At 44.3% G+C, this 144,179-nt stretch overlaps 1 protein-coding gene across 1 annotated transcript; it reads right to left on the bottom strand.

The window, feature by feature from the left end:
* Positions 1-657: 657 nt before the first annotated feature.
* Positions 658-75,058, bottom strand: gli2a (GLI family zinc finger 2a). Its single transcript, XM_070914241.1, has 15 exons — positions 74,940-75,058; positions 59,681-59,821; positions 32,900-33,005; positions 24,486-24,691; positions 20,769-20,987; positions 12,814-13,015; positions 12,051-12,249; positions 10,652-10,762; positions 9,851-9,991; positions 7,776-7,925; positions 5,936-6,100; positions 4,758-5,039; positions 3,228-3,594; positions 1,917-2,999; positions 658-1,859 (listed from the first exon to the last, which is right to left on the bottom strand). Exons 2-15 carry the CDS (start codon positions 59,793-59,795, stop codon positions 688-690), a joined length of 4,518 nt encoding a protein of 1,505 aa, XP_070770342.1. The 5' UTR covers positions 59,796-59,821; positions 74,940-75,058; the 3' UTR covers positions 658-687.
* Positions 75,059-144,179: the final 69,121 nt, after the last annotated feature.

Genomic DNA, 144,179 nt, shown 5'->3' on the forward strand with positions numbered 1-144,179 from the left:
CACATGGTTAGCACAAAGAAAAAAGCAAAAAAACAAAAATGTAACTGATGTCAATAAAAAAAAAAATCTAATTAAGGATTCATTCATTATCCTTTTTGAATTAATAGTAGGTGTTCATATGTTTCTGTACCTTTGACAGCCCTAGTTTAAACATCAGAAGTCTGTAGCATAACTTAAAGCAGGTACCATACAGTATAATCTATACACATAAAGGTCTTCATGAGAAAATATTATCTGTTATCTACATATCGTGTCCATTTCCTGGTAACAGCGTTTTCATGTCTTACTCAGACACTCGACCTTGATGTCCTCAGCAAGGTACTATGTGAACTGCTTTCAGTACACCACTTTGTAAAGGGCTAGCAAATACTGAATGGCAATTGTTTGAAGATGCGTTTATATACCCTGGGCTATCATATATTTGAGGGTAAAATGTATGGCTTTTAAACAAATAATGACAGAAAATTGTCCTTAACCCTAGCTATACTTACTATTACATTTTTAATGTAACATATTATAATCTGAAGCAAATATTACAAGATAAGCATATTACTATGGACAATGAGGGGAAAAAAAGTATGAAATAGCCAGTTTTGCATTGTTCAATCAGTGCTTTCTTGTGTAGTTCATATATTCCTGATGTAGAAATTATTAAGACTGGATGGATGATGAGGTGTTTGATTGCTCTCAGCTTATCATGTTGAGGAACTTGCTTTCTTCAGCCAAGGCTGTGAGCATAGAGTTCATGTCACCGATGGCCATGTTGCCAATCCCTGCAGGTACAGACGCGAGGGTGACAGAGTTGCGGGGGGTGGTGAGACGTGAGGAATTCTGGGAGAGGCTCTGCAGAAGGCCAGGACTCAGGGTGCCTGACATTAAACTGGAGTGGTCCCCATCATCTAGCATTGTGTCAAAGTCGATCTGGGCATGCTCTGTGCCACCAGATCCACCAGTGGAAGAATCCACCGTACTGCTCGAGACCTGGTTGACTCCTGGTGAGGCCATGTTGGCTGCAGCAGTGGTGTTGCTGACAGGAGCCTGGCTGGCACAGGGGGACATGGGGGCCTCAAAGCTGACAGAAGTTGGCTCAAACACATGAATCTGACCTGTGTAGAAAACAGCAGAGTTCGGATTTTCAGAGCTGTTGTGGGCTGCCGACCCATTGGGCCTCTTTGGGCTTGCCTCTGAGGTGCCAGTACCACGACTGGGGCTCAAATCAGATGACTTGGGTATTCGGCTCGGTTGCATCATGCTAGACCCTGTGTGTTGTCTGGTAATAGACTTGGGCTCTGTGGGAGGCCTGGGTTGTAACATTCCTCTGCCTCCATTATGGATATTGTGCTGGTGCTGGGAGAGAACACTGTAATTTTGCTGCTGATCCACTTGGTTCACATGAGAATACCCATCAGCCTGTGTCCTTGCTCCGTAACTTTGCAGTTCTGGTTCTGCCATACTGTTCCTGGTAGGTCTCACGCTAGTGCTCCCAGATATCGAATTTGGGATTGCCTCTTGGCCAAACCCTTGCTGAGGACTCATTTGCTCACTAAAGTTCACATTGTTGCATTGCCTCTGTTGTTGATGCTGCTGGTGGGAGATGTTCATCAGCCTCTGGCTGTTGTGGTTCACATACCCCTGCATAGACATATTCTGACTCATAGGCACTACCTGATGGTTGCTGCCCAGGCCTTGTCCTTGTCCCGGGAGGGAACCAAAATTGTGCCTCTGCTCAACAACAGCTAGGTTCCCCCTTGGAGAATGCTGTGGTTGTTTGGAGAGCTTGGTTGTGGTGTCCACAGTCCCTGAGCTCACCTCATTCCATTGCACCGGCATGTTATTCTTGTTCATGCTGTCCGATGGTGCTGAGAAGGGCTGCCGGGAGCCACCTGGACCCATATGGCAGGATTGCATGTCCTGACCAGACTGAGTCATGGTAGGATCCACCATGGCCATCCTCCTCTGCGCATAAAATGATGCTGGTGGGGGCATGCCTGTCTGGTAGCCCTGAGCCTGATTGTTGGAATGGTAGTCCACTCGCCCCGAGTTGTGACCTGAAGGGCCAGAATTCTGGGACCTGAGGTACTGCACCACATCATCTGGAAGCACCATATCATCCTCCCCACTCTGCTCCCCCCCAATCATCATCCCATCTACTGCCATGTTCTCCATGGCTACATTCTCAGAAATGCTGGGTGGTCTAGGGGCGAATGGGTAGCGTTGCAGGCTGCCATCAGAGCGAGTGTAGCCCTGCATAGCCAGTGCCTGGTGGCGTTCAGCTGACGTACCATTCATGGGGTTCATGCTGTTCATGCTGTTATAGCGCTGGACCCTTGGAAAGGAGAGAGGGTCCAGTGTGGGACGACGTACTGGGTCACTGGCACGGCGTGGAAGGTTGCTGGGTACCTCATGGGGCATCATGCTCTGTGTGCCGTATCCAATATCACTGCATCGCCGAGGCACAGTTCCAGAGGGTGGCTGATGGAATGGGTGCAACGAGCCTTCCTGGGAGTCACTGTAGAGCGCCATGCGGGTCCTCAGGCTCATTCGATCCATATTGGGCAGAGGAGTAGGTGGAGCTCCACCAATGGCAGCAGCATACTTTGCCTTGAGACGATAATGCTGAGCTGGTGTCAGACTAAGGAGGCTTGGGAGACCTCCTCCGCCACTGACCCCACCACCACCTCCACACTGGCTGGCCTCGCTGGAGCGGCGAGACAGATCAGTGGAGATTGGGTCATAGGAGTCGGCCGAACTGATATTGTTGTGGCGGTTGGCGCCAAACTGGGACGCCTCACTGGAGCGGCGGCTGGAATAGCAGGGGGAAATACCGGAGGAGCGCCGACTCATGGTGTAAGCTGAGCTGATGGTGCTGGTGGTGCTGTCACGGCGCTCATTCAGCTGGTTCAGCAGTGTTACTTCACATGAAGACAGGTCACCCATGCGTTGACCAGGGTACGAACCGCTTAAGTTACTCATCACATTGGAGCTCTCCAACAGGGAACCTGGCAGACACAAGGGACATTATTATAAAATAACACACACTAATGTAAAATTTTTGAGGTTTTTTGAGGTAATTTACGGTTATAGAGTGACCATTGCTGTACGGTATTTGGTTGTTTTGGCTAAAACATAATGCTATTCAGCCATCTTGCATCATAACACAGGAAAGGACTCAAAAAATGATGAATACATGAATAAAAAAGCAGATTTCCTAAACCTTCCACACTTACCGACTGCAGGTATGGGAGGCAGCTTCATGCTGTTGCGTTGGCCCTGCAGTGGCTGTGGTGCAGAGTTGACCCAGGGGCAGGAGTCCCTCACGGTCTTCAGCCTTTCCTTCTTGATGTTCTCCAGCTTGATGGTGACCGCGCCACCATGACCCATGGCTTTCCTCAACTGAAGCCCCATCCCAGCCTGCTGACCCCCAGCGGGAACAGTGGAGTCAACCATGGGGCACTCATCCTGTGCACTTAGGTCCCCGAAGCTGCCCCCGCTGTGCATGGCCATCTCCACCCCACTGTCGTTGTTGTTGGCGCTGCTTAGAGGCGACGGCTCACTGCTACATGACGAGTGGCCGCCAGGACTGGACTGATATGTCTGGAGGAGGACAGCGGGGAGGAACTTGATGTAAGTGTAACAAATCAAAACTATAGAAACTTTATTATAAATGACTGTGGTACTTTGTTTATATTTCCACATTCTGACAAAATGACAGCAATTTTCTATTTAACAAAATTGGTAAAAAAAAAAAAAAAAAAAGACAAGAAATTTGAAAATAATAAAAGCTGTAGTCTCATGCCAAGTTCAGAGAACTCCATTATGTATTCTTCAATATTAAATAATTACCACAGTTAAAAAATTCTGATTGTAATGGTGTTTTGTAATAACTAATGAAGGCCTATAATTCAATAATCTCATTAATTATAGATGACTTTGATTTATTTACAACAAGAAAACAAGTGGATAATAGATGAGTTCTGTGAGCAACAAACCAGCACAACGGCGACAGTAATTCAAACGAAAATGGACTAAAGTCTTGATCACAGCTAGATGCTGGCACTATTTGTTCAGCAGACATGCTAAAACAGTCCCAGCCTTTGAATATTAATGTGACAATGACTTTTATCATCCGCCGACAGCAGAGGCTACTGCCAGTGAGGCTACTGCCGGTTTAATGGTAGTGTGTGTGTCTCCATACATGCATATGTGTGCATCCCACATACAAAGGAGCATTTTTTAGATTGTCAAAATGGATAATCATGCAAAGAGGACATTTTACATCATGCAAGAATGCAACGATGTAGCGTGAAACATGAGGACACATTCGCACATCTCCCATGCTGACTTGGAACAAGACAGAGAGACAGTTTGAGTGCTCACCTCAGTGAAGTCTGTCCATAAGGAAGGTTAACTTGAGAGAAGCAAGTTCAAGCAACAACCAGAGAGGTGAGTTAGGAAGGATGCAGGCAGTACCGGCAGTTAACATTTCACCTCAGAGCAATGTTAGTAAAGTGGAAAACAGTAAGAAAATAAGTGTGTCCTTCTCTTTGTTGTTTCCTAAACATACAAAGCCATGCAGTACGACCTTTTTATATTAACAGGTGAGATTGATCACTTGGAGTGCGGAAAGTGGTGCATTTCCTTTAAGGTGCAGTCAATCAAAACCCCAGTTTAAGAGTTTAAATCAAATCTTGCGCGCACATTTTTTTTGTGAGCTATAAAAGAGGTTTGCGTGGCTGTTTTGATTGATCAGGACCCACCATAGAGTTCTCGGTCTTGATAGACTTGACTTGTAGGCAGTCTTCCACTCCTCTAGAGGTGCTGTTGGCCTCCATCTTGCCGTCCACGCCTCTCGCACCGAGCTTGGAGTTCGCCTCATTCTCCCCGTTGCCTTTGGGTGGCTGCTGTCTGGGAGGTACGTCGCTTCGTTGTTTCTTGGTGACGTGGGCTTCGGGTCCGTGGACTGTCTTAACATGCTTCCTGAGAGAGCTGGGGTCCGTGTAGCGCTTGGTACAGCCCGGGATCTTACACACATATGGTTTCTGCAGAGAGGGATTTAAGGCCCAAATGAAATTAAATTGCATTTTTTGTGTGTGTTGCAGGATACATATCTACTCTGTAAATCACTTGTCCTTTGAGAAAAAATAATACCCTTGCACCCCCCTCCACAACCCGACCTTGCCACCTTCCCCTCTGTACTAGGGGTAATAACTCCTATTTCCCCTATTTCAGCCAATCAAATCTTGCATAAAGCAGTAATATCAGCCTCTTTATGGACATTGTAATGATTAAAGGGGACCCATTATGCTCATTTACAGCTCTATATTTCTATTCTGGGACTCTACTAGAGCAGCTTTGCATGATTCACAGATCAAATGAGTCCTTTTTTTTATCTTATACTGGCCCTTTATGCAGCCCCTCAGTTCACCCTCTGTCTGAAACAAGCTGTTTTGTCTCTTTAAGGCTCTCCTCCATAAAAGCCCACTTTATTCTGATTGGCCAACTTCCCGGAAGCCTACGGAGGGGCAGGGAGACGTCTCTGAGCCCTGAGCACCGCCTCATCCTCTTGCCGGTGTGCTCGACGGCATATGACAGCTACATTAACTTCGCTTGGAAAATAGCGATATCGGGCACTGAGTGTGATGAATTTAGTGTTTATCAGACCACAACGATAGATGCCACCGGAGAGGAGTGTTTGAGGGGACTGGGCCTCACTGATTACTGTACAAAAACACACAACTTTATACACCGATTTTGGTGAAAGTCGATCATTTTATGGAGAAAAAGTTTCCTGGTTTTCCCTCTGAAAACCTGGTACGAAAAAGCATACTGGGTCCCCCTTCACGTCAGTTTCAGAGTACGCTGAACACGAAGCTGATGGTGGCTCAAATGCATGAAATGAGTAAGTCAGTTGATCGACGTGTGTGCGTGAACGTACCTCATTCGAGTGTGTGCGGTTCTGGTGCTTGGCCCGGTCTGAGGCGTTGGAGAAGGCCTTGTTGCAGCCTTCGTGTTCACACACATACGGCTTCTCCCCGGTGTGGGACCTGAGGTGGGTCTTGAGGTTTTCCAGGCGAGAATAAGCTTTCGAGCAGCCCTCAAACTGCAGAGAGACAGCGACAGACAGTGAGACGGACTGCCTGGCTGCAGTATTATTTTGTCTGCAGCTGGGTAGAAAAAAGAGCCGGGCAACAACAACAACAACAACAACAACAAAGCTCTGCATGTTTCAGTTTTCATATGTAATCTACTCTTGGACTCGTGCCCACCTACTGTGGCATGCCACACAAAAGCAAAGCAGCGCTACACTTTGGTAAAAAGGGCTATTATGTGAAATATCTCAACTAAGTGTGAGGTGTGGTAGGGCTCTTTGTCTGGTGTGCTTTGCTGAGACAAGGAGAAGTCTGTCTTTAGCCTTTGTATTCACTTGTACTGTACAAGCTATAATTTGATATTCCTTCTGAGCAGCCATTGTGAACGTAATTGGCTTTGAAATGAAAAGAGAATAAAATTAGACCAGCTCAGAAATAGGATATGAAAGTCCGAAGATTCTCCCTTAAAAGACGAGAGTGAAGGAGTGTTATGAGAAGATGCACGTGGGATTTGCGCAGGGCGTATACAGTGTGGTCTTAATAAGGACCCATGGCCCCCTGCTTGTCTGCAGATTTTAATTACGCGCCTATGCCGTCAATCAGCTTTCTTCGCTCTCTCACTCACCAGTCATCTGTTTTAATGCATTCACAAGAGCCTGTGAGCCGGCTTTGAAGCCAAGCAAACAGGCCCTCAATTTGATCTTCACACAGCAAATGAAGGCTTCAATAAAAACCCTCACGATTTTATCAACATGGAAGAAATCACTTGAGCTATAAGAACAAAGAAAATCACATGAACATTTTTTTTCTTTTTTGATCATAGGGAAAAGTTGGTGAACCAGTTGACCAGTCAGTTAACTGTTAAAAGTGTGGGTGTTTTCTCAAACACTCCTTCATACCTCAGGCCTTTAGCCACATGGCACTTATGCAGCGCAGATTAAGCAATATATTGAAAATCAGATTGCTTGTAAACAAGCACACAAAAAATATACTTGTGTCCTTTGTGATATTTTTTTTACAATAATTTAAAGATAGCAGAATTTATTTTTATGACATAATAAGAAATAAGAATAAATATTTCTGCGTGGCATGTTACATTTCATGCTTATACAGTAAATCCTACACATTACCCTACCGTCACGTCTCATAGACACCACCACCTACCAAATCCCAAATTAGTCAGCGTAGTGATCCCAAATCACACTCGCTCGCTCGTGGTCATTAAAACATTTTTCACGCCACAGATTTTACACATGAAGATCAATTTAGTCCAGTCTACTGCCAGAGCGCGACACAGTCTGTGAAAACAGTTGTCTAGTTGATGTCTACTGTGGCTCTGGAGGCGCTTTGTCAAGTCATTTTGATGTCATCAGCGTTGCCTCAGCTTGGGGCTCAGAGGCTTCCGATCTATAACAAAAAGCCTCCGCTACAAACCGGGGGCGTGGAGATTGGACCACGTGGACACTCATGGAGGCTTAAGTTTTTTTTTACTAAAAGTCAGGATATTCCGGCCTCTGCTGCTTTGGTTATCCGTCTCTCGCGAGTCGTCCAACTACATGGAAAGGCAATGCTACGCTGATTTGAATACAGCAGCCAGTCAGCGGGTGAATCAGCCAGCGAGCCAGACGGTCCTGCGCTCAGTCACCGACAGTTCACTACAGTGTTTTACTAGTACCAGGTTCTTACTGTGCATTTATGCGGCTTCTCCCCGGTGTGACGCCTCATGTGGACCACCAGCATGTACTGAGCCTTGAAGGGCTTCTGCTCCCGGGAACACTCCTCCCAGCGACACACGAACTCCTTCTTCTCACCGTGGATGTGGTCGTTGTTGATGTGCTGTTAGAAATGGAATCATAACGTTACGTCTGTGATACAGGCGGCGAGGCAATGTTAAGTGTGTGTGAGCGTGTGTGTGTTACTAAAAACGAGTCAGCAAATTCTTGTTTTTTTCCCACCAGAAGATTCTCCCTCTTTCATGTGTCCACACACACACACACACACACACACACACACACACACACACACACACACACACACACACACACACACACACACATTGTGAGTGACGGTGCCATCCATTATGGCTGACAGTTATTATGCATCTGTCAACAGGAGACAAAAACTAGTAAAGCGCTGTGTCTGTTTTTTCAGGCGTGTGTGTGTGTGTGTGTGTGTGTGTGTGTGTGTGTCTCTCTCTCCCTGTTAGTTTCACAAGGAAGAGGAACTTCCTCAGATCCCAGTAAAAGTGATCAGGAAGTCAGTGGGGGAACACACGATGTTTCCTGTGTGACTTTAACTTACATTTTATATTAGCTGGACTAACAGTTCCAGAAAAATTTAACTAAATGTGAAATTTAAATGATCCGTCTACACTGCAAAATTCTACATCTTTGTGTAATTCCAGCATGTATTTCATTCTTGATTGTGCCCTCAGACCACAACAGGTTTGATCAAACACACAATGTTTCTGAACAGCTGCGCTTAAAGACTCTCGTCCTGTGCACCACACGCAAATATCCCCACACCCAGAGGAACCACCTCATTTCCTGAGGACATCCAGGCCCACAGTGGTCCACTTATGTGGCCACTTCTCCGCCAGCGAAGAAAAGCCCAGCGGTTGGCGATTCTGCTGCGATCTATTTTGGGTGAAGGAGGAGGAATGGAAACAAGCGGAGGCCTCTATTTTCAGGTTACACACAGCTGTGAATCCATCATCTTGGGGGTTTGTGAAACAGGATTACTTTGGTTAAGCAGAAGCCAGAAAAACCCACAGGTGTGTGTTTTCTTTTTGCTGATATTGTGAGAACCGTGTGTGAAACCCTGAATGTGCTTAGGGAGATGCTGTCAGGACTTTTTTGGTTTTTTTGCAGGAAACAATGGCTATTACACCCCTGGATTTCTTGTGGGTTTTTATGAAGTTGATAGAAGGCAGAGACCTTTTAAAACCCCACGGTCCTGTGAGGATTTAAGAATGTGTTGGCCTCACACTGTCCATCCACATCTGAGAACAAACCGCCGCAGATCCTCCGCTAGCCTACTAACTAATCCTGGCAAGCTCTCACAGAGTTGGCGGCTAGGGGAGCTGGAGTTGGAGCGAAAGTTCTTAAAGGTAACTCTGGTCCTGGCTTGTTGCAGCCCATAGCAACCCGTTCGCCCCCCGCCACCTCCCGTCAGTCTCTGGGTCTGTGGACATGACACGTGCCCCTCCCACCACTGCTCTGAGGTTCCAGAGCTTCTGGCATGACGATGGATTTATGGCCAGCCCTCTGGGCTTCAGGGGTTGGGGGGTGTTGCTGGGAGCGAGAGGTTAAGGGTTAGGGGTCACGGGGCTGGGGGTTGGTGGGGAAGGGGGGCACAGCTGCAGGGCTCAGGCTTGAATTTGACGAGAGCCCGCAGGCTCATTAACGCTGCGCGTGTCACCCCAACAGGAAAGGATCAGTTACTGGACAGCTTTCGGACCGGACTCAATCAGCATGGATTTAATGAGTAGCAGAAGAGTTGCTTGAACTTTTCACTTTCTGGACAACAAAAGGCAGCGGCTCTGATGGCATCGTTTGGGATTTGCTTTCACCACAGCAAAGGAAACTACAAACGTTAATGATGGCGTCCAGAATAGCAAGACGAAACATGTCTGCCAAAGACTTGCCACTGGACAAGGTTTGTGTTTTCCCAGTGATTTTATAGGGGTCTACGGGCCGTAATAAAAAAAGTGCTGCGGAGTCTGTCATTCAGGCATTCGGACACCAAGCCAAGTCACTCACATGGACAAGTTGGTCCTGGGTGTCATATTCCTTGGTACAGCCCTCCCAGTGGCAGTTGGTCTCATATATGGCCTCGGGCTCCTGTTTGCACTCGTCTTTATCCAGATCCTCACTCAGGTCCAAGATCCCCCCACCGTGGTCCTGGAGAAAGGGGACAGCGCTTTGTCAGAAAGGGGGGTAACAAACGGTACAGATGTGTGTATCCACTGAGGCGTATAAATGACCAGAATAAAAACATGCAAACACAGTCTTTCACCTGAATCTGTGGTCAATACGTTACAGAAGCCTTCTGTACTGTTTTGCATCTCTCTTATCTTATCTGTTTCTCAATCCTAACGAGTTGTTGCTTGATCGCAATGCGTGACAACACCACTGATTAAAGCTGCATTTTTATTCGCTACCAATAATCAATTCGAGCCAAATGAGCAACTGCAGCTAAAGAGGGGACCATTTTCCCTCTGTGAATGGCTGAAACTGTGACAGAGATAGCTAAATTGCAAAAAAAATGACGTGTCGACGTGTGAATCCTCATGTTCTGTTGAGGTCGTTTGAGCTGCTATTGCACATATAAAAATAATTTGTTTTTAATGGGTCACAGACATTCGTCCAATCTAAATAGTACATTTTAACAGTTAATGGTTCATGATTGGTTAACGAGGGTCGGCTATCGGTCAGAAAAAGAAAAATCAAAATTAGCATCGCTAAGTGCAACCTAAAACTAATATCTAATGTTGCATTTGTCTTTTGTTTTTCAGGATTTCAGATTCTCCACTAATGCCCACTGATTTTTGATTCTCTCACCTGAGAGGATGGTGAGATGGGCAGTGGACCCTCTGCTTCAGTCTTAACCTTTGACCTCTTGGTGGTCAATGGGTTGACTGTGCTACTCACTGCTGGGTCTCCACTGGCATTCTGAAGGACAGATAAGAACAGAGACAGGGTAGAAGAGAGGCCGATGTGACTTTTTGAAGCAGAAAATGAGGCACCATTTATCCAAACACCCATCGACTGACCAGACAACCCACTTATTCATAATCCATCAGTGAATCATTCCATTAATCCTAACACATACCAACCTACCCGTCCATTAACCCTCCCACTCACTCTCCCATGAATTTAACCATCCACTTCATTTATTAAACCGCCAGATTCCACTCAGTTGCCACAACTGCTCACAGTCGCCACAGGGAGTGGCGTAGGGGAATCAGATAACAGACTCACAGAGATACTACGCAATTGTTTTTGGCTCGATAGTCCGCTGCAAAGAGATGTGTGGAGTCCTGGTTGCGCCAGGCACCGGGACCCATAAGTCAGACTAAGACCCGCCGCCGAGACTAAACAGTTTAGACTGCTTTATGATCACCAAAGCCGCAAGGAAATATGAAAGAAGAGGAGTTATTACCCTCGGTACAGAAGGGGAAGGCGGCAGGGTTGGGGGTTGTGTTGGGGGGGCGCTTTGATCTGCCAACAGATTCTGAAGACGACAGAAAGACAAAGACGAGGCCTGTTACAGCTCTAATGGAGACGAAAAGAAAGATTTCAAATGTAAAGCAGCTGATGAATTATTGTGCATGTGTGTGTATATTGTGGTTCATTGGCGGGGGTCCGATAATGAAGGGGGGGGTCTCCTAATCCCACCCAGACGCTACAGCGCAGTTCAGCATTTCTGGGGGCCTCGATGATTCATTCACTTGGCTGAAAACCAAGAGGGAAATATGGTTCTGATCACTGCTGAAATGAAGCCGAATGGGCGTTTGCGCGCGCGTGTGTGTGTGTGTGTGTGTGTGTGTGTGTGTGTGTGTGCGAATGGGGGGGTGTGTCTTTGTTTGTGTTTGTGCGAAAAAGGTGCAAATATATACTCTTGGATGGTCTCGGTGTGTGTCAGTGGACACCGTGCTGAAACAGAGCTGGGGGCAGCTGATAGCAGCCGGAGCTGAGTGATTCACTGAGTGGGAAGTTTACATTACGAGTGGCTGTGGTGTAAACAGTGGGCTGATAAAGAGACGCAGAGCAGACAGTAAGAGGTAAGACAGATGGAACTGGGAGGGAACCTCCTGCATATTTCCAACCTGAGACAATTTACAAAATAAAACTTAATTCAAAGTACATTTAGGCTACATCGACTAGTTGATCGCATATAAAATTACAATTCTGGGTAAGTGAGTGTAACATTCAAGGCTACAAATGCTCCCATTCCTACCTGGTTTGCCTCGGAGTTGGAGCTGTTGTGGGAGGTGGACATAGGTGAAGCGGTCAGGGGGTGCTGGCGAGCAGAGAAAGAGGACGGCGGCGGCTGAATGAGGGGAGGCGTGTGCCCGAAGGCGTTGAGGCCCCTCTGCTGGGACAACAGCTGCTGGTACGCCACCGGGTTGATGGGGTGAGGGAAGCTGAACGAGGGGCTGAGGGAGAGCAAAAAGGGAGAGGAGTTAACTCATGGGAAAATATGAATGAAAACGTTTCTAGGGGCTGATATTCAAAGAGGACACCCACACTGGTAGTCACGTTTGAAAGAATTCCAACTCATTTGCACCAAAATGTCCCGTTTTGGCCACATGAGTCCTCACTGCCCAGCGACGCCAAGTGTAAGCTAGCAACGGTCTGGGTCACTGATGTGCCTTTAATAGTTTTTAGACAACAATGGAGCTGTGTGGCACAGAGGAATAAGAAAACGTGTCATCTATTCTCGTCTTACTACTGAGAAGCAGTCGGCTCAAATCCTAAATTCATCATTCCATTGGTTTTTAATGGTCTTGACTGGGATGTAAAGTCAGTATTAACAAGCAAATGTGCTTAGATACAAAAAGAGTAGTACTTTTTTTAAAAACTAGATATCTAGGAATGTTTCTGTATTGAATACTATTGTAAAATCTGTCAGACCTTGCAGACCATTTCATTCACTGTAAGAGAGAGGCCACATGCTCGAGTGTGTGTGTGTGCCTGTAAATGTGCGTATGTCCGACTACCTGATCCCTCCGACTGAGAGGTGCCCATAGGAGCTGCTGGCGGCCGAGCTGGAGCGGGAGTTGTTGATGTAGGCCACCAGGGAGTTGGGCGAGGTGCGGATCATGGTCTGTAGGTCAATGCTGGCGTCTGACAGCGGGGAGATGGACAGCGCCCTCTTCCTGCTCAGTCGGGGCGTCAGCCGGGGGCTGGAGAAACGCGACACTGGACACCGAGACACAACAGAGACGATGTCAGCCAACTCGGCATCGCTACATGGGTGAACGACTTGGCTCACAAATGTATATATAAAGTCTAACGTTCAGTATTAACAACCTTTCGGGCACTGCTGTCATGGCTTCGGAGAGATAATGTGTAAATTCATCAAAACATCTGCCTGGCCTCAATAAAAACCAGCATTGACCCTGGACCATGTTAGAAGAAACATTCAGCCCTGGGCCTTCTGGTGGAGGTCACAGCCATGCTCAGCTACGCTCTATCTCATGCATCTCTCTCTCACACACACACACAGCTCCCCTATTTAACATTCGCATCCTCTTATGCATAATGAATCGCCCCAATCATTCTCAGTAATTACCGCGATAGCAATCTCTTTCAGACCGCTGTACTCGGGCAAGTAAATGGAGGCAATTTAAACAAATTGATCTCAGAATACCATTAAAAAAGAACAAGGCTGACTCACAAAGGTAGGGTTCATGGCCTCCCACTAGACCCGTCTGTTCCACTGTTTTCTTATTCTCGTAGAAAAGAGCACAAGAAAATGACGAGGGGGCAACTACTTTCCCATGAACTTGAAGAGAAAGCTATTTATTTTTCCATACGTACTGATGGGCCATCATTCAAGTGCATTTATTTCCTTCACGTTTCTGAGCCACGCAGCTCCCACTCCCACACAGACGGAGACAGATCACTCGCTTGGGACCAACAGGTGCTGCTTCGCAGTGTGAGGGGACAGAGAGCAGGACTGGGCGGGCCAGTCTTTGTGCACACATCTAATTAGGTCTTACAGCAGACATCATCGGAGGTGCGAGGGGCAGGAAACCCATAATAGGTCCATCACAGCTCACCTAAGCACACGTTTGCCGCATGTCAACTCCACTGCTTTCAATATGAAGCCAATCCCTGACTCTTTGCTGGTGGAGCTCACAACCCCTCAAGCCAAATTAATCCAGGCACCGCCATAATCACCGGGCCAGACCTACAGCCATAAACCAAGATCTTACTTCCAAAACTATTATGTTTGGAGGTGGCGAGTCGTAAAGCAGAGGCATATGCACTTAGTTAAAAGGCCCCCGGGAACTTCAGACGGCAGACGACAGGGGCCGGGAAAAAAAAAAAAAGACTGGTGGAGTTGATAGAGATGTGTATGAAAGAGTTGGCAAAAACAACAAACGGTCCTGAGGAATCTGCCTCTTTAGGGCTAATAAATAAATGTGTCATCGTTGGTTAACTACACAGAGGAGTTGGGACGGAGTCAAGGAGGGAGGTGGGAGGGGAGGAACAGAAAAAAAAAAATGTAGAGGGTGAGGCAGCCGGTCCTCCACTTGGGAACATGGATCGTCACGACCGAGGAGTTCGTTCTGATAAGCTGTGCGTTGCTCCATACAGGTCGTGCAGCCGCTAGGATTTGCTTTTTCTTGCAGTGAGGCGAGCTCGCCGCCTTGCCAACAGATTTAATGGGAGATAAGTGTATTAATATTCCCCTTTATAAAGCAGGAAACAGGCCTCGCAGCCTGGTGGCCTGGTAGCCTGGCGCCTGCCTCACCCTTCTGGGCACCGTGCCCAGAACACCGCCCTCTACCTCCATCGTCAAGCCACCCCCCCCCCCCCCCCCCCAATCTACACATCAACCTCAGCTCAGAAGAATTCTTAATGCCTCCAGCAACAGACCTTAAATATCTGTGACGCTCAGCCTTCCATGGCTAAGGTGTGAACAAGCTAGTTTAGTTTAGCTCTGTGTTGTTCCAATGGATGTCATTGGTAAACCTTAATTTTACCTGGAACAAATGTCACCCCCACACCCCCACACACACACACACACACAACTCTCACCACTTGGTAAAGGAGTGTTTTATAGGTGGCGGTTATAATTGAAAGGGTGAGCAGGTTCCGGCAGGGAGTGAGAAAACAGATGTTGCGCAGGCCATGGCGGCGCGGCAGTATGTGGTAATATGGCATGTGTGTGCATGTGTGTGCATGTGCGTGTGTGTCTGTGCGTGCGCCATTGATCCGTGGGACTGCATCTTGGGCTGGTTGTAATTGTGGGATCTAGATTTATATAGGGAGCCATAATTACAGGCGCTCCAGTGCACATCGATACAGCAAAGAAAAAAATATATATTAAAAAGGATGGGAGGGAAGAGTGTGTGTGTGTGTGTGTGATTATTTTAAGTATTTGCCTGTGCTGTTTTAACTGAAACGGCTTTGTAGAAAATGAAAACACTTTAATTGGAGGGTTGTGCTAATGCCCAGAAGCAGCTAGCTCTCAGTGTCGTCTTGGCCCCAAGCACTTGGAGGGCCACTGTAAGGCTCTGCAAAGAATTGGTATGTAGCCTTTTCTTCCATAATAATGATTCTAAAATGGGAGCTGTGGGCTCTTAACACTGCATTATGAAAAAAATAAAGTGTTACCATCATCTTTATATAAAAAAGAAATTAGAGAAGATTGAAGAAATAGATTTTTTTTTTTTTTAGAGGTAAGCAAAATAAAACCTGAAACTTTGGATGTGTATTCACGGCCTACTCATGAGTGAAAGCAGTCGGCCTCTTCTTGAGTTCATGAGACCGTAGAAATGCCAGCAACCGAATGATGAGCAGTCTGAGCCGGACTGCAGCTGAGTTGGATGCAGGAACAGCCAACAGCTCCGCTCAGTGCCAACACATCCTCTTACGAGTAGTGAGAAATGCAAACCTCAAAACATCCTTGAACGTGTGAACAAACGGTCTCTGCTAACAGAAATACGTGCTTGAGGTTACGGGGAAGAAATGATAGCATCTGCTCTGACGGAATACAGACAATAGAGCCCAGCTAAGCTAGCGCATGCATGAGACAGATGCATCTTCGTGGCTGGCGACAACAAAATGACGTAGTCCCGCTAGAAGTCTTGAAAGCTCCGCCAGTCAGACCCAGCGGGGGACACAGGGACGGAGACAACAATACAGTATACCAAGATACCACTACACCACCGGTGAAAAATCTAAGAGGATTTGACTTGAAGGTCAAGTTAGCAACATTGCTAATGCATGAAGATCCGAGGGGGTTTTACGGGGGATCATGTTCAATAAAAGTAGAAATTACAGTGAAGTTGATCACCAACACCTCTCTAAAGTCTTTGGTGTGAATCTGGCTTTTGTGTTTTCATATTTCTTCCAAAAAAATGGCTTCCAAGAAATTTTAAATCATTATGCAGTCAGCAAAAGCCATGTGTCCCGAGCAGTTGGCCTCAGTGGATAATATTTGGCTTTTTCCACCATGACCCTGTCTGGGGTGAAGCAGGCCTCAGCAAAGTCCCTCTCCATGATGAACGGGAGCTGCTCTATGCTGGGCAACCCCCCCTCCCCCGCCCCCGCACCACCACCACCACACCGCAGCTCGAGTTTGTGCCAGCAGGGCCCCAGGCCTCCACATCTTCAGCCAGCCTAGCCACCCCCCTGGCCAGCTGGAGTGGGAAAATGTTTATTTTCCCTGCTAAATCTCACTAATACTAACACTGTGAATTTTATTAGCGAGGGGGCTCGCGCTGAATCCTCTATGAGCCCCCAGTGTCCAGCCCAAAGCCGCCGTTGTGTTTGCCAGTGTGTTTATGCACACACTTCCATCCATGTGCTCATGAACCAACATATAGTTAAGTGTTTGTGTATGCAGTCTGAGGGGACCAGACCCTCCCCAACCCCCTCACTCCTCACCACCACATCAGTACACAAATCTATCTCCCTCACTCCCTCCGCTGCATCAACACTAGAATCTTTTTCCTCGAGATGGCAGACATTTACTTTGGCCGCTGCTTTTGTCGTGGGAGCTTCAGCGTTTTCCCGCAAGCCGCTCTGATATTTCTCTGCCCACCCACCCCTTACATACCTGCTCACTCATATACAAACATCTTCTGAATGCCTCCCAATGTGAAATACCATAATGTGACTTTATTTACACTTACAGTAGTGGTGGTGTACCAATGCTAATGCTAAGCATGCTTAGGGTTTCTCTGTCTTACTATAGGGATTCAGAGACCAGCTGACTGGAGAACATGAGTTTTACTGGTCCTCTGGTTTATCCTCTGTCCTGCCTAAAGTAGGTGGAAGGACTTCTCTGACAGAAACAAATAATCTATAAAAGTCATCTCTTTTAAAAAATGTAATTTTTTGGCCCCATGTGGCATCAACAGGCAACTCTTTGAATAAGAGGTAATTTTACACGATGTAAGTGAATACTGTATACTTCACAGTGTGAATGCACAGTAGTGCAGCAGAACTTCCTGCCTCACGACATCTCAACAAAAAGACTAGCATGTCCAATTTATTTAGCCTTCTCTCGCTGATGTGTTCCATCTGAGGAGTGGCGAAGGCTAGTGATCTCTGTCAGCCGGCCCTGGCACCTTCTTTCAGGTCCCCTGAAACATCACGCAACTCGTGAAAGATGGAAAGTTGGAAAGATCCAGCGTGTCTCTCGACCAAGTCACGGCAAGAATTTATGACTCCGAATCTGACACAGTGACCATCTCAGAAAACGAAAATATCATATTGACTGACCCTATTAATCCTCCATTTGTTGTATCCTTTGCATGGAGCAGATTTTCCACAAATGAGCATGCCTGACAGCCAAAATGTTCAAGTCTGTAGGAAATCAAGCTTGTTTTTGCATATGTATGTAATTCAAAACAAGGCATGTGTGATTGAAGAAGATTTGAACCAACATTTTCTTTTAGAAAGAACTGAAATGACCCTAAACCACCGGCCAGTTTTACAAAAGCAAGAAGACAATAGTAGATTTAATGACTTGTTGAAATTCAGATTTGCTCAACATTGTGTCTTTGGAGCAAAACGGATTTTTGTTACTTTAGCCCAGTCTGCTCCCCTGGTCTCCATGTCACTCTTGTCAGATAAGGACAGTGATTAATGTGTGAAAAACACACCACAGACGCCAGCAGTGACTTACAGAAGCAGCTAAGCGTTTCAGCGAGGCCTTTACAGCCGCTGCTAACACCATGTTTGTCTAGCAGTCCTGTCCATCACACTGTCATGTGGCAAGTTCTGTGGGAGGAAAACCCAGCAAAGCACATTATGAATCTTTACCCAGTAAAACAAGAGCAACCCAACAACCTTTTTGCTGGGTGGGTTTGTTTTAACTGGTGACATGAAGAGAAACCCCCAAAAGTCTGTTGTCTTCCTCATATTCAGGAGAGAAATTCCTGTGTTTAAGTGTCTGACTTGAGGTGTGCCCAACAGTAAATCCTAAAATGCAAAAGTGGAACGGTAACCCCCACCCCGTCAAAAAACCTTTACTTGCGCTTGTGTTCATAACTTTTCCACCGGCACGCTTCTTCACAGCAGCACTCAGTGTTTCATGGTCCAACCGTAAGCCCTGCAAATTCACTCATCCAGAGGGAAAACGGTCATTCTATGGGTTCACTGAGGGCTCCCAGTTTTTTTGCGGTGGGTCTGCTGAATATTAGTGCATAAATTGATTTTTAATATGGGTTTTATCTGCACTGCCTTCCAAAACTAACGGCAAGGGATGAAGCGCATATTTGCCACCTCTGCCCCTACTCCTCCTCCCACGCTCTGGCAGTAAATGAAGCCTTTGATTCAGGCAGAGGCTGCCCGCGATGACCATTAGCTGGCCGCCTTGGTCAATATGGGCCCTGTGTCTGGAGGCCGCAGTGGAAGAGCCTCCCAACTGGCAAGAGTGGCCCAAACCTGACCACATCACTGCTAGCATGGTAGAACACTAAATAAAAGCCGCTGGCTTGGTGGCAGCAAATGTGGACGCTGCGTTGAGGCAGGCGGTGGGGGTGAGGGAGGTGGGGGTTTCTGTGGCTATTTGAGCAAACAGCCTCGCCAAACAAGTGTGGGCAAGGCAGCACAGCGGCGGTCACTGAGGTGGTTGGAGGTGCAGAAGAAAAAGGGGGAGGGGGAGGGAGGGGAAAGAGGTGGTCTACAGTTTCTGCAAGGCCCCTAACCCCGCCTCACCCTTCCCTTTCAGCAGCGCTGTGTTTGACTAAGTGATTGAGGTCATTTAAAAAGATTAATTGCCAAGCGATCCCGTATCTGATTCCCCCCCCCCCCCCCCCCCTCTGTTGTGTTTTCCTACCTGTGTGCGTGAGGATGCCTGCATTAGTGTCATGCAGTGACTTCGGAGAGCGTGACTCTGTGGCCGTGAAAGCAGTTTTTTTTTTCATTTCTGGGTGGGTGGCTGGACGGGATGAAAGTAAAAGCCCCCGCCCCCCGAAGCAGAGCAGGGCGTCAGTGCCAAGGGGAGTGTTTGATTATCGGGCATCGAAAAGGCCGACTTTCACGGACAGTTTTCCACTCTGTGCGCTTTCTGTTCCCCCATTCATGAGGGCTGAAGGTTTCTTGGATGCTGAAATCAAACGTCTGTTCTGCTGCCTGACCGTCATCTTGATAGAGGGCCGAGGTTCCCGCTGGCACGCGAGAACAGGCTGGTCTCTGTGAGTTTGTATGCAAACACGTGTACGAGTTTGTGGGCATTTGCCTGCCTATTTGCCTGGCTGTTTAATATTTTGTGTGCCACTGTGCGTATGTGTGTGTGTCAGTGTTAAGCTGCCTCATCCCTGCCATTAAGTGGACAGCACACGCAGCCCACGAGGTTAATCCCGGCCTGAACTGCCTGACACAGAGACAGCCAAAGACACAAAGACACAAAGGTCTCAGGGTAACACTCCTCCGCCTCCACACTCTCTCTCTCCCCCTCTCTCTCTCTCCACGCTACCCTTTTACAGTTTACCCCGGATTTGTTTTGTAGGACGTCACCCATAATAACAGCACAAACACACACCTGAAACGTCAGAATGAGAGACTCCGAGGTAAAATGTGTTTTTACGAGCTGCTGGCCTTGGGCCTTCAGTGTTTATGCACCCTCAACTAGCTGCGGCCCCCATGCTACGTAGAGGTCTAAAAAGCTCCACTGGCTTTGATGTGGCGAACTCGTCCGTGAAAAAGCCTCAAGAGGAAGAAGACGAGGATGGTATCAACATGCCTGGTGCCGAGAACAAAGGGCGAGGTGGCTGTTAAATCTGGCTGTTACTCTCGTACCGGGGATGAAAGACACGCATGAGCTTCAGTGTCACTGCGATGGGAGTCTGATACCTGAAAATATCACAAGTGTTGGCAATCCAGTGAGCTTACATTACAGGTTCTCTTTCGGATCTGGTTCCAGGTCAAGGCCAATGAATCGCTTGAATCCTCAGCCTCTCCTCCGTCTCCTTTATTTGCAAATCATGCAGGCGTCTCACTTCTAGCGGGCCGTGACCATCACATTTGCCATTTGAATTGATCTTGCCGCGGCAGATCATATCAGCTGTAAGTTACTTGCCAAAAGGCTAAAATGAAACTGGTCTTATGTGTAATTCAGCCAAAACTCCCTGCAAGCCAGTGCCTGTTACCCAGAGATCATTTATTAGAAAAAGAAGCACCACTGTGAAACTGTGTTAAGTCTTACAGAGAAACAATCTAATTGTTTCATGTCAATTTCAGGAGTCAGAACCCCAAACACCCAAATATGAGTATAATGTTGAGCTAAACGATAAAAGATTTGAGAGGATTTGGAAGAGAAAATCAAAATGTGATACTGGATTAAGATAATGATGCATGTAGTGTAATTCCCATATTATGAACAGCAAGCTTTAACTGCACACGTGCTGTTACGTTAAACGGTAAAGTCATGAATTGGTAAAGTAAAAACATCTTAAATTGTATTTCTGATAAGATGTCTCATTCTCACCATCCACGGGGCTGATGTAATCTGGTAGGTGAGCTGCAGCCGCCGCCGCCGCCGCCGCCGCTGCTGCGGCCGCCGCCGCACTGCTCTGCATCAGCAGGTCGCTGTAGGGGCTTCGCTGGCTGGCACTGGCCATCAGGTGGTAGTATTCTGTGGGGTTGGCCCCCGGTGGCGGAGGGGGGAGACTGAACAGGGCACGATCCTTCAGGTGGTCGTGGGTCACTGCAGCAGAAATGGGAGGAAGAAATAGGAGTTGTTGTATGTTATTTTTCTTTTCTACCATTGTCTGCTTGTCCCATAATACAACATTGAAAATGTACATAGTTCAAATAACTTGAGGAGTCTTAACAAATATATTGTTCATGTTTCTACGTTTTTTTTGTGTTTATTTAGTACAATTTTATTTATGACACAATTCCAATACTTGAATCAATTATTATAGCGTAGGTTGTGCAGACTTTAAGGATAAGAAGCGCTTGAAGATGAGAAATGACGCCGCGAAAACACCCACGTAGGCACTGGCGGACCATTTCTATTTGCAGAGCTCAAAGGGTCAAACCACCAGGAGGTGGGCTCTGTCATGATGGGTGCAGTTCATAACCTGTGCAGCAATGCTAAACACGTTTTGACAAGTCAGAGGGGATGAAAATACATTTTGATTCTGTTTTCCTGTAACAAAGAAATAAAGTGACATGACATCATTTGACGTGGCCCCTGACAGAACGACAAAAACAAAGACGAGAGCAGAAAGGCTGCGAGGAGCACTCAGCAGAGGGGGAGACGGGTGCCCAGCTTTACAGATTTGGAGATCTGTGCTCGCGTGCATGTCCCGGGGCATGAGGGTTTTGATAAAAGATGTCTGATGTCTTTGAGGCGTGCTGGGTTATGGGAAAATATCTCTAGGGAGTAAAGGAAGTAGGGGGAGAGATGGAGCAGGGCGGGGGGTGAGCAAGGAATACCACATTCCTGCACTTCTCTGGTGGTGTGTATGCATTCAGTTTGACAAGTCAGAGTGCAGGAGCACACACACACACACACACACACACACACACACTCATAATGCTGAGGAAGCCTTAAATGCTGCATGTGCAAAGGTAATGTTGATGTAAAATGTGTTAACACCTGCACCCAGTAAAGCCACATTTAAAAGTGTCAGGAGCCATAAGAGTGACAGATGGATTGGTTTTCCAACATCTAACGGTGCTCGTGTCCCCCTTTTCCTCCATTTCCTGCTCTCCCCTCCTCCCTCCCTCAGTGGGTAGAGATGTGTGGAGGGGACAGGGGTGTGGGCCGATGGTGGATTAATATGCATGCTGGTGGAACCAAGTGGGGGTTGGGATCACTGGGTGGGGGCCAAGTGGGATATTGGGGGGAGCAAGACCACAGCCCCCCCACCCCCACCCCACCCCACCCTCCACGCACACATAAGCGCACATAAGCACACGCATAAGCCAAAAAATCTGGATCCATCAGAACCTATTAGGCCATGGCTGCAGTAACGGTGCACAGGCAGCGCGTTTGTGCTCCGGCAGCAGCGACCCGGGCATATTCCTTTGGTTTCTCCATGGCTGCCAGATCACGTTACCGCCTCCGCAGAGTAGCATTTTGTGTCTGAGTGTTTGTGCATGTGTGACCTCACTGCTGAACACAGAGGGATGAAAGACAGCAGCTACACTTCCACTGGTCCCCGAAAAAACCTGACAAAAACGCCCCGCTGGCAAAAAGCAGAAATGTTTCCCAAACCCAACAGTTTTTGTAGATTGTAGTAAAACAACAACTCTTTGTCTGAATTCATTCACTCATTCCCCATCATAAACACTCAGCAGTTTACTCTACAGGGGAAGAGCAGTACATGTGTACACATGTTACGGACACTACTTTTTGAGGGCACAATATTACCTAAAGGGTAAATGCAGCGCACTATATTAGTAAATAGGGGTTGATCCCCAACACAGCTCAGCCATGCTAGCGGCTCTGTGGGCGCGCGCTGATGCTTTGAGCCATATGCCGACGTCAGTGCTGACATGCTAAAGTTTAGCAGGCGTACTGTTTACCATGTTCACCAGATATAGCAGTCAGATATGCAAACAACATGCTCCTTCCGGGCGGCATGGTGGCACAGTGGTTAGCACTGTCACACGGGAGGTAAAGCTGGTTAGAGCGGGTTGGGAGTTTGATCCCCGTCATGACGAAGTGTCCTTGAGCAAGACACTGAACCCTGAATCTCTGATGGAGACCAGAACCTTGCATGGCAGCTCGGTCACCGTGAGTGTGTGAGTGACTGGGTGAATGAGACTTAGCGGTAAAAAATTGCTTTGGGAACCGTGAAGGTTGAAAAGCGTTGTGAGATCATTTACCATTTATCCTTTACAACAATATCTTTATATTCTAGTTTGGACTCCAGAGACGCTGTAGGTACAGTTGTGCATGTGCCAGACGTTGCAATTCTGATTGAATTAAACGCATTTAATGGGCATCACGCTAGGGATGATGGTAATTTATATAGTATACCTAGTATAGCAGTTAGGGTTTCACAAACAATCTTCACCCAGGTATCCCTATCAGAGGTTTACACATGCTCCACTGAGCTCCGTGCTTCCGCAGACTTTATTTATGTTCTGCAGAGCTGCAGAGTGCCCTCCATTTGGTGCCATACTTCCCTGCCACTTTATCAGTGACAGCATCTCTTGCGCGCTGCTTCTCTTGAAAGGCGGGGAGGCATTACGTGCCAGCAGCGCGCGCTCGGGTGATTTATCGGTGCCGGCGCGCAGGCTTGTGGCTCCTCGCTCCTCCAACCTGTTGTTTGAACAGGGTTAGCGAGGACAGGTCTGTCATGGTGTGAACTCAATAGTTCAGGGGCACCGCGTGTTTGTGCCTGTGCTAATTTCAGTGGTTTTCCTCCGGCCCCAAAACAGGCATACAAACGAGCAGGAAAGTTGCCTGTACCGCAAAGCATATGCCTGATACGTCTGCAAATCTCCAGCATGCACGCACGTGCAAAAACACCTTAACAACCTCGATGAAAGGTGTGCTTCAACACCTTATGTAGGGGAATGTATAAGGTGCAAGACTAATTAGCGCCAATGGTTAAATAATCAACTGTGTAAACTCAAGTTTGTCTGCAGTGAGCTGCAGCCAAGCAGACACAGTTGTTTTATAGTGAACAGGATACATAAATTCGAAACCCGCTCAAGTCTAACCTCACCTCCTTAATGTTAACTGGTCAACGCAGCTGCGGAAAAAGCCGCCATTTGAAAGACTTTCCACATCGCTTGCAGTTTTTTCTTCATATTGTTTGCATTGCATGTGCCATAAGAACATCTAAGACCGAGTGTTTCCATCTTGCAAATGCATGATGGTGATCGTAAACCTAACAGGTATGAGAGTGTTTATGGACGAACACGTGTGCCTGGCCGTTTGAAGCTATTCACACGTTGGGCATCTATAAATGGCAGCACGTGAGAAGCGTCTGCAAGTCTCACTCGCATCTCGTTCTTCTCACAGTTGGCTACAACAGAGCAGAAACATTTCCTTACAAGATTTCTTAACAATACATGTGTTTCTTGTATCTCTCTCTTTAAAGAATGTGTGTGAGCCTTGCAGAACAACAGCAGGATATGTTTCTGTTTCTGGATAGTTTCCCTCCTCTTTAATAGAAGTTCAAAATGACTATGGGATGAGGTCTACTAATTTGTTTTGCTTTTGTGGAGTAAATCTCACCTTCTGCAGGGCTTAGTCCTCGGGCCGCTGAGATCATGGAGAGGGTGGGGCTGCCGTGCACCGAGCGTAGGTAGTGCTCCATGTGCGGGCTGACGTAAGGATGTGGAGGGCTGAACGGTGACTCACCCGTCCCGGGCGCCGCATGGGGTGATAGGCGGATCAGGGAAATATCTGAGATGACCGGACTGCCCGTCAGTCCTGGGGGTCTGCGAAGCGGGATTCAAAAATGAGACAAATTTAAATAAATGATACAAAGAGGATAGTAGAACGATGGGGGACAGCGAAATAAGGAAAAAGAAGCAGCGTGGAAAGGAAGGGATGGAGGATGAGGGTCATAGATAAATTAAAGAGACAAAAGACACCTGTGTTCATTTGATCGCCTGTATTGTGCTCAGTTATCATCGTGAGTGATCTTCATTGGTATGTTCATAGACAAGCCTTAACTTCTGTTATTCCACAAAAGCGTCTGCATCCTCAATCCACTTACACCCTTTCCCCTCCCCAGTCCCACAGCTAATACATAATAATCCCCTTTTGTTCGCCTTCTTCTATTACTGTAAGCCTAGAGCTACAGACAAGTCGAGACCGAGGGCTTTCGACTGCGAGGCTACCAGGAAGCGTATTTTCTGTCTGCCTGTTTGGGTGGGCGAAGCTACAGGGTCTCTCACCTCAGGTTTTACATGGTGTAAGATAAGAGAATGCAACCGGATGATCAAAACCGTGAGTAGCTGCCTACAGCCACCTTTGGCGAAGTCTCGTCTTAAGTTCGCAGACAGCCTACCGGTCACATCAGGCTGTACAATAAATTTGTCAGCTCTGGCAGGTAATTGTCGGCTTTGCATGCAGAAACACAGACAAGTGGGTGTTGTAATTCTCAATAGCCCTGGGGGGGGGGGCTGAACACTAGATAAAAATGTCTGCTGGCCGCTGGCAGTGGCACAACCCTTTGAAGGGGCACTAGTACTTACGTCGACCTAGTGTGCTTCAGCCCTGATAAGCGGCCCTGTCGCTCCCTCAGTGTGTGGTAAGAACACCTGGTAGAAATTCAGCCCTCAGAAAGACTCTTGAGCGAGACGAGCGATGACTAACAGAGAAGGGGCTCAGTGACACAGTGTGGTTATATGGCTGTTTTAACACAGCTGCAGGAATTCAAATTTAAGTGGACTTTTAGTTGAAACTGTGCTCTGGTTGAACAGAGAGGTGGCTTACAAGTTAATGTCATCCAAGGCAAAGAAAGCATTCCCACAGGACAACACTTTCACAAGTAAGGGCTGGTTCAGGAGCTGGAAGTGTTTGATATTGATGGAAATATTAGCTAACTAGCTACAATTGATGTTTCAAGATTTTGTAAAAAACAACAACTAATGAACAAGGGACTGATGATTTCTATGAAGCCAAATGCACATAAGATGCACAAATTAGGACCCCATAAGCCATTTTATTTAATTCTCATGGCAGTATAGTGACTATAAGCCATCAAGAAAAGGAGGATGTGGGTTGGGGGTGATAAGCCTTATGGGAACCTATGACAGCAAATGGGTCCTCCCTTCAGCAGGAACGGCCAGACTGGTGACTCACTGTAATGCTGTCCGTGAGGTAGAGGAGGGCCTTACACAATGAGCCCTGTAACAAATGAGATAAACCTTGTTGTAGGCATTGTAGCCTCCTTTCAAAACGGAATTTCGGTTTGAGGTCACTTCAAGGCCAGTTCAACATTTCTAATCAAAGTTTTAGATTCTTTGTTCACTTTGCTGCAATATTTAGCCTTACTTAACATTTTGAATAAAGAAAAATGAAGTGGCTTAAGGCTACACACTACTTGCTTCACTGCAAACCGTCTCATCATCGGGAGCGACTCTTTTGTAGAAAATATGACCACAGTGACGCTCGCACACAACAATACAATGTCAAGCAAATAACAGTTATAGCTGTCTTTATGAGGGCCCCGAGAACAAATGCTGTTTAAGCTGACACTTTAGCAGCTCGATGGCTGCTGTGAACACGAGTGTTTATATGTGTGGTTTTGATTCTTGGCAGCATCAACTGCACGCTGGGTACACAGCATGTGTGTGTATGTGTAAGAAAAAGGGGGTAGGGAATGGTTCCTCTAAAAAAGATGCCCGGACCACTTTACTTGGTAACGTGATTCATTAATATCATTCAATTAAATGTGGAGATTAGTCTAAGAGCTTCTGAGGGACTACGTTGCATCTGTCTGTGGACACCAAGACTAGTACAATAGAAGCCTTAAGGGCAGTAAATAGTAAAGATTGCGAGGTGTCAGGGGTGTCAGATCTTTGACTCTGATGAAATGAGTGTGACTGGTCCAGGTTGTAGTTATTGGCTGTGGCTTTGAAAGGTGGGCCTGGGACCTAGCAAGCATGCCCCCCCCCCCCCCCCCCCCCCCCCCCACTCCCCCAATCCTCCCTTCAGAGTTTCCCCTGATCAGTCTCTCATTCACTGTCTCTGTGGTGACGCCAACCTGCACCCGGCCCGGCCCTGCCCAGCTCAGGCCGAGCCAACCAACCCAGAGCCTGGGCCCTCGCTCCATTTCCAGTAAGCGCCTGCAGACTGCTGGCCTTGTCTGAGGGCCAACTTTCTGCCGTCGGGCCCACTCTTCCCCTACAAGCGGCCATAAAGAGCCCTCTGTTCTGGGCGGGAGGGGAGAAGTGAGAAGAAACAGACGCTCCATACACAAAAACACGCTTCCTCTCGGCCTGCCTCTAAGCAGCATACAGAGAGCTTGGCAGTGCCTTCTCAGATTAGTGCTCGGGTGCTTCACTGAAGGACTACCTGGGTAAGCTGGCACTGGTGCTGGCTCCCTCTCTTATCAGACTCAAAGCCCATCAAAGTAATCGCACACTTGGATTCCCAGCAAAAAGGTATAATGCAATATAGTCTAATATGCTTCCTGAATGGATAGAATATTAGAAACACCTGCCTAATGTCATACAGGAACCTTTTCAGCATGTTTCATCTTTACCTCCATCCTGGGCCGAAGCTGATTTAATAATGGTTCACAATGAGTGTCAGATTTCATTTAAGTTGCATGAAAATAGAGTATGGTTCTAATATTTTCTATAGTCATAAAAAGTTTGCGTTTTTTAAAGGGTGAGGCTAGCATTGTATAATTTTCTTATTTTCAAGAAATCCCTCTGTTGGTCAACCTCTCGATACTTTCCAGGTTTTCTACACCGTCTGTGCCCAAAGTCCATTGGTTCCTACGGAAGATATAATTCTTTTACAGCTGGTCAAAAATGTAACTTCACTTTTAAAAAAGGCTCAGTGGTTTCCTAAAACAGCTGGGCACTGTAGTCTTGTGTGTTGCACATTTGGTGCTCTGGTGAGTATTTCTGGCAGATGTCAGATTGAGTCAAAATAAACTACAGTATGTTTGTTCATGGTTTTTGAACAACAATGGAGCTCTCTGGCACAGAGAAATCAGGCCTTGGCTAGATAGGCAGTACCTAAAATACCAAAACACATAGAACATCACCAGCCTCATCCTTTGAAGCAAATTAAAAAATAGCTTCCAAATTAGTCTCTCTTGATCTTTGTTGATAGGACAATATGAGCCGCCCTACATTGCGTTATGAACGTCCTCAGCGTGCTTCGGAGATCTTCGCTGAAAGAAAAATATAATCAGAAATTCAAGCGTGAACTTGTTTGGAAAAGAAATTCATTTTATTTCCATTATAATCAACATGACCCCTCCCCACGCTCCACCTATCATTTAACTTTTAACCTATATCCATCAACAACCGGCGTGTCGACACACGTCACTCTTGCTGCTGTAAATCACTCAAACGGCCAAGAGTGAATATGAGGCCTTGATAATAAGGTGAAATTTACTGTCGTTGCCTGTCAGGAGGCTGAAAATAATAGTCCTGTCTGGCAGGTACCATTATTGAAGCCTTGTCGATCCACCCTTTTTCTGACAAGATGTTACATGAAGTCTGTGTGTTTTCCAGAGGCTTCGGTCACGGAGGCTGAATGGGAAGCCCTTTGAGGGCCTCAGAGCTCCGTCTCTTAATCAGTGGCTGCCATTTAAAGAAACTTCCATCATACCTGAACTCTATGGGTGGCTGCCTCGTTGGAAACAGACTGAGAAATGCCAACAGTACTTGCATGCAGTCGAAAATTGGGATTATTCTTTACTGCCAAATAAAAGATAAAAGCGCCAGGAGTTTGTCCTTGTAAGGATGATACTTGAGGAGAAATGGGGGTAGATAGAGGGATAGGAAGCCAATGTGAGTCAGTAGATGACATGCTTTCAAAGAGGTAATTGCTGTTTGTCTCTGTGTTCTGTGCTGTGTGGTTACGTGCTCTCTGTTGTTCCATTGTTAAAACTCTGCTGTGAGAAAAAGTGATTTGGACATGGTACAGCTTGTTGAGCATATGAGTAACCCGTATGAGTAAGTGCATACCAGAGTGCAAGTACATTAGATTGCTGGTGGGGCAGATTGCAGCAGGATTAGTAGCCTATTCTAGCCAATGCAGTCAAACAGAGCCAAATGGTAGAAATAACGAAGTTTAGCGTCAGAACATTTCTACAAGCTCCAAATATCATCGTCTGATCATCGTATTGCTTTATAGAGAATAACGGGGTCCGAATGAGTGTTTATAATAAGTGTTTGCTGGATCATCAAACAGCGTTCCCTGCCCTCACATCTCTCTTTTTGCATATATAAATGTAAAGTTTGAACAGGGTCTTTCTACAATTATGACTCTGAGTATCCATCTTCACTGCCCCAAGATGCCTGTTTACAAGGCGAGGTGTTACAGCCACGATCCACCTTCAAGTTCCCTTTCTGTCTATCTGCCGGCCTCCCTGCCCTCCTGGCTGACCAACAAGTTAGAATTTGCCTCTCTGGCATTTTCCCTACTGGCTCAGGGTGGGATGAATTATGATGTGACACACTCCCTTCTGTACTTCTGGGCAGCCAAGGCGATCAAGATAAATCACCACACTGCCCCACGGGGGACACGCTAAGATCCTGCTTTAGTTGTTTTTGGGGCCCTGATCAGGATGCGGAGGATCTGGGCACAACTCGATACTGTACTCCCCGAGAAGCGAGGACTGTGTACAAAGGAGGGGCCCAGTAGAACTATGTCACATGATGGGATAATATACCTAAATGAGAAGGGATTACACAGAGGGTAATTATCCATTATTCGGCTCTGTTGCTGTCACATACCAATGGGTCTTTTTTGAGTGCAAGAAAATTACGTTGAGAGATCGTGCGATAAACTGTGAAAATTTCAGGCTATTGATTTGCTACTTTGGAATCTTCTGATTGATGGGTCCCTTGTCTTTTCAGCAGCACATTCCTGGCTGTAACTCAGGGGAGCATCCAAATTCAAACATCAGATGTGACAATGAGCCGGGGCTGGAGCCAGCAGGCAACAACATAAGATAACAACACGTCTGTCAAAACCACTGACAACCAAACGACTGACTCGAACCCCCCCCAGCACCCACCCTTCCCCTTTTCATGTCAACCAAACCAAAACAATGAAGGGAAAAAACAACATCAACCCAAATGGCTGATTTGTGAACTGTATTTAATCAACACATTCCGTGCTGCGGGGCTGCGGGCCTTGAACGGGCTGATTGCCTGGTGAGTGGGACCACATCTGTTTGTGTACAGGGGCGGTGTAGGCCACAGCACTGCCACACAAAAACCTTGGGCATATTTCAACTTTTCAGTGCTGCAATTTGGCCTCCGACTGCTTCCCAAAAAGCATAAATACGGGCTGTGGAATGAGCGGGGGATCTGTTTTTCTCATCCATTGCGTTGTCGTTGAGGTTCTGGGAACGGAAGGCTGGATTTCGGATGCTAATTACCCGGTCAAACATGCTGGCACGGTGGCTGGCTTTCCTGGCTTGTGGGTTCGCACAGAAGGATGCCCGACTCCACAATATGCAGCAAACAGCACATAAGTGCCGTCTCTACGTCCAAGTTCTACTGTCATCCCACGAGAGGCTCTTCCTAATGTGTTCCAGAGACAGTTCTGTTATGGCAGGTTTCTTCTCTCTGGAATGCTAAGTTCGTGAAAGGCAGGGAGACCGCAACCGAAAGGTTACTCATTTTGAATCCTGGATCAAGCATTTAGAAATGTGCTTAAAGGTGGCGCATGCAAAGCTGCTTTATGGACTGATACTGCTGGGTAAATTTGATTCCTATTACCAGGAGACTATTTCGTGTGTCGCAGCTTTTGAGTAGAGGATGATTGTAAGGGCCTTAGACAATACAACAAGCACTTCAATTAATACTAACAGAACCCCCCCTTACTTGTCAAACACAATTGTCTAACACACTTTTTCGTGTCTTTCTGTCTGACCACTTGGAATTTGGAATTTTGTCTTTAGGCACAGTTGGGCGACATATCGTTGCGTCGTTGCAGTCTCATTGTGAGTCCGACAATGTCTCAGGGGTGCAATGCTAAATCAACGGTGGAGTATTCTTTGAACAGTCGCCACTATAGGCAAAGGAACAAACCACTAATGCCCAACAAATCAAACTTTCTTCCGCTTTATTAAACAGCACATATTGATAAGAGACATAAAAGGTGTTCAGGACATGACGTGGGTGCACTTGGGGTCAAAGCTGCTGCACTCATGGGGTATGTGCAATGGTCTACTGAATATCAGTAGATCACAGAATACCCCAGTCTATTCCCTTGCATTGTCAGCCAGGGAGCAAGGTAGGCTCTGCATTATGACAGCTGTGACAGAAGGACCTGCAGCCCTCATTATGTTACATGCAAACAGTGATGAAGGGCGCTCCATATGGAGTTAGCGCGATCCTTCAGATGGGAAGTACAGCCCTGACACACAACGACCAGCCACTGACGAAGCGCTGCCACCAGGCGCCCTGTGCCGACACCCTGCTCCACTTCGCCCGGGACGACGCGCGGTAATTAGGCGAATTTGGCGCGTGCTGGGGAAAAGACAGCTATATCAAGGTCTTGATGAATTAGTGGGAGCACGCTGTCAGAGTCACATCACATTAATCAAAACAAACCGGGCGCGCAGCCACACTTTTTCCCCCTCGCTTTGCAGGTGATGAATAGCTCTGCCTACACTGTGTATCACCTGATCTCGCTGAATTTAAATGTAACAGCACAGTTCTCACAAAACCTCTATTGATCTTACTCCCGGGTTCCCTTCCTGGGTTCGAATATTTTAGATAAGCACGAGAAGGCCTGGCAATGTTAGGAGGGCCAGACTTTTATGGTAATGCCACATTAATAAAGTCGGAAAATAAACTAGTGTCTCTTTGTAGGTCAGTTTAGGATACAAGTTTAAAAACCAAGCACACAGCTGGACTGCCAACCTATTAATCCTAATCAATACACCGTCGGTGCACGTTTTTAAAACGAAATGCTTCTTAGAAATAAATGCACGATATATATCTTGACACATTTCGACTTTAACAGCCAATAATAATGTTTCATAAGGATTCTACTATCAGAGTTAGTGCTGCCAGTTTTACTGAGGTGTGTGGATGAACTTCTCCCAGCATTGTCTTTCTCTCAGCAGAGCTGTTCTGCCGGAGACCATGTTGGCCGAGCTCCTCACTCTCCCTCCAAGTCCCACACCGTGACATGTTCGGGGAGGAGATACGAGAGGAAATGTTAACCGTTGTATTGTGCTGTAAGTGGCTTGTCTCTCTTCATCTCTGTCTCCCTCTTTGCTCTGTGTATCTTGTCTGGCTTTGATGTATTTGGACCTGTTTGTTTTTTTAATTCACAGAGAGAGAAAGCAGTAAAAAAAAAGTGGCAACTGACCTTCACAAATCTAAGTGACTCTAACATCATTTACCCATGTAAAAAAAAAAAACGGTATCACAAAGTTTTAAGAACAATTGCCAACTGTTTTGCATAAATAAAATCACCTTAATCACCAAGTGGTGACAAACGTCCCTGCTGGATGAAGAGGAGCTTATGACTCCTTTGTTGGGCTGGTATTTTTATTTTTTTGTAAAAAGCAATCACAGACAAGTATGAATGATAAATACGATTGTGCTGTGTTCAATTTACTGATTATTTTATGGATTTATTTTGTTATATATATTTGTTAAACTGAACTGACTGCTATGATACGTATTTTATCTGTAAACATACAATTATGTTAAGGTTGAAAAGTCACTACATCATATTATATCTCAGCTGATGATCTTTACACTATGTCTATAGTCTTGTGCATCAGTGTATGCACATTTCCCCAAAAGTCAGCCTGACATATTTGGTGTCTTTAGTACTTTGGGATCTCCACTAGAATTCAAAATAGAATTCTGTTCTTTGGCTGCACAGCAGGATTTGGGCCACTGTTTATTAGGGAAGACAAACTGCGACTGCCACCATGACCGTTTCTTTCAGGATGACTAGTGATACCTGATGACACTTACCCATGCATGGCGTGGAGCGGGTGCGGCTCGTAATGGTATCGCCCCTCGTGGTGTCTCATGTCGATTGGGATGGGAGTGTGAAACGTGGGGAAGAGGTGGTGGGCACCTGTGAGGGCAAATGAGACAGAAAAGGTCAGAAATAGAACAACACGGTGAAACAAATACAGTGAACGGTGATGCGTTTCTTCAAGCTGGCCAATAAGAAGAGTACTAAAATAACCTAGAGCGAGACAAACAAATATTAAGGCTGGAATATAGTTCCTGACTAGTGCCTGCAACGCAGCATGAGATGCAACTGTACCATTTTACAGTTCCTGTAATCCAGCAGTAATTGAAACCTTCTCCACTGTCTGTGGCTTTTGCCCCGAGAGCTGCGTGTTCATTAATGGCTCTCTCTATCCAGTGAGACCAAAGCACGGTTTACACAACAATGAATGTGTTTTTATGTGTCAGACAAAGAATGCACAAATCCACCATTTCCTGCCATAAATGGTCTGATGGCTTGGGGGAAGTCTCATTAAGACAACACAGCCGATCACCATTAATTACTGCCATTACAACCGCTGAGTAGGAGACATTACTGTCTTGATTGAGGGAGGAGGAGGAGAGCTCTAATCACGGACAACAAGCCTACTAATTCTCTCCAGTTTGATATGGCAAACCTTCGCATGTTTGATGAAGGAAAATAAACCAAAGACACAAACCCAGAATGACTTTGCAGGAATCCTGAGAGCACATTCAGTTTGTGTGTGTGTGTGTGTGTGTGTGTGTGTGTGTGTGTGTGTGTGTGTGTGGAGGGACAGAGACAGAGAGCACAGAGCTATGCAGCTCCCTTGGGTTAATCCCCGGTTGCCATTAGGATTCTTTAAGGCTGTACGGTCCAGTAAACCTGGGATGACCTGGGAGCAGAGACCACCGAGGTCAAAGGTCACAGCTCAGTGAGAGCAGATCATTATCCATCACCCAGTCCCACTGGCCCTCTCAGATAAAGGGGAAACTGGTGCGTCCTTTCACACCAATGTGATGCCAATGTTTGCCATGAGCAAACATGTTGAGGGGTTAGGGTTGAGGATGTTAAAGTGCAAAGGACATGCTGCCAGAATTAATAGACAGCATATCAAGTACATTCAGCAAAATGTACATTTCTAGAACACTAATTCAATGAGGACAACTACGGTCAAGTCGAAACCTAGTATATATATGGCTATATGGCTGGACCGGGTCAACGTGCTCCTGAGGACGTATTTGAGGACTGTCTTCGCCTCGCTGTAAAGCTAAATGTTCCACTCATTGCACCCCCCTTGCGCCAAAAGTGACGTCGATCGCCCAAGTCGTCGCGGCCCGCACGGTCGCACACCTCCGAATAACTTAAATGATTGAGTAAAGTAATAACTGAGTGAATGAATTTGTACTGCTAATACGTCTCAAGGATTTTAAAAATTATTAGTAAATATTTTGCCAGCAGAATCAAATGGAAATGAGATATTAAGATCTCGCTAATAGAAGCTTCTGAATACATGCCTGGTTCTCCGTTTTACTGCATGGAAATCCATTTTTGGAAAACAAATCTTTCAATACATGGGATTTGCATTTAAAGCCATTGTTATCACAGCAATTATACTATCCTATGGATTTTCTTTTTTTAAAGTTTTCTTTTTTTTCTTTTTATAAACACCCCCCTGTCTTGAGATGTGCCTTAGGGGTCCTAACGCTCTAGCCAGTGCTGTGAAAACAAGGTGTAACAGGACTCTGTGCCTGTGGGCTATGACAGGACCCTGGATGTTGTTTTTAGGTTAATACCAGATACAAAGACAGACATTACTGCTACTTAACCCTGATTGAGCCCTTTGTTATTGTGATTGAGGTAATCATCGTGACGTTGTACCATCTTGTTTTTAGTTAATTCTGATGGGATTACACGCAGGCCTGGGAGAGGCGGGTTTCCCTGGAGGCAGCTCTGAACGGTGAAACATTTGACTGGTGCGGAATGTGTTTGAGAACAAGCATTACCCAACCATGATGGTTTTCCCTTTGAAAGCTGGAATCAGCCGTGCCACAGACACAGTTTCGATTGAGTGGCGATTTTGGTTAGGGTTAGGGTTGGTTGATTCCTGTTTTTGTAAAGCAAAAACACAACGGCTTTGCCAAAAATAATCCCATTTTTCTGAGATTCTGCTAATGCCTACACTCTTTTCCACATTAAAGAAAATAAGAAGAACACACTAGCCGCAAAAACACCTGATTTTTACAGTTCAGCTTAGAGCACGAGACAATAAAGACAATGCTTGGATCATTTCTGCAGGAATGTGTATTTCGGAAATTATAGAATTACATAACCTGAAATCTTTACACATCACAGGATGTCCCCAGGTAAAATAAATCTCAAAGTCAAAATGCTCCACTGCGCACACACACAGAAGAGTGAAAATTGACTGTGAAGCTAAAGTGAGTTGTAAAAATCCGTCTGGTGCCCCGCGCTCCTTGTCTCCTCTCGTCGTCGAGCTCAGAAGGCCAAGGGCTCTGTGTTTCCATCAAGATCTACGCCGCTGGATCCCGGCCAGTGACCCTCCCTTGCCTTTGTGTGCGGGATGGGCGGCCAATGCCGAGTCAACTTGTGTGTTACAAAGCCAAAAGAGGCGCCCAGTGAGTGAGTGAGAGGGAGCGAGAGCTGGGAAAAAGGAGTTTGAGCTTTGTTTCACAAGTGGAGCCAGAAGTTCGGGCTTTGTGCGAGAGGAGCCCCCTGCTTGTGCTGCCTGGCACATCTCCGGTAAAGAGAGGGCGGGGAGGGCACGGGACAAGGAGACTAGAATGTGACAAAGACGGGCATGTCTGTGCTGGAAGTCAGGCCAGCTTCCTTTAGACATGCTGAAGAATTGATCAATTAAACTTGTCACTTGTGTTGGGATGTGTTTTCTTAGTGTCAGTTCAGCGCTGGGGGAGCTTATACTAATGCATGCCTTTCCTGAGAGACGCATACCTAATATCAGGTATGGCCTTCAGGATTGGGACTCACTGTTCCTATGAAACATGGCAGTTTATTTATATTAAAAAATCATGATTATGAATCTAATGATTTTTCCAGAAAAAGGTTCAGTCCATGTTGTGCACATGCACAAACATGCTAAAATAAACCATACCAAGCAGAAGCCCCAGACGCCCATCCCTCCCCCACAGAGTGACGCTGCTGGATGTGGGGCCAATAAAGGCCTGAACAGGTCCTTCCTTCACCCAGACAGCTGCATTGTTTCCTGGGCCGCGGGGACAACCACCACCAGGTACATGGCTGGTTACTCCGCCCTGGGCCTCAGCACATGTACATCCAAAAACAGCGCGGAGGATTTAGGCCGACAACTTTTACCGCAACCCAAAGTGACATTGAGACGGAGGATAAAAAGGATTAAAAAATAGTACCATAAACTACGGTGGAGAGTTTCGGTGTCTGATAAGTCTTCAAAATCATGGATCTACGGCTCAAGCTGGACTTCTTGAAATGTTATCAAGTACCTGAAACAATACTACACTCACGCCGTGTCGCACAAACTGTAAATCATGGCAAGGGGACTTTTGTGTTGATGTAATCTTATATCATAAATCAGTCCAGCCCACATCGGGCACCTTTAACTGGTGGTCGTTTTCAGGCACCATATCTGCTCTGATCTCTCATAACGTGTTTGTTTTAAGACTGAACATATCTTTGCCCCCTAGCCCCCATAATGAGGCTCCAGACGTGCCAAACATCCTGCCAGGCAGCAGGGTTAGAGCCCCACATCTTCTCCTCCTTTTCGTTTTTTTTGCTAATCTTAAAGCTCCGGTTTGATCGCTCGCTAAAGACAATGCCAGGTGTTCGATGTTAACAAAGGCCCCCTTCGAGTCTCATGACTCAGAGAAAGAAGGAGGAAAAGCACTCTCTCATTATGGCCAAATGAAGCCCCAGATCAGGACCATGCTGAAGTGGAGAGTGGAGTGGGCTCACGTCTTTGAGGAAGTACTCAACGATAATAATAATGCCCTGAGAGGCCAGGCCAGGAATAATTTCAGGGGAAAAAAAAAAAAGCCTTTGTCGTGCTTTGAGAGAAAGGGGCAGTGAGAGAGAGACAGAGAGAAGTGAAGAGCAGAGGAGTAGGAGAGGTGGGGGTGCTCGATTCAGACAGGAAATTCCAGCAGAAAAAGTTGGCCTGGGTCCTAACTACACAGCGCCGTGCCAACGGCTATACACAAACGCTCATGTGCATGCTTACACACTCGCACACAGACACTGATTTGTTCTGCAGTTCGCTCTCAGTAAGCAACCATCAAGAGTGAGTGAGACAAACACCAACGTGTTACTTTGAGGTTGAACAGACATGTCTTTCTTAAACACACACACACACACACACACATACAAAACGCACGACAGCAAGTGTTATGCCCTAAGTTAATAAAAAGTGTGTGTTTAGCCTAATCCGGGAATCCTGCGCTACACACACAACATGAAACCTGCAAGTTTAGTTTGCAAGACGTGGCTTCCTCTCGGGCAGTACATGGGCGAGTGATGGCGACAGAGGGATTAGAGGCTTACAGGAGAGCACGGAACCACCGCCATGTATGAAAGGAAGTCTTAGCAGAGTGGCTCTCTACTTTTAACAGCCCTCGGGGAGGGTAAAATGATACCTTTTTTATTGATAGGGGGATTTTGGGCAGAAGGCAAGTGGATTAGGCCAATGGTCTCTGTAATGACACAAGATGGTTTGAGCGGAAATTCATTAGTCCCTGTGAACTCGCGCAAAGTCGGCGTATGTTATGATGTGCACATCAAACGCTCGCTGCCTGGGAACACTAACACAGTCGTTTTCCAGAGGCTTGAGTCAGCGCTGTAAAGAGGGCATGGTGCTTGAAGCTTGTAACTTTTATACAGCACATTCTGAATTCAGATGTTTATGCTTCAGATATAACAGTGTCCATGAGTCCATAGTTGTGGCTGGGGCTGGGTACTGAACCTCCGCAGCTTTATAGCACATACCGAAACTTGTCCATAGGAATAATAGATGTTTAGATGTATGTAACATTTGAGAAGTTTTATCTAATGAGAAATAGGCTTTCGATAAGAGCATGTTTGAATCAACAACAAAAAAAAAAAAGGTACCAAAACTCAGGTACTGTATCGCCGCTAGTATTGAAGCAGCACCAATCTGTCTTCTGGCCACTTGGCGGCAACTCTACACCAAGCAGCACATTGGCTGTATTGGAAACTGCCTACTATACTAGCAGTACGTACTGGTTTGACAGTTTCACACTGCATACTCCTCATGAAACGCAGTATGCAGTATGTAGCATGTAGTTCATACTGCATACTGCTTTTGTCAGTAGATGTAGTAGGTGGTTTCGTCTCCATCAGAGACATATAACTGGGTCTTTAGCTTGCTATTTGCTCCACTATGGTCACCAGCTAGTCGCTAACTCTATCGGTCTGTGGTTTGGTGCTGCACAGGTAGTGTACAGCGGGTTCATCAGAGTATTTTTTGATAGAAACACAGTTGACGAGAGCGGAGAGACTGAACCAAAGCGGTAGTCCTGGGCTGTTAAACCGAAACGATCAGCCAAAAGACGTTAAAATGATTTAAAGAGCTGAGGGGAACTTTGGAGTTTGGGTCACTGCAAGTGACACCTTTCACATTACACATAGTCATTTGATTCATTGTATGTGTTCTGATGAGCTAAGTCCATATGAGAAAGTGTGAGATTAAAATATGAGCAAGTGGGTTACTATGAGAGCATTGTGCCTGTGTTTATATCTCGTTGCCATGACGCAGGACTCATCCCTCCTAACGCCCCCCCCAGATGTGTTGTATCATCTCTGTTGTGTAGCTACCCGGACCTCTGCTGCCTCCGTTGCTGTCCCGGCGTGTTTACAGATCCCAGTCAGACCCAGCTGGCCTCCCTCCTCTGCGATCAGTCTCTGTCCAATCTGCACGCGTGCCTCAGTCAATCACTCCTTAGTCTCAGCATCAACCCCGCGAACCCACCACCAACGTGATCCATCACCTGGGCTACAAGGTGCTGCGCCGCCTCTCCTAATTGTTCTAAAGACCGAGTGCTACCAAGACCTTATCTCACCTGGGTTGCCATTAGCTGGTGGTGCTAACGTCCATTCAGTGTAAAATCGGCACCTAGGGACGTAGCGAGGCTAGATGCTCGCACCTCCAAAATGTCAGTGACTTTCCCTTAAAAATATTGGATTTCTGAAAGTGATCTTTTTCCAAGAGCTCACCTGCAGAATTTTACGATCTCAGCCCACAGTCGACTAAAATCACACAAATCAGAGTTACAAGATTTTTATCTGGGAAATGGGGTATAATCTCAAGTGTCCAGCAGCAGCAGCACCTGGGGGATCACTGCCTAACGACCACCATGCATCACCCGGGATGAGCGTTAGGAGTTTAGCGGGGCTGGGTGTATCCTGCGATATTAGCGCACAGGTAGCTGGGCTTAGCAGGCCTCTCCTTGTGGCAGGCAGTGGGCCTCTCTGTGAAGACTGATGAGGTGTCAGGATAATCAGCTTTCCGTGCAGACTTCTGATTTATCACCCGGGCCCCTTTAGAGCACAGGTGTAGGCCTGATCAAGTAATTAATGCACTGGGTTTGTTATTGCTGCGGCGATGGTAAGAATAACTGGTGGCCAATTCAGGAGGATTCAAGGAAAGACGCAGTGGAGTGATACTAGTATTGAGTCGTTTTCTTCTATTCCCACTCATCAGAACAACACATGCAAAATGTTTATGACAAGTGCAAATGCTCCAATCAAGCCAAGTCACGCCGAACGGTGAGAATGCAGTTTTCCTCCGTCTTCCGTGAGCCCTTTTAACCTCTCAGACACAGCTGACGGACAAGCTGTCAGCTCAAAAGAGCACAAAGAGCGTCCTCAGCGCCCCTATCATGGCATCCTCAGCGCAAGCTCAGCGCCCCCCCCCCCCAGACCTGTAAACAGAGCTTTAGTCTTTACAGGAACGAAGGGAAAGGCAGAGGAAATGTCCCAAACAGCACACAATGTGTGGGAGAACGAGGCAGTGCACATCAATCTGAAGCCGTCTTAGCTGGGGGTCACCCTGAGGTGAGGCGCACCCCCCCCCCCCCCCCCCCCCCCCCCCCCCCCCACCCCCCACTCCAGGGAGACTGCTCTCTCTGGTCGGAAACTGGCCTGGTCTCCATCAAACTGCCACGCTGAGTCCGTTAGATGGTGTCGTGTGGTCTCACAGAATAATACTCAACATTTTCCCTTTTGAACAGCGAAGACACCGACGTTATTTAAGACACGGGACGAATTAGGCTCAAAAAAGGTCAGAGGTAAATTCTTCTTGAGGGACCTTCAAAATAATTCAAGTTTAAAATGTTTATACCCATCAGCATGGAGCTCTTATCAAATAAACGGCCGATATCCGTTAGTTTCACAGTGGCAGTAATTGCAGCAAAGTTTACAGCAGCTCTAAAAACATGTGGCCCGTTTCAGACTTGAGTGTTAGTGTCATGTGTGTTTGCATTACAGAGCTGACCAATTTCTTAGTGTTTTAAAAGTCTGCCGTGTTGTTGCATTAAGACACAAATCTATGAGCGAGAGTATTTCATTCTGCTCCTCTGTGCGCACACTGTGCCATCCGAGATAAGGCTTACTTACGTTCGTTTAAATATTCGGCAGCGGTTGAATCAAAGGTCGACTCTCGCCAAATGACTGTAAACGTCCTCTGAGTGTCACTGAGGCTCAGTTGAGGGCTGATACTCTTAAAGCTGGAAATAGATTCTTGAAGAAATCAGGGCCGACTCAGCTGAGTGTTGGTGGCGTTCAGAACACAGGGCAGAGCGTCTTAAGTGAGGTACCCTGCGCTTTCAGGTCATCTATCCTGATAAGATAAAACGTTAAGACTGGGCTGTTTATACACACACACACACACACACAGCAGCGGGGTCTTATAAACCCCCTTCTTGTCTGGCCTCTTTCTTCAGGGCAGGATTCTGCGTGGAAACCATCTCACTCTGGGAATTTGTTTTAAAGCACTAACAAGAAACAGCTGTGAAGCAGGTCAGAGGGCCTCCGACCAACTGGTCCCCCCCCACCCCCCCCACTCCCAGTCTGATAATGCTGCCCTGCTCTTTCTCTTTTTGTGAAGTGACCCTCATTTTAGGGTCCATGTTTTACAAGGAAAAAAAAAGCAGTTGATAGCGGTTGTTACATGTGATATTTAATATTTCCGAAACCTCTTAGTCTGAATGACCCAAAGCTGCAAGCCTCTATCCCTCTGACAGCAATGTGTCTTACACTGTAAGTTGCTCTGGATAGGGTTGTCTGCTAAACAGAAAAACATTTTGTTTCAAAAGGTGCCTTGAACTGACAGTTTTTAAAAAATTGTCAAAACCACCCCATATTTTAAAGGATTCAGAATGGCTTCAGAATTCATATTTTATTTTATAGAAACCAAGGTGTCAAGGTAGCCTTAGACTAAATTACCATATCAGAAAACCCATACGATGCTGAGAAATACGACTATTTCAAAAACACTACAGAACCGACCGAAATACACCAAAAACCTGGAGGAAATGTCAGACTCTACTGTGTCCACCTGCTGCTAATGGTTGGTTAACTCGTAAGCTTAGCTTGGTCGCTAAAATTACAAGCCAAATATCAAATAACCTAATCTGAGCTGAATCAATGTACGATACATATCACAGAGAAACAGATACACAGCCCTACTTTTCCAGATGAATATTTAGAATTAAATCTGTGGTTAAAGCACACAAAGTGTAGACCGACAGCATTAGCTAACCCTATATTCCTGCTGTCGCGAGCAGTAAGCTATGGGACGTTTGCAGACTTGCTTTCCATCTGTTGTTGTTTCAGCTAGGTGGACTCAAAACAGCAGTTTAAGAACTATAAAGACGCATTTCCCATTCAGCACCAGCTTCTCTGACACGGGGCTCTTCACTGAAGCATCCTGGTTGTGTTATGCAGAATCAGTGAAAGGAAGGAAGCCCGACGGTTCAGCTTGGAGAGCCCAGTGGTCTGAAAAGGGGGCAAAGACAGGGAAAAAAGCTGCAATTTAGGAGCTGAGGATGTATTATAGAAGGCTGGAGTGACTGGAGAGCAGGTTTTGCTCAGGCCTTTGTTGGACTGAGCGACAGGGACATGTAGAAAAATTTAAAGAAACATTTAAACAGTTATCAGTTGTCCCTACCTGTCTCTTGTGGCTCAGGCAGAAAAATGAACAAACAAGACTGCCTGGCTTCAGGCTAGAGTGAGGGGAGAAGTGAAGAGAGTGGGCTGACATGGTGATAAGCAAGGAAGGAAGGAAATAGGAAGAAGAAGAAGAAGAAGAAGAGGGCAAGAAGTCAACAATGGCATGAATTATTAGGGTCACAACCTCTGGGATCTGCCAGGCCATGTGATTTTAATGTTTCTCTGCCAGGATCACTAAAGAGCCACTGGGCAGAGGAGCTCTGCTTGATTTTTACTTGATCTCGTGACAATATATGTTGTAATGCCCCCCCCCCCTTATTATTCAGAAATATAAAGCATCTCTACTACACCAGTGCTGAATGACATTAATTACTGAGAGGGAGATCTATCTCTACTCCCTGCAGCTACACCCTTGGCAGTGAGGGTGGTGGCGCTGTGAAAGCAGCCTGGAGGGCAGTCGATATGTTTACTTGGCCTTAATGCAAGTATGGAAGTCAAATAAACAAGGGGCCCTATGAGTAACACGTCGCTTTCATCAGTCCCTCTCTGGCAACGGCTTCGAACCGTTTATAAAGGAGGAGGATTTGTGACATTGAAAGAGAAAAGGAGCTTGCTCTGTGTTAGTCTACATGTCTGTCTTCATTAGACTTTGTGCAGCTTGAGAGAGAGGAAATGGTAAACCGCGGAAAGCAGTCAGCCTGCAAGGTAAATGACTCCTGAGTTTGTGTGCAAATCAAAGAAAGTTTGTTTTTCTGCCAAGCGCTCCTCGAAACCCCCGTGCATCTCCAGATTGTGTGCGCTCAGGTGTGTACATGTGTGCGTAGTGTGAATGCGGTTCCTGACAGTTGACAGCAGGGGCAGCTGAAGCCTCTGAAGGCTCCAGAGACAAGAGCAAGTGGCCAGGACATTACTCAGCAACAACAAACAACAGCCCTCAAGATAAGGAATCATTTTTCACCGGAGCTGCGCTGACAAACAGCTTGCATTGTGTGATAAAATTAGCCGACACGCCGCTTCCCCTGTGCGAAACTGAGAGAGTCGAGTCACCTCTGGGTAAGCCTGTGGGGGAATCTCCTTCATCTGACGAACACTATTATGGATATGGTCAGGAAGGGCGCTCAATCATGAGGAAGACGCTCCGCAGCTTTTGTAATGTAACTTTTATTCTCCAGGCTTTTGCTTCGAGCTGGATAAAAATGATCCTCTTTCAATATTAATTACATTATGATGAAATAAGGGAATAATGGATGACAACGTGTAACAAACTAGGAGAGAAATTCAACAGAAAAAAAACAAAATTGGTCTCCAAGCAATGTAGCACTGTTTAACATTTACTCAGTAACCACAGACCTCTACTGATGACCACTGAGCAACTCTACCGGAGCGTTTGGCCTTCAGCGAGTGCTTTGCTCAAAACCATTTTAGTAGGAGCTGTTGAGAGAGAAGTCACTCCGCTACAGATTTTCCCAGAAGGCCCGGGGCAACCTGCCTGTAGCAACCTACAAAACACCATTTAATAAACTTTGGAAACAGTGGGTAGAAGTTATGGCAGCTCTTTCAGCTTAAATTTCTCCATTCTTATGTACCTTCATTACCATGTGGGGGAATTAAAAACAAACATGATAATTGGTATTTCTACAAAAACAACCTGTGTTGCGCCTGATCAGGTATATCTGGTGTTTAAAACAGGCAGCAGCGTCTAAAGCCAAGCCGTAATGGTGGCATGAAGCCCGGGAGTCAACTGAGGCCCCCCTACTCCACTACAACTGTCGCTCCACTACATTCATTTGACAGCTATGGTTACTAGTTACACTACAGTTTAGTCCAGCTACCCGGCCTCCTCCTTAAGTGTTGAGCTTTTGGTGTTGTTGACTTAACAACAATCGAATGTTCATGAATGTTTTAGTCCTCCAAGCAGAATTCCTCTTTGCTGTTTTCTTTAAGATCTCCCTCAAAGAGCAAAGCCTTTCCTGCCAACGGTATTTAGCTTTCTGAGACCGCAATTCAACTATTTAAAGCTTCGTTATACAAATCCTAATTTATGAAAATGAGTAGATTGGGGTATTGACACATTGTGAATGAACCATGCCCACTTCAAATGCCTGAAGAAGATTACATAAAGAATGAGGACTGTCCATAAGTTAGTGTTCAGCAGGCTCCGTGAAAGCTAAGCAAGGCCATTAGTGATCACAAGATCTACCTGTCATACCAGAGGTTTTAATTTGGTGATTAAACAATTATTGAAATTACTCCTCCGAAGACGTCATTGGGGATGTAATACTTAAGGGTCATGTCTGCCCTCACAGCTGCCACTGTCCTCACGGAACAAGTAAAAAGGAACAGACTCATATTAGTCAACTGGATTCCCACTGACTCATAGTATACATTCCCTCTGCATCTGGACTGCATTGTGTGTTCATTTGCTCTAGACTACACAGATATACCCATACAATATTTCAGTGAAAATGTCAAAACACGCAACTGTCAAAATAAAAAGAATCCAATTCCACGTTGAGGCATGTGATCAAAAAAAGTTCAAGGCTGCTTCGGGAGGGTCAAAGCCAAAAACTAAAATGGAATGGAAATGGCGATGACAGCGATACAATCAAGTCGTTGAAAGCGTAGCTAAAGCATGCAGGTTCTGATTAAGGTCTGAAGTCCCTATATTCTTGGTCCCCATGCAACCTGAAACTAAACGAGAAGTAGGCCACTGAGCTGTGATTACAGAGATGAGGGTCTCATTTGTAGAAGAGTTGAAAGCACAATGTTTGTGCATGTGAAAAGAACATTCGGGGTAAAGTTTTGCTTCATGGAAGATTGGTCTCAATGTCAGTGAGGGACAGTATATAGCACTAAAATCTGAACCTAAAATTGATTTCATGTATTTTTTCCTAAAGGGGCAGTCCACTGATGTTAAACAAGTACTCACCCGGCATTAACAGTTTTATATTGTCTTCTGTGGCTCTGAAGAGACTTGGACAAGTGTGAAAAATGAACCCTGATGATGTCGACTTGGGCTTGGAGATTTAGGACAGAAAGCCTGCGATACTAACTGTGGGTCAGAGCAGGGACGTGTAGGATCCAGTGTTTTTGGAGCTCAGCCCATATTAGTCAGAATAACTAATAATAGCAATTTGACCATTCTTTTTATTGTTTTTATTTTTCCCTTGTGAGTATTCCAACGTGTTGGAAGCACAATACTAAATCCTTTAAGTCACCAACTGCATCATCACTTGTGACATAGATGTTGAATAATTTTAATCTACGCCATCATACCATAGTGCAAAGTATAAAAGCTATTCAGTATTATTATAACATATCCATGTTTGGTGACCCATACTTGAGAATTCTGACTACAGACCTTAAGTGTACTCTGTCATTGGGCCCATTTCTAGACTGAATTACTGCCAGAGAGCTTCCATCAACATGCAAAATTAAACATTTGGGGAACAAATTGAAGACACTGTCAGTTAAGTATTTCCTCCTCAAACTACTATAGTGATGATAACTGGGATTTCGTCAAACCTTGACATTTTGGAGGGCTAAAATAAGACGCCTGAAAATGGGAGAGAGTTCCATGTGCTATCTCGGCCTTAGTGACGGCGCAATTGAGCGGCGACATGGGGAAGCAATTACAGTATGAACTCGTGCCAAACTCCAGGCTCCAGAGCAAACCCAGGGTACGCTTATCTTGACTCGATTCAAAAAGGAAGAAAGAAACCGTGGTAAATTCTCTGTGCAGCCTGTTTCCAGCGCTGAATTCCATGTATTAAACCTAGAAAATGTTGTTTTATACGTCTTAGTATGTCTAACGTCTCCCCCAAAGGGGATTGTTGCTCAGCTTTTATGTACTAAACAAACAAATGACTACAGACTTACTTAACATATAATTCTTTCAATATTTCTTTTGGTTTTCCCTCCAATCGAAACAAACAAACATAAACCATCTGTCTCCTTAGGTTGGAGATGGTCTTCTTGGAGTTTAGGCATTGTGGCTTTTGTTTTTGCAAGGCCTTGATTAGAAAGCATTTTCCCTTTGCCCTGCTTCAAAGCCCCAATCTAAGAGCACATTGAAGCTTTAACAGGTCCTGCCTGGTTCTTGATAATGATCCACATGTGGAACAGTTGTGATGTTCATCAACCAACTCTTGTTCTTTTTGTGGGGAAAGGGTGCCACATGCTGCCACTGTATTATTTTTAATCCTCTCTTTAAATGCACCACATTAAGCGCTTGAAAAAAGAACACCATGTGAAGTTGCACTGCATGCTGTGGTTTAGGAGAGGGGGGATGAATCACAACCCCAGCAAGGGCAATATAAACTGTTGTGATTTTGGTGGCTTCAGCTATCTTCAGCGTAGAGTTTCATTGAGAGAATGTATTGCCTCCCTAAAACTGCAACACTTCAACACTGTTGTTCAGCACGTCTCAGGTAGCCCATGAGATCTTTTCTGTCATCCACCCCAAGACTATTGCAGCAAAACGTGCCATCTGTGGTACTTAAGGCGAAACACACCAGCTGCGTACAGCGTACATACTACGGTTTTCAATGTAAGCCCACATAACAGCGCTGAGGAGCGTTTTCAGGAGAGGCACCGTGTCAGGAAACACCACTGTCCTATTTCCCATTCGCATTGCCCCATGGATAGGTGACAGCAGGTCTTCTCCTGCTGTGTTGTGTGTCACAGTGGGTAAGGAGAAACCTGTATTTGAGCCACAGTCCCAGTAACATGAAGACAACTTCTCATCATGAGATTTTACGGTAAGGAAGAGAAATACAGTATAAAAAGAGATTGGACCTTTAGGTGAGGGAACCACTGACGAGACTGCCCTCCGAAGAAAAGCCATAGCATTAGTCCCTTGTTCAGATGCCTCGTGTGACCTACGTATGTTTACCTGACAAGGACCTCTTGTGGCCATGTGAATTATAACTGTTTTCTGGGACAAAAGAAGGGGTGGTGCGATGGTGGTATAGCATGACAAAACGTCAAAGGGAGGAGGTTGGGCTGGATGGATTGGTCAACAAAGTATGCGACTTTGACACTGGAGACCTTTAACCATGACCGCCATACTTCCCTGACCTTAACCGAGTAGAATTTGTGCCTAAAACTTAACCAAACCTCAACCAGATCAGGAAAAAAATGTATACGAATAATCCCGTAATCGTGATCTATACCAGTTTTTTTCATCCTGCCAAGGTTAGAAAACGCTTTTGGGAGTCATTTTGGAAGCTAATGATGAGCAATGTATTTTGTTGCTTAGTTCGGCAAAGTTGTTGGAAAATAACACACAACAGGCGCTTGAATCCTGGATACCGCCACCTGTAGATCAGTGGAATAGTGTGAAACCATTGGCTGGGCAGTGTGCACATCACCTGCATGCATCTGCGTCCTTGTGCGCATGCACGAGACACACAAACAAGGTCCCACTCAGCTCCATAGCATTACGAGAGGTCTAAAACTTCACAGGACCCTTTAATTAAAGGGATTAGTCAAAGACGAGGGACCATATGAATTCCAGCATGTGCGTCTACCAAGCCAGTGTAGGGGGAGACCAAGCAGGAAGGGAGCCATGAGTGAGTGTTTCTTCTGTACAAAGACTCTTTTTAAAGCAAACCACTCTGCCATAGGACCTATAGAAACAGAGCTCTGTTTCTATAGCGATAAGCCAGCACAAGCCATCTGAAATCTGCCTGTCAGACCGCCACTTGTCAGCTCCTATTAGAGCCAGCGGTTGCCTCTGCTTACATGTGGTACCCATCACCCCAGACCATGAGGTAGCAATCCTGTTTGGCTGCGGCAGCGCCTTGCCCCCAGGGACGCTCGGCTCACTCAGTCCTGGGATCACCTCAGGTTATATGTGCCGTGTTATGACAGCCTAATGGTGCTAGTAACTGTGTGGTAGTAGAGTGTGGGAAGGAAGGAGGAGGCAGAGAGAAAGTTAGAGAGTGGAAGAGTAAGCCAGAGGTTAATACGTGTAAAGATGCTCGTCTTTCACAAAGATCAGACTTGTCCATATTCAGCATGGGTGGAGGACAGAGCAGAGGAGGGATAGTGTTGCATGGGCAGCTTTTAAAGAAACAATTATTAGCACAATTATTATTTGAACTTAAATGATGAAGAATATCATGTACAACATTGGACAACACAGGCTTAATTAAGTCTCCTCTCCAAAGAGAAATCCTGAATAATAAAACTCAGTTAGGGGTCTGAGGTGTTCAGCAATAATTCTATGAAGGAAAATATTTGTCAGGGCGTTCTTTGCTGAACATGAGCCTACAGAGCCCACCCCCCCCCCCCCCCCCCCCCCCTCCGCCCTCTCCCAGTGCAGACTCTCAAGAGTGAAAAGGGCAACACAAATTGCCAGTGTGTAAAAAGCATTGAGTCACCAGTGTGTAAGCCGAAACACAAATACAATCTCTCTCTTTACCATAAAAAAAAATACAGTGAGAAATCAATGATAAATATTCAGAACTAGGCGAGTTTTGTGGGCTTTTCCCGATGCCTGTCCTGCTGTGAGGAGAGGTGAGTCACCCAAAATGAAAACCTTGTATTATTGTTGTTACTCCGTCTGCCACATAGCCAAGTTCTGGGGCAATTACACTGTCTCTACAGCTATGACACGCTGCCGAAGCCAAACACCAACCAGTCAGGATAACACACACACACACACAGATATACGCACAAGGCTCATTTCACAAAATCACAAGCTGTCTAGTATTGACTTAACTTAATGCACAGCTGCAAAAACAGCTCTACTGCAGCTTCCCTTGCATGACTTAGTCAGTATATTCTAACAATGCAGTGAGACGCCTTACAGGACACGAAACAAAGCTTTCACAAAAGCTTCTCACCTTTTTGGCACGCAAACAAGAACAAAAAAATGTCCTTGAGGGCTTCATGTTCTGATTGACCTGATTCAATAAAATGCCAGATCTCTTGGGATGGTCCCATTTCTACTCCAAGGAGTTTTATTGGGGCCGAGGTGATGTCTTCCAATTGCCTGTTTTGTGCGACCAACAGTCCAACAACCCAAGCAGATTTAGTTTATGATCACGCAAGACAAAGAAAAGCTGCAAATCCTCACAATTATGACACTGGAGTTAGGAAATGTTTGGCACTTTTGCTTGAAAATCGATGAAATAATTATAAAAATAGCTGCTAATTCATTTTCTGTCAATTGACTAACTGATTAGCTATAATTTGTTACGGTTTTTGGCACTTGTCACTTCAAGTTAAACTGCATTTGAAAGAAGGACCAAATTCAAACCCTTGGCACAGTTCTTCGCACTGAATACACAGTTTAATAACTTGTTGATGGATATTTTGCAGTATCCATATATTTGACCCTATATACCTCTTGGAACATTTATAACTTACGTCAATATTTGCTCATGTCTGTCGTTATGGCTTACTGTGCAAGTACCCAGTCTGGATGTTTATTACCAAAGTTGTTACGAGATTGCTTTTGCATTAAATGTTCCAAAAGTTGGGATGACTTTATGAAGTGATTTCCAGTCTGTAAAGAGTTAGGGTCCCCAGGGTTTTGGCAGCTTGTGCCAACCCCCCTCAGCCCTCATCCTTCGGGCCCAGACGCCTAGGAGTCTCCACCAGTAGAGCTGGTCTGGCCTCACGGAAGGAAATATTATTTGGAGCAGAGCACTAATTGGCAAGCGCCCAGACACCCCACAAGTGCTAATGAACAGGCAAAATGGCCACAGCAAAGAAGGAGTGAGAAACCCAGGCTGATGGAGGCTGGGGACGAGGGGGTCCAAAACTCACCGAGGCTCTCTGTGAGCCCTCGCCCTCTGTCCGGGGCTTAGGGCCACTTCCTCCTCTATAATTAAGGGGTTATCCCCCTGCACAATGGAGAAATTAAACAGTAAAACCTTGCCAGGTAAATTACTGCTTTTCCTGGGAGTTAGAGGAAGTGTCTTGATATGTAAACAATTCCCCTTCTTCAGTTGAATACCCTCTCGTTCTCTCTCTCTCTTCCCCTCTGTCACCCCCCACCTCCCCCCTCCGCCTCCCTCTTTGTTCCGTGGGAATTTCAGATGGGCCAGATTCTCTCTAAGACTACAACTCTGCAGAATAAAGAGGATTTACAGTACCTTTATCGCTTAAGCATCTCCAACCTGTTTTGCCAAAGCTAACACTTGGAAAATGTGCACTACACTTGTGCAAAAAGCATACACACACACACACATTCTTGCCAGCACACATGTTTAGAAAATGTGTCTTTCATTAGTTGTAGCTGAGCTACACATGCTACTACACGTTGTTGCATTTGTTATAAAGTCAAGATGGTGACAAATAAAAATGACTGGAAAATGTGCAAACGACTATCTGAGGATCTCCAAAGTGTGTAAGCTTTCTAAAAAGGACCCTTGGGGAGGTGTGCATCGACTGCTGATGATATGATGATATGCTCATTTAGGAATGACACTGCTTGAGTGTGCTTACTGAAGAAGTACCATGTCACAACATGCCAGAAGGTACAATCTTATAATGCCAACATTATAATCTCTGATAAGATAGCAATCTGGAGACAGGCTGCGCTAAGCCACCAGGGTCAAGAGGTGATTGTCAGGCTATGCACTTCATAAACCCCTCTGTCCACACCGAAAGGCCTGAACAACAGGAAGATAACAAAATTTGTTTTCTCTGGTCAGAAAACCACAAAAGTGTAAGGAGTCTGATAAGGACGGGGACGGACTGGGTATTCTGAGTCTCAGCTGGTTGAACTGGAAGAGAAAAATGTCAGCTTAGTGTGGATGGAAGGCCAAAATCTAAAGGAATAGATGTGTTTTAAAATGTACGTCATTTAATAATTGTGCATTAAGGTGTTAACGGTGTAGCTCGGGTGTAGTGAATGACAGAACTTAATTATGGTGGCTTTGCAGAATAGTCTCATTTTCAGAAAGAAACGCAGTGGACCTTCTCAAATAAATCAAAGAACGTAAAACACAGTTACTGTGGGGAATATAATTACAGCTCAATATGGCTGGATCACACACACACAATACATCCATTTAGTCCTGCACTAACACTGTAGCTATCTGGGGCCACAGTTAACCCCTTGCGTCAAATGTAAATACAGCTTTAGCGTGGATGTACTCTTAGAGGGTGTTACTGGGGACATGGTGAACGTGTGTGAATGTAAGTACAGGGCTGAAACTAATGATTGTTTTCGTTATTGAGGAATCTGTTCCAAAAACTGCCCATCTGAAAATCTAATCTGAAAATTACCAACGCAATTCCCCCACAGCCAGTGTGTTGTTTTCCAGTCGAAACACCAAAAAGTATTCAATTTACAATGATAGAAAACAAGCAAATTGATAAATGAGTTAAATGTGAATGCTTGGCAATACATTTTCTGTCACTCGTGGAGTAATGGGTGGTTTTCATTTCAGCTGAAGTGAAACAACTTCTGCAAACCATTGGACAAACTCAAAATGTGTGATGATGGCGGTCAAGCTGAAAAAAGAGGCGGCCTGCTTGCAGTCCTGAGCACGTCAGATCCGCGTCTGCCATGAACATGTCTGTATTCGCTGCTGCTGGGGGGACGACCCCACTGCTCTTTGAAGTCAGAGCCAAAAATTCTCAGGCTTAGCTAACACCGTTGGGGAAATCACCTGGCAAACAAAACACAACAGGCTTACACGCTATACTAACACACACACAGGCTTTCATTCAACAAGCCCTTTTCTTTCGTAGACGGTTTATTAGATAGCCGCCTCCTTCCACTTACCTAATGAAACCAAAGCAAAGCGATGAACCATGTTGCGGTAATCGCAAAATGAGGAGTGTAATTATATCTTCATAGAACAAAAGTGAAAAACAACAAAACAACATTTATTGCTCTGTGTTATCTATGCTTTCATGAGTCTCAGGTTGCCCTTTAAATCTTTATATATCCTTCCAAAGAAAGTCATAGCGACACTACTTCGCTGTATATTTACCACCACGTTCATGGATTTTACTTCTACTGAGGCCATCCAAGCTAAAAATGGCCCTGCAAAGCAAAAGTTTTGATTCAAATCTGAGACATCCTGTTTCTAGAAGTGTAGTGGCTTCTTTAATACCAAAAAAAAAAAACTACCCTGCCAACCCCAGCCAGGGATAGCACTCAATCATCTGTTGCTACCCAGCTGTTACAGAACGACTGTCTTTATTCCCGTTTCTCCCGGCATATTTCCTGCAGCTGTATGATGAATGACATTACAAATCAGTTTTCCATATGGCAGCATTTTGTTTTTTTTTCCGAGGGACCATGACAACCATGCACTGGCCTTATGACAGGCTTTGCTGTGATTACAGAGCAGTGTAACTAATAGTAGCACAGTCCCGAAGCACTTTCTCACAAAGAATATGACACTGTAGCAAATGGATGCTTATGGCTGGCAGAAAATCCTTTTTTTTTTAAATCCTGGAGTACAGGATGGTGCAAGAGCGACAGTGCCGAAAACCAAATGGAATTCCTTCTCTGTTCTACAGATTCACTACTAACCACATCTCACAGTCTTCATCTGGTGACATAAATGTGATACAAATGCACGCCACATGAACATGACAGCTCACTGCTCCCAGTCTTTATGCTAAGCTAAGCTAATCGCTTCCTGACTCTAGTTCCATATTTAAACTCTCAGACAGAAATCGAATAAACACTTTCTAATAGGCTTAAAATGTAGTAAAAAAGGAAGCAAGTTGGATACGTGACATTTGTCTGGGAAGCCTTTGAGTTTTTCCCTCTCTGATCCTGTATTTAGGACATGTTAGGACAAGAGCCAGTGAAATGTGGGCAGGGACAGATTTAGTTTGTTATACCTGCGTCCACTGCATTTACTTAGGCGACCTCATCTGCTTATTTTGCTGGCCGCTTGTTTTACTGCGACTCGTCTGCATCCTGTCCTTGGATGGAGGCCATAAGGGATGGCCGGTGTCACGGCCGCACACTCCATCTGGAGAGAGATTCACCCTCCCGGGGATGTGACCATAAAAATATATTGTAAAAGTTTATTTTTTCATAAATGTTTACGGAATTCCTCCGCCTCCGCTGCAAACCTAGCTGCTGACTGGGCAGGATGGTTTGGTATTGTTTCTGGCCACTAAAGTTTGCACCCAGTTCATTTCACTTTTAACACTGGCTGGCAGGAGATATGTATGAACAATGTGCCTCAGAGCTCTCAGTGATCGGGCTAATTGCTAAATGCTAGCAGAGGCTGGAGAGCGGCGGCTGTGAAACCTTAGATCTGTAATTACAAGAAGCAGCGTTTCCCCCAGGAGGAATTTCACTGATGGCAAAAATCAATTTCCTCGTCTTGTTTTCTGGGGGCAGCTACAACACAATAACACCAGGCTTTAATTGTAAAGACACCTACTGTCCACTGGGCACACGGGCTGAGACATGAGTGAACTGTGGCTCTTTGGGAACTTAATAGCAAAAGTCTGGAACATTTAATAAAACACACTAACATTCTCCCCCGAGAGATATATGTTGATCTAAACTTTTTGAGCTGTATATTGTTTTATATATTCTCGACTGATGCTTGAGTAACTGCAGACATGCACTTCACATCACGGGCGAGTGGACCTTTTTGCGCCGTGCAGCACTGGGATTGATTCTTTTCCTCCAGCAGTGTTTCTACGAGGGCGGACCACAGCTGTGTCTGCAGGCGGTGGGGGTGGGGGGTGGGGGGGCGATACGAACCGGAAGAGCCTGACCACAAACTGTCCGCCTCTAGACCAACTCAGCCATAGGAACCGGGCCTGTTTACATAAGCGCCTCCCGCCCGTGTTTACAGCTAGCACACATTTTTGTTTTACCACGTCTAAACTCCTCCGACGTTTATTTTGCTTCACTTGAACTTTGAGTGTTAGGGCTACATTAGCGGATGAAAGTAGCTGAGGCTGGCAGACTGGTGGCTGGAGTCTGATGGACGCAGAGGGTTACATTGGGTCAGGGAGATTGAGAGTTCACAGCATAGAGATGCACGAGCACGGACTTTCAACAAGTTCTTTAATAGCATGCGGCGTCTTCCCGTCAAAAGAAAGCGGTTGCCTGAGGCGACACCTTAGAGAAGAGGAAAGAGCTAGGCACCTTATTGGGCTGATTCCCATCAGTCCGACAAACAAAACAGGCAGGAAGTGTCTTAGAGGCAGGGGCATGGATTACACTCTGCATGCTGGGAAAGAGCTTTCTGTTTAAGAGAGGATGAAGCACAAAAAGAAAGAGGGAAGTACAAGCCAGGGAGAAGGGAGCGACCCGAGGGATAGGGAGAGAAAGCTGGCTGATGGGGTGTTGGTTAATCCCCTAAAGCATCCATATATTGCCTCCACCTCCTCTCCCACTGCTTGTAAACGGCGAGGAATGTAACATGTTGTCTTTGGGCCCTGTGTGTGTGTGTAGACGCCTCTGGTACAGAGAGATTTATATTCGCAGACATTGCCCAAAGCATACCACGTTGCTTTTTTAACTCTGGAGGCTTTGAAGCGAAGGCAGAGCGTTCCAAAGAAACAACCAATATCAGAAATGTCCTCTCATTTGAGCCTGATTTATGTTTCATAACCACATTAGAGACCTGCCAAAGGCTGTCAGTCCTCCATTCAGTCAACATACTGTAGGGATTGGCTCAGAAAATACAACTTGAAGACTAGGCTGCTTAATATTTGCCTTTATGACTGTCTTCTAAGCATTCACTAAAATAAACATTTGTCTTGAGATATTCTTTTTCAAAACTAGGAAGACAAGTCTCTATAGTGCTTTCAACTGGTTAAGAATTCCTCTGAACTCTATGGTTGGATTCAGCGTGGGGTTTCTTTGCTTACTTATTTCAAGTAAACATAAAAACGAATCCAAGGAACTTACAATGTGTATAATTTAGTTTTAAAGCATAAAAAAACTTAATGATAATACATGTATCTACAGTAAATTAGTCTTCAAAGCCCTTGTGAACAATTGCTACCAATCACTGGAGGAGAACCACACTGCCTCCTACTGCAGTTCCCTTCTCTTAGTATGTAGGCCAGCACTTCTGTGATGAGAACGCCCTGTAATGAGTGATGATCAAGGCAGCAACTTCAGCGAGTACTCAAGGCTCAAAAACCTGTTTTTGGCTTTCACACAGCAAAAAGCAAGGCCAAAAAAACCCCCAAAAAACAATGAAAAAACAAGATGTCCCCCTTCTGCTTTCACTTAGCATCTAATCTCTAAATCTAGTCTTGGACAGCCAGTGAACAAAATGAAACCCTAGATAAGACCAAGATAAAGACAGACTGAGAAAGGGATGCGAGGATGAAAGCTGGGAGGGGAGTTGAGGGGTGACTTGGAAAGCAACCAAGTTAACTGTTTATAAAAGCAATGCAAGCCCTGATCTCTGTAACCCAGATAGCTGGTCAGCCATTCAAGTATTTCAGAAAGGTTTTTTCTTTTTCCAGCAGGCTGGCTGGGAATATGTGAATGAAAAAACAAAACAAAAATGTAAGTAACGTTGCATTAGATGTGTCCAATTCCAAGTTTGGGCACATACTGGACATATCGGGCACAAAATCTAGGTGTAAACTGACTCTGCAGATGATGAAGCTGTAACTTTGCAAATAGAAGGCCATGAATTGAAAGTCATTCCGGGAAACAATATCGGTCTCTCTTGAAGTCATTCTTGGAGGACAGCAGCGAGTTCCTGATAGTGTAAGGCTATAGACCCTGACAGGAAAATAAACAACATTGGGACTTGGTCAATAGGCCTTCCTGTAAGCTTGTTGCTTGCAGGTCTTCTCAAGTATCAGGAAAGGCATTATTGATATGCTGTAACAAAATGTTACTGTAGATGACACCTGATAGAGCTGATTCTTTCTCAACACTGGGGATACGAGTATGTACTTTGGGCTGTTAAAAATGAAATCCATGACATGTTTGGGGGCTTTAGGAGCCAGGGGAGGTGTTCCTTGTATGTCCAGCCTCGTAACACGATCTACAGCATTTCTTTAAATAGGAAAGATACATAAAGTCGCATTGCGCAGCACACGAAACCCAAGAGTTTTTGGTGCCTTGGTCAAAGAAAAATTGACTTGTCCGGTTGTTATGGAGAATCATGGCCATTGTGAAGAACTGCATTTTTCTGTTTTTGTTGAGTAGAATACTTGAGGCGTTTTCTCTGATTGTTTCAACTAAGGTGGAAGGCCGAGGAGTTAAACCAAAAGGGGGCACAGAGGTCTGGCATGAATGCGGTCATCCCTGCATAACCCTGGCCACTGAGCCCCCCCCCCCTCTCACCCGGTCTGTGGAACCACAGCAGCGTAAGAGCCTCATTTAGGAACATAGAAAGAAAGGCAGAAATCTCTTTCTCAGGAAGATTAGTGGCTGTCCCTTTGGAGTAGGCCTGTGGATGGGGAGGGAGCTGGGAGAGGTGGGAGTCTATTTTTCTCTGGGACATTTTTCTTTGTGGGGGGGTGGGGGGGGGGTTGACTCACTCCAGAGCACCCTCCAGAGAAAGGCCCTGTGGCCAGTGCGGTGACCCCAGTGGAGACTGTTCAGACTCTAGCTCCATCTAAGACTTACCCCTGGTGGCCATGATTAACACGCAGCTCCTTATCGCAAAGCCACCCTCTCCTCCCTTGCTTGTGTGTTCGTGTAGTCTGTCCTCTTCCAGGTTTCCATGGTGGAAAGGTGGCCGTGTGACTCAGGTCCTATCTGTTAGGCGACACCTGAATTTGCTCGACGTCCTCCCGGATCCATTCTTCACATATGTTACAATCTATTTAGAACTTTGTCATCGTGATTGTCCATACTGAAGTTTTATTATGTTGGTCTATTCTGTACACAAGACATCTATCTCATGTCTGTCCGCCCTGGGACAGGGATTCCTCTTCTGCTGCACTTCCTGAGGTAGTTCCCCTGTTAAAGTTTTTTTTTGGGAGTTTTTCCTCATCCGAAATCAAGTGTCTGAGGACAGAGTGTGTCGTATGCTGTAAAGATCGTGAAGCCCCCTGAGGCAAATTTGTGATCTGTGATATTAGGCTGAATAAATAAAATTGACTTGACTTGACCTGACTTCTCTTCATCCATCTGAGCTACAGTGACCTCTCCGAGTCAGATTTGTGGCTGATCCATTTTTATGTGGAAAAAACTGGAGGCCTGGTGATTTAATTCTGTATTCTTGTTTGAGTGCAAGTGAGACGGCAAGTGTTGACAAAGGTGTATCCTTAGATACATCAAAGCTGTGAATAATTATCTGTGGACAATGTGTTGTTTATGCTGAAGAACATCAATCTCTGTCGGGAGTTCACAAGCTACGGCCAAACCCAAGAAAAATGAATATAACACACTGGTTGGGCTGAAATAATCAGAGTGTGTTACCGAGCTTGTCTGCTCCACTGGCCTCGTACAGTCAACACCAAAGTGAGGGATGATGGAAAAATTCTCTTTGGCAAACTTTCTCTGAATATAATAAGAGCCGTAAAACAACAAGTTGGCAGATCTGTGTTTGAAACCGCCATTCTTCCTCAGTCGAGGCCAAGAGGAAGGCAGCGAAGCACAGCACATCTGAGCGTCCATGTGCTAGTCTTTGGCGCGAAGTAGGGAGGAGGGGGTGTATCGATCACAGGTATTCCTTTGAAACCATGAGATGTTTTACAGTCCTGGTAGCGGGCACCTAATCTGAACACATGTTACTCTGACATGGTAAAGCACAAGCCGACACAGACTCGTAAATCCCGGTGCCTGGGAGTCAGGTTGCAAGGGCCGAGCCTGTGGAAGCACGCCCTGTAGCCGCGAGACAGATGCAGGCTGTCACACAAAATGTGGGTGCCCATTTAAAACCATTAACAAGGCCCTGAGAAAGACGCCTGATTCCTATCATATGGACTGAACCCGACATGACCAGCATCCCCGGTCTCTTTCCTCTACTTCCCCTTGGACCCTGACACACACTCTGCATTAATGGCCAGACACACTTCCATTATGTCTTCACACTCAGAGACACAGACACGTCCAACAGGGTAAGGCATGTCTCCGGGAAACACAAGCAAAGTGAGCTCTCAGGAAACAAGTTATGAGATTTGTGGCCGGCTGACACAACGGATTAGGGTGAACAAGATGTTCTCAGGATGTTTCTGCTTAAGTTACACTATTGTATTGTGCGGTTTCGCTTCCAAGCTTAAAAACTATAATGTAGTCTGCATGATTTGAAGTACTTTGCATTTCAAATACAAGAAAGCTGGATGAAAGCGGACCTTTAAGTAAGCCAGTTTGTGACATTGTACAAAGAATATTTCCAAGCTACTTGATTTATTCACATTTGCCCCATATTCTTGTTTCCGCATGCATACTAATTGGAGAACCGGTTCAAATAAAAAGAAGGAATAATCAAACTGAAAACAAAAGCAGAGCATTAAAACTATCTAATGACATACTAATGTCCTACTTTTACTGTTCCCCCGTGTGACAAAGTGAGCTTTGTGATGGCAGGCCACCAGGCCCTTCATTAAACAGTAAAACTACTTGAATGATATGTTCCTGCAGTGGCCCCTCAGATGATGCCAGTGTGTCTTCCTGAGGGGTTTCGGTGTCCATCAGCCGTCTCCACCAGCAGGCGTTAGTAATTTATACCACTGGATACCTCAGAGGCCCGAACAAGGCCCTCAAACCTCATTATGGAGGAGTTTTCATCACACATTCACTAATGAAACCATGAGCTCTCATCTTTTAATGATGACCCCTTTATAGTGGGAATCTTGCACCCCCTGCACCCCCTGTGTTACCTCACAAGCACAAATAACCCCTGATGGGTGCAGACTACTTTTTGGAGTGGTGCAAGGTTATGAAAATTCATCCCCCCACAGCCTACATGACACAATGGTCATAACTCTATAAATGACTGAATAATTCATATCGTGGCAAGAGCACTATTTTCTTCTTTGCTGGTTTGAAAGACTTGTGGCCTCTTTGTGGAGGTGCCAGGGAGGGCGCACTGAAACGTCCTAGTTTCTCACCCTGCATCCCTAAACAATTAATGCTCATGGCTCCTCTCGTGGCAGGCCACCAAGCCCATCATTAAGCAGAAATACCGCTAACGCCACAATGTCGTACGACATCTTCTTAGCATTTCAAAGGTGCTTCCCTCCTCCCAGCCTTTATCCAAGGCCTCTGATACACCATGTTGTCCACTGCTACGCCAGCCTTTTTTAGTAATTCATGAAATTTACACTCGGGAGGTGAGAACAAGGTCTTTCGACCTCATTATAACATTTTTTCATCACCCATTCTCTGACATCTCTGAAACATGTGGCCCCCGTCTCTTGGTGTAACTCTTTTCATGTGCCACCCAGCTACTTATGTGAGTAGCCATAATGTTTCAGTATACTGCACTGCAGAGTACATGATCCTACAGAAAAACAAAAGGATACAGGAGTGCTGCATTATACTAGTGTTTAAAATTAACAGAGCTGAAGCGTTTCTCACCAAATTACTAAATTACCTTCCTGATTTTAATTCTGCAGCTATTATGTGTAATGCCTGCTGTATGTCCACCCCGTGTCATATATCAAGTATAAAGGGTAAATGAGAAAAGAGAAAATAGCTGTACCTCTCATCAGAGTGGTCGGCGAGGGCTTCTTTGGGATTTCTGAGAAGCTGCTTCCATCCAGACCTGAACCCTTACACTCCTTCTTCTCAGTGGCTGTTGGAGCTGAAGTCTCCATGCCGACTCTTCAATTTCCGTCACAACCTGGAGAGGCAAGACAGACACTGGAGTTAGGTAAAATATCTGCCGTGCAAAGAGGGGGAACAAAAGCAGCCAAAACACTGGCTTATTTGAAGCAATTAGAGTGAGAAATGAGTAGTTATCAGCAGCGGTGATCGCTAACATGGCTGAGCAAAGAGCAACGTCAGTGACTGATTTGACATAAAAATCTGACTTGGAACATAACCTCACTCAACAAAACATCGCGTGGTTCACTCACTGTCTAGAAAAAAAAAAGGGAATTAAAATAACAATCTAAAATTATTGTTTATTTAAAAATGATCGTGGCTAGTCAAACGTGGCTGCAGTAACAGTGAGTCGAAATTTTAGACGGCAGGAAGAACGGCTGAAAGGTTGGAAATATGACATACACATACATACATAGTGTCGGTGGATATCATGGATATGGAATAAACCATGTCACAATGGCACAGGTACACATGCCGACACGCTAGTTAAAGTTCATTAACCTTGTTCATTTCAGGAAGGTTTCACCTTCTAATTGCAAGTGCCCCGAGGTACATTTACATTTATCCATTTATCTTGAATACGGACAGTGAACCCCGGAAAGACATTCATTTTTTTCACAAAATCAGATTACAGAAACCTCGGTAAGAAGCTAGTGGAGCAGCGGCTAGCTGACTATAGAAACCGTTTTAGAATCAGAGATGTGATTTTAAATTGGGAATGCTGAAGATAAACACTTAACTTTGGAATACATTTATTTATTTATTAAAAGGCTTTTCAGTCCCAAAACTGCTCATACTACAAGGCATCGTGACAGTGTGTTTGTTTAATTAATCAATTAATTAAACAAACACACTGTCAAACACACTCAATTAATTAATTCATAATACGCCATTTTGCATCTTCACACGTTTCTCCTTCTCATTTAAGCTAAATTTAAACTTTGAAAGAATATTTCCGGTTCATACCAGTCGAATACCAGACGCAAGAGAGTGAAATGATCACTTTTGTTCATTTGGTAATGAAAAGTGTATTACTGTGACTTCTACACACACACACACACACACACACACACACAGGTTTGTCAGTTTGATGTAATGAGTTCACACTGCTCTTCTGCTCTGATTGTAAGCGTCCTTTTGCGCTGAGGTTTTAGCTGCACACACTGTGTCAATACCTCCTCATGTCTGTGTGAATGGCCCGATGACTTGGCAACATGCCACTTGTTTGACTTGGTGGGACCTACAAGATCATCCTCTGCCCAGAACAAACAAGACCCAGTCCCGGGCCTGGGGGGGTGGGGGGGGGGGTCATTCCACACTCTCCGGCGAGCTTGTGGTTACCGCTTTTACACCTGCTTTCAGACCCTCGCGAGAAAATGTCTGTGTGCTTTGACAGAATGCTGAGATGACACTACGGCAAGACTGAGCAACTGGATGTAATCGGGGGGGCGGGGGGTGACTTCATATTTCACAGGTGCGAGGAAAAGGACATCTTTCCATGTTTGGAAAAATGAAAAACTCACAACACAACATTTTAGTATGCATCTGAATGCTTTGGGGCATCCAAATGAAGCACTTCAGTTCGCTCCTCACACCTGCTGGCAGCTACGGGAAGTCAGTTGATTAAAACTTTACACGAACATACCAAAGAAACTACTTTGCAAGCTCAAGTCTTATAAAACAAAAGTGTTTACGACTTGACTTGTGCCCAAAGGACACAAACAACACCCCGAAACAGCCATCCGGAAATTAATTTTCACTCAAGTCAGGGAAACAAATGTGATTTTTGGCTGTAAGAAAGACCACAAAAAAACTCTACAGGATCAAAAGGAACACATTAAAAACGCAGTCTTTGGAGTACTAGAGGGTATGAGAATATGTAAAGGCAAATACATCATTACGGAGGGCCGAGAATGATACTGTCATTCAAGGGAAGAGGTAATTGTTCAGTGATCTGGTTACCGCTAGACAAATGTGTGAAGTGCTGTTTTTGGTTTCATGTGGATATCCAACATGTCATCCTTTATTGTGGGGGTGTGTGTATTAGCAGCCATGTCTGTGACCCTTCGGAGGTGCCAGTCGCCTGTCACCGAGCCAATGTAAGCCGATTAGAGGTGGGTGACTAACAGGTTTAGGCTGCATCTGTTTCTTTTTTTTTTCCTGGTGCCAAACAAAAAAAACCAAAAATCGTCGTCGAGTCTCGTCTTGGAGAACTCCGTCACTCTGACATCACCTTTGTGATAGAATTTAATGTGCGCTTTAATGGGCTTTTATCTTATTCAGAGCTGGCCAGAAAATGGGCTTTTTTTTTTCTTTTAGGGTAGTGAACCCTCTTGGCCCAGATAAGAAGTGCCCACCAGTGCTCACAGCAACAGAGTTTGCCTTTCAAGCAGCCTACCCCTTAAAAAATGACTGAGAATCCTCCCCTTAACATTACCGTCTGATGAACATCTGGCACCACATTAATAGCTGTTTCCGTGCTTTTACAGCTCGCCAACTATTTGCTTTCCAATTGCCTCTGAACCTTGAGCCAATATTTTGATGGTTCAGGGTACAAGCACCCGTAAAGGTCATTCACCTAAAAATGACAAAAAAAAAAAAACATATATATAAATTATATATATATATGTGCATATAGGTGCAGTTTAGGGGACTGTTAGATCTAAAAAACTGTCCAAGTCAAACTGCTAGATTTGAGTTCTTTTCTCAAAAAAGTGGCCCCAAATTCACCCTGACCCCCACCCCCAACACACCCACCTCTTTCCTTAATTCTGTGGGGCTGGTACATTACCTCCCCCTACACGGTGTCTCCCTACAGGCCAGACCCGTGTTGCCCCCGATGACAGGGAAGCCCGGCTCTGACAGGCTGGTACAGGTGTCAGGAACCAAGCGGACAGATGGCAGGGGCCAAAGGCGAACAAACAACAAGGGCGCACTTCTTTTCTCATCTTCTGGTTGGCTGGGCAGCCCGTTGTGGCACGAACAGGATAAGGCCACCCCCCCCCCCCCACCCTCTTGTGCCATGTGACCACAGACTGGGGACTTCAGATAGCAGGGTAGGATTACCCCCACTTACAAGACACACAGTCACCAAACTCCTGAGATATCTAATGATGATTCTGCAAATAAACATTACATAAATAAATCTTCCATTTGCCATGCCTGCTGCATCTCCTCTTTAACCTCGAGCTACGTCATGAAAACCTCTCTATTTGATGATTTGAGGAGCGGTCACAGAGTGATGTTGAACAGACCACCTCAAAACTTTCAAAAACTGAGGGAAACAACGCTCCCAGGATCGGCTTCATTGTTTGATTACCAAATGATTTCTGGGAAGTGCAGAGCAAAAAAAAAATCACCATAGTTGTCTAACAGCAAAATCCAAAAACAAGACTCTTACAGATCACTGTTTTGAATTATTTATTCAGTTCATTTCAATGCAAAGCTGCTTCTTTTTTTATCTTTCGCGGCTACGGCTAGACTAACCATATCCGAAACCTTAACCCTGCAGTTTTACAGTGAGGCGGCTTTGTTCTTGTTCCTTCCTGCCACACAGCCACAAAACTGGATGTTTTTTTTTTCCATTGAGAAATGTCTTATTATCTTACAAACATTCAAAGTGAGGTTTGGTGGAGAATCTCAGTTTTCTTTTGACTGTTCTGGAAGTGAACACAGATGGCAAGAAATATGTCTATGGATTTAATAAATTCAACAAATTCTTCAATGCTGTTTTCAAACTCATTCTGCCCACACCGGGTAGACTATGAGTATGTTCTGGCTGAATATCAAAATGTTGTATTTAACGATTCATAGCTAAAAACAGGTAGCAGAAAGCTGTTTTTTGAGCTGGGTAAATGCACGGGATGGTAACAGAGAACAGTACATCTTGATTTTCCTGCACCAGCCATCGCTCTGATGGACCATCCAGACAACCACCTTCCCCTCCTGAGACACAGGAAAGAGACTGAGGTAATGGGGAAAGTCACTGTTGTGTTTTCTTCTGCCAAGGTCAGACTTGAAATCATAAGGGATTCAAATAATTACGCATGTTTCCAGTGCAGAATCACTACTTTGTGGAGTTTTTTTCTTCCTGAGAAAATGCAGATATCTTCAGAATAATCACTTGACTATAATTATCTTGCTCCATTGGCAGATCTTCTCTGATCTAAAGTCTCCTCGCCTCGTCTTTCTTTCTTCCTCTCTTTAATTCACCTTCAACTAACTTCGCAGGACTTTTTTTTTTTTTTTTTTTGTTATGAGACCTGGTGTGTGTTTTTCTTAGCGCCTCGGTCAGTTTCAAGTGTTCCTCTCCTCCACTACCGTTCAACAGCTCCCCTTTCACCAACACTGAAAGGAATGCAAACACACATCAAAGGAGGCCCTCTCATTTTGAAGATTTCCAGGCTTTGCTCTTCTTACTTTCTTCCTTCCTATCTTTCAGTCAATGTGATGTGCATGCTGGTAGGCTCTATTTCCTGGCAGCACACACACACACACACACACACACACTTACACGGGTGCATACAGTGAATTCGCGCACACACAATGACAGGCTCACCAACTGCTGTCCCACACTCTGCTCACTTGGCAAACACAAGAGCGATGGATAGGTGAGGTCTCCTGATCCCTGCGCCACCTGCAGACCTCTCTACTCGGGTTTCCAGCGATGACACTCATGCAGGTCAACATAACAACCGCCAAAAGCCTAAATATTATTTGTTTTACATATTTCGGTGTCTTCACCGCGGACATGTTGACATGTTATTTTGAAGAACTAGTTGAGATCGTGCCACTTGCAGTGCTGTGATCTGGTTTTTGGCCAGTCAGGGCTTCGCTCACCTACTGCACTTACAATTTTGAGATACTTGTACCTTGCTTGAGTATTTATATCCTGCTAAGTAACATTTCGAATGTTAGGCTATTACTTTTAATGGAGTACTTGCGACTTCTGCTGGAGTTCTTTTGTATGAATACAAAAGCAACATTGTGAACAGTACTGGGGTGGTGAGGCTTCTTCTCTCCCCGGGCTTCAGTTGTCCCTTCACTATATCCGGATCCAGAGAGCTCCTTGCATAATTCAGACAAAATACAGCTGTTTTTCCCCCCCTCACACAGCCAGCCCTAACCACCCTGGCTGGACTTTCTCCGGTACTCTGTGACAGTTTCATGAGAAACCTTTAATTTAGCTTACCAAATGTTCTCTCCACGAGAGCTCTTTTCACTTACCAAATACTTCCTTCCTTAGACATCACAGCTCATTTTTAGTCTTGGCTGCTGCTACAGGGCCTAACATTCAAATGGTACTCATTAGTGGGATTGGAACAAGCAATCCCAACTATGTTCTCATCTCTTTCTCATCATCATACTTATTCTAACCCTGTTCAACACCGTTAAACGGTAGAAACTTCTTTCAAACTTGTCAAGAGGGAAGCAGAAAAAGGGACTTTTCTAATGGCCTCGCATGTTAATCTCTATCATATGACCAGTTTGAGCCAGGGGTAAACTGGATTTTCAAACCAAAAGCCCCAGACAGTAGACAGAGTTAGGGCAGTGCGATATGTGCTTATAAATAATATCTCAAAATGTTTAGGCTATGTCGTGATATACGATATGAATCACTGGATAAACTACTTAAAACTCGAATATGACGATATGGTCATCTGCTATATCGCACATTAATTGATGTTCGAATATATCAAATACATTTGATATATCGCCCAGCCCTATCTGGAGTATGCATGGTTTTCAAAATAAAAGCAGCCCCCAGAAAGAAACAATAGCTTACTGGGGAGGGGGGGCTGGAGTTGGGTGGATTTCCAAAATAAAAGCCACAAGCTCTGAGGACTTTCAAAATGAAAATCTCAATGACTTTTCTTCCTACACACACACATCACTCCTTTCATTACGCAGCAGTGCTTATATATATATATATATATATATATATATATATATATATATATATATATATATATATACGTAGGGACTTCAGCTGATGGTTTATTCCAAGTAAGACACTTGAATGACACCTCAACTCCTTCTGCATAAACTTAAAACACTCATATGAGTCCTTACACTATAACTCTCATTTCAACACCTTTCATTACTTAAGCTAAAGCTAAAGCTAAAGCTTAAGCTGCAACTAGGTGACGCACGCGGCGCGACATCTCAACATGGACGCCTGTGAAATTCTTCGGAAATTGCATTCTCTAGTTTTTAAACGTTCTAAAACTGTCACCTATAGTTCACCACATCTGAAACTGTATTCCTGCCAACTTCCATTGTTCAAAAGTTTTAACTTCTTGATTTATGCGTTTTTTTGAGCCGGGATGAAGAGAAGAAATACTAGCAGGCCCCTTGGGTCATTGTGAGGTGAAAGAAAACTCAGAGGGTCTTGCAAGGACTCTGCTCTAATGACTCTGAAATCGATCGCAACACAAAGCTGGTTACAAACCAAGTTCCCATATTAGATCCTTTAATCCTCCCTGCGTTTTTGGTACTCCATTACAGCTTATAGAGTAGGATAAAATTGGTGTGCAGTTTCTATTCAGTCACAAGTTGTATTTAATGTTATGGCACCCATACATTGGGTATATTCCCCGAAGTTTACAAAATGTGCTTAGTGAAACCTTTGGATTTACCTGACAAAAAAACGTAATAAACCTTTAAAGCGGCTTTAATCAATATTGTCATGTGAAAGGTGTCGCTCGGTCACTAAAAGGAGAAAAAGGTTTAAAAGGTGATAATATGACAATGTTGTGTTTACAGCCTGCTGCCACCAAGTGGCCAGAAAATAAGTTATAGTAGGTTTAAAAATACTAAACTTTTAGGAGGACCCCTCCTTCCAAGAAAAGCTGCCAAGATTGAAGGGAACAATTTTACTTCTAATCCTTTGGATGCGGATTGCCAGTACCTTATTGATGATTTTTACTTTGCACCTTTGTGCTTCCAAAATCTTTTACAATCTAAAAACCCAGCAAAATTTGCATGGTATCATCCCCAAACAATTTTTGTTGTCAGATGACAACACTGCAATGGACGGCAAGTTTCAGAGACCTCTGGGAGAAGACAAGTTTAGACTAGGACAGGGCACATTCTCCGAGGGTGAATCACTTGTCTTTAGAGAAACGTCTTCCTGAGAGGATTTGAAGCTCAGGTCTAAAAAGGTCATGCAGTAGATTGTGAGAGGTCTGACAGCAACACATTAGCCATTAGTCTGATTCAGAGGTTGAAACAACATCACCACAGGCTGTCACACATGTATAGATCCAGGTCACTCAAGTGGGAAGGAAGGTATTGCCACAATAAGCTTTCTCAAATCAGGGTTCAGGTTTTCTATAGGCAGGCCTTTTAGGTGCTTCGCTTGGCTCAGTAACTAAAGGAAATGTAACCTGTGGGTGATTCTAATTCCAATTCAAAATGGTTTGAAGATTGTTCGTATATGTAAATCCTGTTTTTAATCACGTAGCCGTGTAAATTGGGGCTTGAAAAAAGTATTTTCTCCGCCACATTCCAGTTTTGTATTGATCTCCTTTCTGTTCTATACCTTTACAATCTGCAGACTGCACAAGGGGACTCAAATCCCTTACCAAAACCCAACCATCCAGTGGATCGCAGAAGATACAGAGTAATGAGCAGCTAACAACTGATGTAATATAAAAGGCATCTAAAACAGCAGAGAAAAGCCCTGTGGATGAGTTCTTACCCCACCCCTGAACCTGACCTTTCCTGCTTGTAAAGGCAATATCCTGTGGTAGATCTCTTCTTCTCCCTCAACCAACAGAAAACAGATGTGGAGCTCACGGCCTCCACACAGTCCCAGGCAGAGAGGAATCTGCATGGATGCAATTTGGAGTTTTTGTCTTCAGAGAATCAACCATAGTAGATGAGTAGATACTGATATGAGCACAGACAGTAACAGGAGGATATGAGCTGATTAATCAATTAGTCAATCGACAGAAAATGTATGGATAGCAACTTTGATAATCAGTTAACCTTAAGGGGGGGGGTTAAGCTCACAACGGCCCTGTTTACACCTGGCATTTACATGCATCTTATATGATACGATCACAAGTGGACAGCTCTACGTACAGGTGTGAATGCACCCAAGACGCATTGAGGACGCATTGAGATCCTATAGGCCAAACAAAAACAACAATGCATTTGGTCTCTGAAAAAGGAAATGATGTTCGCGTTTATTTATATATTCTATATATTTATATAGAGTGGGGAAGTGAGATCCGCCAGTGCTAAATGTGAGCATTTGTTGCTTGCCTCAGATTTTTCTCACATTGTAAACATTTTTCGTTATTTTCCAAGAGATTAATCATAAAATCTCGAATTTGAAAACGGTGCTGTTTTTTTTTTTATTGCTGACATAGCCTATCACAGCTGAATGAACACTAAACTGACCCTGTAACCATGTAATGAGGGTGTGTGTGTGTGTGTGTCGGTGTGTCACAGCTGTCACCGGTGCCACATTGCACACTACAGAGTCGAGCCGGCTTCCTCTCTGAAGCGTTTGGACTGGGTCATTCATCCTAAATGTGTTGTTAGCACTCACTCTCGACTGCTTCAGCTGTCAATAACCTCGACAACTACTTAGGCAAAACTGGCTTTATCTGTGTGTGTGTGTTCCTGTGCAGAACCACAGCGGATATGCCTACAAGCCAGTGAGTAAAGATTTGGCCAAATCAAAGTTGGCATTTGCTACTCTCAGGTTTCACTGTGGTGCAACTTCCACATTGTTGCGGTGAATTCACCACTCCAGTAGAAGTGCTTGCGATAGTTGACAGTCTGCGTCTGTGGTTGTGCACTGCGGCCCATACAAGCCAGCTGCTGCTACGTCCAAGTCAGACCTCAGGCTTCCCCCAGGAGGGGGGGGACTTCCCTTGAAGTTTGGGGTGGGGGGGTGGGGTGTTAGTGTATGTGTGTGTTTGTGTCAGTGGCAGCTGTCAGAGCACGTCACCAGGTGAGATCCTGTGGTAATTGTAACCAACTACGTCCACACTAAGCCAGCTAAATTTGAAAATGTATCTTTCGGCCTTCTAAGCCGACGTTCTTCTCGGCCCGAACGACTTTCCAGTCTCCGTAGTGGATTCACTTTAAAACACTGGCCCTTTGTTTTAGCGAGGATGGTGAAAACTGACCTAAAAGTATGACATAAGCCTGCTCAGACAAGTTGAGGGCTATGAGCCAGTAAAGTCAGACGGACGACCGTCTAGATACTCAACTCAATCCCACTCTATGACCACTCACTCAAAGTGAGTATTTACGTTGATTTTGTCAGACAACACTGGGATCATAAAATAGGGATTAATGAAATAAATCAAGAGCCGCAGCACAAAAACAGAAGTCTAAACAGAAGCACCAGACATTAATATAACCCTTTTCATACTGTTGCCTTCTTTAACATGTTTGAACAGTAATGTGGAGTTTCTCGCTTAAACATGCACACAGCTTCCCACGTTGAGAATCAGAATGAGAAATACTTTATTGAATATATATAGAATGACATGTATGTCGATTTGCTGCCGTCTTCACAAACTTTATTTGTTTTGCTGGAAGGCTTTGCTACCGTATGACCACCGGCGGGTTCACTCTGGGAGCAGCCGGACATCACGAAGTCTTTGCGTGTGAAACAGCCGAGTGCAAAGACGGCCCCTGCACGTTTCCACATCCCACTTTCTCTCTAATGAGCTGATTACGAAACATGAGCAAACCTTGTTTTGGCCCAGAGCCAGTGCCAAAAGGAGACGATGGCAGCAACAGATATGTGGGGTGGGGGGGTGCGGAGCTTGTCGCTAAAGACAACCACATGTGCAAGCTCGACTCTCGCTCTCTGCGTCCCCCGTCTCTGGCGTCTATCTGAGAGGAGACTGTGGCCTGGCACGGAGTCAGCGTGATTTGGAATCTAATATCTCCCGTCCTATGGAAACGTAAGAAAAGGAGCCCGACCGCCGTGCGTCGACTTTGTAGCTTTGGGCCTGTAGTGTAAATCATAACTTACCGACTCCTTGCCCTCTCCCCTCCCCTCTCAACACAGACTCCCCAGACTCAGGAGCACAAACTTCCCTCTCCTCTTTCTCACTGCGGCCTCTGCACGGACCCCCGATCTCTGCCTCTGCATCAGATTAGGACCCGCGGGGCAAACACAGCGGACAATGCGCCATTGTCTGCGAGCCTGTGTCGGTCTATCTCTATAGCTCGCGGTCACACAGGAGAGCCTGTTGGGTGTTTGATGAGGAAGTGATAATGATACAGTGCAGGGAAATCCTGACCCCTCTTCTTCTTCTTACAGCCACATGTGTGATGGCACTAACAGCTGACCAGCCAGCAGCAAGGAGAGCACACATGAGCCATATTCCACCATACGATCCCACGTTTGCTTGATATATATCCAATAACGACCCCATGTATGATGAAACAGAAAGGTATTAAAACTACGGCGATAATCTTTGAGACAAATGTTTGCTCTTTTTACTTGATAAAAATACAAAAACATTGTCAAAACTATCATCAAATAATTCCCTTTTGGTTGACTTATCAATGAACTGGCAGTTCAGCACTAGTTAGTTGGTGCTTTAATTATAAATACCCATTTCTGTGTAATAAATAATAGGAACTAGAAATAAGGGAACTAGAGAATTGTGGGATTTTAATTCTTAAAGAATTACTCAAAATGATTAGCAAAATAACTGCTGATCAATTTAATGTCTGTTGTCTAATCAATTTAATCGTCGCAGCTCTAAATTCAGTTCCATGTTAAGAGGGAATTCTGAAAATACACACTTCACACACACATCAAAAGTTAACTAACACCTGAAGACTTAATGTGCTGAGAAAAGTGTTGAGATAAAAAAAAAAAACAGCCCGTCACTTTCCATTGTCCAGAGAGTTTATCTTCTGCGGAGATAATGAAATTAGCTTCACCCCCCCCCACCCCCCTCCACTCTCCCCTCCTACAAATTAACTGACCTCCCGTGACCTGGGCAGGGTTTCCCCCAGAAGACCCCAGAGCTGCGACCACCATTGTTCCTTTTGTGAGCCCACAGACAATGATGATGTTACCGCTGAACTGCTTTTGGGAAACTGGGTTTCCGATGAGTCAGTGTGCAAGTGGAGTGAGTGTGTGAGGAGTCCGGGCCGTGCTGCTGATGACACATCGTGCATCACACAAGAGCGCACTGTATACAAAACTGAATGTGTTTAGGTTTTCCTCCCTTTTTGGAGACACTGGCTAACCCTCTTCTTCTTCTTCTTCTTCTTCTTCTTCTGCAGTTCAAGAGGCACAGGCGTAGGAAGAGGCTTGTTATACTTGTAAATACAGTTTTCCGCTGCAATTGTGCGTTCCTGTTTCAGACGCAGGGGGGCACCTCCAGTGATTGATGAGGTCAATCGGCCTGTAATAAGCTCGTCAGTTGTTCCACCGCACAGCCCTTAAAACGGCTTGTTAAATGCACCTCAGGCGCTGCACCGCTTTCTCAACGACATGTGTGTTTCCTAGAGGCCCCCGCTGGGGCGAGCGTGTACAATCCAGCCGACCCCTGGTTCTGTTCTGGGATTCGAGTGCCCACTCATAGCTGCTCTAGTGTAAAGAGAAGGGGGGGGGGGGGGGGGGGGGGGTTAAATGTGCACACAACCCAGATATGATGTGAGCCCATTTAACCTCACACACTTGAGGGAGAATGAGCAGGGCCGCCTCGAGGGGAGGGAAACAACGGGCGTTCAAAACAAGCGGGGATTGTCCTGTGCCGTCCCCCGTGCCAACAGCAGAAGGGGGACCGGATTCAGTGAAGGGCTCTACAGATGAATGCAAGCGGCCATCTCTCTCCCACTTTTCCCTCCGTCTGAAGTGCAGGCCGGCTGCGAGAGATCGCGGCGGCGTCGCTCAGAGCGGGACGCTGCCTTTTACAGCCCCCCCTAAATTGCCATTAAAGTCTCATCAATTCATCCCTGCACATGAGTACGCTTCTGTCCACAACGCAGCCAGGCCTCACAGCTCTGAGTGGAGAAGACACCATGACAGCCCCCACCAGGTCCCACTCGGATCACTGATACCAGAATAATATTCATTGCCATTAATTATTGTTTGTTAAAGTAAATTATTAAGTAAGAGTACCAAACGTGTGCTGCTTACAGATTTGCTTTTCTCAGTCTCATAATATCATAATTTGAATACTATTTGTCGGGCAAAATGAACACATTGTCATTCACTTAATAGACTGGTGCTGCCACAATTAGCCAATTCATCGATTAGTCAATCAACATTGTTTAAGCAATTTATCAATCACAAAGAGCAGAAGATTCTCTGCTTCTGCATTTCTGTGTTCTGTAATTCAATTTGATTTGATTGAATATCTTATTTCATAGCTGCGGACTGTTGATTGGGCTAAATGAGCTCATTTGGAAGACATCACCTTGAGTTCAGTGAATCTGAATACATATATGTGCAACTTAATATAGAATGAAAATAATCATTAGTTGCAACCCTATTATGGACTAAATTATCAATGAGACCAAAAGGAAAACTTCCCAATAATCACTGTTTCCTAAACACGAGAATGAGCTCAGAAACACGAGGTGGCCTCGACGGCCCTGAAGGACGATCTGTCCATCTTCAATGTCTCAGAATCACAAAGCATGATTCACCACGTTGCACCTGCATTACGTCCATCGGGTAGAAGACGCCTTTATAGGACAAGCCCATATACTGATGTCCACATACTCAGGAGACCAGAAAGCATTGCGGCCACCAGACATGTCATGCAGCGTACCGTCAGTTGTTGTTGTTGTTTCTTGTTCCAACTATGCTTCTCCACTCCCTGTTCTGTTTGTATGCAATTAGTCCATCATGGGAAATTTAGGAAATAAACTAATTGAAGTGAATGAGGGAGATTGAGAAGAAGGTCTGGCACACCAAACCACAACAGTTCATCACAAAATAACTAAATGATGACATGGGTATACTGCAGAGGACGTTGAGCTGACTCTTCACTACAGGTCAGGGGTTTACACGGCGCTGAAGGGAAAAAGCAGCAGCTACCATTCATTCCAGTGCTAACATTTTTCAGCCGAACCACAGAGGCCTCAGAAGCCCCCCCCCCCCACACACACACACAGCCATCGTGAGGTGACAGGCTGCTGAATGGCTCCATTGGTACAGTACAGTGTCTTAGCTCAGTGAACTGAGGGTTGAAGGCATTCTCTCTCTCTCTCTCTCTGTTTTTTTCTCTCCCCAACTTTTGAGTTTACTCAGCAGGAGTGGGTGGTTGTGGTGGAGGAGGGTGGTGGTAATGGTGGTGGTGTTGGTGGTGTGTGTGTGTGTGTGTGTGGGGGGTGGGGGGGTGCTCCTCCCCCTCCTCAGAGTCACTCAGACTTCACCCTCTCCTCCTACCCTCCTCTCTGTCCCTGTACGCTAGACTTCATCGGTATTTGCTTTCAAAAAAAGCTGTACCCCCCCCCCCACCTCCTCCTCCTCCTCCTCCTCCTCCTCGGGCCTATACCCCTCCAACACACACACACACACACATACACACACACACACACTCCTTTTCCAGAATTTGGTTCATTAAATTTTCTGCGGACTTCCAGAAAAGAGGCAAAAAGGAAACCAGATCAATAAAGTGGGGTCTGGACTACGGAGGCCATGTGTGAAAACTGGGGGGGGGGGGGGGCCCTCCAGCAGCATGCACACAACAGCACACAGGGGCTGGGGCTGTGGAGATGAAAGTGACATGGCCACTGTGGGTCTCTGAACACTGCAGAGCGGAGCCCCAGAACTGAGGCTGAATGAGCTGAATAGGCTCATCCATTCTTTACCCCTTTCACTCTCCGTAGGCTCTAACTGTTGGAACTCTTCATTCCTCACAATGGCCAAACGCACTAAAACTTTTTCTTTTTTTTTCTCATGCAAATCACCCCATCCCTGACTGGGGTTGTCACCATGTGAAGCGGAAAAACACACATGCACGCACTCTCACTCTCAGGATCTCCGGTATTGTTATCATTTGAAACTTTTCCGCGTTCATTTCTTTATCCTTTTTCAAACCCTGCTCCTCTGTAGCCTTAAACCTCAACGATTATCTAACTTTTCTAGGTCTGGTTCTCATCAGCATGCGAGAAAAAAAGTCATCCAAGAAGGGGGGGGGGGTCGTTTGATTTTCAAATGTGAATTAAACAGGGGGGGCTTTAAGAGAACCAAACACAGCCTCCTTTTCAGTTATATGTAGGCCAAAAACAACCAACAAAAAAGCGGGACTCATAAGTCCACACATGAGTTTGGAGATCATTAGCAGCGCCTGTTAGATAGGGGGTAAAAGCCAACAGCAAATATAGCTGCTTGAGAGCCCCCACAAAGGCGTCAAGTGTTTGTTGACTGCTCAGGCTGGAGAGCAAACAGCAAACTTTTAAATCTTTCAACAATAAGTCCACATCTCCCACAGTCCTGTGACAGGCAGCGATGCTGCTGCACTCCTGACACTCTGCCTCATGTTTGTTTCTTTGCTTTGGTAGCATTAAGAGATTACCAAGAAAAAAGTAAAGTGCTCCAAAAGTGGGAAAGTGTGTGTGGGTGGCTGCATTAGATTGTTTTAATAGTTTGTTTTTTTTCATTCAAGCCCGACAAAGAAAAGCAAAAAGCAAATGAAAAGTGCTTTTTCTTACTTGATGCTGGAAGATGCACTTTCACTTAGAAGCTGCATTTGCAGGCTGCTTTTATTTTCTTAGATTTGTCTTATTTTTTTAAGATTTGACCATAACAACGGCTTGACCCCCAGCAGCGGTACACACTACAATAGTTAGTGTTCAACTATTAAAAGCAGAGTTGAGCAGAGGGGGGGGGGGGGGGGGGGTTGGCGCCGAGCTTTCCGATCACATCTCTTCCCATATGGATCAAGTTGCAGGACAAAACATTTTTTGGATTCCTCTTGTCAGATAAGTTCAAAGTGCAAATGAGACGCGGTGCTGCCCCTAAAAGCAGCCTCATCCGCCGCGGACACGCGAGGCGACAGGGGAAAACACACACTCTTCAACAACACCGGAGAGTGAGCGTGGAAAACGTGAAAGGACGAACGCACGGAAGCGAAACAGGCGACGTTAACCCCGCCGCTGTCAGCATCCCCGCACAGCCCCCTTACCTTCGCTGCCGCCGTCTGTCCTTCCGCGTCCACGCCGAGGCTCTCCCACTCACTCTGTCTGTCCGAGGAAAACTTTGCCTGGAGTCGGATTCCCGTAAACTAGGACTGAGCTGGCACCACGCACGACGCGCACACAAGCCTCTCCGGACTTGACGCGAAACTCCATGAACCGAGTTCAAGAAAAAGTTTCGAGGCACTCTTTAAAGTTTGCACGGCATCGCCAACCTCCCCTCCTCCTCCTCCTCTTCCTCTCTGTCCCGGAGAGCGGCTCAGTGCGGAGCAGAAGTCGAGACTAACTTTTTCTTACAATCCATCTTCTCCAAGGGGGGTGCCGCGCTCTCTGCGTGCGTGCTCTGCGCGCGTTTTCAGCAAACTCACGCCGTGCGTCAAAAGCTTTTGTTTGCGCGTTAAAGTTTGGAACTGCGGGGCTTCACTCGGCAGTTGCAGCAGAGACATGCGGTGGTGTTGAGATCTTCAGGCTGCTGATCTGTTTTCAATCCGCCCCCCTTCCTCTTCCACCCCCCCCCCCTACACTTTACCATCTCCTCCTCTCTCACTCCCCTTGCTCCCTGGTGAGTTGGGCCATTTGCTGCACCAGATGGGCCGGGCTAACTCTATCCAGCAGTTGTGGACGGGAGGGGGGGGGGGAAGTTAGATAAAGTTTCATTTCTTATTCGATTTTTCACGGGCTTTACCGTCAAGAATGTCTATCGGAGCCGGTTTTGACTCACAGGAGTCATCTCACTTCAACATGCGCACATTTGTAGAGGAATCAGTGCTGTTGTTGGTGGTGTTGCATCAAGTTTCTTGCATTTGGAATCAGAGCTGCTGAAGCGCTTCATTGTATACATATATATTTTTTCTTGACGGGACAATCAAGGCACAATCCCAACTCACATCCACTAACAAATACATCCAGAGCCCTATAGCTGAGGCAAGCAGACTGCAAACAATCTTCATAATTCATGCTTTGTTTACTTTTCAGGCTTTTTCATCTTGGTTGGAACCTTTTATTCAGCCGTGCAGCAGGCAGCGTGATATGTTGCAGACAAACAGATTTCATTATATGATTCATGTAGATTTCACCTAAAGTAACCCTGTCCGTGCCAGTGCATTTAAATGCTCATTTAGTGTGTGTGTGTGTGTTTAATGAATTGTTATTTTTGAAGGAAAGGGAAGAAAGAAATCGTTTTTTTTTGTCTATGCCAGAATACAACTTTTGTATAATTTAAAACACTCATTTAGGAACACATAAGCACAAAAGTGAAATGATGAAGGCCTTTAAAAGCTGGATGTGGATACAGTGCAGCCCTGTCAAGATTTAGATAATAAATAAGATAAATAAATATTGTGCTTTTTCAAATAAATGACCACCACAGGTGAATCAGACTGAAGCTTCGGGGCCCCTTTCACAGGTGAAAGTCTCGCATTTTTACTTGAGGAAAAAGTATAAAACATGCAGGAGTTTTATTTATTTCTGTGCCACATTACATGACATATACAACAATACCAAATCTAAATGAAGACTTCCAGCGGTTCATTGCTGCACGGGTCCCTAAACCAGAGCAAATGCATTAAAACGTGTTTTTACACCGAAACAGAACAGAAACACAATGTAGGAACGACCTGAAGTAGACAACACACACACACACACACACACACACACACACACACACCATTCAAGACATTTTAACAATGCAAAAGGTCATCTTGTTGTGCTGAATTACTCTCTCATATATTATCACGTAAAGGACAATATGAAACATTTTGTTTGCTCTTTCATTTAACTCACATAATTATGTATGAAAAGTAAAAGTACTCATTTCACAGAACGGCCTCTTTCAGGTGCGTCACGTTGATATGTTGTTGGATTATCATCCCGGGTTCATACGTATTCACGGGTAAGCAACATTTCAGCGTCGTTTTAAACCACTTCATATACGGCGGCTCATAACAGCGCATCATGTCTTTAGTCTGATAAATGTAGAGGAGCAAAAAAAAAAGTACAACATTTCTTAATGAGATCTGGTGGAGCAGAATAAATTGGACAACGCTTGGCTAAATTTACTTTTTACCTCTAGATAGGAGACCCCAGACTCGTTCATTCTTTCCCCATCACCTGCTCGCCCCTACATTGAGGCCCTCACACACATGTATAAAGAAAGAAAACCCTGCCTGGTCTTTTATATGTGGGAGACATTTCACACAAACATGTAGATCGGTCCACGGTTCACACTGAGCCACTGTTCAGCTCGGCAGTAGGTGGAGCGGCTGAAAGGAGACAGAGGGATTGTCAGGCCCCGGCTGGTTTTTCTGGGCTGGAGGTGCTGCCACCTGTTGTCTCCCTCTGTGCCTGCATCACGCCCGAGTGCCCCGCTCGCTCGCGCCGGCCTCTCGTACTGTCTCACAGGCAGGAATTTTAATGAGCTTGTTGGTTCTTTTCTGATTGGAATAGAGGAATGTAACTTCAAAGTGCTGACAGTAAAGCTGTTGGATGGAGTACCGCAGAGGGAGGCGGAGGAAAAAAGGGATAAAGGTGAGGAGAAGAGAGATGCCAATGATTTGAAGTTTGACGGGGCGGGGGGGGGCAATAAGATCATGGCTTGATCATATTATTACCTCATGCATTCTTTTGTGAGAACATCTGCAGCCTGGGATGGTGCAGCTCATTATTTACCCAAATGTTTATGGGGTGCATGTTGTTTAAATGTACTCATTGCCCATGTTAGTGGATAATCTAAAACAAATTTAAATATGGTGGGATGTTTTTTGCTATACATCAGTATGAAATAATAATAATGCTTAAATTTAAGAGAAAAATACGGGGAGTCAACTCAAGTTGCATCAGACGTTCTGAACCATCCAAACCTGCTCTTAACCAGGTGTGCTGGATGGTGAATTCCACTTTATCATGAATTGGAAGCGTGTGGCCTACTGTTTGTTATTAGCATAGCTAACGCCACCTAAACACTATATAAGGGCAGGTGTTGTGTGTACCAATACCCAGGAACGTGCCCAAGAATTGGAGAGATGTCACCAAAAAAAAAAGGCTGTAAGAAGAAGAAGAACTTCAGCAGTAGTGAAATCGAGGTACTGTTAAATAAACGTGAACTTCCAGGTTGTCAGTACTGGCGTTACATCAGTGATGCTGCAAATGCCGTGTCAGCAGAGGTTACGCACAGTAACTGAAATTAAATGGAAGAAAAAAATGCATTTCCCAGTCCCCAATCCAATTAAAATGGCTCTAAAACATATACAACATCTAAATTCGATTATATGACATTCATCCGTTTAAAACGTGTTTCCTTGCGTCGGACAAACAATTTGTGGACTGAAAACAAGCTGTTTTTTTTCTAATCTTCAGTAAATCCACTGTTTTTGTCATAACAAGCATGATACAAACTGTAATAGTGTCTGAATCAAGGGAGCACCAGTGAAGCAGACAGGGTGGAGACGAAGGATGATGAAGACACCACTGTTCTTTGGGAAAAAAAGGTCATATTGACATGAGAGAAAACATTGATGTCTCAATAAGCAGAATGTAACCAAGGGGCGGAGACATGCTACAAGGCCCACAGCGCCTGTTCGGTCGCCCCCAGGACCAGCTCCATCTATTGAAGTCTGTTTTATACAATAAATCTACAACATACAGTAAGCAGGGGACCTGAACCCCATCTGGTCCTGGTGAGGGTTTTCTCCCACAATATGATATGATGGTCAAGATCTCAGTCTTTATAATGCTGACACAGTATATTGGTAGGTTTGAGATCTATATATTATATGTTGTCATGGAGATATGACGAATGCACCAGCACACTTCAAAATTTGTGTCTTTACATTTTCTTCCTCATTTTAAGGGCCAGTGTTTGAATGCATGTTTTTTTCTTTCTGTGAACAGGAGCTTTAACACGTTTTCCTGCCTAAAGAGAGATTAGGTGGGTGAAATTATTTTGTTATGATGTCTGTTTGACACTTGACAGAATGGTTGCAAGGCTTTTCCCTGGAGTCCTAAATTCAGTCATTTTATTCATATACCAAGTCACAAATTTGCCTCAAAGGTAAAAACATGCTCCACTCTCCGTCTTTAGACTCGATAAAGCAGGACTGACCTCACTCCCGTCCACGTAGAGTGGGTGAGGGAGGTGAGGTAGCCCACTGCTGGAGCACAGTAGTGACTTTGTCCTCTTATCTGCCCATCACCGGGCTCCTGACAGTCTATTCAGCCGGACTCTCTGTGCCACTGACAGCGCTGCAGTGTTTTCTCAGGGCAGCAAACCGGTCAACCTTCCCCCGAGTCTTCCAGGTTCAGGTTGTTGATACCTATTCAGTCAGGAGCTTTGGGCGGAGAAATAAAGGGCACAATTATATCTAATATTGATGTATGACTCACATATTATGTGTTTATTAAACTATGTTAAACATTCACTCGAAGTAATGTAACTATTGAATTTATTTTTGATTAGGCACATTTCTTTAAGATAACTGGGTTACTCTTCTGCCTGTTATACTCCCATTATACTACTACTATTATACAGTACTATAGTACACTATACCAGTTGGTTGCAAACCTTTTTGGCTTGTGACCCCTCATCACCGGTCATGGCCTTAGTGTGGACATGAGTTGTGAGCAGGCAGCTTCATTTGAAGGGTCTTTAGAAGCCTGAAGGGGTGAAAGTAAGAGCTAAAACAACTATACATTATTCTGTGTCACGAAAGTATCTGCTGACCCTTCAGTTTTGTCCTGGTACCCCTTGAGGGGTCCTGACCCCCAGGCTAGGACCCACAGTACTATACCATACTATACTATAGTGCTAGATTTTAAAAAAGCACTTTGCTCAAATAACTTTTTCAGTTGAGAAGGACGACATTCAGTCAGTCTCAACGCGTTAGAGGAAGCAGCGACGTGCATTTCTTGGAAAATGCTGCCCTCTAATGATCTTTTGAAATATTGCAGCTTGTTTGTCGCTAAAGGCTTCATCATTCAATCTTTGACCACATACAGCACATTACAAATGTATTCACAGTATATACATACTTCTGGATAAAAAAAAAAGCACCATGTTCACAATTGTTCTTTAACTGCATTAGATTTAATAATAATAATAATAATTTTACATTGTAATTACAGAGCGCCTTTCGTGGTACTCAAAGATACTTTACATGAGTTAGAATTTTAGAATATGTCGTTAACATTTAGTGAGTTTAAAGGTCTCATCGTCCACCCACACAACATGGTGTTTGACCAACAGCTCTCTGACTCCTTGTCCCGTTAGATGTGTTGCATCTGTTCAGGTGGGTGAAGTCTGGTGACCTCATGTAATTCCAGCTTAACATACATATAAATGTATTCATCAATAGACACATACTGTATACTCAACATCTGTACATAGAGAAACGTAATATTTCTACTACTAATACTGCTAATATGAATACAATTGAATCTATGTATCCTTTAGATACTGTGTGTTTGGTAGTAACCGTCACTTTGTTAGGTACACATGTAAAATCTAATACCATTCAATACAACGACTCAGCCATAAATTCCACCTTTACAGAAATAATACTGTCCAGGTCTGATTGACACTGTCAGAGGTATTCACCTGCATTGTACTATCCCCCAACATAATGCTCTGAGGCCGGGACAGTGGCGGAGAAGATCCTTTACCCAAGTAAGAGTCCTACGTTCAAAATCTTGCTGAAGTAAAATCAAGTAGTATTATCAAAATATATAAACACAATATGAAGTATCAAAAGTGAAAGAGCTCATAATGCGGGAAAACGGCGCTGTCACTATTACATTATATTACATCAATATGGATAAAAATGACTAACATATAAGCAGAATTTTTATGTTGTAGCTGGTCATCAGGAGGATAATTCTGATGTTTGTTTGTTTTTTTGTTTTTTTACCAATTTATAATATTTGCGTGTAATAATATTTTGAAATGTACCATAAGTTTGGTATGTAAATTCTGCAAAGTATGTAGTAACTACAGCTGTCAAATGGAGTAAAAAGTGCAATGATTCCCTCTGAAATGTAACATACAACAGTGTAAAGTACACATACCTCAAAATTTAAGTATTTAAGTATAGTACTTGAGTAAATGTTCTTTCTTGTACTATGAGTATCCCAAAAAAGAATAGGGTATGTGACGAGTCTGTATAACAAATAAAATATACCATACTATGTATATACTGTACATTCACAACAATGTTTATACAGTTTATGTCTTATAATGACAAAAAACATTACACCTAATGGTTCTAGCTCATGAGATAAGACTGTGGGCCAATCAGTTCCAACTGTAGTGGACTTTAGTGAGAGAATATGTCCAATAACCAACAGTTAGTTTACAGATTATTAGATTATTAGGTTTCGGTGTTCAAGTTGGATCCTGAAACGGAAAGAGGTGCGTCTCTAATCTCTGAATTCAGTGACATTTGGCCTTTGGATCTGCGGACCACAGCGGTGACAGTGTGAGTTTTGCTTGTGAGCTTCAGGTTAGGTGCCTGGCCGGGCATTTGTCCTGGCTCCGCTTTGGGAATCCTCATTTCCAGCATTCTCAAAGTGGCCATCACAAAAGAGCGTCCGTCCGGAGGTACGAAAGCTACAAAACAGCCCTATAAACTGAATAGAACTGTCTTAGTGGCCATTTCCTTGCCTTGGGTGGTAAATCACAGCGTTTGTCGCAGGGAGGTTTATGTTGTTTGTGCACAATCTGCCACCACTTCAAAGCTGTGGGAGGGAACTGAAAGAGGGGGGAGGGTGGGTGTTGTCCCCTTTCAGTGACTCATGTTCAACCTCAAAGGACCCGGTCTATAACATCCGGCCCAGGCATTTTGTTGGCTTAACAGGGAGAAGTGGTCAAGAAGTTATCATTGTTTGAGGCTTTGAGAATTCAGCAGGTGGGAACAAGTCACTTCTAACTTTTAAGACTTCGGATGCCAACTGAGCTGCCTAGATGCCTAATTTTACTCCCTTCCACAGGAAGAATTACAAGGCTGCTTCTCTCGGATATGACTTCGTCCGGGACTTTCCTTCATCTCCCCTCTGCGGACCACGAGAACGTAGCTCTGGTCACTTGAGGTCCAGACTCCTGGCCGCAGATGGCTGCAGATACAGTAGCTGTCAGGCTATCCACGACCAAAAGCCTCACCGCAGCAGTCATAGCTGGCTGAGTGAGCTGGCAGTACAGCAGGCCGCAAGCGCCCTGTCTCCTCTGACTCACGGCCCGGTCTGGCTTTCCGAGTCACGGTAGCGTGCGACGCTGGGGCCTATGGAAGAGCATCAGACGCCAACGCACACCCTGGCCACTAATCACACTTTAACAGTCTCTCTCAGGGGAGGAATCAGCGAGGGGGTTCTGTGATGCCTTCAAATGATCCAGTAAAAAGTTTCCCCCGCTGTTACGGTAAAGAGGAGTAACAAAATCACACATTAGAGGAAGGTTTACAGCTGGAGCCAGTGTTTTTTATATAGAAGTAGTAAATGTGCTTTTACTGTTTGTGCTGAATTTAGATTCTCACTGTGTGCAAGTGTCAGGTGTATTACCTCTAGTGAACACTGGGAGGAACCAGTGATCTGTTTATGCCAGCGGTCCTGTCTCGACAACAACTTTTTAAACCATGAATTGAAATTCTTATCTGCTCATTGCTTTGATATTCCAGTGAGTTTTCAACAAATAAAGACCCCAAATTCTCTCTCTTTTCTGAGAATAGTAAAATAAAAAGGAGACTTTAAAAAAAAGACGTACTTTGATTTTGAAATAATCAAATCAATCACTGGATCGCTCTTTAGTTGGAATTAACACTTCACTTTCTACAAAATGATGGATGTTTGACTGCTAAATGACTGATTCTAGAAGAAATGGGTCCACTAATGAAGATGATTGGTGATGGACGTTTGAATTCTGCTGATGAGTCCTTTCATTTGAAAAACAGTTCGGTTTCAAGAGCAGAAAGCCGTTTTATTGTTACTTGAAAGTACAGTTGCAAACAGCATTTTGATACCAAGTAGTTCTTTAAAGCAGCATCCTTGCTTTAAGTACTTCGGTTTGACAGTATGTTTTTGATAACAGCAATACTGGATGACCTGGGAGACGTCTGATCACGAGACTTGTGATCAGTACCACTAGCTTACACCAATAACTATCACCTCACGCTACCTTATGTCAAAACTCCTAATCACTCTAATGTAAAATAGTGAGTTGCCAAATTAGAGTTTAGTTTAGGGAAAAACAGAATTGGATGAAGGTAAGGTCAGGCAAGTATTTAAAACCTAAAGGTAAAGGTTCCATAAACAGTCCTAAAACCATTGTTCACCACTGCGAACTCAGACAAATCTACCATACAGGTGCTCCTAGATGTCACTGAGGTAAGATTTTTGGAGAATTTGATATGCAACAATCCCTGGTCAGATTCAAATCAGGAACATTTCTGTTATACAGTACGCACATCAGACCACCTCAGTCTTTGCTAATGATGATGTGCAAGTTACCAGGGCTGGATTACCTTGCTAGGAGGTCCCTATTGGACCCCTGCTGTTTCCACTCTCTGTGAGTTGTGTATGTACCCTGTTGTCTATAAGTACTAATTAAGTTCAGTACACACAGCAGGCTACACTATATTCTGCCTACAGCCCCAGAGACCAACCAGTACTCCTATGTTGGAATGATACTACCTGCCCAAGTACCAAAGCCCTGGGCTTCACTTCCAAAATATAACTGAAAGAAACACAAAACAACTACAACATGATGCAAAACAACCACAAAGAGATGCAAAATGACCAAAAAAGATATACAAAACGACCAAAAGCATACGCAAAATGACTACAAAGAGACGCAAAACAACCACAGAGAGATGCAAAAAAATTGACTCTTGAGTTTGAGTGTCTTCCTCCGATGTTGGAAAGGTGGTGGGCCTTTTACATGTCTGTGCCGAGCGGCCCATTGTCTCATTATCCATCCAAATCAGTTACAAAAAACAATTGGCTCTCAGAAGACCTGGGGCCCCCGAGAGTCTGGATTACAAGTGGGGCAATATCCCGCTTTGCCCCGTTGGTAATTACATCCTCAGGTATACAAACATGCTGTGCTTGTATGTGCCTGTATTCATTTGGGAACACAACATGTGCACATGGACACCAAACCAGCATGCTCCCAAAACCACCACACCGCACTGCCCTCGAGGCCCTCTGTGAAATCATCCACTGTGAGATAAAACGTCTGACCTTTGAATCTGTACTGTATCTGTATCTATAACAACCTCTTTGGTCACATTCAATTAGACAGAACTTAAAATGGAGCCAATTTGATTAAAGGTTGTATTTGTGACCTTCTTTAACAAGATTACGTAAATATCTGGAGAGATAAATTGCCTTGTTGCTATAGTTAAACTGCAGATGAACATATCAAACAGACACAGTCATTGTTTATCAAAACTGCTGCAAGCAGAGCAATGACCTGCCTTGTGAAAGACCTCCCAACAATCTTCAGTGATTTGTGGTGCCGATATGAATGAGGAAGACACACTTCTTCACCTAAGGCCATCTTAGTGACATCCGCTCAGTTCTTTGATTTCGATTTTTGCGGTGGTTTTTGCGGTGCCAGTTTTCCTGACAGTCGTGCAGGAAAGCGTCTTGGTTGGTCTAAATTACAACATACTTCCTGTTGTTCTCTGACTAGAACAATCTGTTTAAAATCAGACCAACCACTTTGGCACATTGACACAATTAACTTATCAGCTGACTGGTCCTCAAGGCTTTCTGCAAGAGTTAGCGAATTATCGTTATTCTTTTTACCCATCCGTGGCTTAGGGGAGGTTCACCAGGGACACAGCTCATGAAATTTCAAGACCTCCAAAGCATCTCTTCAAGTGACACCACAGTGCACCATGCAGTGTATTGTTATTGTGTGGTACTTCACCGTCTCATAAATCACGTAGCCATTGACCTATGAAGCACCTTTCACGGCCCGTTTTGCATCTGGGACCGCTGCAGCAGAAACGTGAGACGGTGGGCATGCATTGAGGCTGCGCTCCCAGCTGCCGATGTGGAGATAAAACTCAGCGACTGTGTGCGTCACTCTCTTGTCAAGGTACTTTGAATACTATCAGCTCCCTTTCAAGCTTGCCCAAACACAGTTTGAGGAACCCCGGGGAGGGATCCGTCCAAAATATGCAGGCTAGATGCAGATACACATCGCTGGTCTGGGCCTTGGAGAATAAAAGGACAACAGATGAGGGGAAAGGAATAAACTCTCCCTCATCTCTCAATCTCTCTCCCACGTTGCTTGCATTAAGTCTTCCTTTCTGTAACTCTTTTGGTTTTCTGTTTACACTGTGACTTTTCTGCCTCTTCAACTGTCCATCTTCGGGAGGTAGAGCGGGTCATCCACTGATCACAAAGACGGCAGTTCAGTCCACAGCTCCACATGTTGAAGTGTCCTTGGGAAAGACATTGAACCCCAAATTGCTCCTAATGGTCAGGCCATTGGGGACATTGTTTTGGAAAAAAGCGCTATATAAATTCTGCCATTTACCGTTTCATGAGCCCTAAAGTTTTCAACAGATTTATTTTATGCTTGCAACTAATAATTATTTGAATTACTGAACAATAGGTTTTCAGTAAATCAATGACTTGTTTCATCTATACAGTGGCAAAAATAGGCTGAAGGGGTTTAGGACACTGACCATGTAGTTATATGGTTTGGGTCCAACTGGGGGACCTTGTTTCCTGAAAGAAAACTTTTCTGTCTAGTCAATAAAGGCAAAAATGCCTCCCAAAAATAGTAAAAAGGTGCCACATTAAGTTTCTGGAGCCTAAGCTGACAGTATCAATTGAATTGTTTGGTTCAACCAAAAATTCAAAACCCAAAGTGTCTCAATTTACAATGATATAAAACACAGAAAAGTAGCAAGTAACCACATCTGAGAGGCTGGAGCAACATGTATTTAGTATTCTTACCACAAGATACCACAATGTAAAAATAACTTTGTTACAGGTAAAAGTCTTACATTAAACATTTTACTTAAGCAAATGCACAAAACTATGATCTGCAAAATATACTTACAGTATGAAAAGTAAAGGTACTCATACTGCAGAATGAAACTATTACATACAGTATATTAAATTGGAAAAAACTACTTCACATGCTGTTGGGTAGTTTCATCTATAAAAATGCATCATATTTTGATCATATGTTTAATATGTAAAACCTTAATCTATATACTGTAGTTGTCTGCATGCCCGTCAGTGTCTACCTTTACTTTCTGAACTTCATCGGAGAGCTTTCAGACACCTGTCCAAATGGCGTTCCATAAACGCTATGCAGATGTATGAGATCAAGGCCATTCTTTTTTGACATGCCTTCCTCCCTCTGTTTTTATTATAGCTGGCCTGTGATATATTACACAGTAACCTAGGTGACTGGCCAGCTTGATACTTCCTCTCAACTGAAAGACCTGGCTGATTTTCCCACATGACCAAACCGTCTGGGAACCTCGAGCGCCGAGACAGACGAGGAAATTGGACTTAGACTCTCTGCCTCCCCACTTCTCTCTGAAACCTCTCCAGAGGATCCACTTGCTTTCTCCCAGATATGATCCAGTTGCCATAACTGACCCCGCCTCGGTTCCGGCTGAAGCGCCAATCATAGGGGTGGCTACAGTTAAATGCAACCAAAGCTCACGGGGCAGGAGGGGGCCGGGGATTGAAACAAGGGGTTCATGTGTGCCACATCTGAGAGCTTTGATTCCTCATGGGAAGTCTCATGAGGGAAAAGGTCAGAGGTGTTTCTTGCTTTTGTTGTGGTCTCTCGCTGCAGCTTTGGTGATTAGGTTAAGGTGCTTTGATATACCATTAGATGAGCCTGCAAGTGACAGGGCGAAGGGTTGGTGGTGGGATGGTGGGGTTATCTTTCTCAGACAGGTGAGTGATGATGAAAGACACCAGCCATTGTGTTGTCAACAGTCTCAGACTTACTGTAAAAACACCTTTTAGTATCTGAGCAGGTTACAAAGGGGATTTGCTTCAAGAGTGCACTTAAAACCTCCTAAGTCAAAGTCCCAAGTGACCACGCTTTATGTCACTCAGTGTCTTATGTATCAAGTCTTTATGCCTGTATAGACACGCTACTTAACGAATGATGCTGGAACTTTTACATTTGAAGTATGTGGGTGGAAAAAAACATCTTGAGGGCCTGTTGTGATTGACGGCTGAGAGAGATCAGCCTGCTGTGACTGAGGCAGTCCCTATTGATGGCTGATACATATCCACAAAGCAAACACAAGCCTATCCTATCACATTACACAAGCCCAGATATGCCGTGTTGTGTGTAACTAGGTATTTTAAAGACAAAAACGGAGAACAAAAAATCTTTCATAGTCCTGAAGCAGTTGCTTTGGAAAGCAAAGCCATATCATTCCCCGTAAAGCATGGGGCCATAGTGTAGAGGCAGCTATTGAAACTGAGTAAACACACCCTAACATGTCATGTAGGTCATAGACATCTCTAAGGTGCATCAGCCAGACTGGGGCACTGTCTGGGACTTTATGTTATTCCCCAAGTCACTGTCTGGACTGCCTTAACCCCATTTACCTTGTTGCGGCAGCGGTAGACAAGTAGTCCAGTGAGCGTACGGGAGGGACATGTGAAGCAGGAAGCCCTAATTTAAGAATCTTAAGACCTTTGCTTGGCAGGATTCACTTCAAGTCGCTCACCTGACTGTCATGTGGCCACCTTTGGCTCAATGTTGTGTTTTATTTAGCTTTAAAGGGTCAGTTCACCCTGAATTACAAAAACAAATACAGTGTTTTCTCACTTACCCCTAGTGATACGTGGCCATGCATATAGACTTCTCGGTCAAGGTTTTGAGACATCTGTCTCTGAGATTTCTCCGACCACCACCCTCGTACAATGGAGGTCATTGGAGTGGAATGGGATCAAAAGGTGAAAACAACGAATATGACTTCTCGTGAGGCACACTGTGTTAACCCTAACCCCTAAATTTTCACTGAAAGTTACATGGCCTTCCTTTAATGCTGTGAGAACAACTCCAGAGTGAGAAGAACATCAACGCCATTCATCTCCATTTCACCGGCAAGGTGGAATAAATCTGAGAGACAGATATCTCAAAATCTAGACAAAGAAAATCTAAACTTTCTGCATGGCTAGATACCATTGGAGGTAAGTCGGAGAGTATGTGTTTTTATAATTTGGGTGAACTGGCCCTTTAATAGAGTTGCAAAGTGGGAGGAGCTATGTCCAAGGCGTCCTTGCTTCTGGAAGTAAAAGTCCCTTTCCTTTACCCCCATAGACAATGTTACGTGACTCACAGTTGGAGCACTTCTACGGCTTGGTTTGGCACGAAACTCTGGTTAAATCATCGCTACAAAACAACATCTGGTTCTTTGATAAAAAGTCGAAGGTGGACTGTGACCGGATTTTACCTTTTTTATAGGGAGTAGAAAAGGTCAAATCCTCCCTGTATGTAGTGCGGGTCTGAGCCATTGAGGAATTCAACCTGGCACATCAGTGAATGAAACCGAAGCCTTCTGGCTACCCAGAGAGCTGCCCTGTATTACAACTACAAGTGTAATCACAGTAATCTGGCTGAATCCCATTATAGCACTACCGGAGTCTAGACAGCATGATCTCAGTGCTCCAAACTCTCTACTCATAAATGACATCAGTGAATTTTATACCATTACATTTCTCCCACACGTACAAACAGAAGTCCAGAGGATGCCTCCACAACACACAGACTCACACACAAACACACACACACTCCAGCCAACCCCCATCCAATAATCCACCTAAATCAAACCGCAGCATAACCCTGCATGATATCAGACAGAGGGGACAGAGGATTTGCGGTCTTTCTAAAAATAAAGCATAAGAGATGAATGAGTGGAATCCGGCACACTAAGCTGTATTATACATTCGTGTATGCACATGCTTTGCGTTCATTTACCAACTCTGTTTTGTTTTTCAACTCTCACCCTCCACCTCATATCAGTATGTCCTCCGGTTTCTCTGCAAAGTGGATTGATTGTGCTTAATAGTCTGCTTTATGAGGCGGGACATGTTCCAGACAAACACGTGGATTAGAGAGCACAGGGACACATTGTAACCCGAGCGCAGGCAGATGAAAATGTTGTTCTGGATTTCCTCTGCCAGGCTGAAGTTAAAACTGTCCCCATGAACACGAGTTCACGTCCTTTTGTGTTTCCACCGATGATGCTGCTGCTGTCCTTAAAAACGTAGGACAAGGGAAAACAACAACCCCGACGATGTCCTCAGAAAGTTCAAATATCTGATGGAAGCCATTCAATCCCTTTTAGTGCTCAGGTAATTGTTTATGAGGTGGATGTAACAGTGCAGTTTTGCCCTGGCGGTGGGGGGATTGCGGTGTTTGTAGGCTGATCAGGGGTTAGTCGGTTCACACTTTGGTACAGAAGATGATATCTAGACAGCATTTGTGTGTTCGTGGTCCATAGAGAGGGATTCTCAGATTCTATATTGAACACCATCAGGTCCAAATGTTTGCTTGGCACCTGGTATTTTGAAAATGACAGCCCCTCTCTGTGAAGTTTATTTACACCCATATCTTAGAGTGCTTCGTAAAACCTTTTTGAGCATCGCAACAATGAAGTGAACTTGGGCGCGACACCCAAAACACGACCTGCTCACCTGAAATCACTTTAAATCACTCTAATATCAGTCTCTCATTTGTTATTATCGTCACTGCTCAAATCTTTGTTGAACTAACAAGGTCAGCACCCAGACGGCTAATATCTGCGTCACGTTCTGCGTTCACACAATAATGTGTTCCACATGACGTGGCTGACTGAAAGCTGGATGACGGGCCCGGACATCTCGCAGTGGTCCCTCCCCGCATGCACATGTTGGCACTGCAGAAGACTAAAGTGGCACTTGATTTGAAGAGCTAAGCAGGTCTGGAGGCCTGCCAAAGGGGAGCTCCGATTGCAGTGTTGACATTGCTATTTCTCATCCCTCACCTGCTATCTATTAGCTCTGTGCTTGGTGATACTGGGCCAGCGCAGCATTGTTTCTCCTCCAGAGTCATTTTTGTTACCAGGGGCTAGTTTCACTGTTTTGGACCCTGGGAAGTTTGGCTGAAAATTAGGGTGGGGGCCCTTCCTAGTATCATCAGTGTTATGGAATACTGGTTGTTGTTGATGTTCTTGTTATCTAAGGACACTTTTAGCGATAGAGATGACCCGTTAGGGATACAGTTTTCTTCTTCTCAGAGCTGGGATGAATTTCACAATGTACGCCAGCTGATGAAAATAAGTTAGTCTTTCTTAGAGAGCACCGTTTTCATCCAGTCGTGATACGTTCTGGGTCTTTGTTCCAATCGTGTGAGAGGCCAGGAAAGGTCTCTGTTGTGAAACAGTGCCCAGCTTACATCTCCTGTAATGTTATTATTTGGCTTCTGGTTCCTTTGTGCCCCCCTGTAGTATCAATAACATGTGAATTATAAAGGCATTGTTCTGTGTTTTGGTCATGACGCGACACATATTGCAGATTTCAATATACAGCAACTCCTCAGAGACAAGTGTCATGGTAGTGTGTGTTACTCCCCCCCTCCCCGAGGACAGGGAGGTATAAGTTTACACACACACATTTACTGTATACAGACACACACCTACATGTATGCATGGGCACATGCACGCACACACACGCACACACACACACACACACACACACACACACTACAGCTTCACGCACATCACCTCTTTCTCTCTTTCTGTGTCTCAGAGGTTGGGACTATGGTCTGCTTTAAAAGCTTTTTTTATTTTAACTCCAAACTACATGGCTGTGACGATACTTTGTGATGAGACATTTGACCAAATCCTTCATCTGAGAGGTTTAAAGGGTTGGTTCACCTAAATTACTAGAAAGAAAGATATAGGTGTTTTTTTCCATTGAAAAAAAAACAATGTGTCTTTCCAGGAACAGTGTCCCAGTTTCTAGGAACAGTTTCTACTGAAGAAATAGTTCCCGTGAACGCAGCTGACAGCATGTTTTGTGGGTGGACCTAGTGTAACAGGACACTGTTTATGATGTCTGAGATGTTACTTTTGATTTTGTTATTGTCGTTTTTCAACACGTTGAGCTGAACTGGCAAAGAAAGATATCTGAAAACATATATAAAAACTCACACACACACACACACACACACACACACACACAAATATATATATATACACACTACCATGACAGTCAAGTCAAGCCAAGGTAATTTTATTGAGCCCAATATCAGAAATCACAAATTTGCCTCAAGGCAAATTTACAATCTGTACAGTATATGGGATGGATCCCACTATCAGGACAGAAAGACATGCAATAGATGGCATTACATATATGAAAAATATGATCTGGGAGGACATCGAGCAACTTCAGATGTCGCCACACCAACTCTCCGCCATGGAGACCTGGAAAGAGGACGGACTGAGAGGGAGAGAGGTCCCAGGATGTCGGACGGCCCAGCACCCCTTCTTGTCTCTTCTTGTTTTTTTTTAATAAGATCTTGTGATCTTATGAGGTCACCAAGAAGCACGTGTACAAAACCTTTTATCAGCACCATCCATCGTGTGTAGCTTGCTGTTTCCTTTCAAAAAACTTGAGGTCAAAATAAGCCAAAGCAGCAGCAGTCGGTCTGCAGAAAGGGGGGGGGGGGATTAGCTCATGTGCCGTGCAGGCTAAGGCAAAGAACCTTCTACTGTCCGCTCCTTAATGCTCATTAAGCAGTCTGCTCCTCTTCACAACACACACACACACAAATATGCATTAGCACAGGTATGATTTTGACAGAAACTTTTGTCTTGTGTCACTTTTGATTGATTGCATTTTATTGGCTTTCGTTAATGAAGTGTTTCACTGGTGTGGGACAGAAAGAGCTACATACTTGGTTAAAAGCAAATAGCACATGCTATGCAATACTTGGGAAACCTGGAATGTGTACATGCGTATATAATGCAGATAGAACACAAATTAGTAAACAAAATGATCATTAATACGTTTTTATATTCATACATAGTACACAGCATACTAATTCACATACTAATGATCATGAACAAAAGCATGTTTCGATCTTCAGCTTCCAAATTTGAAGGAAAATGTTCCTCCTGAATGAACTGAATTCTAAGTGGACTGTTTCCAGTCTTGCTCATCGTGCCTTTCGTTCGGAGGTCCAGGTGGTTAAAGAATAATCCAGGCTTGCGAGGAGAGAGAGGGCGAGCGCTGTACGGCGTCTGGACGGCATCCTTGAGGCTGGCGGCTCTGCACGGCAGGTCCAGACAGACCGAGAGAGAGGGGATTTGGTCACGCAGGAGTGGGAAACTGGGGCACACTGGGATCTGTGGTCCTCAGAGTGGATTCCTTGGTTTTATTGAGTGAGCCTGGGCCGACCTCAGCCACCGTTGCTGCCACGTCCCATTGGTCCAGCTGCAACTGGTGGCGTGCAGATCTTGGGTATCAGCTGTTGTGCTGGCAGCTGTCAGTCAGTCACCACCTGCCCTTTGCGCTGGATTGGCTTCTAGACTGGCTGTGTCTTTGGACTGTGTTATATTGGCAGGTTATATATGCATGATTGGGACACCAGATTTCACAAGGATGATTTTTGATGTGTTTTTCAACTTCTGTTGGATTAGGAGAATCACTGGAGCACCAGCACGTCTATGTCCGACACATACCTGGGGTGAGTGTCATTCATTTGCCAACAGCATGTCCAGTCTGAGCAAAGTGTTTAATATACACAAAAATGATCTACAGTCTATAATAATCTGACACCCATTCGGTTGAATGTGAAAGCATCCCAGTGGATTGTCTTGCATAATACAACTTGCCAGACTCAGGATGTTCTTCTATTTGTTGTTACTACTGCTGTGCTGTGCAGGCTTCAGTATTGCAATGTGTTTGCGTAGGTAAGTGTCCACGCAGCCACGACCTTCATACAGCAGAGAACGCATGGGAATGAGAGGCCAAATAATCACATTATAGGAGATATAAGCTGGTTACTGTTTCCAGACAGAGACCTTTCTGGCCTCTCGTGTGATTGGAACACACACAGATACATTAGCATGTGATGCTGCAACTGAAGAAAAACACTGACAACTGACTGAGAGAACCTTTGGCTTTGGGATGATGTGTTTGTTTTCAACCAGCGGCACGGCAGGTGCTGCATGCCGCCCTTCTTACTTATTACCTCAGTTGATTGCTTGTAATGCCTGAGTGCATATGGCTGAAGGCGCGCGCTGGTGTCAGTGGGAATGCCGCCTTAATGGGGGCAGCAATCAGGCGGCCGTCGCCTCCGAGCCAAAGGAAAACATGCAAGAAACATGCAGCATGTCACAGGCTCATTAAGGAACGGAGCAGCGTTTATAACACTGCTGAGGGGAACAGTAAATCACTGTGCTCCCCCGGAGTGGAGGGAGTCCGGCCCGGTTAAATGCACTGGTCATCATTCTGCACACACCGCTGACTGTGTGTGTGTGTGTGTGAGTATCCTCAACCGTAGCGGGGGCAAAGGCCCATTTTCTTACTGTTTTTAAGCTCAAAGGTCTCCAAAGATCAGGGGTTACGAACTTTGAACAAATGTGAGTGAATACTTTGCTTCAGGGATCACTTCCATTTAAGACATTTCACAAGGTGACACCCAATCTATGAAATAATACTGACAACGAAGGAAGGAAGAAAGTTGGTGACACGAGGACTTGTTTCATTTTTGCGGGATGACGGAAAAAAGGACCCATAGCTTAAAGGAATGGATCATCAGTCTCTACAAAAAGGAAATAGCTACGGTTAGCTACGTTACGCTAACGGTCCTCTGGCTGTAGCTTCATATTTAACGATCAGATATGAGAGCTGTTCAGATTTTCCCATCAATGTATCTACATATGGTGCCACAAAATGGTGCTTCAAAACATTGTTATCTCATCGTTATTATATTTATCTATCAAAATTGAAAAAAATCAATTCTACTTAACAACTGATATTTTCGTAAAAGGAAAAAGACACTAAAATCCCACTAAAGCTTTTAATGTGTTTGATGCTGCAAAAAGTTTGTTTCAAATTTCAATGTCATTGTTTTACTTTTTTCAAATGAGTTAAAAAAATAAAAGTAAAAAAAACACCTGCCACACGATTTCTGTTATAAAATGTTAATTCAGCGTAGATCAATGAAGAGCAATGCCAAAGATAAAAACATGACAAAATGTCCTCCCGGTTGTGAGCCAGACCACCTATTTTCTGCCCTTGTCCATCCTGTGCACAATCTCATCCATCTGACTCTGCTCCACCGAATCTTGCATCTATGTGAAGCATTACCGGAGGAAACACGATGTGTACAATCTAACGTGAACGCATCGCTTCTTCAGACATTAGCTCTCGATGAACTCTTCCAATTAGATAGCCATCAGCGGGACTGGGGCCCTGATACAAACCAAATGGGATAGCAGACACACAGCCAGAGTGAATTGTGTCATTGTGAGGCTGATAATGGCCGCCTTCTTACACACATTAAATGCAAGTCGTGGGGGGGGGGGGGTTGAGGCCCTTGGCGGCCTGTTTTTGCATGAAGTTAAATGCCTCCCATTCAATAGGGCATGGGCAGCAACGTTAAACATTTATGGAGGTTGTTTAAACAGCCGTTAACTGCAGATTAAGTGAGATCTGCGCTCCTGCGTTTCGAAGAATCTGCCGTTCAGATCCTGCATACACACACACACACACACACACACACACATGCAAGCATGCAAGTGCATGAGAACAAGCGCACACACACACACGCAAAGATACATAAATGAAACCACGGCAAGCACATACATAATGGCACACACAGACGTCTGAAAAACAAACTGCTATGTGTGTTCTCGGACACACACTCTCACACACACACACACACACACACAGATCATTCATGCCTGCATCCCTGCTCTCCTCTTGGGCATTGCCGCTGGAGTTTGTGTCATGCGTAACCAAAGTTTTGGATCCTAATGTTTCCCAGATGGATTGTTGATGTGTCTAATAGGTGTTAACATATTCAGGCTGATTTTGAAGGTTTACAGCTGTTTATGTCTTGTCCCACCTCATAGTAGTATTTTCATTCTTCGTCCTTTTTCAGAGGTGAAGGACTTTTGATAGACCGACAACCATCTGTACTTTTCATACTTTCTCAAACTCCCTTTACACAAAGGACCCATGTTCCGCCATATTATTTTACAGGAAACTAATCTGAGCTTTTACACCAAATTTGATGAACCACGACTTCACAAGGGAGACTGACATCGGAGCTTAAAGTATTAAATCATACGCTAAGTGACCAAGAACAGCAAGTGTCAGGTAAATGACACTGTTCTGGCAGGCCTGCTATATAGCGGCTCATGTTATCATGCAATAAAAATACTACTATGAGGTGGGACAAGATGGTTGCATCCCTACTTTCTTTGAGAGAAGCTGTTATTAAATGTGGAATTTGTTATAGATTATAGATAGCTGCATTTACTTGTAAATGCGCTCAAAGAAATTAGGGATTTGCACCATTAACAAGATTCATTCGGCGATTCCAAAAAGTCTTGTGCTGTGCCCACTGACAACTGTTTCACCATGTTAGAGAAACATTTGTCAAATCAAAGCTTAGCAGGATTAAGAATGGGGATGTCATCTAGCTACTTAGCTAGCTAGCTACCTAGCAGCCATAGAAAAAAAAATTAAACAGAAAAAATGTCAAAAAAGACTGACGCGACAGAAATAATATCTCTTAAATGAATATTTGTATTTGGCTGTCATGAAAAACTATAACTTTAATTAATTTTCGCCGAACAATGCTCATGTGCCCAAGGCTGACCCTGATGGTGAGGGTTTGCATATTTCTGCAAACTGGGTGTACAGACGGTATTTCAACTGTCCCAGTGCCCTGATATTGGGGGCCAATGTATTACGGTGTCCTGCTTTTCACTTGCCCTTTCCTGGCTAATCTAGCCTTGGAACCTCTGTCTGAGTGGACCTGGCCCTCTGTAAAGGATGCGGCTGTGACTGAGATTGTGACCCGACCAGATTATCTTTGCCACTGTCTCGTTCTCAACCCAGACAGAAACGTGACGTAAGGTTGAAGTTGTGCCCGGAGCCGAGTGCTGCACGCTTGTCCTGTCTAATATGGAGTTAGCCTCCTTTCACCGCCCTGTAATTAGCAGCGGAGGCCCGGTTGGGAGATGGACTGTACGCTGAGAGGAAACACCATGAGGTCATGAGGCTGGTGGTGGGACACTGTCAGGGTTGTTAATGAGGCAAGGATGTTTTGACAGCGCTGATGAGTTAGTTGGCCCGTGGAAAGAAGTGGAAGCGGTGTGATTAGGACTGGTGCAGGAAAGAGTCATGGGTCAGTGCGATGCCAACCTGGAGCTAACATAAAATCAATTCATGATAAAAGTCCTGTTACAATAACTGATTCAACAACACTTATTTTCATAATTTTTCAATGAATCGTCTCAAATGTATCAATGACAACAGATTTTGTAATTGTGGCGTTTTATTTACATCCTTCCGAGCCAGTGTTTGAGATATGGTAATAAGCCTGCTCACACAGTTGAATTGGCAGCGCACACAGTTGGCTCGTTGTTGTTTTGGTGTTTTGTGTGGGCTGGGGCCAGGGTGCCTGCCGAGGCGCTGGTGTGGACAGCTGGCCCGTCTGATCCCTCTAGTCTGCTCTTAAATTGGTTTTAGCGGCAGCACTAATAAAGCTGATTATCTGTGTGGCTCAAGGCCCCACTAACCCTGTGACACTCCTGGCAGCTGGTGGGACCAGGAGCTCGGGAGCCATCCACACTGCAAAAAGGAGGCATATTAATTAATAACTTCTAGATGTCACGTTTTTTCCTCTAAATAGACAGGAAAAGAATGCAACACCGGCATCTTTTCATCCCAGTGGATTTATTTTCACGGAAAGACTTGATATGCCTTCAACTAATTGACAATTTTTGCATTTTTTATGTAGCACAGCCTCCTCCTCCTACTCCTCCATCCACTCTTCTCGATTGACAGCTAAGTCTAGTCCCCTTCCTACCTCCTGTACCCACCCCTCCACCCACCCCCGCCCTGGTTTTCCCTCTCTCCATCCTCCCTCCCTCCATTCCTCCTTCCCTCGCTCTTTATTTCTCCGCCTCTCTCATACAGTCGTCACTCTCTGGGCAGCTGCCGCTAAACCCTCTCTGCTGCTTTTGCCCCCACCCATCATCAACCCCCCCCCCCCCCCCCCACACACACACACAATCTATCGCTGCTTGTTCCCACTTTATCCACTCAACACATTTTGCATTTGATGTACACACTTAGACACAAGTTGTGTGCTGTTTGATTGTATTTTGTAAAGCTCAGTACAGTAATCTATTTATTTTCGCTTGACCATGTTTATGTTCAGCTTGTTGTCACTCCCTTGTCAGCCTATATGCACATTGACATATGTGTAGTCCCATTGTTGAACATGGGGGAACATGGGGGAACATGGGGGGGGGGGGGCTTTCAGAGCGTAATTGTTTAATGTGCTAAATGTGTGCAAAATGACTCACACAGACTGCATGAGGAGTAGCACATTGGACTTTTTTCCCCCTGCACCCAGAGAAAGCACACACAGAGAGATTATGGTGCCTTCATATTCACATTGATTAGTGTGTGATGCTCTGTTGGGAGGGCAGCAGGGGACAGGCAGCTGGCTGTGGGGTTATTTCAGTCAACCATGAGTCATATAATACTTGAAAGCAATATTCACACAGAACATTCACAAACAACTCGGTTATTGTGAAAATCCAGATTATGGTAATAGTTAGATTAAGGCTTTTACATGATTCGCAGCAAGCCCAACAATAGTTCTGTTATTATCCAGAAGGACACATAAGAGGCAAGAAATAGGCTTGTAATGGGAACATTTTAGGTATTAACAAAACTTTTGATTCTGTTCATGGCTGGAAGTTTTTTCGGCAACAGTCCTTCAATGTGTAATTACCTTTCTGTCGCTGGCAGAGTCCATCTTTTCTGCACAGGATTCATTTTGTGTGTACCAAGCACACGGGATTCACAGGAACAATGCGTGCACCGACTGAACGTGTCAGCATTAGATCACGAGTTCAGACCGCGACAAGGCAGGGAAGCAGACTGCTCGCTGGCAAACAGCGAACAATGTAGGCTCCAACATATTCGAACAAGACTAAGATTAGCTGCTCTGTTAAGATGTGAATGTCATTAGACCATAAACAAATTAGGATGCGATGAGGACGCCAGATAAAAAGGTCTGAGCATAAAAAGTTCTTGTTTCCTCCTCTGGGCAACATGAATGCCTGTACCAAATGTCACGGCAATACATCCAGTAGTTGTGGACATTATTTTAAAGATATGATCAAATTACTGACATATATACATACTCACAGGGAGGTCCTGGTGTGACCTTCATGGTGTTACTTAATGACTGCTGACGAATACCCAGAGTATCTCAAAAGTATGTGAATGTGATTGTGGAATTGATTTGTGACAAGCATTGAATGAATTCGTTTTTCACAAGATGTTTAATGACCACAGTACAGAGTGATGAATATATTTGCGTGGGAAAGGTTAATGACAGGGTTGTTGATCAGTGCAAACACTGTTTTTGAACAAACTCCAACCTCTCAAAAGTCGATAAGGTCAGAGATTGTGTCAACAGTTTAGAGAGCATGCTAAAATCAATGTATATGGATTAATAACTCCATTTAAGCAACAACAGAGAATGCGTGATCATTGTGTAGTCCTGCTTGTATGGCTCACACCCCTGGGAGGAGTGTTTGGCTGGTGAATGGGTGTCTTTGAGTCGCTATCCCTGCTCCTGTGAGCGTTGCCATTTCTCTGGTTTCACTCACTGAGAGCAGCTTGCTTGAGCTGGCTGGAGGCCCTGGGCTTCCTATAGGCCCTAAACTCAACAAAGCTTTTATGACACAGGCAGTTTCAGTCGCTCTGCAGAGAAAGCAGGGGAATTATCACGGCAGAGAATATTTCCTGCAGCAGAGATCTGTAAACAGAGCAAACTTCTTTGTGTTGGTTTCAGGAACAGATCCACTTGAAAGATGCCTTTTTCTTTTTCAGCTGCTGTGCTGCTCATCTGCAGGAAAATCTTCTTTCCGAGTGTCATTGTTTTGATTTCAATAGCACATAACTAGGCATTTTACAACACCACATTGTACGTTTTAACCAAAATGTTCATTGTACATATTTGCATCAAAAGGAGGCCGTTGAGGCGGTCCAAGCATCTGTTAAGGATACCTCCAGGATACCTACCTTTCGAGGTATCCTGTGTACACGCAACTGGGAGGAGACCCTGGGGCAGGATTATATATCCCATCTGGCCTGAGAACGCCCCTAGGAAGAGCTGCTGGAGATGGCTGGGGAGAGGGGTGTCTGGCTGCCTTACTTAGCCTGCAGCCACCATTACCTGGACCCAGATAAGTTGGAGAAGATTCATGTGGCTGCTTTCTGTCTGTTACTGTCACCTCCAGCAGGTGCTGGGAAACTTCACTGCCGAAGGCAATGGAGGGAGTTTCTGCCCCAAGTGAGTATGTTGGGGACTTCTTCACAAGAGGGGTTAAAGCCCCTGATATACTTGAGAACTGTAGAATACAGCAGGGTGGCCAACAGACGGCGTGCCGACATCCATGCAAGGTTATGAGTAAACCTAAACAGACATGAACACTTGGACCTCGCAATCCTTTTAGGCTACATGGAAAGAATGATTTGGGTTTAAGATGGAGCTTGAGATTGACAGTGCAGTGGACTGGTGCAGTGTCGGCAGTAATGCAGGCACTGTTGTGGTGATGAGGGAGCTCCAGCACTTATCCATCCTGATAAGCTCTGGGTACTTTCAGAAAGAATAAGATCATGGATACAAGCATCACAAATTAGATTTGTTCACTTTTCTGGATTCACCCTCAGAAGAGAAAAGATGAGGAGCTCAGACATCAGGAAGGAGTTGGATGCTCCTTGCACTGAAAGGAAGCAGTTGAGGTGGTTCAGGCATCTCATCAGAAGGCCTCCTGACAGCCTCCCTTAGGAGGTATCCCAGGCATGTCCAACTGGGATGAAGCAGGGCAGGATTACATATCCTGCCTGCACCAGGAATACCTTGTTATCAACCAGGAGGAACTGGAGGACATGGCTGGACTACCTTGCTGAGCCTGCTACCACTGCAACCCACACCCAGAAGTGGAGGGAACATGGATGATGTAGCTTCCTTTGCTAACTCACTGCTCCATAACCTAAATGACACTACATAATTCAGATGTTCTGTTTGGATAACAGAGCATTAATTAAGTATACTTATACTTACTTGAAATAATAGTCAAATTAGTATTATTTGACAGCTATAGTTGACATTTTGTAACTTGTACAAATTTGAGGTACTTTATTTCTTTTCATAGCATTTTCTACTTTTGCACTACATTTCAGAGAGAAATATTGTACTTTTTACTTTACTACAGCTATTTGACAGCTTTAGTTTCTGTTGCTTTATAAATTAAGATTTTTTGCATATAAAACATATGAAGAGTTTATAAAATATGATTAATCTATTAATCAATTAGTTGATTGACGAACTTGCAACTATTTTGTTTGGGTCATTTTTCGTGCAAAACATTTCATGGTTTCAGCTTCTCAAATGCTTGTCTATTTAATTATTTTAATATCATTATTTATTTTTAATAATTTTAAGGTTTGGACTATCGGACAAAACAAGTATTGTGAAGGTGTCACTGTGGCCTCTGGGTAATTGTGAATTTCTCATTATTTTCTGAATCTTTACAAACCAAACAATCAATTCTATTTGTGGGTCCAGATCCGATTTTGAAAAACCTGTGAGGGTGTGCGCGGGCTGTGCTTGATTAACATCTCCCTGCATCTGTTCAGATTGGACTATTTACACCTTTATCAATCTTTTGAATCTATGGTAACCTCACCAACCTGCCAGCTCCAACCATCTTCAAACTGAGAAACCTGAGCACACTTAATGTGCAGTGCACATTCGGCAGCTCAATTTCATTTTCTCTCCACTTTTAGGCCCCCATTTTCTGTAAACTACGGTAAACAGTGACTAATTGCTTGAGGAAACACAACTACTTTTAGATTTGTGGGGCGTAAAATCTGGAGAAAATCAATTCAAGTCGCTCTGAACCTTAAAAGAACACTCATTCTGAGGTGAACACATCTGGTGTACACCCAGCATGTGTGACCAGTGTGTGATCCTTCTGTCAAGGTGACAAAATGGAGACTGTGAGCCAGTTGGGACCGGGTTGGTAATATAGCACACAGCTGGAACTGTGCACATTGCTCATGGCTGGCTTCTTACCCTCAGAGAGAAAAGAGGAGCCCCCTAACACCAGGAAATGACTTCAAAAGGCTCAGAGGCTTCTGAACATTTAGGAAGTAAACAAAAAAGTGACGCAGGCGGCTGCACTGTAATTGCCTGGTTCCTTTGACTGTTGCCTGGACTTTCGGCTGGAATGTGCAGTGGGGAAGAACTGTGTTGACATTAAGCTTGGCCTGGCTCAGGAGGGTCTGCATGGCACCCCACTATAGTTCTCTACAGTTTTTGGTTTGGTTTGATTAGCTTATATATTGATTGAATGATGGATAGATTGACTTTGCTGGGTGGTTAAATGGTTGAATATTTGGTTGGTTACTTGTCTTCACATATGTCATGAGACCCAAGGATGTCCTCTTACCAATAACACACTTTTAATACAGAATAGGATAACAAATGTGTGCTTGTAGCCAGTGTCACTCAGTATAGTGACAGTAGGCTAACACTCAATAGCATTACTCAGATTTTACTGAGAAATGCATTGAAGTATGTCATCACGTTTTCCATTAAGGCAGTAAGGCATCATAATTTCAAATTCAGCCATGCATTGCTTTACTAATCCAAGCAATGCTTTGTTACTCAGTTCTTTCGACGAATAAGCTAGATTGCTCTTCCAGGGGGGGTTAACGTAGCTGGACTGGTCCAGGACATGTTTAGCTTAGCATTACCTTGCAACAAGACTTGAAGTAGTTTAAAACAGCCAACAACAAAAAAGTATTGTGGATGATGATCCATTTCACTGGGTAGGGGGAGGGTGAGGGCAAGACTCAGAGAATTAATTGCTTTGGTAAGGTTAGAGAGGAAAATGTGCAAATCCACACATATCCTTGTAGCACAGGTCTCAAAGCCTGCGTAACAGTCTGTTAAATATTTATACACTCTATATAGAAATTACATAATACAGGAAATGAAAGGTTTAAAACACGGAGCATACCACAGGGATTTTATTTGTCAAGCAGCACATCATAAAACTTTAGTTGCTACTTTAAGAAATGTGGCATGCAAACAGACTGTTTCTGGTATTCTGGGGTTTAAATGCAGCTATATTTCTTCTTCCTGTACACTGCACTACTTTGTTTTATCTCATGCAACACATGCGTCTTGCGATGGAACTACCAGAATATATCTCTTCTCAAAATTTTTACCTCTGAAACTGACCATGTTGCCAAAGAATGTGTTTCGGTTTACAAGTTTCATCACTTAGAAGTGATAGATCATGTAAACGAGCGAACATTCTTTGGCAACGGGACCAGAGCGAGGTTTGAGATGATGAAGAGAGATGCAGAACCTTTTTTTTTTTTCACCCCACGTAATCCAAGTCCAGATGAATGACACATGGGCACTGGCCCTCTACAGCCAGACATTTCTCTGCATTTCCTTTCACTTCATCGTAATCCCTTTCAATGTGGTTTATAAAACATCTGTTTGAAGATGTCAGTGGATATGAAGGCAGTCAGAAAAAAAGGTTGTGCATATACAACCAGTGACGATCCAGGGAAATGCTCAAGAACCATTGGGGAAAAACAATAGCGTTATGAAAGCAGGTACTGGAGTGAGATGGAGACCATGTCAATACCATACTGTGGTTATGCTAATGTATTATGCTCATAGTTAAAATAAGCATAACACATTTTCAATGCATTTTACAACACACATGGCAATCTTGATGCACTGGCAGCTCTTTATTTTGTCTCTTTTGTTATTTACAGCCAACAGTCTCTTCTTAAAGAGCTACATGTCTATTTTTACTGCTCAAAGCACTACTTTATTGCAATACTCTTGCAAAGATTATCACAACACCATGGTAGTGTCTCTGACATATGCTGCGTAGCATAGAAACTGGAATATTAATGGACCAGCCCCATATGAACCCCATGTAAACATGTTAATTGGAGTAGAGCCTTAGGCTGATTATTGGCTATAATTGGATTATTATGTGCATGTAAACATAGCCGAGGGGGTTCAGGGTCATGATATAAGAAGGAGACTGTGTTTACAGCAATAAAGCAGGAACCATACAACGTTCGGTTCAGTCAAGACCCCCCCCCCCCCTCCAATCCGTTTCAGGGGTCAAGAGCAGGTCCAAAAGGAAAAAGAGAGGGAAAAAAATGTACTACTACTCAGAACAAAGAACACAACCTTTTTCCTTGTCGACTTAACCACAGACGGTTCGGTCAGAGATTCATGTGTGCTATGCTAGTAACGGCTAATGTAGCCCGGAGCCGCTAGCCTCAAGCAGTGATGAGGAGTGGGCTACAGAGGTCTGGTAAGCTCTCTAACTCCACACCCCCACATTTTTTTAATTAGCTTGTAGTCTTCAGCCCTTCACACGGCTCCCACAAAAGGCTTCATACAACCTTTTTCCACATATACCGTAGCCCCCCCTAAAACCTATAAACAGACTATGATGTGTAAAATCTTTGTTCCCCTTTAAGTACACGGTGCCATGTAGCTACAGACTTGAGTTGACCACCTGAACTAGCTAGCAGGCTTCTCCTCATTTTGGGCTTGGGGACTACAAATAGCCTGTTTGAAATTTGGGATCAGAATTTGAATGATGTGAGTATTTCCCAGGTTAAACAAAAAGATTGTATCGGATATCTTGGCCTCTGCTGCTCGTCTCCCTCAGCATTAAGGAGGCTCAATATTCATTTTGCTTCCGTACCCTTTTAGGGGTTGATAGAAACTCATCATTCATGCTGTTTGTAGAAGTTTGTGATGTTCATATTCCCCCCCGCCATCTGATAGCTTGTTGGCCTTCTCCTGGACACCCCAAATCCTCTGGCCATTGTAATGCTAAAATGGGGCGAGGGAGTTCCTCAGTGTCCAGCAGTTGAAAAACCAGGGACTGCTTTAAGTGCCTCGCTCACGGGCATCAAACGCCAGTAATGAGAGCAAACCCCCATCAGTCTGGAGATTCTCTGACCTCTGGCAAACCCTAGCACCGACATGCACAGTTTGTTCCTTTTTACAAACAGATTTAATGCAGCAAACTACCTCACTCTCCTCAGAGCACCATAAAACTGTTGGGTGCAGCTTCAATATATGGTAAGCTTCCATAACCCCAGCCCCTAAAGGCAGTTTCATAGCAGCTGTAAATAGGACAGTGAAAACAGGACAACCGTGTTACTGGACTGTGGTGACAGACAGCATCCAAGCTGTTTACATTGGACTGAGTCTGGCATAAACACACACACTCTCTCTCTCTCCATGTTATATCCTCTCTCGGCCCGTGTGTCTCTCTCTCCTCCCCTCCGGAGCCCACACCGTGTCTTCTTCTGGCAGACCTCTCAGCGCTGGTTCCAGGGTCAAAGGTTAAATATGTGACCTGGCCTTGTCAGGATCTGCTTCGGGCTCATCATGACTAAAAGATAAGACTCTGCCGCACTGCTTGGTCCCTCTAATTTTCTGAACTCAGCCACCGTGGACAGAACCTGGACTGTCTTGGCTGTGTGAGTATTTACATACATGTAATCAGCCTGCTGTGGAGCTCCCCATACTACTCATCTGTACACAGTGTATATATAGATAGTGCGTGTTTGGGTGTGTCTCTAAAAGTGTGCGTGAGGGCGTCCTCGCATGATGAGGTAGTGTGTGTGTGGATTTGTGTAAACAGCAGTTGAAATGCTTCCCCTATATGGTTCATCGCCCCATCTCTCTCTCTCTCTCTCTGTTTTTGTCCCTTTCTCTATGCGTGACCAGACAAGCTGAAAGGAACTTCGTCACAGCATGTCAAATTTCCCTAATTCATGGTTGAGCTGCAAGGATTAGTCGATTAATCGATGAATTAGTTGACGGAAAATGTATCTGCAGTTATTTTGATAAAATATTCAAACATTCTCTGAGTCCAGCTTGTGTCCAGCTTGACAGTAAATTGACTGTCTGGACATCAGCTTGAGCTTGGGGAAATTCTAATTTCTATTTCTAAACATCTTATGATAAACTAAACGATCGGGCGAGAAAATAAATATTAATAATAATAATTAATCAATAATCATTAGTTGTTCATTCCCCAGTTCTTCTTTGTAGCATGTTATATGTAGACATAATTGACACATGGCCTTCCTCACGTAAAGCAGAGTGAGCACACTGTGTAGTCTAGACAATCATCAACTATATGTATGTATAGTAGTATAGTATAGTGTATACTACTGTAATATGCCTTGCTGTGTTTCACTGTGGTTATCTAAGAGGAGCTTATAAGTTGATTACATTTTATTACTCTCTATCATGTGATTGCAGCCATGTATGATAAATTTTTCTTTCATTTATTAGTTTTTTTTCAAAAGGGACAGTGCACGTTAATACAGAGTGCTGTAAATGAAACCAATAGCCTAAAGGCTATACATAGGCTGACATAGTCACCCTAAAAAACTATATGTACTATTGAAAACTATGAAAACAATTGATATTAATAGAAATATATACTAACCAAGACAGCGTGCTACATTATTAGGCACTAATTGAAACATTGAAGCATGCGTACACACACATAAAAGTGGGTATAAAAAACACATAAATCGCAAAGTGTGGCCTCAATGAAAGACACGCATGCAGCATTTTCATTTTTTATTGCGGCTAAATTACTACCCAGCAAAGAATTCAAGGTGTGCCTATCCTCCTCAGCCATTACCTCTTTAATGTAGTTTGTGTGTGTGATGTACAATGAACAGCTGGCAAATGCAAAATGGAGTTCGTGAAGTTAGTCCAGGCTTCCATGTTCTTGACAGCTTTTATTTTGACAGAATAAATGAGGAATAAATGTGTCAGAAGTGACGGCTTGAAAACAGCTGCAACATTTATTGGGGTTTATTTAAGATCTGAAGTCATTTTACCTTCATTTTCATTTTTTTAATCACAGATGTTTTTTTTTTATTAAGGCTGCTCTGTCCTAAAACAATTGGCCTTTCAGTGACAATAAAATAGTTCAACAAACAGACCCACAGTCGTCAGCCAGGCAAACACATGCACAAAAAACCCTCTTCCTTCGTGTTTTGTAATAACAGCATTGAGGTGCTCAGCCACTTGTCTCCTTGCTACTTCTCCGCGTTGTTAGCAGTGCTAGCCTTGACCTTGACAACCAAGCAGCCTGCCATCACACCTCATTAACATTAACAACAGTCTGCCTGGTGTGAACTGCCGGCTATGGGAACCTTCTGGACTTTTATGGCTCCAATTGGCTGTCAGGTTCTAACATGTGGAAAGAGGAAGTTGTATTATCTTCACTGCTAGGCTAATGGTAGGCTGCATTCATGTCAGAAATGCCTCACAGTGTGCGGTGGTTAACACCCACACCTCGAAGCAGTGCGGTATCAAGTTCTGCTGGAACACTGAGGAAACTATTGTCAGCAATTGTACTCCTAATACCCTTATTAGCTCTTACTAATTGTACTCTTAATAATAACTGGGCTGAAAAGGCAATAAGCTGTTAACCCTGTTTCTGTATTATCATGATGGATAATGTACACGAAAACATGGCAATGATTTGTTAAGCACGGACAACTGCCTCAAAATTCATATGTCATTCACCTTCAAGCATGCGGGAAAACACAAACAATAGCTTACAGGTGTACAGAGTTTGACAGGATATGGAGATGATTCTGAAGCCCCTTTTTGAGCAAGTAGTTCCAATGAACGCCAGGAGCTAAACTAAACTAAACTAAACTAAAAGTTCCATTCGTGCAGTTTGTTTTGCGTTCCCAAACAACTGAAGAACCGTGAATATTAAGAAAACTAGTCAGAGAGCAAGTTAAAAAAACACAATTTCCACTGGTGACGAAACAACAATGCAAAGTTATTGTGTTGTTCTTTGTAAATTACTGCTGCATAGCTCTAATGTTTATATGGAAGTTGCAAAAGAGACACGTGAGAAACAGAAATTGTTTCAGTTATTTATTCCTGCTTTAGTATGTAACCACATTGAAACTTTTAGTAAACCGTCCCAATAGTTCCAGGGCTAACATACATGTACTACCCACACAGGATTGACCTTTTGGGGGGCCAGGAACTATGAGGAACTATATTTAGACCCTGGTTCCTCTGGCCCAAGTGCAGCGAATGTTCCTGAGTTTCGAAAAAGGTTTCTTGAGTTCATGGACGGGTTCCTGCAGTGGACTATACATACATATAGAATGGGCTATACATTTTTCAGAGTTAGCTGAGGTTAGGAGACAATGCCTGCACGAGGAGCTCTGTGCAAGAACAGCTCCTTGCTCCTGGGTTGTAACTGTCCGCATGGCAGAGTTGGCAGACTGTACTGTCATGAGGGTTTTCTCATGATGTTGGTCACGTGGCTGAGGAGGCCAGAATCGAAGGAGAAAACACAGGAGAGAAGGAAAGAGGGCAGGGGAGGACGTAGGAAAGAAGGGAGTAGTGCACTGAGGGGTGGAGGTGAAGATTGAACACATCCAAGATTGTAGAGAAGGAATAAGGAAGGGAAGGGAGGCAGGGAGGGAGAGGAGGGAAGAATACAGGGAATGAGGAAAAAAGGGAGGTCACAGGGACATCTGACTATATGTCTCTGAAAGAAAAGGACAGAACCAAGGAAGGGAATTAGGAAGGAGGAATGAAGGACGGGCATGGAGCCAAGGAAAGTATAGGAAAATGCCGGCAGGGAGAAGAAAGTTTAGGAAGGGCGGATATAATGGAGGCAAGGAAACAAAAAAGTTAGGAAAAGAAGGAGAGAAGCGAGGAAGGCACTGGAGAAAGGAAACAAGGCAGATGGGACAACAAAGAGACGAGCGAGAGTGGAAAGCGTGAAGCAAAGACGGTGAGGAGGAGCAGGCAGATGGGGGAGATGGGCATGACAAAGGAACGAAAGGAGTCGAGGCCGGGAGAGGGGAAGGTCGAGATCAGCACACTTTCAGCCAGTCGGGAAGTGTGCTCGTAACAGCTTTTACAAATGGCTGCTGAGCTGTGAAATATTTAAGGCCTAGCACCTCTTCTCATATGTCAAGAATAATCTCCAGTGCGCCAAAAGGTTGACCCGGGAAGACAAACAAGACACCCAAAGCTCTGGTTGTAAAATAAGCTTCTTCTTCTGTCCTCAAGGTTAGCCGCGGTGGAGTTAAAGCAAGCGTAACGCTTCGTGAAGGCGGGGAGCAACAGCAGAGCAACAAGAAACGAGAACTTGACGTGAAGAGATTCTGCAGAGTGCAGGGGAAATGCACAGTAGTCAGCCGAATTTTAACTGCCTGCTGAGGAAATGTAAAAGATTTTATTGGTGTTTAAAAGAAGATAGGGTGAATGAGGCCCTATTGTAAGCAGCTCTGCAGAGGAGCCGGGGGTGGGGGTTTTGCCGGGTGGAGGATTGTGAAGGGCTCAAGAAGCTTTGAAACACAGGGGTTCAGGATCAGCCTCCTCAGCTGTAAAAAAACATGAAGGCCAAAGCTGTTTTATTCCACCATAAAAAAGGGCCTCCTGCCGCACAGCACTGTTTACACAAACGCCTTTTATGTAAAGTCACCAAACTAGAAGTGATGGTATTAAGAATGTACAAAAAAAATTATATTGTTTCCCACTTCAAAGCAGAGGGAAAATCTGCCCTGAGGAAATTAATTGCATAGTCATAAATGTAAGCTGGGAGTGAGTATAACCGCAGCAGAGCCATTTATGCTTGTGGAGGTATGAGCTGGCTTTTGTTTATGAGTTTGCCTTTGTAAAAACAAAGCAGTTTCAGTTCGGGAATGCAGAAAAGTGCCTTACTCGTGCATCGTCTGGACTGTTGCCTGCGCTGAAAGTATTTACCGAAGTGACAGCGCGTGGTGACCTCGCGACCTCTCTCAGAGTTGCCAAGAAGAGATGTTGCTGCATAACCATGGGTACAAAATGCAATTTATTAAAAAAAACAAAAACAATAAACTATCACAATAATTAACTAACTGACCAAGAAATCTTACCATATCACATTGGCTAAGTTTCCATCCAAAGATGGCACAAATTTTAACTGAACTTCCAGAAATTCGGCAAAAGGAATAGCAAATTACAGCACGTTTCCGTCCCCTACTGTTATGTGGATATTAGGAGTTCGGCACATTGAGGTAAGCAGCTGGTGGCGCTAATTCTCCAGTCAGGTGCCATTAAACCACTGCAGAAGAAGAGGGCGCGACGAGATGGTGTAAGTAAAAGAGTTAGCGAGTAAAACTAACCAATAATAAATTATATGGATAACATGATGGACATTTGGCATTTCTGTTCGATTCTTGTATTAAATGGGGAGCGTTTTGTTTGCTTCACACAGATCTGAAGTTTTCACCTGCAGCTATTTGTAGAGCGGAGTGGACATTTAAGTCACATGCTTCATGTGCATCAGGATTTATTCCCTGACGACGAATCCTACGAACATGGGATGAGACGTGATACCGTTTCAATATGCGCATAGCGACTGCTGGCCAATCATGTGCGAAGTGGGCGTGAATGTCGGATCGTGGGAAAGTTACACAAAATCGGACCCAGCCAATCCCTAATCTGACGTCGGAAAGCATAATGGCAGCTTAAGGACTTTGGTGATGCCCCAAAAAACCATGAGGTTGACATTTGTGGTTTTGAGTGAAATGACTCAACAACTATTAAATGGATTGCCATTAAATCTGGTACAGAAATGCATGCCCTTTGGATGAACTGTGATGGTTTAAGTTAGCGCCATCATTGGGTCACAATTGTAAATTGTCCAACACTTTGGTTTATGACCAAGTACTTGCAAAACTAATTGCATTCCCACAAGCCTCAGCTGTAGTTCGGGTTAGTGCTCATTAGCAAATGTTAGCATGCTCCCAGCACTGCTGGGCCTCTGTAGTCTTGTTTCAGTGTAGATGGAAGTAAAAGAGGAAAGTTTCTCTGCTGTGTCACGATAATAATGAAGGTGCAAGCTGGATACACAGACATTTCACAGGATTTATTGACAGTAGGATAGGGATAGAATATTGCAAGCCGTATCCTGTAAACTGTTCTGCAGACAGTTGGATGCTGAGCTACAGCAGTAAAAACAGTGACAGTCAGGGTCTGACATTTTCCTGAATGGCAGCCTATAAAGTGACGGTGAAAGCACCTTTGACATGAAAATGGTCCTGGACACTGCAGCTGACAGGAATCTCCACTGTTCACATTCCCCTCTCTATCCAATGTCACACCACAGCCTCTCAAGTAAGCGGGGGGGGGCACTGAAAAACAGCCAGCTACACTTTGGGACATATGATTGGATTGTGTGTGCTGTGATGACATGTGATGAGAGAAAGCAATGAAACAGCGGACTGCAGTTCAGGAAAAATGTCAAGATGCCCCATGTTTGCTGTCTAAGGCCTTACTATTTCAGTCCAGCAGCATGTACATAACACATACACAAAATACGTTGTGCACAGCGAAATGCTTATCTTTCAGTGTTGCTGGGTGGAAGCATGTTCTATTTGGAAGTGTGGTTGTCTGTAGTCAAGCAGCAGCATTTACTGTTTTGGAATATTTCTCCCGACCAGAATGTGCGGCCTCAGGGCCTCAGTTCTCTCATTTTCATCATATGACTAAATAAGCTCCCAGCACTGTGTTTTGGTGTCCTCTCTCTTTTTTTTTTTTCCACAAACTGTACATTTGGCTGTTTACTCCCAGAGAGCTCAAAGCAAGGAAACGCTTCCAGATAGAGCTGTATGGGCGTAACCAAAACTCATGGGATAACTGACGTGTGTGAACACGTCCTGTCAGAGAACAGTGAGATCCCAGGTGATGTCCTCATGGACAAACACATGACTCACTCAAGTCCATGTGATATATGTCCCTGTGACAAAGCTAAAATAATAATTAAAACTGTATCCGTGCAAATGTTATGTTTGCATTTTAATGTTTGTATTATACAGTAGGGAATAAGAAGGCCAGTAAAATACTATACATGTGTTTTTGTCTACAGTGATGACTCCATACTGTTTCTTGATCAGTGTTGGTTCACTTTTATGTCGTAAGGTGAAGTTATTTTGGTTATGGTTAGGGTCAGGTGCTTGCTTATGGTTTTACATTCTCAACCACAAAAAGGCCTGCTGTTTTTTGTATTGTAACCATGGTGTTTAATGTCTGGGTTGACCCGATGCAGTCACATGACACCTACGGTGTGATGTTAAACGGGACAGAGGCAGTCCAGGTGTTTTCTTTACGGCTCGGAGGAGGGTAGCCTCAACACAGGTGCTGTTCAGGTGCCCGCCCCCCAGCTGGCCACCATGATGTCACTCTGCATGATCTGAATTGGCTCCAAGGTCAGGAGGAGATCAAAGAGGAGTGTAGATCGCTTAAAGAGGAGTGGCCGCAGAATCCAATTCAAGGCTAGCAATCAAAAAGTAATGATCATTGACTTTTTGTTTCAATACATTCCAGTGTCACTACTGTTTTTGATTGACGTAACACAGTAGTGGTTCAGCCTGTTCTCATTTGGTAAAAGCTTTTTAGTTTGGAGTTTTAAAATCAAGTCGGATTACCTGTTTATAAGACAGAAATGGCAGCTTGTCTGCACCACTTTGTAAAAGACGGAGGAGATTTGAAAGGAGACTACGTGACTTGGGCTCAACGGTGGCCACAAGTGTCCATTTACTAGCAAGGACCACGCCACAACGATATGTCATTTAAAGGTTTAATGGAAATTCTGGCATTGGATGTCAAAGACATATGGATGGATTTAAAGGGGAGGGGTGCAGGTGGAAGATGTTGTCTGTTAGGCTGGTCTGGGAGGACGTACTGGAGACCGGGTCGGAAGGGAGACTCAGCGTGGTGGATCCGTCTTAGGCGTTACCTAGAATGAGACGTGAGAGAAGTGTGCATCGGATTGAATAGGAAGGGATGAAGGGAGGATGAAGGGACCAAGTATAAGTAGGCTTGACAGGTTATTAGAGGTGTGGTTGAGCCGCGGCGCTGCTCCCAAACCATAGTTAACTAGTTAACTAATTTTTCCTGAGTCAGCTCCTTTAAAGACGTCCTCATGAGGCTCAGACAGAAGGCTAAGCGAATTTATGATGCAGTGTGATTGCATGCAAAGTCAATGGAAAGTCACACAAACTGTGTCCATGCGAGCTGAAAATGTTCCTACCTGTGTGGAAAAAGTGTGGGCTCATCTGGTGCATTTCCTTGCTTTAGTATCCAACTTTTCATTTGTGAGAGGAAGAATGCGTCACTTCTTCATTCATAAATGACACAGTCTGGCTTTAAATGTGTGGAACTCCCAACAGTCAGGCTAAAAGTCCATTTCCTCCTGACTAACTACTATTCATAAGATTTGAATGACATGATATTTAGAAAATATGCCAAATGTGGGCTAGTACATGCAATTCAAAACAGCTTTCACCAAAGAGATCATGAAACAATGATAAAACAATTCAATCTCTTGCATTATTTGATGCATACTGACTAATCTGAAGTATTAATGGATCTTCTGATTATTGACAATGGAGAAAATTCTATCAGTCAATTTGTCATCAATATAGTGCCTGTATGTAAGATGTCAATCATGTTTCTGTTGCAATGATAAACTGTCCCTCTGTCCAGATTGTAAAACTCGTCTTGGGTTTCCTCCCAACGTGCTCCTCATTAATCCCTGGGAGAAAAATCTAACCAGATTCCAGTTAGTTCACCCGCATGTCTGCAAACAATTAAGCAATCAAAAAGAGCCATTCCTGGAGGAAGCTAGCCTATTATTCGGAATTACAGTTAGAGAGATTGTATTTCCTTGTCTTGTTTCATTGAGAGCTGCATGCTAGGGACTCGTGTCCCATGTGTCCCTGATCAACACACCCTTCTTGGTTAATCAAGCTCACATTCCAGTTTGACATGTTCTTACTTCTTTAATGGCTGACATTCAATCTGGTCATTTGCCAAAGACCTAAATTAATCCACAGTGCAATACAAAATGTGGTAGACTAAGAGATTACCGAAATCATATTTAGAGGTTATTTTATCCTATGTTAATCTCAGTTGTTAAATCATATACGGTTCTGCTGAAATTGCTTGCTGGGAAAGGTTTTGGGGGTTTTTTTTCGTGCAGCATATGACCAGAGATGTGTAGTTTACCGGAGAGCAGCAGGATATCCCAACAGCATCAGGAAGGACATCCGCGAAACTAATCAACCCAAAACCACAGAGCCCCTTAAGTGGCCGGATTCGCATATCCTTACGCATGGGATCACCCCAGCCAGATCCTGTATCTAATAGGGGCAAAGTTGACTAATCGGGCTTTAAGTCATCTTTATTGACCATGAATTAATTCCAAGGACCCCCCACAAATACCTTGACCGAGATGAATGTTTAATGGCTTAATGATAGAGCAATTAATCCGTCTAAGAGCTTTCTTTCTCCAATTCTGAATGTAATCCACAATGGGCCACTGTTTTAATTTTTGAATTTCTGTACTTTTAGCCATACCAGTCTGTCGGGTGGTCAGTTCACCACGCCGGTCCAGACCGAAATATCTACAACTACTGGATGGATTTGCCGTGACATTTTGTACAGACGATCATCGTCCCCAGAGGATAAATCCTACTGACTTTGGAGATCCCTTGGCGCCATCATCATCATCGTCCAACACAAATGTGTCCGATACTTTGGTTTTTGACCAAATATCTGCAAACCTTATGACATTCCCATCGGTCCCATCAAATGTACTTTGTGTTTATTGCTAATTAGAGACTGTTAGCATGCTAAACTAAGACATCGTAAACATTTTACCTGCTTAACATCAGCAAGTTAGTATTGTCATTGTGAGCATGTTAGCATGCAGACGTTAGTATTTAGCTGAAAGCACTGCTGCCTAAGTAAAGCCTCACAGAGCCCCCAGCATGACTGCTGTTTTGACATCTGTTTATGCACAGATGTGAATGAAATATATTCTGTATTTAAATATGAAAGGCAACATGACAGACACACGTGTCGCTCTCTGGTAGCGTTATCGTAACATAATACGTTATCAGTCCCTAGTCCCACTTCCATGTTAACGCACTGTGTCAACAACAACGCCGCAATCTGTTCCTCACAATAGACATTTCCAGGAATCAATTCACTCAGTATCTCAGATTGGGAAATGGAGTGGTGGGAGGGGGGATGCCAGGGGAGGGGGGTGGTGGGATCAGAGCCGGATTAGAGAGAAGCTGTAATTTACTGACTGGGAGTTGGGAAAGAGCTTCCCATCATCGCCACCTCTTTCTCGGGTCATCACCATAAGGCCATGCAACCCTGGTACCCTTTTCTTCTCAATTTGTAGAAAGTCTATTTTAAAGTTAATGTACTGTTAATGTGCTTTGATGGCACATAACAGTTTTATGGGGTCTTCATGTATTCACAGTTGCTCGACATCTGTCTCGGTATTAAACTGGGCTTGCAATGTGCTACAGTCTTGAAGATGTTTAACCTTTCAGTCAGGACACTCCTCACCTGACTACATACAAAGTCCAGTTGCTTTTGCTGGGCAGTTTCTGGGCATCATGTGACCTGATAGACTGGAAATCTGCTTCATAAGAAATGCGTTATTCTGCAAAGGCTTAGATTAGGGTTTGTAAAGTGCTGGGCCAAGCAGGTTTGGGGAATACCTTTAAAGGTTTGTTTTGGCATACAAGCTGTAGGTACCAGATTGAACTAATGTTTAAACAGTCACAGGGAAATCAGTTTCGGAGTTTAAGCAGATTACAATTTTATTAAAAACTTCCACAGCCATCCTGCCTATTTGTGGCCACAGAGAGTATAGTCCTCCCACTGTTCTGGATGCAGATGCGAGCAGCTGTGCATCTTCCCCCAGTGGTACAGTGAGAGCACCTGGCAGCTTAAAGCTCTGTTGTACAATCCTGATAAACAAGTAAGCAAAAGGGGGGAAATCACTGTTAAGCCCAGCAGACGGCTGCTGCTGGAATAACCCCTGGCAGATAGGGAACCGTAGGGCGCCCTTAACTTCCAGAGTCCCTCTTTCTCTACCCAACACAAGGGTCAGTGTCTGGGCTTACCCAGGTCCTCCCTGCATGGTATCCAGCTTCATGTGGAGAGCCACCCAGGCCCTACAGCTCTTGTTGTTGCTGCTGTTCTAACTGTGGTAGGAATGTAGGGGGAAGGAAATATATGTGGATACTTGCAGTGAAAAATGGTATTGATCCTCTGACGAGATTTTCCTTTTCTGTTTTGTCCCATTGTTGAACCCTCACACCTGACTCCGCTGAGTTGAGAATGAGTTGTGGAGATTAGGGAAAAGCTCAATAATGCAGCATCTTTGTTCAGTCCATTTTGCCCTGTCCCTCTTTTGAATTATTTTTTTTTCATTCCTAAGGCTTGCCCCCTCCTCACAGAGAAATCCACAGGGGGTTTTGACCATCCCACCTGCAGAGAGAATAATATCCTAAATCCATATTAGTGCTCTTTCCCAAAAGCTTTGGTCAACAGATGGTTTACCCAAATCCCCTGGACCTCCCATCCAAACCCCCCCTGCCCCATTTGACTCTGAGCTTGGACATGTGTTGGCAGGGTCCTATTATAAAAAAAGGAGATTCCATGATTCCCTCCCAAATTTATTTTTTTTCCCAAAGCCTCATGTAGGACAAAACCAGTACTGAAACAAAGGATGCAGGAAGACTGGTTTTGACTTTATGTTAATAGAATCTTGCATCTCACATATATAATCACATCATTCATCAAGTATTTTGACCTTATGAGGAACAGGACAATACAACGTCAAGGAACTGTGACTGAGCATGAAAGCATGAAAAGAAGTCCCTTCATCAGGTGGGTTGCTCCATCTGAATTTCCTGCAATCAACATGTTTTGATTCACACTTCACTGGTGATTTTTCTCAGCTGGCCATGAGATAAGCAGTAAGGGTTGCTGTGCCAGAACCAATTAGGGCCAACCCGGCACTGTTCAGGAAGTGTCCCTGCTGCTGGCTTTTGCAGTGTTCGGTCATTAAGCCCCAACAGGAGTGGCTGGTTAATTGTAATCCCTGGGCGCTGGAACAACAGCCACACTGTGGTGAACCCAGTTGAGCTCCCCCCTCAGAAAACAAGTTAATTCAAGCTGCTTGTCATGTGTCGAGTGGCTTTGCCGCTCACTTGTCCTCCCGGGGAACAGAAGCGGCCAATCAGTGCCAATCAAGTGAGTAATTTCAGCAGGTTGACGGACAGATAACAGTAATCTTACCTGAGAAACTGAGACGTTTGCAAATGTCAACTGAAATATTTGTTATTTCTTTGGCCCACGTCACTCTCCATGACAGCTCTATATGTAATAAGTGCAGTACATAGCAGATTTAATGCAATGGGAACATGAGGGAAAGGAAACAAAGGCAATTTCATTTTCTTCCCTGTATAGAAGTGCATCCATAACAGGAGGGATTTAAGAACACCCTAAAAACTCTGCGATACTTAACCTATGTTGCTGATACTGTATATTGTGCGTCTCCCATAAAGCAGCACAGTACCTTTTTGTTAAAACTTGCCTCAGGAATGTTGTCTTGTTTTGCTGTCTTGATCCCATTCTGTGGGGTCCTATTTGTGCATTCCCGGAGAGGAATGCCAGGAATGGCAGCGTTGCAACACAGACACATCACATGGGACGTGCCAGGCAATAAATGAGAGACTGACTGATGCACCAAAGTCAATATTAAAGAGTGTTGATGGCATTTTATTCACTTGCTGCCCCTGCAGCAGGTTTACACGCTGTCAAAATCACTATAGATTCCTTCATGAATAAATATTGGTCAAATTAAAAACACTATGTGATGAAACTTGCTGTTTTCAGTCTTTGCGCAGTACAAATGTAGTTATATTGTTCCCAAGAGCTTTTGAAACAGCTAGCATCTTATCTGATCTGTGTGTGTGTTAGTTTCCCAAGGCATTAGAGACATGTTGCATTATGTGCTGTAATTTGTTGTTGTATAACATGTATACATGTGAACTGATATGATTGTGTAAATGCATGTGTGGCGATTACTTATTGTACTGTACTGTAGCATCATATTACACCGTCAGTGTGCTTTATACCATATCTGTGTGCACAGCGCGAGCACGCACAATGCAGCATGTACTGTACGTTACGGTGCATGGGAACTTGATCCGTTTGATCTCTGACAGGAGATGTTAACACAGCATGGGAGTGTGACACTCCTACTGTACCCGTCAGCGTGGAGTATCACCTCACGGTGACCTGTGCGTCCAAAGCTAGCACGCGATCCTGTGTCAGGCACTGTCAAGATGTTGCAGGTGCTTTCTGCACCAGCTTTCCCACACTGAAGGGCACTGGGGGGCATGGACACCTTAGCTGCCTATTCAGCCAACACACTGCACAGGGCGGGCAAGCAGGTCCGGGCCCCTCCCCTCTCAATAGCACAGGGCCGCTCCTCTCCCCGTAGCCCAACAATGGGCACTGCTATCACTGCCTGGCTACACAAACCAGGGCGGGGACCCGCCAAGTGCTCATAAAAGACCCTGTCACTTTGACACTGGCAATCAGAGAGCTCGCCTTTATGAAAACCATAGAGAGGAAAAATAGGGCTTTCTCTCGATCTCTCCCTCTTTCCTGCTCACTTCCCAATTCTGAATTCCTTCCCGGCCTTTTGTCTCATGGCTCATGTGCCTGATGTGACATGTTGAGGACTGCGTCAAACTGTCGGACATCGGGACCTGAGTGGCCTCTCCTGGGGGTGTCAACAGACACAGTGTTGTTAATGATGCGGAGGCTTCTTCGAGATCTTTCTCTATCGGTACGATATAAAGATAAGGGTGCTTTCCAGATAGTAGTGAGCGGGAAACAAATATAAAGCATGCACAAAGTATACACTACTGGAAGGACTTTAACTTTGAAGGAACAAAATCACCTTTACAAGCACTTCTAAAAAGACGGCTCATATGTGACAGTTGTCGTTCACAACCCTATCCTAGCTGGTCAGTTTCAGCTTGTGACAGCTGTTCCTCTGGTTGGTGCAAACAGATCTTTCCAGTGTGTGGAAGAAAAACATGCAGCCCCCTCATTCATTTCGGTGAGAGAATGCGTGGATGCAGCGAGGTTGCCGAATGCAGAGGGCCCCAGCAAAACCCTCACAGGGTCATTGGCCAAAACAGTTGGACAGAAAACTCAAATGTCCGATTGCCATACTTCTTTTTTTGTGATCGCCTTACCTCAGAATTGAAGCCCCTGACATTTATAATTACCTGTCGCTCCATCACTTCCTGCTTGTGTGCTCATCACTGTCTCTTATGGTACATCCAGTTGTAGTCGGCGCCATGAACAGAAGCACTGGTTGTCGGGTCGAAGCAGTAGCGGTCTTGGTTCACCAAGCGTCAGCTTCAGCCAAGTGAGCTCCTGAGTCCAGATCTACCGCAGATCTTGGATGTCTTTTTCAAAACATGTACGCACCTGTCTCATCACCTTGCATGAATGGAACTCATGTAGCCTTCGTTACTGAATGCTTGTACTGTTTTTGTTGTTTTTGATGTTTGTGAGATCCCTGATGTACAGGAACAGGAGAGAACCACAGCCCACAGCCATGGTTTAAGGTGTTTGAAACACAGTCTGTACCGACAGGTTCTGGACAAGGTCCCAAAAACATGAAAAGCCCAAACAGAGGCTACACGCTGCATGCAAGACGGATTGTGAATGAATTTAAGAAGCCCAAACAGTGATTTTTTTTCTGCATAAGGAGCGATGTCCTTGGGTTTTTTCACTGTGAGAGCAATAAAAAGTCTCTGTGGTTCGCGGGGATGAAAGCATATTCATCATTTAAGGAATTTGTTGATATATATAAGATATTTAAGGAAAAGTATCTATAATAATATTGCAATAGGGTTCTGAGGCATATATAAAAATACACAAAAGTGCCCAAAATCATTAAAATGGCAGCAGTTGAATTATCAGAATATATTGGAACATAGATAAACATAAATGGTATTCACTTAAATGCATTTTAGGTTTTTTGACACGTGTGCACGCATGAAAGAGCCAGTATTGTTCTTTTAACCCTTACATGCACATCAATAAAGAGCAGATGAAAGTATGTCAGGTATTGTACATACATCTGTACAGTACAATAGCAGGATAATGCCATGATGTGATCCTGCAGAATTGCATTATGCTCAGGCCTTTGTTACCTACAAAGTGCTGCCTGTATAGAATCCAGTACATCTACCTTTCATTCGCAATATCTGACTCACAACAAGTGTTGAATTTTACCGTAAGATGGTAGACAATATGCTCATTCTTCCCCACGCTCTTTAATTTTTCTTGGCCTGTGAACTTAAGGAAAACCTGACGACAAAACGTGATTTTGCTCTTGCCTTTCTGGCTCTCCCAAAACCCAACAGGAATTCATTAATACACAGATTAATATTTTCGCAATGTGGTTTGTTCCATTGTGAACCGGTGAGGAATGTGGCACTGGAAACATTAGCATGCTTATTTCCACTGATGCAATAAAACCATGCAGACCAGAGTCCATAAAATCCTTAATTTACCTTGCTCTCAAATTGCCTGTTGCTAGCATCGTCAACTACTGTAAGGCACACCAAACAAAACAAACAAAAAAAAAAAACCCATGCCCGTTTTAGGATCACTTAAGAGATCCAGTGATAGATTTATGAGGACAAGAGTCAAAGCTCCACTCTTCTTGTCTCGGCAGAGTGTGGAGAAAAAAAATGCAGCCCCAGTATCTGTTCATTATTTCATTGTGCACCCTAGCCACCGTGTCTCATGTAAAACTCAAGGGAGGCCATAAAGCAGCTTCTAAAACAGCACCTCACTGTACACATTCAGCACTTTTGTCATTTTCACGAGGGGAAAATGTTTTTCAGCGACTGCTCCAGAGACTCAGATGAATGCCTTGTATGTTGTCGTGTGTCCCTTGTGGCACTGTCATAAAAGTTACAAGTGTTTTCCCGTCCCTGATTGCTCGGTTAATACAGACGTTTATTCATTTTGATTCCCCCGGCAAATGTCTGAGAAGGGCCTTCCAACTTCATGCCACTATTCTAGCTTCTCAAACTACAGTAAGCTGTCTGTCCCACTGTTTGTTACAGCACTCACTTAAACATATTAATCTCACATGCAGGCTGCTCCTGCCTGGCTGTCTTGTGCTTTGGAAGGAACCAGACTGGACACACACATTGCATCACCCAGGTTTAAATTTGGCACTGTCCATAAATTAGCTTGTTGTGAATACAGTGTAGAGTTACAAACGTGTGTTGCTACTGGACCACGAGAATCATTATCGTAAATCAAGGATTCAGGGCAGCTTGCTCATGTACGGATTAAGTATGAAGTATGAGCTATGTTTGCGTTTAACTGACAAGGACCTCTAGCAGCCCTGTGTGACTATCTGTCTGGAGCAAAGGTGGAAGTAGCATGACGTTTCTACGGAGCCACAAAACTTCATTGGGAGGAGGTCTAGTGGATCAGCCACTGAGGATTCGTCCAGTATGGTTTACGTCTAACGGTGTGGCCGGAGTTTCTAGTCTATTATATTTCCTGTTTTATGTGAATATTACGTGATTGTGTGACTCGGAGCGCTGCTAAAACAATACTGTCCCTAACGCATCCTTCTCCCTATAGGCCACCTGTGTCGCTCTATAACAACGTCACCACTAGAGGGCTTTGTCACGCGAACGCTTGCTGAAACGACTGATGCTGCCGTTCTTTTTGGGAGGACAGTCCAATCAGTCGGACAGTCTCATGCGTAGTTGTACAATGAGCGGTTATTAGTGAAATTATGGATGCGCTCACTTTTTGCTTACAAGCTTTACAATCAACTGACGTTTTGCATTTGTTGTAAAGCTAGACTGATAAATCAGCCAGGCAGGACTCCAGTATGGGCCAGGCTATTGTTTAACAATTTGGCTGCATTGAGATCTCAGCAAGTACAGACCACTATTGTTCCCCACAACACTCAAAATAACTGTAATCAGAAGACTATAATAAGAAGAACATTTAACTAGTTATAATGAATGTAAATAAGAACACAAGTTAACAGAAAAAATAAAAAGCAACCATGTAGTCATTTGAAGAATTGCCGTTGCTTCGTGTTTTCTGTCAGTCATGGATCATAGCATAATGGCAATTTGAACCATCTAAGATGCAATTACAAACTAATTACAGATTACCCCCCCTCCCTGCCTTCTCCTCCTCCTTTCCATAATCCTTTCTCAATCCTCCCCTACAGCTACAGTAACTCCTCCAATTATGTTCTCTCACTCATGTCAACTAAAGGGGGTTGTTTTTATTCTCTATTCAGACATACACGTCGTCACACACTTTTAGTTTCGACAGAAGGGCGCATGACGTTGGCGAGAGGACAGCATTTTGTGCTGCTGGGGGTTTTGTGTGTTGTGTGTGTGTTGATGGAGATAATGTGCTTGCCTGGTCAAGCATGACGCTGAACAAAACACTGTTTACTCTGGGTAAATTATTGAGCATGTGCAAATGCTATTTGGCCCCATAAGATCATCACTGAAGACGCTCCGCCTCGGGAGGTGAACAGCAGGACATCTTAAGCGTATAGTTATATATCCTCTATTCACCTACGTTACCACGTCAGGGTGTAGCGTGCAGGTGGCTTATAGTGCACATGGGTGCAGAGCACATGCGTTTTGATCAGGGGTTATGCTGCACTGATCATGCAAATAACTTATTTCAACATTTGTCCAATTGTACTGGAATGTAGCAGGAAAGTAGGACCACCACAGTATACAGATTTCATTTCAGTGGACCACAGACATTTACTTGTTTTTCCCCAAAACTGCAACAGAACAACTAAACAAAAGTCCCACAATACACAGCATTGTGTGTTTACATGAGAACGCTCTCTGTTCTGTAGACGACCTTGATAGATGCTTTGACTGCATACCATGTATCTTGTTGTATATTATCTGCTCCACGTTTTTTGGCTGCATCTGCCCACATGCTGTATACTCACACCCTGAGAGATACAAGCTTGCATCTGCATTAGCTTGATTCTGTTTTGTTTTGGGTTTTTTGTGCTATCTGTTGTGTGTCTGGAGATAATAGACTGCGAGCTGGTCTTTTTGCGTCATTGTAGGGGGATTAGACCTCAACATAGTTATATTTTACAGACTTCTGAGGGTTTAGTGGGAAAGATGTAAGGACACTCAGATCAGAGGCTCTCTCAGATGTTTGCCTCAATGAAGGTGTCTTGGAAAAAACAGTGATAAGAGAGGAAACATGTTCTCTGGGTGTGGAGGGGGCTAATGCTTTCCACCGGTCGACCTCATTCCCATCTGCTGTTTGCATTCCACTTTGTCCACTTCTCACTCTGTCCTGTGCATAAATGCTGTGCACTGAACACATTATAAAAAATTCTGTCATTGATTACAGATGGACACGTTCGCTTTGTTTGACTTCCTTCACAGGAAAGAGCCAATTAGCCGGCCACTTGGCAGAAACAAATAAGGGCCCTGAGATACGAGGACGCGTATCACACATAAGGAGTCGCCAGCTTGTAGGTGCGTAGAGTCCTTACGGTCCGGCAGACATGTGGACATAGAAGAAGTATAAATTTTCCTTTAGTGAGTTAACGTTTTCTGTCTTGCTTTGAAATTTAGGTTAAGAGCTTTTCATGGAGATTTTATAGTTGTGCTCATCAGTTCTGTCACTTCTTCTTAAAGAGAAAAACATCAGAATTTCAGATATTCGTCTTTTTTCCTGACCATTAAATGTTAATGTTAATAGTAAATTGTTCTGATTGCAATGATTTCTCATGCCTCCCAATAAATGGTGTTGCACTGACGCACATCTACATGGAGGATGATTTTAGGTGACAGTGAAGTGGAATTTGAGAGGTCCCTGGATACATTTCTCTAACAATGCACCAATAGCAGATGTACTTAATACTATCCGTGCGTTAAATCTGCTGGACATGTAACAAGAGAGGCAAATGTGTGACTGCAAATGGAAAAACACAAGTTTGTCTGAACATCGAAGTGACGTTAAAGATTTGGTTCTTGGGTTCAAGCAAACGAAACGTAGATGCATCGCTCTCAAGTGCAGATTTATTCTGCAGTCTTAAGATTAGAACCAGTGACCTCTAACCCTTTGGCTGCAGTTGCCCCCAAATCATGTGTCTGCACGTCATGGCTCAGCCCTGCTGTCCGAAGCCTGTCCCAGCTGATGGTCTTCAATATGATGACAGCAATCAACATCACCGCCCAAATCCCTCAGCTCCTAAACAGACCAGATTCCTTCTCTGGGTTCATCACTGTTGTTGTAGGTAGGCTCAGAGATCCGTAGCTGGACTCGTACGACGAAATGTGAAAGAAGTTGGCTGGGGGGTTGGGGTGGGCTGTGCTTGCACTGTTGACCTGGGTAACCCCGGTGACCCCTAGGCCCATGTCCCCTTAATAAGTGTTGCCCTCCCCAGTGGTAACAGAATGGTCAAACATTATGTCAAGGGTAATTAAGGTCCAAATGCTCCTGACCCTGATATAATCCCCTTTGAAAGGATCTCCAACTGTTTGCTGTGATTAACAAGGACTGCTGCGCTGGGAGGATCTGCCGCTGGTGAGAAGGCTTTATTGGGCCCTTTTTTTTTTATCACCACATAAAGTCGCCTCCAAGAGCTTCAGAAGATGTCCACAGGTCCCAGAGACAACAAGTCGGTGCTTTGAGCTGTTATTGAACATTACCAACCAAATGGCCGGCTGGTTACAGACTTCGGAAGCTATAAAGGATTCCCTCAGTTTCTGAGCAATTAAAAAAAAAAGCCTGCAAGCGACCTACTAAGAATGTATTCTTCTCCAGATATAGAGATACTGTGTTTTTCCATGGCTGATCCTGCATGCCTGAAAAATAAAGTCATGAGTTGCAACATTTAAGTGCACCCATAATCCTCTTAAATAAATTTCATATGTGTAAAATGCTTTTGTGGAAGATGTGTGAAGCATTCAAAAGAGCATAAAATTAAGAACAAGGTGGACAAATCAGAATTCCTGCCCTACTATTGTCCAAGACAAACAAACTCAGCAGAGACGAGGCTAAACACACACTAAATCTAACACATGTATTGTGCAGGCAACATAAACCATCCAAAAACCATTCCCCTTGAACCTAACATCAGGCTTCAACCACATTTATCCTGCTTCGGGCGCTATGCTGCACGCTATACCCCACTTCCATGACTAACAGACCCCGCACCCCATCTTGCACTCACTCACATACAAACACTGACCACATGCAAACACCACCGTCCTTCCACTGGGAGTCCGAAATGACAGACTGTCCTTGCCATGTCCACTAACGGTCACTTTAATGCGCTGGAGGTCACAGGATTAGTCTCGGGGGGTCATCTTCACAGGGCAGGAGTTTTTAATATGAATCCTACAAAGAGGTCAGTGTCCGAGGGCGGGAGAGGTGGTGGATGATGAGACTCCCCCACACATGCACACAGAGGCCTTAGTTTGTCCCCTCTCCGCCCCTTTCCCCATAACCATACGCACAACTCTCCACCCGTTCCCTCCCACCTCCTTGTAACACCCCCCCCTCCCCACCCTCTCCACCCGCCTCTCCTTGAGGACAGCAGCACCCCATCCGTCCTTTATCTCTGGGGGCAGCGCAAGTCATGCAGAACTCACGAGAGGAACATGCTGAGTGTGAGCTCATCGGATTAGGCTTCAAGATAGGGGCAGGGTTCCTCAGAAAGAGCCGGTGTGGCTTCCTCTGCCTCATGCGCCTTTCCCTTCGCAGCCAAACACAGCACAAACCCAGGCAAGATAAATAAGCTCAAATCCATCCACAGAGTTTCTTGAAAGAACTGCTTAATGACATTTCAAAGACAGAGTCATCTGAAGGTTGGGTATATTCCTTCAAAGGTTTAGACACCCGGCTGTTATTTTGCATTACGAACATATTAAAAACTCTCCACCTTGCCCTGAGCGCTGCTGTAAAAAAGTTTTCCATTCTATGTCCTTTCTGCGATAATATGAGCTCTTTAAAACAGAGGAGCATAAACAGTAAACAAGCATGTGCCCATATCAAAGCTACCTTATCGAGGGATATTCCGCATCACAATGCTAATTTGTGGTGATATTTTCAAATGGGCTGGGTGAGATGAAATATCAAAAGCGTAACAATGCGTGAAAAAAAAAATGAGCCATGGGTGAGTGTGGGTGCAGATATGGTACAGATCACAGATCAAAGATGACTCTCAGAGTGTTGAATTATCCCTCCTTGAATTACATCAGATTTGGAGATGCTCGCCGTGCTTTGTTAGATGCCCAAATGCCTGAACAATTTGACTCTGTTACAGCTTTGACGGGAGCAGTGTTCTGTGATGAATGGGGTGAGGCGCAAACCTTTTGAAGTAATAAAACAAAGAAAAGTAGGCCGATGCATGGCTGTGTGCCAAAGTTTTAGCAGGGGGCAGCAGGGGGAAGGAAAGCACATGATCGCTAACGGGTGATGGCTTTGATCATGCTCCCAAACAAACGGCCAGATAAAAAGGGTAATCAACACCTCTGGCCACAAGTCCAAATTTGCTCCTGCCAGTGTCTATAAATTACCCACTATTAAAGACGAACATTTGGCATACATTTGGTATTGTTACTCCACTCAGGGGCCAGGTAGTGACATGTGAAGGGTGTAGCCTATGTTGGGAGTTTTTAGTTACGCAGGCAGGCAGGAACAGCACAACGGGACAGAGTGTAGTTTCTAGTTTGTCGACCTAGTAGCTGGGAGCTTGTTGGGATCAGTGGGTGCCAAAGAGTGAAGCAAGACGATGACCATGGCTGAATAGTGTGGGGGGCTTAGACCTTGGTCTCTGAGTCGTGACCTTTGTTCTCCTCAGCGTGGTTTATGTTTCCCTGTGGACAATCTCCCAGGCAGCGCTGCTCCTGCCAAATGAGGGGATCCCTGAGGCCGAATGTCCGCTCTGAATTTCTCACCACTGTTTCTCCTTTGCTCAGTGTTTACAGCAGAAAAGAAACACCCCACTGTGCTCATAACAGTAGTGAAAGCTTAAAAATTCAAACTTCTGGCAAAACAGCAATGCGTTTCAAATGGGTTCTGACCAGCCATGGAGCTGTAGCCCAATCCAGCAGTTGCCTAAAGGTATTTACTGAAACTATGGCATGATACGTATGAAGGGATGCAAATAAAGACGCTCGTGACAGTCGTGAAAATTGGATGCTGTTTCTTTGTAATGTGGCAGTACAAAGAAGGTATTAGTGCTGAATTATGACAAAACACCAAAATTGTCTACAGACATACCAGGAAAGGCAATCAAAGTTTTCTGGAGGTGCTGAGAGAAAGTTCTTGCATATGTTCCTTTAAATATCTATGATAATTCTAACAACTTTTACCAATGCTGCGTACCAAGTTTAAAAGTTGAGCACATCATATGTTTCAAAGCAGCCTGCCGCAGCGACTCGGAACCCTGTAGTCAAGTGTAGAAATTGCGAGAGGTGGAGCAGGGAGACAGGGAAATTGCTCCTTCATGCACGACTGAGAAAGAGAGAGAAAAGAAGTTTGTCAAAGTTCATAGAATTGCTGTGCAATTAGCATACAACCCCTCAAACCCCTATAGTATCACATCTGGGTCTATATTGTAAAAAAGAGCTGAAACCACATCGCCACACCTTAATGAAATATACTGTAATAAGGTCCTAGGGGCGCAGGATTAATGATAGTGTTACCTTATGTTGACTGTAGACCTCCGCTTTGCTAATTAGCTACTGTATGTGTGCGGCTGGACTGAACTTGTCCCTCTTCCATCAGGCCTCTTGTGGAGACTGGCTTGTGTCCTCTAGAGTCGTGTTCCCACGTGATAGTAAAACCTTCTGCAAGTTCATCAACAACAGTCACAGTCGTAAATAATGACTCATTTTGCTAATAAATGAATAAATAAAACCAAAATAATAGTCTTATCCTTCCACAAGCAGTGGCAGTATATACTAATCACATGCTGATTCTAGTTTTGGATCATTTTTTTGGGCATTTGACAGGAAATGGGGAGAAAGAGGAGTATGACGTGCAACAAAGGTCACTGGTTGGAATTGGACCAACGACTGTTGCAGCCATGCGGCCATGTGGTCTGCGCTGGAGCCATTCGGCTACCAAGGTGCTCCAAGTCGCTGACTTTTATAATGATAGTAGGGGCAGCCATTCAAATAGGTCTGGTGTTGGGCAGGTGTCAGTGGGGACTTCCTGTACCAGAGCAAGAGAAACTGGGACTACAGGTGGCTACAAAATGGTGACGAGAATGGACAAGATCCTCACAGCGATACAGGTCGTTGTAAGTCAAACAGAAGTCGGCATATAATAAAACATCAATGAACGGCTCTAAGTGACCACTACCACTTAAACCTGATTAAACCTGCGATAACTCTTTTGTTTTGGCAGCGGACCTTTTAAGTCAATACGCTCAACACATCCAGCAGTTATGAAGCAACATTATTGCTCATTTGGAGTAGTGATCATGGTCACTCGATGAATGCAAGTCCGATCTCTTGCAGCTCTGTTATTGGTCTCTATTTGGATCTTTAGCTGCTAAATGCTCCACTATGCTTCCCCAGCTAGTTGCTAACTGTGTCGGTCTGCTGTTTTCTGCTGAGCAGGTAGAACTCGTGAACCAAAACAGTAAAGCTGCAGGCCGGACAGATAAGCAATTCTGTGTGGGCTCATCACTACTAACCACACCTTTCTCATTCATTTGACACGTTATTATAAAAATATCTAATAGCCACTTTAAGTAAAAAACAAAATAACTATTCAGTCTGATTATCCCTCCACAAAATATTGACTTTAGGGAGCGACATTTACTGTTCATGTGAAGTTATTAAAATGATTAAAGTTATGTTTACTGGCTGAAAGTCAGCTGCAAGCTGTTCAACAAAAGCTCTCTTACCCCTACAGCTGTTGTGAGTTACCATTAAATTCCAGTAAAATACAATATATACAATATATTTACAATATATTAAATAAAATTACAGCCTAACTTTAGTAGAATGACAATGTTTTTACCATTAAAAGGTTTCTCTAAAGTGTAAAAAAAAAGCTAGAAAATACAGCATAAATACCTTTGAAGCTAACGTATCGTACTGGCGTGTATGAGCATGCCCTCGCTTTAATGTCTTTGCGTCTATGTGACCCGTCACAGGAGATTACAGTGTGTTCAATGTCATAACCTTTGCAGATGTTGAGGAGGAGTTGTCTGTGAATGGGTGTGAGGGGTTATGAGGCAATGGGTAGAGTAGGGTACGAGATGGGTAGTGTGTGTGTGGGGGGGCACAAACAGGAAATAGTCATCAAACTGTTAATTCAAAGTTTGTTTAACTCCTCTTTTCCACTTGCTCAGCAGCCCCTGTGCTTCTGTCATACTGAATACTAAAGCGGAGGAAAAGGCCTTAGCATGCAATCTCCTGATGATGCCGGGATTCAAATGAAAATAAAAAACACATTCATGTATGTTTACGGAAAAAAAACAAAAAAAAAAAACCCAACGAGCCGTAATTGGGTCCAGGAATGTGACGCACTTCATTGTCGCTCACATTTTAGCATCCTGTCGCGTTTGATCATAATTGGACTGTAAAGATGTTTTAAATGAGTTGTTATTGTTTTAGGTGGAGGGAGAAGAATAGCCTGCTTTGTCTTTGTGCCAGCCTCACTGTGCTTTGTCGTGACGCAAAACAGAATCCAATGGAATTTGTCTGTGTGATGATAAACGTGATGAGGAAATGATTTATACTATTGGGAACATGATACTGTCTCCTTTCTTTATTCCATAACAATTTTTAAGTAGAATGGAGCACATTGTTGAACTCATCCAATCTTTATCTGCCTTGTGTGAGTTTGGGTGTCAAATGTAAAAGCTTGGCATCTCTCAGGGGCCTTGGATAACACGCAGGCTATTGTTTTTCTATTGAGACATTACTTATGAACCTGCACCTCTATTACAAACAATGTTCATAGGAGTTCCCACTCTCAGCCATCGGTCCATGCGTCACGTCATCACGGCAGGACGAAGCAAAGTGTTGCTTGAGAGTGTTCCAGTTGATTTCTCTGTTTAAATCACAAGCCCCAGTGTTTGGCTTAGACATTGTAATTCTGTAATGGCTGTTTACATAGCTTTAAGGTTGCCACACAGACAGTGAGAACGGGTGGAGGACACCTCACGCACTGCCCTTTAGCTGGATGGAACACACTCGTCTGTACGTTCAACAGTTCAAGTGTTTCAAGTGTTTGTGCTGATATTGTAAATTACTGTTGCTTTATTACATTATACATGTTTTGGACAAAGTATCGTGCTTCTTTCGGGAGGGGGGGGGGGGTGTGTGTCTTCTGTTGCAAGCAAAGTGTCACAGTTATTCTCCCATCTCATGTGGAGATATACGTGCTGTGAAATTGACTGTGCTCAAACAGTGGACTTTGAGAAACCAGACAGAAAAGAAATATGCTCCAGTCCCGGGACAGATTATTACCGTGACGCCATCCCACACAGAGAACTCCACCTCCAGTACAAAAAAACATCAAAAGTCACTTTTAGATCTACTTTTCCGTACTAATATGTTCTACTAAATATCTGAGCCAGAACATAAATCATTTCTGTTACAGCAAGAGTGACTCGGGGCACTTTCACACCTGTAGTTTGCTTCACTTGATCCGGACCAAGCGAAGAAAAAACACTGTTGCATCTTAGTTGTACAGCAATATTATGGGGGGTGTTACTGTGAAACCACTGCCTCACACACTTTTTAATAGACTTAATGAACTGTCCAAAGTACAAAGCAGATTTATTAGTTAAGCTAAAATCACGTATCTAATATCACAAAATACTGTGGCTGGTCCGTATACTTTCAGGCCACAAACGAACAGCAGCAGAATCCACTTTGTGGACCGCATCGGCCCAAACCAAGGCTGAACCCCCCGGATGTTTGTTCCAGCTGAACCTTTGTGCAGGTGAGGTATGAAAATAGACTGTTTCTTAAAACATTTTGAATGAAAACGCTCTAAACTGACAAGAAAACATTTTTTTCCATCATCTTGTATAAAAGGGTCATGGTCAGTTTGGGAGCGTCTAAAATCAGACTTGCTATCGTCATCTAATGACAGTGTAGGTCATGAGAAGCTGTTTTCAGGCCAGTTCTAAACGAGCCTCTGACGGCAGACAGTGCTGTGCGCCGGGCACAACCTCAAATTAAAGCTAATCCCTAAATGTTATTTCATGAGATTACCCTTTCAAGGAGCCTGCCACGCACTTCTCGCAGCGCTACATCATCCGACAAGAAAAGAATACACGGCATATTCTTTAATCTTGGTTTAACTCTGCCGGCTGTTTATTCTAAGTCGAGCAGGTAGCGCACAATGGTGTTTTGTCAGACGTAATCAAGACAGCTGTATTTGGAAAAGAGATGATTGTGTCTCAGGTTTCTTTCAGTAGATGATCCTGAACATGAGCTCATCTACAGCATGTCATCACCGGCCTGGAAAAAACGATTCAGGCTTTACTTCTGACTTAAAGAAAGGACTTGTTTCATCATTTTAAATGACCAAACTTAGGGTTTGAGTCTATCATATTTTGGAGGATTATTCCAGGAAGTTAGAAAACAATCAGGCATCGCCTTGTCTGGAGGAAACACTGATTTCACAGACACACACACACACACACCACAGAAATGTGTCACATTCACATTTTATTGATTACACTGGCACTCTAATCATCTTTAAGCCCCTCATCTTTTTGTCTGCTACACAATAACTTCAGATGGGGGTGGGGCACTGGGGTTTGTCAGTTGATCTATTATTGTCCATTGTGATAGCTCAGACAGCATCGCTCTGATTTGGACAAAATATAAAGGCATGATGCACCCTTGAGTTTTGATGAGCCTGGTGTGTTCTTACACTTACTGACCTGATGAGAGCACTTTCGGTCCAGGAAAGTGCTGAAACTAGATATTGGTGAGCAACAGGTGGGCATAGTGACTGCATAGCACAGGTTACAAAAGTCTTTCCATTATGTGGCGAAAACGGCAGTCCTCCCATTCATTTTGAACGAGGATAGCAGTCGCGCTGGAAGACGAAAGTAAATATGTGTTTTTAATCTGTTGATTAAAGCCTTGTATGCAGACGAGTAGCTTTTGTTGTTTAGAGGCAGTTGGCAAACTGCTTTTAAGTGCATTGCTGGCACCCTCTATATTGGGGGGGTTAAAGTTAACAACATGACGTCACACAAATGGTTGCGTTGACCAGAGATGCCACACAGAACTTCGTCAAAAGTCTTTTTTACATATTTGTTTTTTTTTTACTTTGGACGGAACCAGGCTAGCTGTTTCCCCCTTTATGCCAAGCTAAGCTAAACGTGTTTTGACTCAAGCTCCGTACTCACAGACAAGAGATTCGTTTTGGATCTTCTCATCTCACTTTTGGAATGACAGCAAATAGCGTACGTCCAAAAAAAAGTTGAACTATTCTGCAGATGATGAAATGATTCATTTGCAACTGATTTGAAGATGTCCAGGCAACTTTACATATATATATATATATATATATATATATAGTATTCAACGTGCAACAAACTACTAAAAAAATGATTTATTGCTGCTCCTTGAAATGTGCAATAAGGTGAAGCAGCAAAAGCAAAACATATTTAGATGGAAATATAATGTATTACTGCATCAAAGAGTATAATTTACAGTAAACGAGTGAGTGTAGAGTGATAATACCCAGAAACTTAGTGTAGCACGTCTGACCTTTCTCACGCTGCGCTGCTGACACCTCATTACTCCCCGTGTCATTGTATAATAGCATGACACAGTTAATCACTTATGCCACCACTACAGACCTCCCACCGGGACCAGCCATGGACAGTGTGTCTTACCATAGCTGGGATTTATTCGTCGTCCCCTCAGGAGGGATCACACAAACGCGGCCCCTCTCACTTAACCCCAATCCAGCCCTGGTGCAGGTGCGCAACCAAATCTTCTGCATCTCGGGGCGCACGTGTCATTCCTCCGTGCTCATCAGATCCCCTCGGAACAGATCTGTAACCGTCCATTACTCAGCGAGACCACAGGGCCCTGCTTGCTGATCCCTGCAAATCCTTTACTGGCCGCTGCCCACTGTCGGGCTGCAGAGCCCTCTGTATGTTGCTTCAAGGCGACAGCTGTCACAACATTCATCATACAGCTCAGGGAAATGTGTCAGTCCACCGTCCCATGCCGATTTGATGTAGTTCATATATATCAGCCTGAAGGTGGGCGATTCACTGCGGCCAGTAGGACGTATGGAGCAACGTCTGTGATCTGGTTGCCTGGACAGACGTGTGTTGTGTATATTAAGATTTAAAGTGATAAATTGTGACATAATTACTCGACACTACTCATTAATCTACAATTTGTATGATGCAATATTTGCTCAACCAGTGTCTCATGCTCTAACATCCAGGAAAAGTTTACTTCCACATATGGCATATTTTTTTTTCAGAATAGAATTAACTTTATAATCTGATAGTGTTCTCAGGAAAAACTGCAGCATTTGCTCATACACTTCAAACGACCTAGTTGAACGAGGCAGCGCACACTAATCAGGAAATGGTAGCAGTAAGGGCGACAAAGCAATGTGGCTTGGCTTTGTTTGACCAACCTGACTGTCTGGGTGGGCGGCAATTTATAGGACCAGCAGTTCTCAATCACAGCTAATTGAGCGCAGAAGGTGCATCTCCCCTGTACTTGGAGAGCAGAGCGTTCCTGCCAAGAAACCTCTGGCCGGTGGGATAGTACTAACTGTCTGCACTAAGTAGCAAAGGCAAAAGTAGAACAACATCACAGAAGTAAGTTACAGTGGTCGGGTTAGCAAAGTGTGTGGCTTTGATAGAGACTCCCCACCTTGAATCTTGTACCAACACTCAACACTGGCTTCTATTAACCATGACGATGATGTAGTTTTAGCTGCCTAAACTTGACCATGACCATAAGAAGGTGGCAGATCCGAAAACGTTCTTCTTAGATGTGTCTGGAACGGTTATATAGGTTGTTGTAGACACTGACAAGTTGGCCAGTTCAGTCAGGAGTAGTGTTTGGGGTTTGCAATTTGAAATTCAGTAAGTACAATACAGTTACAAAATCCCAGTAACTCTCCAATGCTTCAACATTTTGGGGGTCCGCTCGTTTGCTGTCTCACGTTGTCAGTGGAGAGACTAGCTGCTAGCTAGCCACTGGTAATCCTACATTTACGAATCAGCTGAGTTTTGCTCAAAACTGTGAGGACTATAGGCTAACTATAGGCTGTCTGTTTCTTAAACCCCAATGTCTTGTTTTGTTTTTCTATATCTGTTAAATACAGAAGATGTGACATGTGGGTCTGGCAGCTTTGCAGTACTTTGAAGGCATCTTTGACTGAGCAGGGCTGAGCAACAGGATGTACTGTACCGGCCTGAACATAAGACGACCCTGAATATAAGCCGATGTTTATCAGTCGTGTCATGTCGTGTTTATCAGTCACATACTCACTCTCCTATCATGCTCTCGGATGATGAATGATTTTCTCTGGCATATTTCAGATCGTCTACTTGAGCTCGGGACATTCGATGACACCGTTGATTCCAGGTCCATTTCTGCAGCGTCGGGAGACTCTTTCGACTTGTTGTTACTTGTAGGGAATTTATTTCCTCCAGGCAGCAAAATACGTAACACGAGCCATCAGAAACTCCCGTGGGTTAAACTGGGCTAACTAGCTCTACTAAGGACACACTATAAACATAAAGGAAACTTGCTAGCTTAGCAACATTAAGGCTACAAACAATCCTTAATGCATCACTGTCTTAATCTGATTCAAATGGCATTCCAGGAGAACAATACGTTGTCCTTGAATGTAATATGTCCTCCACTTTTTCCAAACATAATATCCAGAAAAAAAAAATTGTTTCTCGTATACTGGACAGTTTTGGACATTGCTAAGTCACAAGATGAAGAGAAGAAGGAGAAGGGATCCTGGTACACTGAACCACAGGCAGCCATTCCTCGTGAAACACTCAAATATCACTTAACAGCCCGCATGAATGGCCTCATGCCATTCATGTGCACACAGAACTAACAGCCATCGATTAGTGGATTCAGGTGCACTAATTCAAGCGTAGAACAATGGGGGTACTTGAGGAATAATAGCTGCTGATCTTCAAAGTAGCTCGGCAGTTTGATTCCTCGGTGTGTACTTTGCCTGTGTCACAACACAGGGAGGCGTTCTGAAGACTCCCAGCTGGATCTGACGACCCGTAGAATCAACACAAAACCAGTAAGAAGGGGATGAAAGAGGGGTTTAATCCCTTCCATTGAATGTTCGCTGACAACACATACGAGGGTCTAAAGTGTGTGTTAGATGTGGGTAATGAGGGTAGGTTATTATTTTTTTCCCCCAACATGGGTAGTCCTTCATATGCAAACACTATCCGTGGACTTCAGAGCTGTCCATTTGGATGAGAACAGCAAGGGATGGAGAGGATACGGGTATGAAAGGCTTGTGTAGCTCGATTCTCATTGGAGACGTTCATAAAAACTGTAACAAGATTATCCATGAAAACCAGAGTACATCACATTTGACAAATGTGTGATTAGTAGGGGTGAGGTTAGCTTTAAAGAAGGGGGACACGTTCGTAAAAAAGACTCACATTTAAGGCCTTGGTTCTTGGCACTTGCCTCTCTTTGTGGTTGTTTTGCGTCTCTTTGTAGCTCTTTTTCATCTCTGTGGGGTCATTTTTGTCTCTTAGTCGCTGTTTGGCAACTCTGTGGTTGTATTGCTTCTCTTTGTGGTCGTTTTGCTTCTCTTTGTGGTCGTTTTGCTTCTCTTTGTGGTCGTTTTGCTTCTCTTTGTGGTCGTTTTGCTTCTTGTTGTGGTCGTTTTGCATGCCATTGTAGTCATTTCATTGACTTTCTCCAAGACACGTTACCTGTCCAGGGGCCCTGGGCCTGTGCTAGTAGGTCAGTTTAGTAATCCATCCATGATACTAATAAGCCAACAACCTATCACCTTCAGACTCTGGTAGAGGGGCATTAAGGGGGAGCCAATCAGATTTAAGGTGGGGCGCATGCCTCACTTCCTTTACATTTCACAGCTGTCTTCTCTTTAGATTCCCTTTGAATGTGGGATTCCATATGTCTTGTCATATCTGTCAACTTAGATTTCAACAGATATGAAAAGAGAGCTTGTATTGAAACACAAGTGCACCTAATTTGGTGCACTTGTGTTTCAATACAAGCTCCAAGTGCAGTTTGGAAGATTACTCTCTGACACAAAACTTTGCCCAAATATTAGTGGTATTGTTTGGTGTAGCATGTCACAGTTGGCTGCTCGTCCAAGCCCTTTCAGGCTTGTAAAAAAAAAAAAAAAGCTCTGATGTTTTTCAAGCTGTCACTGGCAGTGACATGCAGCGATCCTGCCTTTCATTTGAAGGCAGGGAAACCTCAGCAAACACGACGCCGAGCGCTCAAGCTTGATTGATGGCCTGTTCTTATTGATACAATCCCTCACATGTGGTTTGGCCATTGTAGCACATGTGGTTAACCAATAAAGAACAGATCTAGGTTTGATGCGAAGAGGACATGTAGATTACAGACTTTGGTTCCTGCTCTAATTCAACTCACTGCATTGTCATTGGCTGGTTAAAGGACTCCAAAAAGGACAAAGTTTTCAACTTGTCATTATTGTACCTCAGAGGTTTTTAAATAGGATTTCTGTCATGCTTCGTGTTCCCAATAGCAGGCGCTAAGGGTGTTTTCTCATGGAATACAGCAAGTGTGCACAAGCAGCAAGAGAGTTGGTTCTGTTAAAGGATAGTTTCAGTTTATTACCTTTTTCACTGCAGACATTTCGACATGTCATAGCAGGAAAAGTACAGGTGTATTTAATAACCTGTCCACTTAGAGGAGGTCCTGGTATTGTGCTTGTCTTGCTATCACAAGTCAAACTGTCTGCTGGGGAAAAAGGCCAATCGCTGAGATCTGGGAATGCAGCAATATTGCGAAAATGATGGGGCAAGAAACACATCAGATGATCAGACTTAAGTGGAAGAGAAAATGCATGCAAACAGTAAAATTGTTGCCCAAACATTCATCATAGTGTACCATGCTTATATTAAAAGAACTGGACGTCATGTCCCAAAATGGACACCCCATTCATTCCAATGGAACTCAGCTCAAAGCTGATTTACAGCCAGTGCCCCGTTCACATGAATTGCATGAATATAATTCCCTGATATGGCTAATTGGAAAAATACTGTTTAAAGAAAAAAAAAGCCACCAAAACTACAAAACTATGTCTCAAGTTGTCATAAATAGAGGAAATTAGAACACACAGGAGAAGGAAAACTAGACTTAAACACTATGCGGCAACAACCTGAAATGACACCACGTCTTCAAGGTGCTGTTTTTCCTCACTAGTAGTGAAAAGTATTCAGCGTTGACCTTCTTACAGATACGTAAACCAATGGAATTCCACTAATAAGAGGAGGCTTGTCTTGTTCTGTCATATTTGATGGCTGAACACTTGCACTTCACTGACATCTTGACCTTAAAAAGAGAAGCCTTTGTGTTGTCAAGGACCTCTTGTATGTGAGTCCACGAGTGCACTGCATCATTGTGTTCCCCATTACATTATAACTGTGAAATGGCAGAGAGCAATTTCTTCCTGAACTCAAAGTCTATTCATGGCTCTGTCTGCAAGCTAGATCAGATGTATTCTTTTTCCTCTGGCTATGACAGGAATAATGGTGATCCCATAGTGCCAATCCTGGACGATGCCACACACATTTGTAGGAGAGTGTAGGGAATCCAGTTTGCTTATCTGATATTAGTCCTAGGTTTTCCGCTCAAAGTGGGAACCCCCCCCCCCCCCCCCGATAGTGTTTATTGCCCTGAGCTGACACAGGCCAGTCCTCGGCTTTGATGCTGTTCATCACTGCCTTGTGTGTGGCTCAGGCTGTGTTGAGGAAGCCTTTGCTTGCTTTTTCCATTTCGTCATATTCGCTGGTTTATGGTTGGAAGGGTTATTTTTGCCCTGCCGAAACCAATCTCCACTAATTGGTGGATGTTTCAGAATGAACATGGCAATGATGGAGAAGGTAAAGCGGATCGTCCACTTATCGCAGGGTAGGCAGTGAGGCCCCAGGCTCCTCCTGTCCACATGTCGAAGTGTCCTTGAGAAAGACACTGGACAAAAAAAATCCTCCCAATGGGTAGACCAGTGTGAGTGTGTGTGTCTGTGTGTGCGAATGCGTAACTGAGAGGCTAATTTGTCCGCTAAGGTAAAGGAGAGCTGTATAAGTGCAGTCCATTAATCATAAATAAATGAAAGCTCATTACTTCTCTAATGCATTAATGGATTGTATTGTATTGCTTTGTAGTACTTGTTAAAGCATTGTATTGATGACATTAAGCACTAACTGGTTATAACCTGCCCAGGGGCTACGGACAACAATTAGCTCATTAGCTATCTCCGGCACATCTACGTTGATGATTGTGTAAACTGATACGTTGATTAATGTGCGTTGTCCCTAGTAAATAAATAAATAAATAAAAACCCATAAAAAGATAACTCAGGTTACAGGTTGGGAATTGTCTGTCTGCCGATGAGGAATGAAGGAAAAGTCTCTGCAGCCATGACTCAGCTGCTGCAGTCTGCTGCTGCTTCGCTCTATTCCTGACTCATCATCGATGCTAGCTCTCCGTAGGACTAATAGCAGAGATTGGTTTATAGGCTCGAAGGTGAATCATTTTCCCCCATTAAAAATGAATGACACATTATTGCACGGCAAAAAAGCCACATTTCCAGACCGTCTCGGAACAGTCTCGGTTTGAACGGATATTCATTCAGGTCCCAATTCAGAAAACTTTATTTTTTGGCACTGTGAGCTGGGTTTTTTTTGTTTTTTGCATTGTCTAATTGATTTGTCGATGAAATATTAATTGCAGGCTGACGTCAACAACAGAATCCGCTACATAACAAGCATGATAATTAATTTGCTCTGACGGGGGAAACACCCTCTCTTTGTAGTTAGGGTGAGCACGTTGTCGTATCTGTTGCTTTTTTTTGTTAACAATGTCTTGATTATCGGCCAAACAGTCCGGTTGTGAGCCAGGTGCTCACTTCTTGCGGTGGTTTGGACAAGGATGGGAGCGGCAACCACATCAGCTGCGAATGTGTGCGTATGTGCGTGTGCGCGTGTGTTTGAACCTGATGCATTACTGACAGGAGCGGGCCCTGCTGCAGCAGTGAGGCATTGTTTTCCTTGGCAGAGATTAGCGGCCCCCAGGGGCCCGCGCTACAAAGAGAGCTCTGTTACCCACTAGAGTGCTTTATTGTGCCCCAAATTACCCCCGTGGAGAGGGGAAAAAACAGCATGGCAAATATCGAGCATGCATAATGTCAACGAGCAAAGTGACAGCTGCTCAGTCCAGAAACATTCGCCGCTGCTCATCCTCTCATGACCACGAGTGCCAGAGGAGACGTGTCGACCCTCACACGTTAAAAACAATTCCAAGCTGTGTGCACTTTGTTAACTCGTAAATGTGGAAAATGTAGTTCAAATGTGTCAAGATTGCTTCTTCCTTTTTCTTTTTTTAGATCAGTGCTCGTGAAATGCATGAGATTTCTGCTTTGTTTCCACTTTGATTCTCGTGTTTGGAGCCTTCCCATTTCATCCCATCAGAATAAAGAAACCACCTCGCTTTGTGTGGCTTTACTCCCTCTTAAATGCTTGTTCATTTTCATCTAAAACATGGGTAGAACATTACATCCCCAAATTCCTCTAAGACGGCTCAAACCTCTCGAAAAGACGAATGGGGTCATGCCTACAAAGAGCAATAATCTCCTTTTCTCCGCGGCCTACAAACAGGCCTGTCAATTGGCTCCATTGTCAGTATCCTAGGGGACTGGTTTTTGAAAGTGTCAAGATCAAAAGGCTTGACTGACAAAGCACGCTTTTTATTATTACAGTGGCAACCCATAAGCTTTTAATGTTGGAAATTACAGTCATTAAGTACAAGCCGTACAAGCCTTGGATCTCGACGGAGGCTTTGAGGAGTTAACCACAAATGAAAAAAAAAGCCCATAGCCGAGATAAAGAGGGTTGTATGTAAATATGAGCCCTTTGTACTGGAAAGCAGTGCAGAGGGCTTGTCTGCGGTGTCTCTTATCGTTCCAAGCAGCATGGGATTGATGAAATTTGATTTGGTTTAGAATGAAGGGAAAGGAAGAAGGGAGGTCGGAAAAGAGAAGGAAAATGATAATGAACACGTGAGCAGGAGAGAGATTTGAATAAACAGAAGTGACAGTGGAAGAGTTAAAGGTGATACCACTCAGCTAAACAGAGGATAACCCAACAAAAGTGAGTGCTTGATAGCAGCCGTGTTGGAATAGCCTGAATGACTTCCATCTACACTCTGATAGCAAATGTAAATAAACAGTTTGAGACTGTGAAAAGTAGCATATTGACGTGATTGCAGAGCACCATTCTGAAAGTCTTGAACAGCATCCGCACAGCAATACCGGTCAAATAACGTTGAATACAAGGTAGCACAGAGACCCACACCGGGATTGGGTGTCATTTAAAGCTGAGGTCGTTGATTTTTGGGGCAGAAAAATGTAAAAATAAGCTGACAGATACACATACAGTGTTGCCAACTTCATTTGCTAGATTTAGCGACTCTAGATACCTCTTTGACAACTTACCAATCACAAATCCCTATTGTTTGCTCTGGGAACTCTTGTTTTTACTCTAAAATACTTAACTTGACCATTTAACTGCATTTTAAGATGCGTTTGACTTCATTTGGCAAGAATGTTTCCAGGGTTATTTTGTAGAAACACGGTTTTGTCTGACAGCTCACCACCATCTTACATTCAAACAATGTGACCTATTAGCTCCTTTACCTGATACTAAGCAGCTAACATGTCCAATTGCGTCAATGGAGTAAAATATTGACCTGCTCACTCAAATATTTGAATTTACATATTCAAAATACTGGAATATGTCTTTGTCAATATATACATACATATCGCACACAAATTGCCACTGCAAATCACTGCATAATGATGCCATGATGAAGTGAAAATGAGTGCATGAAGCCATGTACCAACTTCTAGTACTGGCTACTTTCAACTGAAAAAAGTCACTGGTTTAAATAGACACTGACAAACATTAGCGTTCAGTCCAGTATTCACTCTCCTTTTGGCTCGGTTTTGGTCTCCACCTACCCCAGAGACAAATACCTGGCTCTTTGGCTGCTAGATGACTTGTTTTCCATTAGAAGGATTCTAGCTTTGTCTGCTATCGCTGGGCAGGTAGCATGCAGTATGTTCGTCAGACCGTTGTAGGTGTAAAACACTTAAAACACATGTAAACACATTAAAATGTACTTTATTTTTTAAATTTGTGTGTCGACACCTTGTGCTGTTGAGATGGATGTTAATCCTCTGTGATTGTGGTGCTCTCAACATCACACAGCGAGTTCATTCAGCGTAGATATCAAAGATATAGATGAATGCAGGCTTGACTTATTTCTCAATGTGACAGAAGTTGCACATTGCACCGCTCACTGAGGATATGAACGCTTGGTTGCGCAGGGTGAGAAAGACAGAGAGACAGCTCTGTCCCAGCTAGCTTGCAGTGCAGTGTTGGTCGTTGCCCTTTGAGTGGCCACTGTGGTGAAAGGCTGGTGGGCAGGGGTGACTCGGCCCTCTCCTCATTGTTCCCGGAGCTTGGTATTCCTCTCATAGCATGCCCCGGGCTCTAGAGGATATGCTTTTAAAGATCCCATGCCCTCCCAATGGCCCCACTCACCTCTCCAACTCACACTTTTTAACAAAACACCCGCCTTGAACTTCATTTCTGTATCTTTCACCTCAGAACGGAAGGTGCGTTTATTCACAGAAACAATGAAGCCACAGAAATAACAAAATTCCTCCCAGATTATCTGTATATGTTTTAATCCCTCCCCACCTCCACCTTTTCCATATATCCCTCGCTTCCCTTCTCTTTCATCCTTCCTCTCTCAGGCCTCTCTCTCTCCGTCTCTCCTTCCTTTTTGCTGAGTGTCCCGCTCAGCTGGCCAGCACCTTTTCACTCTTTGCCTAGGGAATTGTCCCCTGCATGTCAAGTGTAGCCATTAGAAGGAAGGGTTTGGATGAGAGGTGCTTTTCAGGTCCCCGTCCCCCTCACCTTTGAATGGAGACAATAGAGCTGTTCTTTATGTCCAGATGACCACACACAAACACACACACACACACACATATACGCACTGCCAGGAAACTTTCTAGTGTGATGCAGCAGTAAGGGCCCGTACGCTAAACTCACATTTCAAGGAATGAGTATATTACATAACAAAGCCATGATTGCTGTCTTTGACTGTATTAACCACGGTTGTATTCAAGACATCATTACTTGAAGGTCTACTGTAGCAGAGACTGTTCTCACACGAAAAGGGACATTGTTTACCTCTCAATCTTTCATGGGAATGTTAATTTTGACTTGAGTCGTGACATTGTTGTAATGCTGCAATACCTCTTGGGGAGGAGATTAGGTTGCATGGTTGGTTCAGCAAAGTGTAAGACTGTCATGGGACGCCGTTGTCCATTTCCTATCGACAGTCAACTTTTAAGGGTGACCACGATCTTTCTCTAATCTTACCCAAGTAGTTCCTCTTGTAACCATGACCACAAAGGTTCCCTAACCAAGTATTTATTTGAAAACCCAAACCTACGATCTCGGCCTTGCCTGCATAAAAAAACATGACAATAGCCATGACCATGGTGATATACTCCCACACGGGCTAACAGAACTTCAGAGCACAAGTTTCACCTGGAGAGTTTTGGCAGTGCACCAGTTATGTGGTATATCAGCTATAGCCAGGTTAGTCAAGTTCATGTGACTAACTAATGAGAGACCAGAGCTGAAGGATCATCCCATGACATTTACATGCTCTCTAAGGGAGCATTAGGTTCAAATTATAGTAATGATTAAACATTCCCGAAGGATAAGCCAACATAAAGATCTATACTCAGATGTTTTGTACTCTACCCTTCAACAATCAATACACAGGAAATAACTAATCAGTGCACAGAAGTGTGATGCTAACTCCATACACGTTTAGGAAACCCTTAAGAAACCTATCGACTAATGCCAAAAATAAGGAATTCTAATGGGCCACCAAGGCCAGTTCCTGTCCCAATCACTGCTCCTACTGTTTGGTCAATGTTGTTAGGAACCTATTGTATGTAGGTTTTTTCATGTAGATTTTAAAAAACAACAACTTTGTCTCAGCATAATTTTTCTCTGCGCAGTTCAAGTGTTTATTTGGCAGTGTGGTCTGAGGCTGGAGCTGCTAGAGCCCAGCCTTAACACAACATGTCCCTGTCCTGGTCCACTGACTTTCGCTGGCTGGCTTCTTCTAATAAGACCAGCCTCGCCACAGATTACAGGAGACACCTTTAATTGTTTCACCTTCTCTGTGGCAGCCAGTCTTCCTCAGTCAACATGGCTTTGGATTTGTCTGTCTGAGCTTATCCACACTTTGAGCCTCAGGTCTTTCTCAGCTACACCATGGCCCCAAGAATCAATTTTGCTGATTGTCAGAGTCCAAAAAGCTCCAGTTCAGAGAAGGACAGCTGAGATACGATGGCCCGCTGAGAGTGATAACTGCTGGTATCAATCATTTTAGTTAGCTTGATGGATATGGATCACAGTTCAAAATGGGTGATTTGTAAATGAACTAAAACTCATAGGTCCTCCAAACATTGGGTTACATTTGTTTGCTTTCATAGGTTTTGGAAAGTAGAAACACATACAATGCCAAATGTATATATATATATATATATATATATATTTTTTTTTTTTAAGTACAAAATGTTCGTAGATCTATAAAATAAGAAATACTCCTGTACTTGTGTTCCCGCTGACATGCACATTTCTAATAGATTACACAACAGGTAACAGGAACCAGACATGATCAAAAAGAACTCTATACAAACAAAATGAAATCTTTCAGTTTATGTTACAAACTTTGCAGTTGTATGTGTTTTTATTTAGGTATTATAGTAAAGCATTATATACCAGAGCCAGTGTGACATGCCAGTGTGAAAGGACAACTGGATCCAGGCCCAGACATCGTGCTTGGCAATCTTAAGCCCAGAAACTATGAGGAAGCTTCTGGCCAGGAAACCTAAAGCACACTCTCTTTAAGGACACAACGCAAACTTGGCATTCACCAGATTCTCCACCAACTCCTTTAAAGCCACGGGTGTCAAGACACATTACTCTCTCTGCTAGCTTTTTACAAGATGTGGCAGTGTGCTTTTCTGAGGAGCAGGCCTTGACAACCTTATCTAAAAAGGTCTCTTAAGTGCCTGGCTTTAGAGAGTGACTTACAGGAAGTTTTAAAAACACACATTAAAACAAGCTGAACGGGGATCAGTGAATGGAAGGGGGTCATTGCAGGCCTTACGATGGCATTCCCATTCCCACCACCACGGGTTTGTATAAGCCCCTTACTGATAATGCGCCGTACAGTCTGGCCCCCATGCTTGCCTCTTTGACTGACAAAGTCACTCATACCAGCGGATTAGCGGGCTGCACGGGGGCCCTCCACCTCTAAATGGCAGAGGTTGTGTGTAATGTGCCCATGATGGACGTGCTGCAACATGTAGCAGCTAGTTCCAGCGCTACTCCACCTCTCTGTCCCTTTCATGCCTCCTACCATCCCTCCCTCCATCTATTCTTCATCTCCTCCCTCCTCCCCTACCTAGTTGGTACATCTGTGTTGAGTAGTATGAATCAGGTGGGAGACCTATCCTCCCCCTGCAGCAACAAGAATGTCAAGATAATCTTCAGGTGGCTGGTACACACACCGGCTTATTCCCAGGGCTGATTGCTGAC

Source organism: Enoplosus armatus, chromosome 11 (genome assembly GCF_043641665.1).
Source record: "Enoplosus armatus isolate fEnoArm2 chromosome 11, fEnoArm2.hap1, whole genome shotgun sequence".
Taxonomy (NCBI): Eukaryota; Metazoa; Chordata; class Actinopteri; order Centrarchiformes; family Enoplosidae; genus Enoplosus; species Enoplosus armatus.

What these genes read in the sequence shown, in the direction of transcription:
- gli2a (XM_070914241.1), bottom strand. Translation starts at nt 59,795, where the DNA reads ATGGAGACTTCAGCTCCAACAGCCACTGAGAAGAAGGAGTGTAAGGGT. An exon ending in TCAAGACCGAGAACTCTATG is followed by an intron (nt 3,595 to 4,757) that starts GTGGGTCCTGAT and finishes GTCCTCCTCCAG; the next exon opens with ACATATCAGTCCAGTCCTGG. An exon ending in GCCTCCCATACCTGCAGTCG is followed by an intron (nt 3,000 to 3,227) that starts GTAAGTGTGGAA and finishes TGTGTCTGCCAG; the next exon opens with GTTCCCTGTTGGAGAGCTCC.